At 41.0% G+C, this 113946-nt stretch overlaps 1 protein-coding gene across 4 annotated transcripts; it reads left to right on the top strand.

The window, feature by feature from the left end:
• The first annotated feature begins 13587 nt into the window (after positions 1–13587).
• On the top strand, positions 13588–110783 carry ARNT2 (aryl hydrocarbon receptor nuclear translocator 2). 4 transcript variants are annotated; one of them, XM_053954798.1, is made up of 20 exons: positions 13588–13702; positions 38061–38172; positions 43835–43882; positions 46883–46927; positions 49443–49656; positions 51553–51766; positions 68828–68930; positions 70905–70970; positions 71398–71483; positions 78505–78581; positions 80526–80660; positions 81444–81518; positions 85599–85750; positions 91512–91584; positions 91742–91865; positions 95833–95932; positions 98483–98621; positions 101073–101238; positions 103736–103872; positions 106228–110783. In XM_053954798.1, exons 1-20 carry the CDS (start codon positions 13672–13674, stop codon positions 106324–106326), a joined length of 2196 nt encoding a protein of 731 aa, XP_053810773.1. In that variant the 5' UTR covers positions 13588–13671; the 3' UTR covers positions 106327–110783. The 4 variants fall into 4 exon arrangements, with proteins under 4 accessions (XP_053810773.1, XP_053810776.1, XP_053810774.1 ...); XM_053954799.1 differs by lacking the exon at positions 13588–13702 and adding an exon at positions 32058–32078; XM_053954800.1 differs by lacking the exon at positions 13588–13702 and adding an exon at positions 34446–34516.
• Positions 110784–113946: the final 3163 nt, after the last annotated feature.

Raw genomic sequence — 113946 nt, 5'->3', positions numbered from 1 at the left:
TGATTTTCAGGATTTCTGCTGCAGTTTTGCTTTGGTTCCAGCTCTTGACCCTTTCCCATGAGTTCTCTTGCTTTTTTCCTACTCTTGTTCTGCATAAGAGGACCAAGCATTGTGTTTCATTTTCAAATGCAATGAAGTGTTCAAACTCACCACCTTCTTCCTTGGGGAAAAAAGGAATTACAAATAAATAATGAAATGTTCTTAATCATCAAAAAATGCTCAGTATCTCTGACTGATGTCATTAGGAATTTTCCCATTGACACTGGTATAATTTATTTATTTATTTATTTATTTATCACTGGAAATTATGCATTATGGTTAAATATACATTTTTTAAAAATCTGTGCTTTGTTGAAAAGTGACATAGAATGTGGGACACAGAGATAAAGGTTAAATAATTATCTAAATAGATAAAATAATGGTAATATGCTTAAATAGGTAGGATGAGTTATCAGGAACTTCAAATCAGCTTGCTGATGATATTTAAGACTCTCAATCTACTCAAAAATTAATTTTAGATTTTGGCAAGAAGAATAATATATTGTGCAGGAGATAGCACATGATCAGGACAGTCTACTTTTGGTTTTTTTTTCCTCACTAAACATAGTACTTTGATATGTATGAAACAAAATTTCTTCATTTTGATCTCTAATTTTACTGCAGGATGGAGGGAAGCCTGTCCTATGGAAGGCTGCTCCTATGAAATTATGAAACATCTTTTCACACAGTTATCTAATAATACACACAGTCCCTGAATATCAAGGTAAAATTGTATTTGCTCTGTCTCCTGACAATCATTCTCAAAGAAGGTACTCACAGAAAGCAATTCCTTTCATCCACTTACACTATTTTGACAATCTGGCTCCCTGTTTTATCCCCAAATTGTTCTAACATGATCCACAGGATAGAAACATGGTGTCTCTGTCCCTGACTTTTCTTCTCCCAGCACATATTTCACTAATCTTGTGTGATAAGTAAATAAATCCAAAAATGTATATTATTACTTCTTGCTGTTCTGTGTCTGCTAGCCAACATTACTTCATAACCCACTGAGTTTGTTAGGGGATTTTTAGAAGGCATTTCTGGAAATGCTGGTCAGATGTAATTCCACTGGACTTAAAAAAATATTTTTTGTCTTTGTGCAGTTGTGTATTAAAGCCAAATTCACATCTGGGTAGACATTACTTGTTTCTTGTTCCAAATAAGACAGTGATAAAACAATACCACTGTCTGTGCATTCCTCATATTCAGGGATCACTGGTTCAGCAAGCTCTTACTAACAGGCTGATATTTGTCTCCAAGAAGCGTATGAAAGGTGACATAACCAATGCCAGAATTTACTTTTGTGGATCCAAAACTCTTGGTCATTACAAATATGAATTAGTGATCAGTGACAAATCTTAGCACTGGGACTCTATTTACCTTTGCATCTTAGTTCTTCTATTTGCCTTGTATCCATCCTTTGTACCAAGGGTACAAAAATTGATGTAATATTATCTTTGGGTAATTTGGTTTTTTTTCAGAACTCCTGGAGGTCCAAAGGAACTGATCCTGCAGGCTTCCCTGTTCACACCACTGAGGGCCTTGGAGTCTGTCCAGTGCTTCCATGAACTCCAGTTCCATCCTGCTGCTGCCCACAATTGAGTGTGAACTTTGGGAGAGCCACACCCCAGCCTGTCATGGTCCAGTTTGGCATTTCATCCTTACATTTTATTTTTAATGAAAGCATTTCATGGCATGGGATCCTGCGAGCACTCACGCTAACCTGCTTTAAAACTGATCTATGAAGTCTTCTTAGTTAGCCCTTTAAAATGACAAACCTACAAAATTTTCTGGGACCTGATTCTTCTACTTAAGCATTTACACCTTGTGTTCAGAGTAATGCCTCCATTCCAGTGCTCATGGACTAACAAACAGTCTAACCTGCACAATGAAAGCAGTATCTGGGCATTCATTTACCTCTGTATGGCACTTGTATAATTTAAATAACCTCCCATGACCCTTGTGTGAATGCTAGAGTTCATGTAATTACCAACAAAAATTATCTTGCCCATAAACCGAGTGAACTGTGTATAAATCCTTGATGTCAGGGATAGGATTCTGAAATGTAAGTTATATATAAAAGGAATATAACATGCAGAAGAAATTACTCTTGCCAGAAAAAAGATTGATTCACTGAGTTCTATTTCGCTTTTAATTTATAACAAACTAGACTAATCTCAGTTTCTTTAGCTTCTGTAAAAATATTAAATAACATTATTATATCAAATACATCCCCTGTGACATTAAAGGAAATGGAAAGCTTAGGCACACATTAATTGCATTCCAAAATGTGGCATAAACCTTAATAAACCTAATTTAAAGAACCTGAGAACAATGACATTTATGCTTTAATTAGAGCAAAGGAAAGCTGTGCTGCACACTTTTACATAAACAATTTTTCTTGTGGGACTCGGCCTTTCTGGCAAGGTGCACATTTCCCTGCAGTGTGCCACAGGTCAGACTTCTTCCAGAGGCAAAATTTGCTTCCTGGAGATGGACTCTGCCACACCAAAACACAGCAAGAACAAGCACTGTGAGAACCAAGCTGGCAGTATAGGCAACCTTGAAGCAAGGCTTTCTCAAAACCAGACTGGACTATCCCAGGAAAACAAAGTTATTTCCTTTTAGGGAGAACACATTAAAATGGCCAGATAGGCACCAAACCCAACACTAACAGTTTAAGATGATAAATGTTTTTTTAATGATCCCTATCACTCTGGTATTCTAATCGCAGCACATACGTTTAAAATGGAAAACATCCAAGTCTGCAAAAAAACATTTGACATGAGATTAAAAAGGCATCCAAAATCAGATAGATTAATAGATCTAATTTACTTTAGAGGTATTCAAAAACTGTTACAAAAACCAGATTGGTCATACGACTCTAAGTTGTTACCATATGCATCTCACAGGTTCTGTGTTATGTTCCTTATGCTGGCAAACTGACTAATGAGTTCAAGACTGTTCCCCAGACAAGAATATGACAATTTGTGTGCTGTGCATTACAGCACTTTGTGCTCTGCAGCAGAATGAAACATAAATTTTGTGGAAGAATTTAGATGTTCTTTCACAATCTGCTCTGGTAAAAAGGAAATTTTGCAGTAGCTTAATATATATTTAAAAGTGAGAATCTCACTGAATGCAGATGAATGATGTAATACATATACTGCACTTGTATTTACTTCCATTTTATTTTTTTAATCTTTTACTGCTATTGCCACAATCTCAGCGTCTCGTTATTGTTCAGGTCTTCATATTGTTAATTTCTGTAGACCCTTTGTTTTCTCAGGAATGTCTGCTGTTTCTCTGCAATTACACAGAGTTTGGAGGCACTTGGGACCACTGGACAAGCAGAGCAACCAGGTAAACCTGTTGAAAATAACAGCAATTTAATTGTTTACTCTGAAACTTAATGGCACTAATTAAAAATGTCAATACTGTCAACAATTCAATAGCACTATCAATTCCAAATACAGGCGTTTTGAAAGATAGCCAAAATATTATTTTCAAAAAGTTGATCATAAAATAAAATTGCAGTTCCTTAGGGCATTGTAGCCTCTCCTGGACTTTCCTTGGTATCAGTTTAAAACCCTTTTATGTGAGAGGCTGGTGTGGCAACAATGCATTCAAGTCCAGAAAGCTGTAATGACTTGCTTCAATTAACAGGACATAAGTATTTGATGCTGACTTTTGAAATTAATGATTTTGATAGGACTGAAATAAAATTTTGAGTAAAAATGCTTCCACATTTTTGCAAAAACCGTTTTTTAGGAGAAAAAAAAAAAAAAAAAAAAAAAAAAAAAAGTAGCGTGTTCCAAAGGAATACTTTGATGAAACTGCAGATTCTGGAAAAGGCTGCTGCATTGAAGAAATGTCATCAACCTCTATCTTGGGGCTCATTCAGGCAATTTAATGAACACAAAAGCTAACACTTGTAATCAAGAAGGACTAGTGATACATTTTTTTAAAGGGAAATTAATTTTGGAAAACACTAGAACTCTAACACTGTAGGACGTCTGTGGCATCACGCCAAGTACTTGATAGTAGCAGTTAATTGGCACTCAAATTCTCATTCTTTATGTGGGCATGTATGCCTGAAAAGTGATGAACCCAGGGCAGCTCTATGCAGGACTGGATGCTAAAGGAGTCCCTTAAAACCATTCCTATAAATGGTCACACCTTGCTAGCAAGAGGCACACGTCTAACATCCAAATCCTGGTAGAACAGAAGCTCAGAGTTCATTAATCCTAGACTGTACCAGCCCCAAGCTTTAGCAGAAAGCCCAGGTGGATAGGGAACATGTTCCTGTGCTCCTTGGGATGAAAATGATGATGCTGATGAGCTATGCAATGGATGTCAGGTGATTTGGGAGCAAAGCTCCAACCCATGTGATCCTGTGGTGAGGGAAAGACAGGAATTTTCTGAGTATTATTGCTGCTGCCTGGCAGAGAAAACAGGAATAAATGAGCAGTTACTAATGAGTTCTCCTCTATTTAAATTCTGTGACATGACCCACAGCATCACACTTAAGAATTTAAAAATACTGAATCATGCCTTTGAATTGTGGCTACCTAAAATTTAATTTGACTGTGGCAAAGGTTTTTTTTCTGAAGATACAATACAGAAGATTAGAAAATGCAAAGTTAATCTGTAGATAAAAATGTGGGTTGCATACAGTGTGAGTGCCAGAAAAATCATTGGTATTTTAAGAAATTCTTTTTCTTCCCTGTTACCTCCATGGTGTTGTAGCACAATTCAGCAGAGCTGGCTTTGCATGTGCAACAAGCGATGCTTAGATGATTAGTAACATAACTTGACCTTCAATTCCATCACCCACAGACTGGCTTATTTCTATTTTGCTATTGCTTTGGGCAGGAGAAAATAGAAGGATTTGCCTTCTTTGTGAATACCTTAACAGCAGGACTAATCTGATTCCATATGGTAGTAATAGAAGTTCTTTTTTTTTTTTTTAATAAATGAAAAATGTCTGAGAACAGAACTTGATATTAGTCATGGTAGTATGAAAACATTGTGTCAATATTTTTTTCCATGGGAAATACTGCAAGAAAAGATGCATTTTGCAGATTCTGGTCTTCAGGACACATTCCTACAATTCAGTCACCTGTGCTCAGGGGTAAGGCAGTGAGAGGTACAACAAATATCTCAAACACATACTGAAGGATGTGTTCATTGGGAATGAGACACAGAGTATTCATTCCTATTTTTAATGGCTGTCTTTCATCTCAGAAGGAGATTCTCAAAGACCTGATTTGCTCAGGCCTTTTGAAGATCATAAATTCAGTAAGGTGTCTGAGGATCAATGTGGGGCAGAACTTACCCAGTCCACATTTTGGCCTTGGAAAATGTCTAAACCAACTTTTTCATTCCCAGACCTTGAGCATTCCAGAGGTGACTCTAGCCAAGTGCTTCTGTAACATTCAGCAGCTTTGGGGCAGTCAGGTAACGACTGGGAAGTCTCACTGTTCTCCCTGGAAAAAATCTGTTTCAGGTAACAGGAGCAGAGAAGGAAACATTAGACTGATGCTGAGCATGATTAAAGGCAAATTTAGACCAGGACCAACACCATTCCAGCTGGAAGCACTGGGGAAGTATGTTCCTGTGATCCCATATTATTGCTTATGCCCTGACTAACCACATTTCACAGCTCCCCCTGCACCTGCTCAGTGCTCTGCTCTGTCTCCATCGTGCACAGTCACTGCCATGGACTCTGCCCATGTAATTGGAACAAGGGGGAAAACCTGTGGCAGACAGACAGAGCTGCAGAGCCTTAGCATCCTCCCTCCTGGGGGCTGGGAATTAGCATAATCTCTGTGCTCCTCTGTAGCTCCAATGCACCAAGGGCATTTCTGGAAAATCCTGTTCTCTGATTTTGCCTCCCACCACCGTTCAATACTCTAATTGATAGATGGGAACTTTGAGGTGGAGCACAACGTGCTTGGAATGGGAAATCCCTGACAAAACCTGTAAACGTCACACTACAAAAGGGTAGCTCAGGCTCTGAGGAATCAGGCCCCAGCCCAGCATTCTTCTGATCTTTTTGGCTTTGTCTTTCTGCCTCACACCAATGGGCAGAAAAAAATGCACCATGAAAGAGGCAGTATGAAAAAAGTGTCCTGCTTACCCCTTACCAACAAAGCTTTAAAGCTATGTCCTTTCCAACTTAGCTGTGAACATGCAGCCCTGCAGTGAAATCCATGTGCACTCAGGGAAAAATGTTGCTCTGGAGTGGCAGTAAGTGGCTCTTCTAGAAGTGTGAATTGTCCCACGAGCCAGACAGGAGAAGCCCAACATAATATCCCAGCCTCATCACATTCCATTTTGAAATATGGAGACAATTGTGAAACAGCTTACTACTTTTTATTCTTGTTTTCTTAGACCAGGATGAGTAGGAAAAGAAGATGCTGATTTTCCAGCTTCCAGACACCCAAAATTCATTTGACTAATATTGTCTGGGAGCCTTATCCTCAAAATAAGGCTTATGACATTGTGGCTGTGAACACTGACATTGTGAATTCAGATGAGATGAACACAGTAGATATCCTGAATAGCCAGGATATTTAGTGACAAATTTTTTTCACTATTTTGTACACTTCAAAGCACACACCTCAGGCATTATTATTCCACAGTCTTTTCTTTATAAGCATTCATCTCAGTTGCCTTGCAGTGTACTATTACTTCCTACCCCAAAAGATGCAGCTGCCAAACAGGAATCTGTGTGCCAACTCTATCACTCCACTGTTTAAAATCCTGACACTCAGCCTCCTGTTTGAGGGGAATCAATACATGATCCGGCCTGGGTGGATAGAAATTAATTGATGTGACATTTCACAATAAATACAGAGCACTGGGCTAATGCTCAGAGTAGATTTATTTTGCAAATGAAACCCTCTACTGCATGAATTCTTGTAGTTGCAGTTTGCTGGAAGCTGCAAGAGTACAGCAGAGGGAAGTATAGCTCAGTATTTGCCTCGTCTCTGCCTTCTTTCCTCAATTGTTGCAGAGTTAATGGACATTTTCAGACACAAAATGCTCAGCCAGCTGCATCTTTGGTCTGATTAGTTTTTGTATGTTGGCAACTGTTTTTAATGTAAGTATATGCTGACACAGTCTTATTTATATAAATTAGCAGATATGGTAGAAGAATTTTAGTATATTCATGGTGATCTGAAGAATAGATAGGAAAGAAAAATCATCTATGGCTATATATCCAGCTATTCAAGATAGGTGTTCCTTCTTGTTAATGCAACTGCAAGAACCATAAAGCATATGGTAAGGGATGCTCCATCACTTTTAAAGAACAGCTAATGCAGAAATTAATTATGCTGCATTCCATAATTCAGGGATTTGATTTTTGAACATAATTAAGCATGTACTGCCTGGTCTTTGAGACACAGGTACATGTGTTCAGTTTGTGTGTTTCAGAAATAAAATCAATAGCGAGCCGCCAAAAATATTTTGTGCAAGCTCTTTAAATAAAAGGGTCTGCTGAAAATTTGCATAATATCTTACTTGTGAAATGTAAAAACTGTCATAAATCGTAATTCAATTTGTAAGACAATTAAATGCATGTGTTTCTGTTCTCTTTTATGGTTCTTGGAAATCATTATCTTGTGTAGCTGGAGAAAAGGGGGCTAAAGAAAGCAGAGAATAATTAAAATAGAATTAGCATTAGAACAGAGGGAAAATATCAGACAGTCACTTCCTTCACATATTTGTTTTTTCTAGCTGTCCTGAGCTCAACTGAAATAGCACAGCATGCTCCACATTCCTCAGAATTTCTTATTTTCCTTAGGACAGAGGTTGCTTTCTACGTCTCATGGGACTCAGATGGTTTTGCTGCAATTAACTGTGAGAGATTTTCTGCCATTGTAGTCTCTTTGCAGCTTATGATACTCATTAAATCTCTCTGATGACATAAAGAAAACCCTGTAAAGATGATAGAATGTTGTTTATAAAACTTACTGAAACACTCTTCATAAATTCTCATTTCAAACAAGGCAAAGGTGTCCCATAAGTTAGCAGCAGTATTTTTCTAATGTACCATGTTCTTAAAGTATGTTTTTTCAAACAGCCTTGCCATAAATGTAAACGTGTCCTGGTCCTACCAGTGGTTTTATTGTATGTCAGAACATATCCATCTTTTGTTGGTTACAAATAGGTCAAGTCTAGAAATATTAAAAAACGAGAAATCACAAACCAAGAAATGAAAAAATGTGAAAACTTTCTCAAGACATGTAGTGTGGATGTTGCATTACTTGAACCTTTAGACTTTACTACATTTGCAGACTTTGCAATAGAGCAGATGGGGCAGCAGGAATCTGGGAAAATGGCAGTTTGGTCCCACACTGAGCAGTGAGAGAAAAAGGCCCTTTTCCCTGCAAAAGCCCACCTCTGGTTTTATTGCTCATTTGTACTAAACTGACTGATCTTTTACTCCAGCTGGTATTATAGCACTAGTGAGTAGGGTGATGTCACACAAAATTGTTGAAGAAAAGTCTTCACCTTATTGGAACTGCTACTGATGTGCATATTTTTGTTTCTGCAGAATTTTGTTTCTTATTTCTGAAGGTCAAAAGAGATAAAGATGTTCAAGACTCTCTACTGATGTGGAATTCCATTTTTGTGTCTCCAGTCCAACACGTCTCTTGAAATCATTATATCCTGATTAAAATGTACCAGCAACACATCCCTTCAGAAGAAAAAGCTTTTAGTTCAACATGATGGTATTTGGGGAAAAAAGGCTTCACTTGCATAGGTCTGATCTCAGTTGCTGTTCCTGGGATCTATATTTTTGCTCGTGTCTTGGGCTTATGTAAGTAGACCAGTACTCTCTACACCATTTGTTTTTTTTTGCCCATTTGCTTTACAGAATGGTTTCGGGGCTATAATTAGGAAAGCAGTGTGAAGAGTGTTATTCCCAAAAGCCTTGTGGTCAGTCCTGCCTGAGGTAACCACCAACAGCCTGTCTCAGCTTAATGATGTCTACTGGCAGTGTTTCTGCCAGAGAGTGAGGTTAATGTCGGGAAATGAAATAAAATAAAATCTGCTTAGTAAACACTGCAAAGAAAAAAGGTTATGTGTTAATGTGCTTGCACCAGCTATTCCTCTCTGAGGCTTTATTTTCAAGTTTCGTTGTTTAAATTTTGGTTGGTCATACATGGTTAAATTTCTACAAACTTTGAAGAAGCTCAAAATGATAGAGATGAAATTAAGAGATAAAAGATGTCTGTCAGGTGTTTGGCTCCTAGTCCATACTTCCACTAGCATGGGAACACTTGTCTGATCTCAGTTGAATTTCTTAGGTAAGAGACATCTGCCACACACATTTCACTTTTAGAAGAGTTTCTCTAATACTCAATGTCATTTTCCCTAAAGGAAAACCACTGCAGAATTTAACAGCAATAGCTGTAGAGAACATCATAGAAATTACATTTCTATACCTGCAGGACTGAATAGAGATTAATATAACTTACACATTCCTACATTCCTATCGAGGTGTTTTATTGCATTTTATAGGAAGAATACAATTTTCTCTTAAATTATATGGGATAGTTTAAAGAACAAGGTTGTAATTTCCTTAACAAATGCTTTTAAGACCTTCCTATGATAGTTCATGTTTTAAATTTCATCATTGTCTCTATAGCTTATTTAGGCAAGTGTGGCCACCCAAACGTGACAAAACAAATTAAAAAGGGCACATAATGTTCCAGTTTCAAGTACTTGGGTGGATGGGGTTGCTTTAATATACATATATCATATTCTTCCAAGCTATCAAAGACCTTTGGATGAATTGGGTGCAATATATTAACTCAATTACAATGGAAACACAGATCAAAGAATGTAGCTGGGAGGTCTTATTAAAGAATGAGACTTCATTAAAATGTCACTGGTTTTGATTATACTGGATTAAAGTGTCTGAAATTTCACTTAACTTCTTCATGTCCCCAGAAAAGAAAATTCTGCTGTGTAACTGTAAGTTCACAGTTTCAGAACTTGTTTTGCAGTGCTGTTATTAAAGTGGACTTTTCATAAATTGGTAAAAAACACCAAAGATCTTTTTTGTTCATTTCTGACACTGAATATATAATGTCATTTGCTTCAATTTGTTTCCTTTTCCATTTGTGATTTTTATTTCTGACTTTTACTCATTCAAATCCATCTTGGAAAGACTTCAGTTTTTCTAAGGAAATAATAATAAAACCCCCTACTTTTCCTCTACTTAAAAGAAATAAAATCATTTAGAAATTACTAATTACGTCACGGGATGAACACATAGAAAGGTACAAAGTCCGTTTTTTTTCCAACTGGCAGAGCAGTGCTGAGCTTTCCAAGGAAAGGCGTTAATGGGGAGCAGTTTCTGCGTGCTGCAGTGCTCAGCTGATCTATTTCCGCCTCTCCAGCCAAGAAACAGAATACACATGTATGCTGAGCACTGCTCTCAGTGGTAATAGCCCTTTAAATTGGAAACAATCATTGTAAAAGACACCTAACAGACATTCTCTGGTACGTAATAACAAGATTGAGACAAAAATCACTTTTCTTAATTTGTTTATTTTCCTGTTGCTACACATGATGTCAACACTTGTTTGTAATTTTATTAAAATGGTGACGCACCCCCTGTTGTGACGCAGGAGCAGCAAAAAGTTTGCATATTGCTATCTTGCATATCCATAATATTTTGTGCTTGATATTGATACAGCTCTGCTTAATCTCTCTGCAAGTGCCAGGGTAGAGTCCAGCCCTGTCCCTGCTTTTGTTGTGAGGAGCCCCATTCCACGGGATTTAGGCTTTCAAGGTACATAGCTCAGCATGAACTTAACAAAACATGAATTCATTCTGTAACTAAATTGATTTCCTGCTTTGCTGTGTATGTGTTCCTTAAATTACAGTGCAAGTAAAATACAGAGTGTGCATTTCCACCATAACCAGAACACAATTTTACGAGCAGCTGTTGCCAGTGTTATGGATCTCCCCACAGATCTGGAAAGGCTCAGGATGAGACAAGCAAGGAAGTAGTGTATTACAGATAGACAGAGAATAATTCCATTCATTTATGGATTGTTTCAGGGATTCTGAAGGACTCTACTAATACTGGCTATTAAGATAGAGAAGATGGGGAGAAGAAAAAATCAATTCATTTCTCAATCTATTTAAGTGAACAAAGAATTTGCGTGTGAAACTGAACAGAGCGTGTCAACAAAGCTCACACCAAACAAAAAAAGAAAAGCAGCTTTATTTTGCATAATTATGTCTGAATCACAGAAGATTTGACAGAACCTGTTCCATTCTAAGCCCCAAAGTCTTATTTAGGCAAAGCACAATATCAAATACCCTGTAATGTGTTTTTTCTGGGCTAATCTAACATTTCACAGGATATCATGCAAAGGGACAGCACAGGCAGTTGAGTGGTTTCCTTGGTTTATATTCAGTCTTTGCAGGACTTATTCCATCTGTCTGTTGAAAGCTATGACTGTGCACTGTCAGATCTCTCCAGTTTTTTTAGGGTGGCTTCCTTATCTCCGAAATAGGAAATATTAGTGCGTTTCTGGTAAGAGAGAGAGATAAGGTTTAACCTTTGAACACTTGTAAAGGTCTTCAGAGGTGCCTAATGCTATAAATTCTGGCTTTATAAGGTCTTTTGCTATCATTAGAGTATTAGGAACTTGACCTTTTAACCTTTATACACATATGTTACCTGACATAATGGAGGCTGGTGGAAAAGCTTTCATGACCAGCATTGCCTGTGCAATCTGAACACCAGACTTTGCAGAAATCTGAAGGAATTGAGCTATGACTCTGCAGCAGGGTAAGTCACTCCAAATTTTGCCTTCCTCATAAAAGGTGTCTAGAAAAACTATAACCAAGATTTCATCAAATCACAATGTTTGATCTGAACAGAAATAAGCTGCATTTACAAAATTGCTGATATTAACAGTCTAGTATTAGCAGGGAAAATGCCTTGAGATAAGAATTAAGATTGCCTGCTGAGCATCCAAAACTCTACAGCATCAGCAGGCACTAAAGCAGTGAGATGCTTGGAAAAACAGCTCCACATCTGATAGGGAAAAGCACAATAAATCAAAGATAAAGTAAACTTTCTAGATAACCAGGAGCATTTTGTGCTGTTCTGATTAAACTCCTCTACAGGAAATGAGTCAACACAGCCTCCATGCTTTCCCTGCCTTTCTGCCAATTTACATCTTAATGGATAAACTGGTTTAGGTTACTCATTTGGCAAAGCAAGGGATTGATTTGCAACTTTTCATTTTGACTGCTCCCATCAACTTCTGCAGGGCTGTTCAGGGCAACTGAGCACAGCCATGGGCAGGCATTTAAAGATTAACAGGCTTTTGCAGCATTCCATGGGGATGACAAAGCCATCAAAATTCATTATTTTTTTCCCAGTATTTCACACACATTACACATGACTGCTGCAGTTATTATACCAGTGGCTTTTCAGAAATCTTACCGTTTAATTCTGGAATACTGGGGGTTTTTCCCCTTGAAGACCCGAGTTATGAGATTATGAGAAGAATCTCCAATTTCATTGAAAGTGTATTTTTGTCCTTGTGTTTGCAATGCAAAGCCTTGAGATGTGAACTGAGTTACAAAGGATCGGTTGTTCAGTTGCACTACTTAGCATGAAAGCGAGTGCAGTGTGAGCCAAAGCAAGGTTTTTAGAGGGATATGGGACCATTCATACACTCCACCTGGAGGGGCACAGAATGTCTGAATTCCTGGACACTTTTGTACACTTGATGAGCGTGAACTCAAGGGGCTCTGTCCCCCTTCCACCTTCTAGAGAACCTCATCACCTCAGGGGGAAAGGGATGTCATTATCTGGGGACATCATGGATGGTGGTAACATCGTTCTACAGCACCTCTTCGGCATCCGCTCAACTTTGGGGGGTGCTGACCTGCACCTCGATCTTCCCCTTAAGTTCAGGAGGGCATGGACAGCACTCCAACCTCCCCCTGCAATTTAAGGGTGACACAGGGCAGCCCAACCTCCTCCATCAATTTAAGGGTGACGCAGAGCACCCCAACCTTCCCGCTCAGTGCCGGAGGTCAGCACCCCAACCTCCTCCATCAATTTAAGGGTGACGCAGAGCACCCCAGTCAGCGCCCCATTCCCCGCTGGTTTTGGGGGCCTTGGGCCGCACCCACGCACGGCCCCGCGCCCCTCCCGCCCGCGGGCTGCGCTGCCTGCCCCCGGCTCAGGGAAGTTCGCGCCCCGGGGCCGCGGGTTCGAGCCCCGAGGGGGGCGGCCGGTCCGGGGCCGCGTCGGGGGCGGCTCCCGCCGGTTCTTGCGGGGGGTCCCGGCCGGGCAGCGGCGACCGCGGGCCCAGCGCACATGTGCGGCCGCCCGGCACATGCTCACTGAGCGCGGCGCATGAGCAGAGGCGGCGCGGGGCCATCGGACATCTTGGGCCGCCCCGCACGGAGCGGGCAGCGCCGCCGGTCCCGGGGCGGGAGCAGCCGCCGCCCCCGCGCCGCCCGGCCCGCCCGCCCTGGCGCCGGCTGCCCGCCCCTCCCGCGCTTCCCCCGGGCTGCTCTGAGCATCCCTCCGCCCCTCTTGCATTTGTCTTAATTCTTCTCAGAGACAAGATGGCAACGCCGGCGGCGGTAAACCCTCCCGGTGAGTAGCTGCCGTCTCGCCCCAAGTGGCCCCGCCGCACAACACGCCCCCGCCGCCCCTCCCCGCGCCCGGCCCGGCGCGGTCCCCGCAGCCCCGCGGCGGTCCCGCCGCTCCTCCCGCCGCCCCCGCGGGGCCCCGGGCCGGGCAGAGCCGGGAGCCCGTGGGGGTTCCTCGGGACACGCCGCCCCTCTGGCCCCGGCTGCCGGCGCTCGGCGCAGCCCTGCAGAAATGAACAGTTGTGCATAAGCATCCGCGGGCATAGGGCAGCGGGGCGGGCAGTGCGGAGCCGTGCCTGCCCTGGGGATGAGTAGGAACATTGGCTTTCCCTGCCTCTACCTTTGTCAGCTTTATTGTCGGCTTTATTGTGAAGCCAAAACGGTGTTGAAACTGACCAAGGGCACCTCGGCATGTGCCTTGTGTTTGTTTTCTTTCCAAAGGATGTAGTAAATATTTGCTGTTACTACTAGAGTTATTGACAAAAGAAACTTACAAGCATTTTCCCATCTAATTTTTTTTCGTGAGGGAAGGCATTCCCCGACGGTGTCTGTGAGATGTAACATCTATTTTATTCAGTGTGTGATGCAATAAAGTGAAAGGCCAGAGCAGTATTTTGGAGATGTACTTGGGTCAACTTGGTGTGGATCAACAAGTATCTGACACTAAAAAATAAGTGGGATGACGGATCTTACACTGGGCCCAGTACTAAGGAAGAATATTGCTATTAGAGGTCAATTTCAGTTTTACTTGTTTTAATATGTGCTTGCATTGTGTCATTCTTTGTAGAGTCAGGTTGAGTTTTGACAATTAAAGGCTTGCTTGAATAAATGCCAACTAATGTTTAAAGCTTGTTCATTAGATTAAATCCTGCTGTAGTTGGTATAGTTGTCATGCTGAAAGTAAATATTATGATATAAACAATTAATTTGGTTCAGTAAGCGCCAATACAGTAAGCAGAAACTGATATTTGTCAGTCAGCGTAGGTTTTAATATCAGAATTCTACATATTAAATGAAAATTAATATTTAAGGGAAGATTATGAAATTAATACCGTTTAGCTTCCAGGGTACCGTGTTGTGCATCATAACAGAGAGTTTCACTGAGTGCAATCAGTTTTGCAGACAGAGGAGGATACAAACAGCACTTTTTGACTTGGGTTTGGTTTGCTGTTCTGCTGTCTGCTCTCCAAGCTGCACAGTGCAGGAACAGCCCTGTCCGCTTAGAGGTCAGTGCTGAAACTGCCGAGTTACAGCAGAGCCGGTGCCCCTTTTCCACTTTCTGTACCCACCTGCCTGTGGCTGAGCCTACAGAGAGATGTGGTTGCAGGAAGTACGGCACGCGTGGACTGCTCCAAACTCCGTGTAGGGCTTCACCATTGTTCTCCTGTGACTGCTTTGTGAATTGAGGGATTGTAATGGGATTATTGAGGAAACGTAAAAAAAAGAGGAAAGAAGGGCCAGGTGTGTTGCCTGTGTGCATCTCTGTGCACGTGACACGGTGAAAGTTGACTTGCAGTGTGGTCCTCAAACTCTCTGAAGCACAGATTGCCGGTTCATGGGAAGGATAAGGAAAGGTGTTGGCTTGCTGAAGTGAACCAAGATCCCTTCTACAAGGCTGAGGTTACAGAGCATCATTCTGCTCCTGCCTGGGCAGCTGGAGTGGATCTGAGCTGAAAGACAAATTCGCTGCCTGGTAATGATCCTCCCACGTTTTCTGTGCGAGAAGTGTTGTTGTCAGACACCGGGGCGAAGTCGAAGTGGGGAGCTGTGAGGAAAGGAGACCCTTGATCTGTAGCATAGTGCTGCCTTTGCTCTACCATGGACAGCAGAAGATAAAACTGTGTGAAATATCTGGACTTGTATTGTGGCTTGTTAAAATCATAATTTGTCACTGTTCTTTTTTTTTAATAAGTAACTGCAGGCAATGCAGAGAAACAGTCAAAATCTGTAGTGAAATGATTTTAATCCTGTTGTTTTCTCCTGGGGACAGATCCTCAGCTGGAGTAAGATGAGAGTAGCCCTATTAGTATTGGTGAAGCCGTGCCACCTTGTGCCAGTTGACTTTCTGATCTGCAATGTTAGGGGAGCACAATAGAGGATTAACTTGTTAAGCATCTTTAATGATGATTAGAAATTACAATATGATTAAATTTTTATTAAGCAATTGTCTGGGGTTCTAATAACAGTTGGTAATTTAGGCAGGACATTAACTTGCAGCTACCACAATACCAATACATGTGGTTTTAGTCATATTCTAGATAGTGGAATGGGGATTAGCAGAGAGAGAAAAGCCGGGTGTTCTCTAAGCAAGTGAAAGTCTTTCAGTTTGGGATCTCCTGCTGCAGACCTATGCAGTGCTCTGTGGCAGCATCTTCTCTCTTGTGTTAGATGCAGATTTATCCTTTTTCCCACTGATCTTTTTTTAATGGAGAGTTTCAGTTAGGGAAGTTCATAGACATGGGAGCAGTTTGCATCATTTCCCACCTGAGGCTCACGGGAACTGCAGTGTCAGGGATCAAATGTGTGGTGGCAGTAAGGCTGCCTCTGTGGGCTTCCTGGGCTGTGTCAGATGTACACTGATGGTTCTTTTTGGTGAAGGTGCATAGCTGGGCATCACCCTGACACAGCTGAGGGGCTCTGTGGGGTAAGCTGCTTCCTCTTGCTGCACGCTCAGCCTGGGAACGGGTCTGGCTGGGAGTGCTGGGTTGGTTTCTCGTACTCGGGGTGACAAACTGAAGTGCGAAACAATACAGGTGTGTGGGAAGCTCATCTGCATTGGCACAAAGCATCACAGTTAATTTATTTCCTCCTGAAATAAGATTGGCATATTAAATGGAATTTAAGAACAAAAAAACTGTGGAGGTGTTACAAGCATTTTGTATATTACTGCTTGCAGCAAAGTAACTTAGTGCCGTGTCTGTTTTAAAGGTGTTATTTTTGGAATGCAAACTTTGTCCGTAACTATTGCTTCTTTGGGTTCAGATTTTACTTAACTTGAGTGTGATACATGAAGTGGTGATTCTTGTATTAGCCAGGGTGGGATGAAAACATAAAATTCTTCATGAGTTTAGGAGTTTTTTTTCCTGAGACATCAGCTGGTTTTGGGTGATGAGTTGCAGTCTGGCTCACTCTGATGGGTGAGCAGCAACTTTCTGCTGTGGTCAGGTGATGAGAAATGAACTGAAAGTCATCCTTTCAGTTCTTCCACTGAGGTACCCCTGAATGGAAGGTAGTACACACGGATGTATTGCTAGAATGCCACGAACTCAAAAGTCAAGTCAAGAGAAATCATGAGATTTTGCAGTTTATCTAGAGTTACTTTAGAGGGAAGATCCCACAGGATGCATTTTTGGCGATGTTTTATGATTTTATAAATCCCTAGGGTTGTATTTTTATATTTAATTGGGAAAAAAAAAAAGTAACTGAGTTGTTCATGTAATCCCTAAAGCTCCTTTTAGTGATTTCTTTTTAAGCAGAGAGCCCCAAATACAAAGGTATGGAGAACATGTCCTCCAAAGGGCATCTACTACCTCATGAGGGGTACTTTCAGCCCCTGGCTAATCCAAAATATAAAAAATTGGCATTTTAACTTAAAGAAATATTACTAAATAAGCTCTCTTTACTTTCACTTTGTAATGAGTTAACAGCAAATTTTCTGTCATATTCATGAAGACTTGTAAGCCCTGCATTTAAGCTCTTTGTTTAGGTAAGTGCATTGGGTTCTGGGAGGTGGTTTTGGGTTTTATGTGTTTGTTTGACTTGGGAGTTAAGTGGAGAGAAATCACTCTTCTATTTGAACTAGATATTCTGACAACCAAATAATTTGTTACCCAGTCCTACATTTGGGCTGAAGTTACTAAGTGCTGTGGAAGAATTTTTTTTATGCTGCTCAGTTCATATTCCCAAAAGGAACTGGCTTTCTGACAATCTTTTCCTTAGATTTCAAACAGCTTTGAAATTGATGATTAAAAAAAGAATCTACTTCACTGCTTTAGATTTCAAAATCATTCAACTCAAAGCCCAAAAGTTGTGTTTTATTGCTGCCACTCTGCCCTTCATTACAACACAGACTATCCAGTAAACAAAAAAATCAATTTAACAGCATCCTGGGGAGTAAATGGAGTGTTGTAGTGATGGAGGTTATAATGAGCTCTGATGTTTCTGGTATGCAAAAAAGTAGTCATCATTCTAGGATAAAGTTAAAAAAAAAGGCTTTCAAAATTAGAATACTCATTAGCTAATGGGAGGTTTACATTGCAGATCTTTTTCTTCTTGGGTTTTCATAGCTCTTGTACTGCAGAATTGGTCCTTAATTCAGTCAAACTGTGGTATGAGATGCTAATGCCTCTTGAATTGTTCTGAGATAATGTTTTGTCCTTCAGGACTGTGTACTGAACAGTAACTGGCATTGAACTGCCATTATTTTTATATTTCTATTATATAGGTATAGGGCATACAAAAGATTTCATCTCTTCTATCACAAAATAGTTACTTAAAATTTGCATATGTAGGTTGTGGTTAGTTCCAATTTTTTTTTTTCAATAGAATAATGTTTCCCCATTCTTCTAATAAAAATGCAAAACAAAAGAGATATTGCTGATTTCTGTAATACCATATGGTGTTGCTGATATTTCTTAGCAGTAAGGAAAATTGCAATAGAGATTAGGTAGAAAAGAAAAAAAATAGCCTTTTCAAAATAGTCAAGGCAAAATAACCCTGTTGATGTAGTGATTATTGTTATTAAGAGGACAGAAATGGGGCTGTCATTATGAAGATGTATTCAGAGATTATGCTTAAATGGTTGTGAAGATCAGATATGTGTGTCGCTCAGAGTAATTTTGGGGGGCTTACTGCTTCATAACTGACAAGCAAGAATAGAAAATGTGTTAATTCAGTGCTACCTGCAGAAATTACAGTGTTATTAAAATTTGCAGTAGGAAAGAGAAAGAGGGGTCTTGAGTTTAAGAGATGGGAATTTAGATCGCGGCTCTTGGTGTAGATCTCTGGCAGATTTTCCCGTCTATCAATAGCAAAGTGTCTTTGGCTGGCCAGCAGGGTTTAGAGATGGATGAATCAGCTCAGGATGAGCTGTTCTGTCTGGCCAGCTCTGGGGAGAGCAGGGATATGTGAAGATACCAACCCCAGCTGCCTCTCTGGCTGTAGGGCTCTGCTCAGTAAAGGTTATGTGGGAAAGAAATCAGCAATGTCAGAGGTGCTCCTTCACCATTCTGCAACATATTTCTTGCAAAACATTACATTTGCTGGACGACACAGGCAAAAATGTGACATTCCAGAGATTGTGGGTGGGTGCTTGCTCTAGAAACCATTGGTACAGTTTACTTCTTGCTAACAGTGTTTTCTTTGTTCAGCTCTAAAGCATTTCCTGTCACCCCATCTGTATCAATCATTCTGTCAAGGAGGAAAAGAAAAATTTTATGAGGCTGCATTTGTACATTTTATTTGCCTTTTGACTGTAACCCAAGTAAGATAGATGGAAAGAAAAAACTTCAGAAAAATAATCCTTCATCATCTTCCATTGTTTCAAATAAAAATCCACATGAAAATTAATAGATGGGATAAACCCCCATGGACTGTGCACTTTCTGTCTGTTCTGGGAAAGCTACTTTGTCACAAAATGTTACAGGATTTTGGCATGATCTGGCTTTTAACGTGCAGAAATTACATGGTTTGAAAATTTAGGATGAAATGGAGAATGTCAATTTTTTAGCAAGAGCTGATTCAGAGTTTATTTTGGATAGTCAAAATTTCAAATGGATCTCAGTTTTGTTGTTGGCATGGATTAGTGGCCGTAGTCATGCGATGCGTGTGAATTAGAAGCTGGTTTCAAGATAGATCTATTTCCTTTTTTTTGTACCCAAAGCACGCTGGTCTTCCTTGAGCGAAGCCATCTGCACAGGGAGAAAGAGAAATCCTTTCTTTTGGATATCCAACATATTGATAAATGTTCCTAAACTTTCTGCTTCCACTCTCCTTTTTGTGAATGTTTGTTTCCATTTTGCTTATCTTTGGTATTTCTGTCCTGTGGTTTCAGTCCTGCTTTTCACACTTAGGTGTCTCTACCTTTCTCACAACTGCTGTAACTACTGTATTTTCTCTGTGCTGAGCTTTGTATTGACTTCTCGGTCTTGTTGAAATGTAAATGAATCCTGGCGTTGTGCTGGTGCTACTCCCAAGTCTTTCAACAGCTTATGAATTCAGATTTGTTCTGTGGGGAGCATCTGAAGTCCCCCTTAGAGAAAAGTGGTACTTTTTCTGTGCTGCCTCCCTGCAGCCCAGCAGGTACTGGGAGGTGTAATCAGTTGTGTCAAATTAGGAGCCTCTATTAGCTTACATCTGCCCTGGATGGGTGTTGTTGTTTTGTTCAAGGACAGCTCATAGTATTAATTTCAAATGCTTAGATCTGGGCTGCCGCAGGTTTTTCTCATCTAAATGTCAACTGCATATGACAAGTAGAATAATATAAAATAATTGTGATTTTTTCTCTAATCAAGCAAAAGGGGTGTTGAATTGTTTAATTACTGGCTTTGCCAGCATGCAGATGGAAAGGCTTTTCAGGTAAGTTGCTCATACAAAATGCCTAAAATGGATAGTAATTAACAACTGGCTCTTCATTGGTATGTTAATTATGCTGCCATTTGTCCTGGTGCCTGTCGTTCTTTAAATGTTCAGTTACACTGAAGTGAAGCGTTCACTTCCTGGCAAACACAGAATGTATCAGAACAGTTTGACTCTCAGATATATGCAAATATTTTATGGGAAGAGGCATGCCAGTAAATCACTGAGCTGCAAAGAACAAAAACACTGCATATTTGTATTCCTCAGAGGTAAAAGCAAAGGAACCTGTGTGTCTGAAGAACCTGCAGGCCTGATTTTGAAAAATGATCTCTAATACTTTCCCAGTACTAAACCAGAACACAGTTCCATGCAAGTAGATAGTTTTAGGAACTTGTTACTGCTGGCTGTTTCTATTAGTGAAACTAGGTGGGCATCTGGGTGCTGTTAAATGCCCTTGAAATGCATATATTTTAAAACTCTATTGCTTGTAATACCTGGATGGAAAATTCTAACTGAACTGGAAATGCTTTTAGAAATTGGGATAGAACTAATTATTTTGAATGCAAGAAGAGTTAAAATAACTTGTGTAGTGGTCTCAGATTTTATTCAATTTTCTGTTAAATCCTTTTGAGAACAGAGGTTGTCTCCTGTTTTCTGGACTGTGCTTTGCAGAGTGCATCCCCAATCTCCACATACTATTGCAATAAGTAAAAGCAGGCTGTGTCTGGTATGTCTGCAAGTCATCCAGTAGTGTCCTGAAGAGGGCCAGGCTGCTGAAGTTATGTGGCAAGTTAACTTGCCTATGAGTATGAGGCTGGTATTTTAAATTGCTGAGCTTCTGCCACGTGTAAAGTGGTTAATCAGCCCAGCACACAGTGACCCTCACACATGGCAGCAGTCAGCCTCTGAAATGAGGTGCTGATTGTAACAGTAGCTGAGGGAAGTGGATTATAGCTATAAAATTAGCTATTAAAAGGCACTAGCTACTGTCTGTCACTGCCCTCTGCATCATGTTTCATCCTTTCATGGACAAAAAATTGTATTGCTGTTAGTAAGGCCAGGCCGTGGCTGAGCTGGATTTCCATTGTGTTGTGTCCACTGAAATTGCTAGCAAAGTTCCTAGCTCAGTTTTGAGCCCAGCTTTAAACACTTAAAGTAGTGATAGCTAGAAAAGCTTAGTTTGAAATGGTAAATTCTTGTGTTCCCAGTCACTGAGAGGTGGCTCATTCAGCATCAGTCCATGGAGGCTGCCCTGTGGTCGGTCTGTTGGCTACTCCTGTGAGTCATATTAACGTCACAGTATATGGGACACCAGTGTTTTCCTTGGATTTAATTTTTTTTAAGCATCTTTAGAGATACTCCGGCCCTCTGCATATAGATGTCTCACCCTGAAAATGTTTTGCACTTTCTTTACTAAGTAGTGGTTTGACCAGTAGAAATCAAGGCTGTGTAATTAAAACTTTCTTTTAATGTAATGAGATTTTCAGTGTAGGAATATAATGGCAAATTATTGGAGCTATGTCAGGATTTCAGTGTTTTAGAGATAGGAGTTCCTCTGCTAAGTTTTTAATGTTTTCATCTAAAAATATTTCTGGTTTAAGGGAGAAAAGATAAAGTAAATTTATTTGGTATGCAATAAGGCTTGTGGGAACAGCAATTGCAGTATATTTCTGCTTACTAGTGAAGGTTTGAAATATGCATTTTTGTTGTTGAAATTGAAGTAAATGAACGATCTCTATGAAAAACATAGGAGCATTTTCAAGCTCTCTTATGAGGACTGGAAAACTGTGCTCATCTTCTAGCTGCATCTCCAGCAAAGGGGACAGTGCATTGCTGGAATTAAGAATGTCTTAAGTGAACATAACAATCTTCCCCAAATGCCAGTGTTGAGTTCTACAGGATCCAAATTTCCCAGTTTGCAGAAACAAGTTCTTAAAAATGTGTAATGTCTCTGTGGATTCTCTGCCATCTGTGAGTTAGGGTTGGTCCAAATGAAACTATTTCTCTGGAGCTGGATTCTCACTAACAACAAAACATTCTAGATCGGACTATACATGGAACCCCTACCAAAAATAGCCCATTAGAGATACTTTAAAATTAAGTATTAAATTTCCATTATGGATACTTACAGAATAAGACAGCAATAGGGAATTTTCATCCTTTTTTGTTGTTGATGATCACTATGAAGTTCTTGGGTGTCTATGAGTCTTTGGGCTCCTTGTTGTTTATTCATACTTGAGACTTTGTTCTTGAATGATCACAGATGTTGGGTTGTTTTTCTTCTAAGTAAAACCCAAGTGTTCCTGGACTTTCTGTACTCTCTGATCTGTTTCTGGTACAAAAATGAACATGTGCTTTTTTGAGATGTATTAGTCTTTTGCTTAAATATATCTTGATACGCTTTCACTTTTCAGACAAGCTAACATTATACATTTCCTAACTGTTTCCTGACTCAAGACTTAATTATATTTTGTTTTAGTGGTGTTCTCCTCCTGCTTCAGAATGCTTTGGTTCTGAACTGTAAATGGGACTGAGACTTATAATGATCTTTAATGGTTTAGGGGAAGCTGCCAGTCTCAATATCTTTGCTCTCCAAAGCGTTCCCTTTTGTCACCTGTGTTTCTTCTCCAGGTTCCATGCATGTTTTTAAAAAAGGAGGCACGTAAATATGTAAATAATGTTCGAGGTTAGGCAGCTGTAGCTGTGGAATGAAATCTTAGTGCTGGAGTACAGTAGCTGAATTAAAAGGTGTGTGGTTTTACTTGTTGGCATTTTGGTTGAGTACTATCAGCTGGAGATGTGTGAGTGGGTGGAAAGAACAGTAACGTGGAGTTCATGCTGAATTATGTTTTGCTGGAGGAAAGCTATTCATTAGTCTCATAGCTGGCACATGCCTCTTTATTCCTTCTCTAAAGTAGTATCTGACGACTTTGATGAAAAGGTTGATATGACATTAAGGAATTGGTTCTGCCTCATCTACTGATGTGCAAAAGCCTTTCTGCCCTTGGCAGAGCTGAGTGAGACACAGGCAGCATGCCAATCCTCACTTTGCTCTAGGAAGGGCACGCATGTGGTAAATGGTTCAGGGTTTGAGGAGCCTTGGCTCCGTCTCCGAGTGTTACAGTGGAGGTTAATGACGGTGTATCCAAGCTCAGCTCCGCCGTTCATCGTGTCTCCACCTACGCCCCTCCCTGGGTTTTTCAGGACTGTCCTAAGGACAAATACTCTTTCGTCATTGCTAAATTTAAAATAAATGTGGTGATTAGGAATAAGACTTTCAGAGACCAGTAAATTGTCGCTGTGCAGGAAAATTCCTGACTGCTGCACATTTCTCATGTGTCACTGGCTGGCTGCCTCGTGTCTGAGAATCTACCAGGGCAAGAAGGCAGGCTCGTGGTACAGGCCCTGGACAGGGTTCAAGCTCACTACAGGCTTTCTTCTGAATCACGGACAAATAACATTCACATGCCACAATTCAGTCATCTGACTTTTGTTTTCATTTATCTTACCACTGGTTTGCAAGTCCTGTTTGTAAGACTATTTAATTTGAGATGCTTTTGTCGTATGTATCAGTGGTAAAAATGACATATTTGTAAGATGCTTGTGCTGGGACAAGCAGAGAATGTGTTTCATTGTGATGTGCTAATTGATAATGTTTTATTAATAGACTTTTATTTCAACCACTTTTATGTTGGATTAGTGAAAAATTTTCCTCCCTTTGGGAAGAGAGAGAAAAGGAAAATATACAGCTCCTTTCTATCTGGAAACAGCAGTTATTATTTATTCCAGGCACATGAATAACCATTAATTTGTATTTTCTTACAGAGTAGGTAGGATATTTGGATAATGTGCTTTTTAAGTGTCTTGGCAGAATATACACATGATAGATAGTTATTTCAGTGCTGAACTAGCAACAATCCAGCTGGCTTTAAAGTATTAATATAGGTTTTACAGCTTATATCGTGTTGTCTTATGGTTGCTTTTGACACTTAAATTTGCCTTTGAAAATGCATTAGTTTATTCTTATCCAGTTACAGTTTGTATTAAGATTGAGAACAAAATACGCATTACTTCATACACCAAAGAGATGATCAAACTATATGAAAAATACAGTTGCACTGAGTGAAAATTATGAGATTGTTTTCAAGTGTTTGTTGTGCATTTGCAAGTTAAATTTTAAAAGTAGGAAAATGTATTATATGGGGGTATTTGGTTAGTGGGTTAACTGAAACTGCTCTTTAAATCAAATCAATGAACTGTCCCTGGAAGTAAATACATTTTCAAAAATGAAATGATTCTTTCTAATGTTCAAACGTAAGGATAAAGTATTTGTAGTGATTTCTTGGTAAATGCTTGTGGCTGCCACTGGTTGTTTGCTTTGTTGGATAGAGTCCCTGTAGTAGCTGGAACCTGATTGCCAGGTTTGGAATTCAGACTAATCTTGTGTGTCCTGTGTATTTGCCTGTGCTGCTCTTCAGTCAGCAAATAGCAAAGCTAAAACCTTACTTTGGTCAATATTTACAGACAAACAATCAGCTTGTTTTTTGACAAACATCCAGTTTGTTTACAATGAGGGTTTTTTCAGTATCATTCTTCACTTCTGCATTTGATATATGCACAGAACTGTCTGTATGCTTTTGGGAACAGTGGCTTGTAATGGATGTCAAATCATGTTTAATGTGAATATGGGGACAGAAAAACAGTGCTTTGTTGTTACATGTTGTTTTTGTTGTTGTTTAGTGGTTCACTGGTAGAACATCCAGCAAATCTTGAAAAAGCAAGTAACAGCATGGCTATTACTGCTGATCACTTCAGAATGTCTAGCACAGCCCATCTGGAAACAGCATTTTCTCTTATGTTAAACTATTAATTTTACAAAGAAAGCATGAGATTCAGTTTTATGAAATATGTTCAGGACGTAGCTCTGGGAAGATGTTAAGCAGAAAAAAGTGATCCAAAATTCATGACAAATTCTTGGGAGTGCAGGAAACTTAAAGTAACATTAAGGAATATTCTGCAGCAGAGCTTTGTAGTATTTTGTATTTTCTACGTGCCTGTGAAGGTTTCCCTTATGCCATAACACTGAGTTGTGCCATTTGAAATATTTGTAGGAATGAAAAATTCTAGAATGTAACAGCAACAGCAGTAAATCCAATTTTGAGAACCCAAAATCTTATGAACTTCTATTGCTTTTTTTTCTATTTGCAGACATGAAAGATACAATATGTGAAATTACCTAAAAGGAAGAATGTTCTAAAAAATACTCAGTGAAGGGGCAGTGAAAAGTAGAAAAATCATTAAAACCTTTATTTGAAATGTAGGTTTTTTGCTTGCAGAAAAATTCAGGGTTTGGGAGACTCATCTGCAAAGAGGAGGGTAACTGCTAATGTGGGTTGGTGTATCAGATTAGTTAAGACATCAGAAGATGTTCTGAAGGCTGTCCTTGTTGGGAGATTAAACTGAACACATCCAGGTTGGTGACAGGTGCCAGATGAGTATTGTGGGAACACTGGTGCACTCTTTTCAGGTGGCTTTTTGAGATTCAGTTCACTTCGAATCTGGAATTTTCTTATCCATAGCCCTCTTCCATGGTCTGAAGGCTGGACTACAGTATTTTGTAAACTGAGCAAGGAGTTTGAGAAATAATGGCTGTTCACATGTACACCCCGTCTGAGTCATATTTTTTGATCCTTCTTGCTGCTGTGGGAAAGTGAAGTTGGCTGTTTTCTTGTCTCTAGAGAAAAAAAAAAAGAAAAGAAATTTTAATCAGAAAATCTCCTTTGACTTAAAGGGATTTCAGACAGGCATAAAATGAACTGGGTATTTACAATGCTCAGGCTAGGTTTTTGAAAGGAGTTAAATGTGGGGTTTTTCTTCTGCAATTTTTAGGCAGAGAACATTGTATTAGAAATCGTGAGAAAAGAAGTAAGTACTGAACCACACCCTATTTTTAGAATGTGTTTTTGACGAATACTGATATTCTTTTTAAGGTGTTTCACATAAAAATTCTTACTCTTAGTAATGAATTGGGGTGTGAAAGCACCTGAAAAGGCTAATTAATTATCATAACATCAAATAAGCATCATTTGCTTGTTGATCAGGCAGAACTGAAGTCATTAATGCTATCAATAGAATGCTGTTTAATGAAAACAATAGCATTCTGATTACCCAACAGTGCCCAAGGACACTGTAAATTTACTGATAATTAAGTATTTGGTAACGCTAGTTGCTGTTCTGAATGAAATTTAAAATTAACAGGCCCTTCTGAGGCACACTTATAAATCTTTGTAAGAAAACATAAAGGCATTTGAAGGACACGAGTCAGTAATTTTCAGTGAATCATTTGAATGGGAGTGGGGCACATTTTACACCTTTGCCGCTGGGCTGTGTTGCTCCCAAGCTTTCTGGGGAGTGAATGTCTTGGTCTGGTGTGCTGGGAGCACCACAAAGACCTCAGTCTGTGACCACAGTGTGGCTTGCAGGACAGCTCTTGGGCCAGCAGCAGAGCAGTGGTGCTGGGTTTGCTGGGATGGAGTTTGACAGTCGCCACTTCCTCAGAAAGAGGATGTACAAAGCCTTCCTCAGTGACTGTAGAGATTCCTCCTGTGATTGCCCCCTGCTCTGTTGTAGCCACGTCAGGGGCAGGATAACACTTCTGCTTTGGTCTGGCTCCATGCATTTTCAAATTTCTACATCTAGGGTAAATTATATAACCACTTGCACCTGTGAACTTAGAACAGTGCTCAGTGAAAATGAGTTAAAAGATTATGAAACAATTGTAAGAGGAGAGCAAGAATTTATTAATTCACTTGAATGTTTCTGCTCATTATTTAAGAAATATGTTGTCAAATTTCTTTGAACATGAACCAAAAGTTATAGTCATAAATACAGCCTCTCATGGTCATGAAATCTGATAGCTGATTTCTTCTGTAATTAACAGAAAATATGGACAAGTGATGTTGGCAATGACTTTCATGTGAATTCTGTGCATTTCTGGTTAGAGGAAAAAATGAAATAGTTGAGAGAAGACATTGGATTTCTGGGAAAGCTAGGCTGCCCCTGATCTGCATTTAGTTAAAATCCATTTTGGTGAATGTTCTGAACAGATTTATTACCAATTAGCTTTATTTCTTTGCATTTATACAGCTATTGACTATGTTTTATGTACTTGATAGGAGTTTAGAGTGCTGTCATCCTGTTATGATGTAAACTCTGGAGAGCCACGGTATTGATCTGTTTTCTTCTTATGTATACCATTGCAAGTATTTTAATAGAAGCTTCAAAATAATTTCCACAAATTGGCAGTTGAACTTGTACATTAAAAAATAGATTTGTGATCAAGCACTGAAAATTCTTGAAATCTAAGCCGGCTTCTATTGCTGGAAAATAATTGCTAGATAGATAGTAATAAGCCAGACTACTTGATAGAAGATTGTGGAAATATTATTTTAAAATAAATAGTTTGAAGATGAATGAACAAAAATGAAGCCTCAAATGATGACATAGTTCAGATAAACTATTGAGCAATTACTACTGTTATTATTTCTTTATCATAAAACGGTTACATAGGAATTTATAAAAGGAAATTTGCTTGCAAATATTTTTTGATGATTATAGAACAGGGAAAAGAAACAAAATGAGTTTAGGAAAGAAAATTAGCAGTGATGGTATAAAATTAATAATCAGTGATCCAGAGCAAGGGCATACAATGAAAAATGCTTGATTTTATTGTTAATGAAATAAATTAATAGCAGTAATTGGCTAATTTCCTATCTTTCTTCTTTGTAGAAGAAACACACTTAAGAAATGCTACTTCTGCTGCTCCTGATGTAAAAATATGCTGTCTTGTCCTGAAAGTAAAATTTTTCATATCTTTCCTAGCACTGACAAAAGCAGGTGTTTGAAGGAGTACAAAATCAGATTAAGCTTGTGTGGTGCTTCCCCTGGCTACCGTCCCACCCTCCAGCCAGCCAGTGATGTTTGATTCATAGAGCTCAGTGAATTTCTTTTCCACAGTTTTGGATAGGCTCTATATAAATCCTATGTCGTTTTTTGGCATCCGCAGATGCCCATTGTAGGGAGTTTGGGGCATCCAGAGATAGTTGTGATTGCTCAGGAAAGCTTGGCAAAAATGCTAAGGGTAAGGGAAGGTAAGAAAGATGAGAAGGGGGAAGTTGTGGGATAGTGTGACAGTGGCTGAAACACTTTGACATTGCCTTTGAGGAGTGCACTGGCTTGGGGTGACACCCAAGAGGGGAGAAGCAATGCAGTGGGAGAAGGAATCCAGGCTTAACTCTTCTGGTCTTTATATATATATTTATATTTATATATGTGTGTGTATACAAAAATACGTATATATGTGTGTACATACACCTATATCTATATCTATATCTATAGATATGTATGTATGTATACAGAGTCATGAAAATGGCCAGCAAAAATGGGAAGCTGTGCAAGGCAGGAGATGAGGAGTGGTTGGATGAGAGGGCTTTTCTTTCTGTGTAGACAGAAGTCCAAGCTCAATAAATCTCACAGATATAGAGGCAGATATGACAAAACACATCCATAACTGAAGTTACAGTAGAGCTGAGAGCATGGCTGTGTGGGTTATTTTTTTTTTTTTTAACTTGCACTTGCCAGCTGAGTAACTCTCAATTTATTCTCTTTGATTATTTACTAAGCAACAGATTTTACTAGGCCCTTTTAACAATTAGTGATAATCCTGTAGACAGGGCTGTATGGAGATGTTTTGCCTAATTCAGGATTATTGTGCCTGGCTTTAGTGTAGCTTTAGCTGGTCTTGCAGCTTCCACTTGCCCTCCTGATGTTTTACTGCATGAAATACAGCAACTGTTCTGTTTTAAAAAGGGAAAAAAAAAATTGTCCTGTACATGACTTTCTAATTGAGTGCCAACCAAAACAAGATAAATGAAGCAGACTTGTTAAATGAAGAATTAATGGATGGAGCATGATCTGTCTCTGAGAAATTTGAAAGAAAGTCCTTAGAGTTTGTTATTTTTTCCTCATGTTTGTTTGCCCAGGCTGGGTGTGTGCTTGCACGGTTTTTGTGAGTTCATTAATGGGTCAGCTGTGGGCAGTTGTACATAACAGAACAGCCATATATGCCATTTGCTAATCTGATGCTCAGTAAAAAGTATGGAAAATAACATTGAATGTTACCTTCTGTTTCTTGCACATAACTTATAATTATGCAGTTACTTTTGGCAAATACAAAATGTCAGAGAAGGAGGAAGAATCACCATTCATTTCAAATGGAAATGATGCATAGTTTGGGGAGCCTTGGTTTTTGGTGATTTGCTTGGCACTTTTGCTACAAGTCAGTAATGTCAGCCAAAATAACGTCAATAAAACCAGGGCATGTTAATGCAGAGGTGATTAAGTGTGGAATTATGTTGTATGATTGCATTATCACGTCTGTAGTTGCTGAAAACCAGGTAGGGTCACATTCAAACACCTTAAATGGTCCTGCTGCTGTTGTCTGCTGTTTTACTGTGACCCTTCATGTAAGCTAAGCACCTGCCTCTCTTCTTTTAATGATGTTTACATCAATCCTGGAGCAGCCTTTCCAAGTCAGATTTTCATCCTCCCTGTAAACTGGTCTCTTACAGTAGCTGCCCTACTTCCCTGCCTGATTTGCATGTGCACTTTCCCACTTGTACCTATTTATATCTGAGACGTTTGCCAAGTGTTGGAGGCTCAGGTTGTGTTATCAATGTGAGTCTACCCCAGGTCCTTGGATTTGCTTCTGGCTCACTCCTTCATGCACTTCCAGACTTTGGAAGTGTAAGAAGTACTTTTCTTCTAATGTGTCAGTCCATGATAATCATGGTGGAGACCTGGGTGCTCTTCTGCTTGAGTTAAAGCCCCCACTTCTGCAAGGGGAAGGATTATCAAATTTTAGAGGCAGGCCAGGTGCTTGGGTTCAGGTCAGTTTTCACATTCATTCTGCAGTGCAGACACAAGCCTTGTTTTAATTCTGAGAGGGTTTATTGTTTTTCCAAGACTAGAGACATGCTTTCAGAACAGGAGCTTCTTTTTTAACCTTTGCTCCCTGTTCTGAATTTCAGCAACATCTTTTGAGGGAAATGGCTGTAGGTTGGCAAGACTTGTCAGCAGTTGGATGCACTTATTAAAGAGAGTACAAGAAATAGTTCACCTCAGTCAGAGGCTGAATAGGTCAAGAGATAACATGGAATTATGAATAAGAAGTGGAAAAATAGCCAGGGAAAAATACAGGGGCATAAGGTGCAATGTCATTTGTCAGGAAGATAGGAGGAATGAAGAAGCCTTTTCCCTTCTTCCCAGGCTAACTTCAAGTAGCCAAGTGCATCTTCTGTCTGTTGCTTCAAGTTCAATTTTTAGTCTATAACATTCTCTGCAGTGGGTGCAGAGGTGTGACTTCTGTCGTCTTCTGGATTGTGCTAATTGATTCTGAGTTTATTCAATTATATGGGTCGTGTTGGTCATTTAGGCAGTGAATATGAATGTGGTCCACATCCTTTCCTTACTTCATCTTATCTCTGGAAATTTTTGTGCCTTGACCACAAGGTAGGTATGGATGAATGGAATTACCAACATGACTGGAATGAATAAGGTGATTAACATGAAAATTGGAAATTAAAATAAGAATTGCTGTCAAAATAACATTCAAAATCAGCTAGTAATGTATGAAATAATGTTTTGGTTTTACAGATCATAAGATCGATGTTTCCACAGGTTTTTGGGTACTGTGGTTTCTGCATGGCATATCTAATTTTGGATGCTTCAGAGGATCCTGGTTTTGAGTGTTGGCTGCTCATCCTGCAGTGATTGGTCTCACATTGTCCATCAAGCTGCACGAATTCCCATAAAGTAGACCAAAAGTCTCTTTTATCACAGTTTACTTCCAATTCTTTGTCTGCATCCCACCTTCTTTTGTACATCCAGGTGGTGTTGTTGAGCTGTGGGGCACACAAAAGGGCGTGGATTGCAGTGAGATCCCAGGACATCCCACATGGATGACTTGTGTGAACACAGCAGTCCAGTGTGGAGGTACCATAGAGGGTTTCACCTCTTTGACTTCAAAACTTGCTCTTCCAGTCTATTGGTGGGGCATATGGCAGATACCTCCTAAGTGTGTCACTGAGCCTGCATCTCCTGCAGAGTCACAGCAGAGAAGGCAGGGAGCGAGGTAACTGGATTTGGCCTCTGGAGCACCAGTTAGGCCACTCTCCTAAATGCTGGGTCCCAGTCTCTGCTGAACAGACAGTGCCCCTTCACCTGAGCAGCTCAATCTCATCATCTCCCCCCCGCATTGAGTATGCTTAACATTCACCTGGGATGCAGGCAGAGGATAAAGCTCTGATCTTCGTTTTGAAAAAGAGAACGTTTCTCTAGTAACTGCTCACCATATGCCCTAATTTATCTTCAAGATTAGGGGTGGGCCCCCCTCACACCCCAAAGCACAGGGCATTGTGGTGGAGGGGAAAGTTTTTAATTAATTAGGATTTTTATATTATTCCTGTCTTAGTTGCTCTTTCCAGAACCTAAATGGTTAAAGTAGAAAATGTTAGTAATTTTGCTGCAAATAAATTGATCAGTATGCAAGACGGTTGTCACCGGCTGAATCATGGTCCACAGTTAAGGTAAACAGATCTGTGATGACATTTTCTGAGCAGAATACCAATGCTGCTACATTTCTTCCCAGAGGTTTCTGACTCTTCTTATATGCGGATAAAATTTCTCTCCAAGAAGGTTTTGTTCACAGGAAGGAAATAGCATCTTTGTAAGAGTCTTCCTTAAAGGTGGGATTTCTTATATTTTGTGATTTATTTGTAATCGTAATTCTGTCGAGAGCATGGCAAGGAATGTTTTTGCTTTTCTGCATATCCTCTCTGTACAGTAGATGTTTTTGATGTGCAGTCTATTTAAAGTGTCTGGCAATGGAATGCAAGTAAAACAGTACTAACAGAGTTATCAGGAACAATGAAAACGAGGGGGATTTTTTATATTCTTTGAGAGTGAGCTCTGTTTTATAATCTCTGTAGTTAATATGTAAAAGCAATGACTAAATATACAGCTAGATTTTTAGCATTAGTGTTTCTGTGAAGTATTTTTGACTACATGATGGCTTCATGTTTTTGTTGGCATATTCTAAAGTAAGAGCTATGATATAGTTTATTCTTAAATGTCTCTGTGCTAGGCAGAAAATCCCCCTTGCAATTGACTGCAATCAAAACCATTTAGCTGAGATGCATCTAACTCCCGTATGACTTCAGGGTAATGAAAAATACAGTTTCTAAAGAAGTTTTTAAAATCTGCTTTCTTAGAATATTTAAAAGAACATTTTGAAATCACTGTGTACGATGCTGTTGATGGGATTGGCCGCGTTCGTAATTCTGTGTTTAGCCTTAGATCCACATTTACTGGGAGTGATTGACATCTCAGCCATTCTGTGGATTAGTGGCTGGAAATCTGTCACATTTGTATTGATAAAAGTAGAATTTCCTCTCGTTTAGTCAGGTGTTGGTATCTGACTTTAGCCGTGTTTATTACAGTAGACACTGAAGGATAAAGGATCCCTGTGGAGAGCATGCTCAGTGGTACCTGGCACGGAATAGCAAACCTGGAACTGGTCCTCACAGCTCTTGTCAGGGATTCAAAGTCTCTGGGAGTCAGAAAAAACATTTCTCCAGTAGACTTTGGGTTTAAACCTGGCCCTGTCCACGTCTGCTGTATTTAGGCAAGGGGAGTATAGCTCGAGTGGCTGAAAATAGTGTAATTAACAGGACCTTTTGTAAGACAGACTTAGAAAGTCTTGTCATGAACAGCATTTTAAAGCTCAGCAGGATGCATGGCTGAGAGGAGATGCAGAGGGGGGCAGAGCAGAGGCCACCATCCCTGGAGCTGTGTGATGCTCCCTGTGAGGACACCTGGCCAAAGAGCTGCCCTTCTCTGGGGGATACCTCAGCGAGTCACAAATCTGTGTCAGAGAAAAGACAGAGCTGCATTTCAGGCACTGGATCTGGGGTGGGGCTCAAGATTTAAAGTTTTGGCTTGAGAGCTGTGGTTTAATAATTCCCTAGCAAAAAAGAGAAGTCCAGGTTCATCCTGGCATGCTGCACTTTTCAGTAATTCTTGCTCTGATTGGGGTTCTCGTGCACTTTCATGGTATCCTTGTGCAGCATTTAGCTTGCTCTTTGTGCTTTGCTTTTTGAAGTGCACAGCAGCTATTTCTTTTGCAGATCTATGTAACAGCTTGAGATGAACGTCGGTTTTGGGGAATAAATAAATCCCTGTATTTTATCCCAGTATTTTAATGTGTGTTTGCAGATTATCTTTTATTTCAGAAACATCCATGAATATTTTGGGGTCAACCTAAATATGACACTGAAGTAAAGTGTGTAATATCCAAACTTTGAATGTTCAGCAGTGAAATTAAGTCTGGACAGAAATGGAGGGACTAATTCTGCTTTTACATTGTTTCTGAATTAATGTGGCTCCTCAGGGATCCCCAAGATGAACATAAATATTAGTGGCAGGATCTGGCCTGCTCCCAGACATGACAGTGATAAGACAAGAGCTGTTAAGTGTTGTCCAGCTGGAGGAATGTTCACTAAAGATTGCGAGCGTTGTGCTGGGTTTTGTTCTAATAACATTTCTGTGTTCTTTGGCAGATCTCTAGGAACTCTCTAACCTCCAAATGAAATACCGCACGCATTTGTTCAGCAAAAAAATTATTTCTATTTGACACTAAGAAACAATAACACTTTTAAAGATCATAAAGAAATTTTTCAGAACTCCGCCTTGATGGTTACAGATGATTTTCAAGAATGTTCAGCTTGACCTTGCTTCACTTCCTGAGAATTGTCCCCTTACATTTGTGCTTTATTTTTGGGTAGAGTAAGCAATGCTTGTTTATTTCCATTGGCAGAAGGAAGTCCATTCTTTGAACATTCAATCTCAGAAAGAGCACCATGTTTCCCAACACTTATTGCTGATGAAACACTTCTGTGAGCATCCGTGATAATGTGTATCTGGACATGGGTTTAGATAAGCCTGAAAACATGATCTTTATGATTGTTGACTCAGCATGTCTTTTTTGTTGTTGTTTTTGTTTGTTTGTTTCTTAAATATATCTGCAACCAACTTGATGCTGCAGGTCTGGGCTTCCATACTAATTTATGCTCCAACAGAGTGGCTGGGACTGCCCTAAATTTATGTAACTCTTCAGAATTGTGAGGTACTCTTAAGACTTCCTTATGTTACTTTATTCTTTTGGTCTGTGTCTGATGCATTCTCTGGGGTTTTTTTGTTTTGTTTATGCTAATAGGCTCCTTGGGATGCTTCTCTACCACAGTATTTCTATCTGAGACTCCAGTTTATGAATGCCATTTTTTTCTTCTCTCTCTTGTTTTCTTTCCAGAGCATACATAGGCAGATATCTTCACATGTTTAGTCAGAGAAGCACCCGATTGTTCCATCAGATTTTGCTTTTGGCTCTGCCTTCCCAGGTTGGCCCTTGTTTTTGAGATAACATGTCAATGTTTTTACTTTCTTCAGCAGGCATAATTTATAAACATAAAAATATCATCAAGATCTGCTTCTTTTTTTATATTCTTATGAATGAGTAGAGATGAAAGTAATTTGGGAAGCAGTTCATATCCATTCCTTCTTCTATCCAGATGTTCTTGTGGCCTTCAGCTCTTCTGAGTTAAGTTCTTACAGCCACGATCTATTGTTTACATTTCTGTATAGCCGTCCAACTGGGATAGAGCTCCTGACACCCAGCTGGCTGCAGCTGAGCACTGAGATCCTTTTGTCATCTCTGTCCCTGGAGTCCCCCTGCAGTGCTCCGGTGTCACCGTTGGAACACCAGGGTAGTGTGTGAGGAGCTCCACTGCTGCCCTGCCTGGGTCAGGTTCAGGGTGTTCCATGCTCCATGGTGCTGTTCCCTCAGAGTTGCTTTCTTTGCTGTGTGGCTTGAAAGAGACCAAAGCCTCTTGGTTTCTCCATCAGCAGAACTTTTAATTCTGTTGTTTCAGGGGAGAGAGCCTGGAAGGCTGACTGCTTTTCTCAGCAGTGTACCTCGAGCAGCTCACGAGAGCTGCAATAGCTCACACTGTGGGTGATGTCTCTGACATGGGAAGCTCTGAAATGGAAAGGTAAATTGGGTGTCTTACACACTGATAGGTGTGCAGATCTGTCACAACTGCACCACACTGCTGCAGAATGGAAAGTCTTGTGATTTGAAGGCCTGAGCCTTTCCTCCCTCTTAGCTGAGCTTTCATGTGGATGAGTGTCAGTGCGTCCCCTGATTTTTTTTTCTTCTTGTGCTCTTATCTTGGAAGTGGAAGTTTTTGAAGACCTCCTTCTAGAGCAGTAAGTACAATGAACTTGGTTTCATTCTCCCAAGACTGTGAAGACTTATCTGAAGGCTGATTTGTCTAAGAAATTAAGTTATTGCACTGTCTTTGATGTGCAATTCTGTAACATCAAGATATCTACACGGTAATTCTTTAGCTTATACCGTGATAGACACATGATCTGTTTGTAGTAAAATATATTCTTTCATGTGTTTTTGGACACTGACATAACTGAACCTCTGCTTTGGCCATTCCTTTTAATTTTTTTTCCCTCTTTATAAAAAATACACAGTTCTGTTTGTCCTTCCTACTTGAATCTTGATAGCTGCCCTTGCCTCTTACATTTTCATATGTGTAAGGCTGAAAATACGTGCAGAAAAACAACTCATTCTGCCTATCCACAACCACCTAAACTGGACAACGATCAAAACTATGTCTAGATCTTCCTGACTTGTCAGGAGTGAGAGCAAGGGCTCTACAGAAAGGTTTGCTCATCCTGTTTTGGATGCACCTCTAAGCATGGAATGCATAAAGGAGAGAAAGGGGGCTTTGTTTCATTGTTTGGGGAAGCTGTAAAGTTACCTGAAACAATTAGTTTTGGCTTTTGGATGCAACCCTTGGTGTGTTTTTTCATCATCTTTGGTTTAGATTGAGGAAAATGAGGTTACAAGAGTTTCTCAACACAGTATAGTATTGTTTTACTCTTAAAATATTGCTCAGAGATGATCTGAAATTGTCTTAGTATCTCCTTGATGATCTGTATGAAAATGTGTTTCTGAGTGACGGGGACACTTTGCAGGTAGATTTATTATGGTTTTTACCATCTGCTTTAATAAATGAGTGAGCAGAGCATTTCAGAATGACCTTCGGTTCTATCCATGAGAGACGAGTTTGAATGTTCTGAGTGAATTATGTGCATTAGACAGCTAAGGGTACTTATTCTGGAAGTAGTGATTTGCCAGTTGTTTGCATGCTGATGCTTTTATTTGTCTGGAGATATGCTAATGTGCTTTAATGTTGTATTTCCACATAGCTGCAGCTTTAGCCACTTTCTGTGGTGTGGGGGCATAGGCAGTAGTCTCATTGTTTGGCCTTGCAGACTTTGTTAAAAAATATTGGATTGCTCTGTTGCTTTTTAGTTGGAAAGGAGTTAATAAAACTAAATGTACTAGAAGAAATCCATGAAATCAGTGAACAGATAAAATGTTATTATTTGAAATGCATAATGTTGCATAATGGATGTGTATAAAGTGTGGCAGAGATGGAAGTGCTCTCCAGACATAATGAAAGAACATGGATTCCTGTTTCCATAATTGAAGTTATTTCATACTTATCTGTTGGGGAAAAAATAGCAGGATTTTTTAAACAGATTTACTTTCCATTAGTAATTATATTTAGCTGTAGCTCCAGATACCTTGCCAAGTCTTTTTTTTTTAAAGTTGGAAGGAAGATGCATTTTCTTTCAAGATAATTAAATGTTTTGACTGTAGATTTTTCCTCCAGAGTGAATAAAGTATATGTGCATTAGAGAAAAGTTTTAATTGCTCATATAGTTTATAAGAGTTATATGGAGGAAAAACATTCTTAATCCCATGCTTAATAATGGGATTGAAGAAAAGGGTATAAATATGTTATATTCCACTTTTCTTTTTTGAATTATAATGGACTGTTATTAATAGACTTCAGAAGTACTTGCCATTAGTGGTCTGAAAGCCATTGCATAAGGTGAGCTTTTGCAGTTTCTCACATCAGAGTTTTGAGGTTTGATTAAACCTGTGGCTATACCTCGAGCCCTGGCAGAGGGATAAATATCAGCCTGGATTTTGGGCGCAGTTCTGCTCTGCAAGACACCAGACAGAAATGCAGGAAGCCTTTGAGCTCTTCCAAGTTCACTCTGGGCCTCGGAATGCCTCCAGAATATAAATAATAAAAACCAGTATCACCTGATAATTCATCTCTGCTCTCAACTCTTGGCCTCTCTGCCAAACTGAGTTTTTGAACTTTTATTTTCCTTGGTACCCTGGTACCATGATCCACAGCTTCATTTGCCTTGGTGATTCAGCTCTGCATTTCTGTACAAGCACTTTAACTGTTGTAGAAGGTTGTTGGCCTTGATCTGACAGCTTCTTTGAGACTTAAAATGAGACCCATTAGGTCAGTGGAATTACAGAGATATCTGCCTGCAATTCTCTCTGTCTCCCAGGCACACTATAATGTCTGTTGATCTAGCTGGGCTTTTTCTAAAGGATCTGTGAAACTGCTGGGTTTTAGTGGGAGAGCTTTACTTTTCCTCAGAAATAAAAAGGAAAGATTTCTCTGTTTTGGGAAGGGCCTGTCTCTAATGTTATCAGCAGAAGTTTCTCCTTGAAGGTAATGGATTAAGGGATTTCCCCCACCTCTTCCCCTACCTCTGCCTTACAGAAATGGCATCAGACATTCCTGGCTCGGTGGCCTTGCCAGTGGCTCCGATGGCGAGTGGACAAGTGAGGATGGCAGGATCCATGCCTTCCAGAGGAGGAAAGCGTCGCTCTGGGTAAGCCATCTCCTTTTTTTTTCAGGTCTGAAGCTGGAAATTACTTGCCTTGGAAAAGTCAAAATGCACCTGTATATATGTGTGTGTTTATTATGTAATGTTGTATTTATGTAAACTGCATTATGACATTAGTCACTGATGTTTTGTTTTTCTCTTCAATGCATCTGTTCTTCCTGCGAGATCAAACTTGCTGATAAGCATATGGCTTGTTGTTTTGCTTGTTTCAAAAGATTTCCAGGTTTGGCAAAGCATCCAGAAAGGAGTTTGCATCCTGTGGCTGTTGTAGATATAGTGAATGGGTATTGCCTATATCTATTTAATCTCACAGAGATTTATCAAGTGAAAAAAGGTAGCAAGATTGCAAATGCAGACTTACGCAATTTCATCTGAAGGTTACACTTGGAATCTCTTAAAGAGAGGCCTATTAAAGATGTTTTCTTTATAGTTCCAGGTACAGAAATACCATGAGAGCTCACTCTTCAGAGATTGTGGATCATGATATTCTAGGTCTCACTGGAAGCAGCACAGTCTTCTGGGAGGAGGGCCTGAATCAAATTCAGCCCTTACACAAGCTTGAGGGCTCTGCTAAAGAAGAAAATTTGTTTTGTGTAGTGTCAGAGGCTGATGTGGTGTCGGGGTAGTTGCCCACATCAGATTGCTCTGTGGCAACTCATAGTAAGTCTCTGTATTAGAAGAAAAGTGTAGCGAGAGCTTGGGAAGAGCAGAAAACTACTCTCTAGTGTTACCAACTCCCTCTTGTTTTTATCAAAGGTTGATCACAAATAGTAATGGTCTTCGGATGATGTTTTCTCAGAGGTAACTGATCTGAGAGTCTCTTGAAAAGAGATTAATTGGTCTTATATTTAGTCCTAAATCAGAAAGTGGTGGGGCTTAACAGGATCGACAGTGAGTGAAATCTTCACTGGCGAACACCTAAGGAGGACATTATTCCTGGCAAGAGCTGCTCTAGGGATTGTTCACCAAGGTATGTTGCCAGCTTTGTGTGTCTGCTCCAGTAACAGTGCTGGAGTCTCAGTCTTGGAGTGAATTAACAAGGGGAAAGGTTGAGCTTGCCTCGAATGCGGAGCGAGGTTGGTGTGCTGTGAACACTCTGGATGGTTGTTCTGAGGGGTGTTCCTTTGGACAGAACAGTTTGAATATCTTCCCCCACTGAGTGCCCTTCTTATGCTCAGCTAACTGTATGAAATTGGTTTGAGAAACTCCTAAAATCTGTCTTTGACAGGCGTCACATATTATTTTCAAGCTGCTCAATGAGAAAACCTTTTTAAACTTGCACTCAAAAGAAAAGACAAAGCATTAACATCTTTTCATTGCTATCTAACATAGATAAGGTTTTGTACTTGAGTTGCAGGATATTTGATCTCTTTTTTGATCATAAACCATGTCAGCTCTGAATATCAGTTTGCAATTCCCTGTTGCCAAGGTTTGATGCTGCTGACTGTGAAATATTGTGATATTAAATACGGACTTGATATTAATTGAAATGCTTTAACTGTTGCATTTCAAGTATTGTCATTTATTTGTAAGAAGGTGAAGTGAGGGGAGGGTGGGAGGAACATTAAATCAAATTATTTTAAATGTCTATAATGTGTTAATTCAGTGAGTAAATTAGTATAGATTCACTTTTATACCTGGATCGTGGTATTTCATCTGTGCACTATAGCTTTGAACTAATTGCCTTTCTCCAAGCCTGAGCTGAGACTGCTTTTTTTTATTATTTTTATAATTTTTTTTTAATGTTCGCTCTGTGTATTCAGACCTTGAGGGAAAGAATGCCTGCTGTGTCTAATTCCTCTGAGCTTCTCTTTGAACAAAGTTGCGACTAACACTTGGTCCTTTCACTGCTGTTCTGGTGATACATCTTTGTACACCTCCATCCTTGGGCATTTTAGGAGTGTTCTGTGTCAAACATAAAGGAGTGGAGCTAGCACACACAGCCAGCTTTCCCAGTTTTGGTTATCTCTGAAAATTGTTTCTTTTTTCATAATTGCTGAGGCAAGCTGGCAGAATAATTGCTGTGTGGACTTGAATATAGATCAGTTTAAACTCACTGGCTGTCCAGAAGGTGTTTCTGCCGTGTCGGCATTTGGCTTCATTGACAGCTTGGAAAAATATTTTTCCTTTCTATAAATTATACCCACTACTTCATAGAAAAAAGTGACAGCATAATGCACTGCAGTGGTCAATGACTGCCTTGGATTAATGCACCCTCAGTTCTTTATTTAATGTGGTTTTAATGCAGGCTTTGCTGTATTAGAGGATAAGGGGCTTTTTTCACCTTCCTGGGCTGTCTGTACTTGGGCAGGGAGGGTTGGTTTTTTTTGGATGAGCTGTTTTCAGTTGCATTGGTTTTGTTTTGGTTCACAGTGTCTTGCCTTTTCTCTGAACCAGAACTACCAAAATCTGGGGAAAAGAGACCTCACTCCACCATTCTACCCCTCAAAATTGTGCTCAATAAAAGGCTGTAATACAGATCCCCATCTGCTTCTCAGCTGCATTTGCTCCTGACCATTCCTGCCTGCCCTCCTCCTGCACTGTGTAATCATGGCAAGCATCTTTTGACATTTCTTGGGAATTTTACATAATAATTTTGTTGCAGTGTTGAAATCCTCTCACATGTCAATGTTTTAATATGTGCAGGTCCACCTTGTTGGAGGCATTTTGGTTTCTTGGTTTTTTTATGAAAATATTTCTAATTAAGAATAATTAATTTTTAAAAGTATTTTTATTACTGTATTTATGGTAGCCACACATCTTCTAAGGAAAATACATTTTAATAAGTACCTTATGCATCAGGCCTTTTCACGATTGATGTGAACAGTATGAAAGAGGAAAACAAGATTTATGCTGTCTCTTCAAAACAAAAGAGCATAGTGCAGCTCTTTTTTAAAGCCTTTTTTAAATGGGAATTTTAAATGAAGATAAAAGATAGTCTTTCTGAATCTTCCGAAATGATGTCATTTGTCTTCTGGGAGGCTGCTTCTACTGTTTTGCTAATGTGCAGTATATTCTATCTAAACAGAAGATCTTATCTGTCAGGGTATGAGGAGGTTGATGGAATATTATTTTTACGTGTTCTGCTGTGTTCTACTAAAGGTTACAACTGATTCACTGCCTTTCCTTCTGCCTTGCTGTAAAGCAGACACAATGGATCAGGCAGGACAGTGGAATCAATGACTTTATATCTGGGGGAGTTTCTTTTTAATGTTTCAAAGGGTTTTTCATTTTGCACAGTGAAATTAGGAAATGTGTTATTAACAAAGATGGAACAGTGATACATTTGCTCTTGCATTTTTTTAAAGTATTGCTATTTTAAATTAAATTTATGTTCAATTTCTGTATGAAATAAAGGAGTTTGGGTAGTTTAACAAAGCAAAGGCATTATTTAAAGACTTAGTCTGGTGCAGACTGATGTTATACCCTATGCATTCAGATTCTGCTGTGATGAGCCCACTGTAAATGTGGGAGGTGTTACCTGAGGATATTAACCCATCAAGAATCTCCTTAAGGAAGAAGCTAATATCCAACCATCGAAATAAATAGGTGTGTTAGTCACCCTCACTCCCTCAGAGGTGGTGATACAGTGCAGGCAGCAGGATCAAGCCTTAAACTGTTATCATCATCAATTCATTGTATTCCAGTAATAATAAACCAGATTAAATGCAGTACAGCTAATATTTGATTTTGGGGAAAGCCCATTCCTTAGCACTCAGCTGGAGTATTTGGCTGGAAGCTAAATAAATCATAGAATCATATCCACAAGGTATGTGATCTCAGTGTACTGGAGAGGAAGGAAAAGAGTAACAAAATTAATCTGTCCCAGATTAAACCAGTGTCTCATAAAGTCCCTGAAGAAAAGGCTTTCCCCCACAGGTGTATAACTTTTTCTGCAGCCCTTTCCACCCAGTTTGAAACTGTTTCTCTCGGGTGTGTTTCAGCTGCCAGTGAAACCAAGTGAGGGCGTGCCTGATGTGATGCTTTTGTGAGTAGCTTCAGGTGGAGCCATCCCAGTGCTGCCCTCCACTTGCAAACAAACAGCTCTCCTTAACATTGACTTCTGCATTTTCAGTGCAGGTAGAAACATTCCAGTTCATATAAATGGGAAGATTTTTCTGGAATGTCACATTATTGCATGTGGGGAGGAAGCAGGTAGGTGAGAGGAGACCCTGGGCTGTACCACATGTGTAAATGTTGAATTTCTGGGAGTGCTGCAAGTGAATCAAGGGGGATTCAGGCTGCTGGTGGCAGCCCTGAGGGCCACATCTGAGGTGGCAGCAGCAGCTGGGTCCTGCCTTAGCTGCAGCCCTGGCAGAGGTGAGGCCAGTGGCCACTGGGGGTCGGTGGTGTTCTGCACGAGGCAGCTGAGGGACCGCGGACCTTGGAACCGGATTTGGTGGTAATTGGGTGAGCAAAGATGTAATTTATAGTGAAAGCGACCATTGCATCAAAGCTGAGCAAGTTAAATACGCAGCTTTTCTTAAAGCTCTTTGGGGAAAATGGTTTTCTCTTTGCTTCCTCCAGAAATGAATAATCACTGTTACCATCTGGAAAATATTATTGTAACTTTTCTAGAGCCATGTCCAATTCCTGTGCTGACTTGCTGCCCTCATTCCAATTGTATGGAGGTTGCTGTGACTCAGACACATCTTTTATGGGCCAGGCTGTCTTGGTTCAGAATTCAAGAAGGAAGAATTCAGAAGAATTTAGGAAGGCAGTGCCTGACTGGCACTTCTACTTCTCTATGCTGATGTAGTTTTAGAGACTGGTTTTGCATCTTTGTTCTCACACTCTGGACATACAAATCACAATTTGTCATTGGTAGGAATGACAAATTAATACTGAAATAAATATCATTGTCACTTTGAAGGGTTTTTTCCCTTAATAGGACTTATACCCCTTAATGTGTACAGTGTTAGAGACATGGAATGTGTAGTTGTATGAAGTTTTACTGCACTGAAAGGTTGGAAAGTTTAGAGTGTTGAAGAAATCTGAGAAAATGTTTGCAAAACAGAACTATAATTTCCTATCTACACAAATTAAAAGTGATTGATCAAGGTCTGTATATCATACTAATGTATTTTTTATTAAAATAAATACACTAATACAATAATTGTATATGATAGTTTTATATCAGCTTGACTTTTCACTTTAATGGCAGAGTTACAGCCTTATATTTGGGGATATAAATATTTATCCACCTCTTTTTAGAGGTATAAAATGTCTAAAATGCTTTGTAAATTACACTGTTGTATAACTTTGTAGTGATAACGTCTATGATACAATCACACTGCCTAATCAGAATCTAATTTAGATGTCTAAATAAGGAAGATAATCTTCCTAGTCTGTCTGTGTAAGAAGTGAAGAAAGAGGTTCCTGCTGTTTGTGGCTCCCTGGAGGAGCCAAACTGGCGGGCTGGGATTTGGCCCAAAGAAGAACTCAGCTCTTCCACAGCCTTGAGAAGGTCTGGGACATAAATCAGCTGATGAGCTGCTCCTAGGTCTGGAGGGGATGAGCAAGACTGGAATCCTCAGTCGTTAACACCTCTAGGCAAAATCTAACAACACTGAGAGCAGCTGGCTTGAATGTTCATGCCACCCTTGCCAATGCCTTCATTGCTGATTTGGAAATCTTGCTTTTACAGAATGGACTTTGATGATGAAGATGGGGAGGGGCCCAGCAAATTTTCAAGGTGAGCATTTACAGGAGTTGGCCAAATCACTGACTTCTTTCAGTGGGGAAAGATGGCTGTCTCATTACTGATGTTTGAAAATCAATATAAATACAGGTGAAGAACTTGACAACAACTAAGTCCAAATATCAGTTACTCTTTTTATCAGCTCCCTCTGAAAATTAGGCATTCTGGCAGAAACCTGCCTAATGTAGTTATTGGCTTATAAAGCTGACAGTGTGCGTGTGTCACAATTTCACTCTGCAGCTATATCAAATGAGAAAACTTGTGATTTTCAGCTTAGTATTTCAACTGCTGTAGATGGACCTAAGTTATTTGACATTGCTGAAGTTGTCTTTCAGCCACTGAAAATGAAATTTCATTTCTAATTTATTTCAGATGTTAATTGCTTGTTAAGCCAATTTGGCAGATCCTAGAGGTGGATTGTTTTTTTAAAGTTAATGAGCTTTACATTATGTACCATTAGGTGTAACTGAATAGTAAAAATTGACAAAAAAATGTTAATTAACATGGAATATTCAAAGTTAGAAATAAACAGTAAAGCCTCATTGCCATTTTTTCTTTTTCCCTTTATTTTTCCTGGTCACAGTTTGCATTTTTTCATTAGAAACCAAGCAGCTGCACTGAGGGGTGTCGATACTTTGAGGGCTCTGGGTAACTGCTGATTATCCACATTGTAATTGCAGCTCTGTAGCAGCAGCAGTGTTGAAGCACAGCTGTCACTGTAGGGTTTAACAGAGTTTTTCCAGTCAGAAAGAGAAGTGTGCTGAACATACACTGTGGCACCATATCATAATTTACTGGACAAGACCAGCAGCACTCCTGTTTGGTTGATTTCATCTACAGAACCAGGCCCTGGTGTTAAAACTGGTGATTTGAGGGCTTAGTCCTAATATTAGCTAGAAGACACATGTTAAGGGAACAAGATTTGTGAGGAATGGGAGCTGATTTGTGCCTGCACAAGCATCAGGGTTTCTGGGCACGCTGATACATATGTGTTGGTCCTTCCCCATTCTGGTTTTGGCCTTTCAAAATTTGAGTTGAGCCAATAATTCCATCGCTCTTAATGGAGAGGTGTGCTGTGATTAGATTCAGTTGATTTTAGGTGTCAGATCAAAATCTGATATTTAAGTCTTATTTGTATAGACCCCAGATTGTTCTGTTTTTAGAGAGTACAGAAAAAACATGCAGACACCCAGGGCTACGTTCAGACATCCTCTTCTAGTTGTTCCCTTCTCCAGATTGCTCACATGACTTATTCCTAGATTGTTTCGATCAAAATTATTTAGTTATCAAAGAGCTGCTGTTTAAATGTTGAAGCTAACCCAGCTGGCTTTGACCAGTGCCTGAAGGAGCCTGTGTGCAGAGGTCAGCTGGGAGACTGGAAGGGAAAAGCCAGTAGTTGGAGGCAATAACATCCTCAGCCCTGTCAAGCAGAGAAGGATGAGTAGCCAAGCCCCAGGCTGGTGGGAGCACAGGAGTAGTGGTGCTAGCACAGTGCTCCATGGCAGGTGACACACTCTGGTCCTCAGGGCTTCCAGCTCAGCTCAGGTATCCCTGCATGACCCCTCATCTCACACAGAGCCTGTGCATGTGCTTCCCCTGTAACATGCCCACTCCTCCTGAATTGGTCTTTTTGCTGAAAATTACTTGGGTCTCAGTCTGTTCTCCGGGCAGAGTCAAGGGGAATAAAGTGGCATTGTCACTTGAATGTTCTGAGGGTGCTGGTGTTGAACACAACATAAAGAAGTACAGCTCAAGGCTTGCTTAAGCTTTGTCTTCACTGTTTGAATGAGGAATTTGCATAGGTGAATTCCTTAAAAATTGTTTTAATTCATTTCAGATAGAAAAAAAGAAAAAGTTCATTATTGATTTGTTAGAAGAGGAAAAACATGCTTATTTAGGCTGTATTACGTTTTTAGCTAATACATGGGACCTTCATAGACTGTCTGTTGTATATAAATTACATCATTCTAGAAAGGTGTAATTTTAGTAGAAAATCTCATTTAACTGTTCTTGAGCAGTTGCAGTCTTCACTTCTAGAAAAGCTATTACCTTATTTTTGTGTTTTCCAAAACATACATTTTGTGTTTTGGAACTAGCAGTTTCATTTCACACAAATGAGTCTTTCCATAACTATGCTAGCAAAATCGAATTTAAATGATTCGTGAGTTTTTTAGGAAAGAGAAGGAGAAGCAGCATGTCATTTTTTACTGAAATGTCACGTTGCTGCCTGTCTTTGGGACAATGCTTCAGAAACAGTGAAGCTTTAGTCCCACAGGATGAAAGTCCCATTGGTCTGGATTTCCTCCACAGAGATGTTGCTCAAACACCACACATCCCTGGCTGGGCATCCAGCTTCTGTTGATTTGAGTAGGAATGAGGTACCTGTTTACTTCTAGGGAATTGAGCCAGTTTAAATTTCACTTCTGTTTACAGAGCAGTTTCACCTGCCTGCCTGCCTTTTGCCAGCCTCCACGACAGTCAGTGCAGTGTCTGTACCTACAGAGCTTTTTCCTGAAGGCTCCCTTCCATAAGGCATCGCCCTTCAGCCGTGTCTCTGCCCTCCCGTGTTATCTGTAGACCATCAGTGCCCTCTGCTGAATGGAGGGAGCTGTGGTTGCAAGCTGGAACAGATACACCCATTCACTTCCAGCACAGCAATGAATATTTCATGCTCTGCTGTGGATAAAAGCTCACTGGTGTTTTCTGTACTGGTGCTGCTTGTAAAGTTTCCCAAGAAATCAGTGTATGTCAAAGTGTTTGCTTAAATCCACTGAAATGTGTCTTCTCTTTTTGTAAATATACAAATGAAGTTTCTGGATTGGCATGGCTTGGATCAGGCTCTGTGTTTTCTTTGCTGTATCATTCTCATTCCCTTGTTTTTCTTGCTGTTATTTGTAATGGTTTGCAGTTGTGAATTTTTTTGCTTTCTGCTGTGTGTTGGCTATCATGCAATGCATAACCCTTGTTGATTGATGTACTATCTTTTGTTTCTAGGTATGATGGTGATCAAATCACTGGTGATAAGGAAAAGTTTGCAAGGTAGGCGTGTCCTGTAGAGCTCTTCTGCTGAGAGAAAAGAGGGGGATGTTCGTGTCCAAAAAATCTCAGTACGTGTGCCTTAGTTTAGAGAGATGGTTATTTTGTTTTAGGTGGGATGATGATTAAAGTACTGCTGACATAGAAGGGAAAGGCAGGAAAAAGGGAAGTCAAATATGGTTTGCCCCCATTTTTCTTTAATATAATGCTGTTCATATTGATTTTTTGGCTGTTCCAAAACTACTTGAATTCAGAAATACAAAACCTTAATGGTTTTGGATCAGCTCCCCTGTATCCCAAAATTTAATGTCCCTTTGTAATTTCCATATAAAAACAAAGTTAAAAATGACAGAATTAGGACATCATTCTGTACAAGTTTGTGAATGCCAGGGTTCCTAGGACACATACTTTGAAAGAGGAACACAGCCCCTCTTTTTCTTTTAAGGATTTAAATTTGAGCTAGTTTCGGGAAACTTTTGGGATGTTGTCTGCTTGAACATTTCCAGTAGATTGACATGCTATTACTTTCGAGCTTTTAAGATCATAAATGAAATGGACTATTCGGATACCCCTTTTCTCTCAGGAAGTTTTACAGTCTCTTTGTTACTATAAGGGTTGTTTTCAATGTCCAGAAGTACTAAAATACTTGAGTGGTAGACAATGTATTATGTACTTATAAGTGTGAAATGTATGTTGAATCTGTCTGTTCTTTGTCTCTCTCTCTTTTTTTCTTAACCACTGCTTCTGTGAAAATGCTGAACTTAGAGCAAGCTTTCATCATGTAAAAATGCTTTTATCTTCCCTGTGTCCATATTTATCTGCATGTCCCAGCTGGCATGTACACATGTGTGCTCTGTGTACATGTGCACTGTCACACCAGCCGTGTGTATGATCCAACTCCCCCTGTTCCCTCCTACATCTGTGCAGGCCCACACGAGGGCTGTTCCTCAGCCAGGTGAAACGAAAGGTTCACTATTACAGTGTCCTGGACAGTGACCTCAGGCAAGGCTTGGCTGTAATTCACTGAGCAGCCATGGGCTGTCACAGCTGGATTTTCTGCATATCACCCAGTAAGCACAGGAATAATAACTCTGCATGTAGCCCTAACAAGTGTTTCTGCAGACTGTGCCTCGTGCATGTAACACCTGTATGTGCAGGGGCAGGATACCCAAAGCAGGGCAAGCCCTTGCATTCCTCTATTTCAGGAAGCAGTGTACAATTATTTCCTGCATTTTAAGAAAAGGCTTAATTCCTAAAAGTGTCCAAAAAGTGTGCCAAGCCTAGCTTCTGCTTTCATGGTTGGTCTTCATAGCAGTCAGCTCCAAAGAATGTTGCAGTTTCTTTTAATGTTGTGTTATCACATCAGTCAATGCTGGTGGACTCTCCAAGTGATCACCTCTCACATCTTGTTGGATCAGCCAGCGATCCCACAAGACAATGCCATGCACAGCTCATTGAAATCAGTGGAAGATGCTGCTTTGACAACTGAAGCATCATCTACCTGTCGTGTACTTGTATTTAGCTGCCACCTGACAGGTACAGTATGAGAAGAATAAGTGCTGGGCACTGAAGCATTCTAGGTCCATTTGGACCATTTCAGATGTATATATTGATGTGATTCCTTAATGCTGATCAAGCAATGGTGATTTCCAGAATGGGAAAACTGAACTCTGAGATGTTTATTTCTGAAAGATTCTGGTGGGTGTCCATTTTGGGATTTCTCAAATTTGACTCACCACTTCAGCCATATGATTCCTCTAAAGGATGAGAACATTGCAGCCTAGCCCAACTTGGGGCAGCATCAAGTACTGTCATTGTTATTTCCCTGCTGTGCTAAATTGTCCCTGAACATAAATTCCAGTCTGTGTCTGACAAGCTGGATGTTTACTTGCTGTCTTTCATATTTATTTATTTATTGGGATTTTCTTTTTGGTATGTACTGTTATCCCATATATGATCCCAGTGCTGCAGTCTGATCCTGCAGGCATGTAGTGACTCCCTCCAGCAATGTGGGGTGTTCCAAACAGCATTGTTTGGGATCTGTGTTGTCACTGAGTGGTTTTTTTTCATAAGTCAGTGCTGATGTTTCCTGCTGATCCAGTTGTTAGTGAGAGGTTTCCTCTAAAGGACACCTTTTATGAGAAGCTGAGAGATGAATCACAGCAAATCTGGGAGTTTGACTGGAGATGGCAGATGTTAGCGCCTCACATATTTCTGCTTCATTTTGGTCCTTAAACCAAAGGAGATTAAACTGGTTAAGAGATTAAGGCCACAAGCCAATAAATAGAAATACAAGTTCTTTTCACAGCTATGGGTGAATTATATTTATCTGTCTGTGGCCTGGATTTTCTGTCTGTAAAAGGAGGGATAACAGTGGTTGGCTTTGTAAAGCACTTTGCTCTCCTGGGGTGCAAACAGCAAAACAAGTGTGAAGCATTATGATTCATTACCTCCAGTTCAGATTCTTACCCCGCTCACGTCTCTTTCCTGTTGCTTTGGTGTTTCTTTAAATGCTCAGGGAGAATCACAGTGAGATCGAGAGGCGCAGGAGAAATAAGATGACCCAGTACATCACCGAGCTGTCGGACATGGTGCCCACGTGCAGCGCCCTGGCTCGCAAGCCCGACAAGCTGACCATTCTTCGCATGGCTGTTTCCCACATGAAATCCATGAGGGGCACTGGAAACAAATCTACTGATGGAGCTTACAAGCCTTCCTTTCTTACAGAACAGGTAGAATTTACAAAAATGTTGGTTATCCCTGGGTTTTTGGACTTAAAAGGTGTGAAAAAATGCTGAGAAGAGTAGAGCCTCAGCTTGATCCTTCACTGTAGTGTAGCAGCTGGTGCCAGTTACATATCCAAGGTGTGAATACAGGCAGTTTTTTGTGACTGTTTGGATGTGATCTTAACACTGTGACAGATATTTCTTCTTGGAGAAGCAAATTGGCATTCTTACCATTGAGATCTGTCCATCTGAAAAACAAGTCACTCACTGCCTCAAAGAAAGGAATTTTCACCTCCAGATCTGGGTTCTTCCCATCCTAGCAGAGATTCTCTAAAATAAGTAAAAATGAGTCTGGAAAGACCTGCCTCTCTCTCTGGGGATTAGAGAAAGGTTAAAAACATCATTTAGTCTTAATGCTGGAGTTCCCAGCAGCTGAACTGGGCAGAGATGAATCCCATCTGTACTGGCTGAGGTACTTCTTGGTTACATTTTTGATGGAAGAAGGAAGATGCACCCAGTGCTTGAAGGAAAACTCTATTTACTGAGCACATTGAAAATTCCTACCACCTGCATTGTTTTTGAAGTCCTATGGGTGTAGTGTTCATTTTTGTGGTCTGAAGTGATTTAAGCACTTACACATGGAAGTTATGGCTGGAGGCAATAGTTCTTTCTCTTAGATAAACAGCAGCTGCTGCTGACCCCTCAGTGCTCACGACTGCTTATTCCAGCTCTCCTGGAGTGTGTTTCTGGAGGGACTGTGCCATTCTGCTGGTGGCACACCCTAGTCACTTCTCATTGCAATTTTTTCTTTTTTTAAACCTTGCAGAATTACAGAGTTTGCTTTCATCTTTTTTAATAATGTGCAAAACTGATTATACTATCTTCAGTATCGTGTGACCAGCTGTGCTATGAGGTTTTTTGTTTAGTCAGTAGTTCAGGATCAGTGTGCTTTCTCTAAAACAAAGCAGCAGAAGTAGACAGTCTGTTGAGTTTCTTGAGATGAGTTATCCATTGCTTAGTAGTTCACCAGATTTTTATCCTCACCTTATCAGCTAGTATCTACCACTCAGACACTAACCCTGCTGAGCTGTCCCACCTGGAATGGGACTCAGCTTGTCCAGAGCTCTGTGTTTGAGTTCCAGGTGCAGTAACTTATCAAGCTCTGGTGGTCACTGGAGCCACCAAAGGCTGTTCAAGCTTCTTTGCCAGGAATTGGAGTGGTGGTTGTCATCCTTTGCCATGAGAGGTTTTCAAGCTCTGTTAAGGAAAGGGAGTATTTCTGGGTGATGCTGAGGCTTCATACTCACAGGCTGGAAAAAGAAGTCAAAAAGCAATAGAACCTTCTTGTGTAGTGGCTTAGGGCCCCTAATGGAAGAAGAGGCTGGGGATTCTTCCCTCATTCCCATTACACTATTGCCTTTTGTCCACTGACTGTTTAATTTACAAACAGAGCTCATCCTGAGCAGGGCCGGGGAGAACCAAACAAGAAAGTCTTATTGCTTTCTTTCCAATTAAATTATTCAGAGCTTTTAATTATGGGATGAGTTTGCCATGAGTTAGAGCTGTTCATTTCTTCTGTTTGTACTCTGAAATATCTTTTTATTTTTTAATGTTAGATGCCTAGCACAGATTATACAGTGAGTATTAGTTGTTTATTTTCCTTAAGTGCATGGAGATCACCAGATGAAAGGCAATAACAGAAAATGAAACATTGTTTGCTATTGAGATGGGCAATTTATGCTTTGCTGCAAGTTTGGTTGTATTGTTACATCAATGAAAATTTCTGTCTCAGTTTTGATCAGCTACTAAGATCACAAGAAAACAATATTCTCTGACAGTGACAGATGTTATATTTAATTGCCTTTGCTCACTGGCATTCTAATCAAATCCTTTCTTTGGAAGGAACTGAAACACCTTATCCTGGAGGCTGCAGATGGGTTCCTGTTTGTAGTTGCAGCTGAGACGGGCAGAGTGATCTACGTGTCAGACTCTGTGACTCCTGTGCTGAACCAGCCTCAGTCGGAATGGTTTGGCAGCACTTTGTACGAGCAGGTTCATCCAGACGATGTGGAAAAGCTGCGAGAGCAACTGTGCACATCTGAAAACTCCATGACAGGTCAGATATGGCTGATGTATGCTTCTGTGTGTTCAGGATCCCTGGAGAGCTTTTCCTGACATTCAGAGTGCCAGGTGTAAAAATGTGGTTAAAGTGAAACTTGGCTAGATTAAACCGTGTTTTCTTGCAGGCAGTACAGTAATATAAATCTTCTTTTGAGTGACTGCATTTTGCTTCCTATTCACTGACTTCAGTCAAACCACTTTCTTGTAGCTCTGCATTTAAACTCTGGTTTGGAATCTGGATTGTTCTCAGGCTTGGTCTGGAATCTAGATTGTTTTCATTTCATCCTCAGTGAACTTGTGACTTCTTTACAAGTATGTGTTTCTTTAGGGCAGCGTTTAATTTGAAGTCAAAAATCATACTTTAGACTTTTCTGTTTTCATACAAGTTCCTTGTGGTTTGCTAATTGGAATCTTGAGGGGAAAAATTCCAGTGTTTGGCAACTGAAAATATACTGGATTTTAATCATGAAGCTCCTGTGCAGTAGTGTAAGTTACCTGCAAGTTGATTACCTATCATATTGCACATAAAACTAAACCATATTCATATCTACAACTCTGACTTTTAGTTATTCGTGCTCAAAGCTGCCAATAGGAAACTTTAATAGGATAATGTCTTTAATAGGATATGTATATGTTAGAGCTGTGAGAATTAGTTAAATCCTGTTGTAACTCAAACTTGGAAAGGAGGAAACTTTTTATTCTTCACATATTATGTTTCTAGCTGAATGTAGGGGATAATATTAAAAAATCCCCTGATCCTAGCAGAAGTCACATTATTTCTCTTTGCTTTAGTAGTTAAGATTTCTGACCTGGTTTGCTGGAAGTTTTGTTGTGTTTCATAACTCAAAGGACAGCGATCCAGTTTTGAGTGAACCTGCACACTGTTTACAGCTTCCATGTCAAAACAGTGCCAAATTCATGATTTCCTGTGGTTTGAATGTGATGTGGTTTTGGCAGAGCTTTCATGTATTCAAATGGGAAACTCAAAGCAAAATTCTGTGGTGAAACTCCAGATGGATAGAAACCAAGTGAACAGTTAGGGGAACCTGTACAGGGCAAAACCAGCTGAGTTTCATACCACGAGACTTGCAAAAGAGCACAAAGTCTGTTTTTATTATGCAGCCTCTAATACATTTTAACATACACACCATCTTGTCCAAGAAGCAGTTACTCCAGAGCCTTAGTGAACAGTCATGTTTTGACTTCCAAAAGTGCTCAGTTATGGGACTTAACCTGCTCAAACTAGAGCTGGACTAGACATATGCAGAGCACTTCTGAAAACCCAACTCTATATTTTTTCCAGCCTTAGCTATGGGCTTTTCTTCTTCACTGAATTGATCTGTAGCCAGTGGAAAGAGAAGTTCAATAGTATTTATAGAGATAAATCCTTTCCCTGCCTGAGTCTTTTGGAGTTGTCAGATTGACACAGAAAGCCTGTAAATCTGGTGTACATGGACAGCTGAACATTTTCCCAGCATGAGGAAAGCAGAGTCACCTGCTCAGCTTTTTGAGTACTTTTGTTTTAAAGGTGTGGTTGGTAAAGTACAGTAATTTTGTATACAAGTAGTTCTTCAGGTTTTGGAGCATACAGATAACCAGAAAGTTTTAGATTTATTATTTTAAAGTTGTATTTCCTCCACTCCACAAGGTATTGTTAAATAAGAGAAGTAGTCTTCTATAAGGACTGTCAGTCCAGCCTCAATTTGTTTATAAGCAGCAGGCAGCAGGACTTTAGCACCTCACTCTTGCTCCTTTGAGATACCTTTCTAGGAGAAAGGTGATTCTAGAGTCCATTCAGCAGTTGCACTTCCCTTGCTGTAACACGGGCCATATTGAGAGCAGCAGCTTTGTAACAATTAGTGAAAGAAATCTTGCAGTGACCTGAAATAATGTGTCTTAGTGACATTTTAAAAGATGCCAAGGAAGCAAATGCATTTCCTCTAATTTGGTGTTTATTAAACCAAGTTTTCCTTGGCTTTCCAAAGGCATGTTTCATGCAGAACAAAAGGCAGTGTAGAGCTTGAAAGTGATGGGAACCACAAGCCAGTCAGCTGCATCTGGAATGTTTTTTTGCTCAGAGTTTGCTCAAGTTTGCTTCAGGCAGTAGGAACATCCTCATCTTGTAATGACGTCTGGCTGTTGAGCACAGGATCTGCTTAGGGAAAAGATTTTCAAGTGAAATTGTCTGTTATGATTTTTAATTTTGCTCTCTTCCTCATTTTCTCAGGATCCATTTTCTCAGTGCTTATAACCTCTCCCTTCAGCCCTTGAGCTGGGAAAGCAGTAACAGCATTTTGACTGAGGGCTTTGACTGAGGACTGACTTCACTTGCCCTGCAGCAGATCCAATCGGTGTCCTTTGGTTGTAATTGTCTTGTTACAAGTGCTGATCATTAGTGTGGTATTTCTGGGATTTTCCCAGCACCTCTTAGCAGTCCTGCTAACTCAGAGATGTTGCTGCAGACCCTGAGAACTTGGGAGGCTGCCACTGCCAATGGGGAGGGACAGAGAACAAGCCAGTGGAGGAAGCAGGCTCCCACTCACATTTCTGCCCCCAGGAATAAGTCTGGGACTGGGGCTGTGCTCACATGAGCATTTCTTTGGCAGTCACACAGCTTATGCAATCCTCACCTCATTTCACCCTCTCCTCCTTTGGCATTTCTGTGGTACTTACATATGAGTCACAGCAAGGGGTTGACCTGCTGAAAACTAAACTAAGCTAAAACCACTTGGTTTTGGTAGAGACAACTCTTTGGCCCACCTGATGATGGGGTTTCTCAAACTCTTCTGAGTACTAACACCAAAGAGAAGCAGGAAGTGAGTAGTTAGGAGGAGACTGGACTTCAGGAGCTGTAAAATGTATGTCATATTGAAGTGTCTGTTAACCATGGCCTCAACCACGTGATGTGTTTGGGGAGTTAGTTGCTTGCTCTTCCTTGAAATCTTAGGATATGTGGATGGATGGATAGTTTATATTTAATTTTGTGTCCTTGGAGATTTTATTCCCTGGAAATGGAACAATTGTCTACTTGTTTATTGTGCATTAATTGCTAACACATTGTAGCAACATGAAAGCTGAACTGTGAAGTGTATGAATGGTTAGAAATGATCTAGAAAAGAGCAGCTGAGCTGTGATGATGGCAAAAAACTGAGCTCCCAAGAAGTCCTTATGTGCGTCATGTGCATGAATAATCAGAATGGGGCAGATATTCAGAGTGATAATTCATTTTCCCTCTTTGTTCTTGAGAATCTGCAGATGTCAAAATAAATCACTTCAAATATGGATGAAGATCAGATCCCACAGGAGGATCCATTAGCAAAGACCTCTTTGAGCTCAGGGTGCACTGGTGGAACTTGGAGGATGTTTGGTTCAGGTGCAGGCTCAGCCCCAGTGCAAGTGAGAGCCTCTCAGTTGCAGACAACATATTTCTAATGGTACAGGGAACAGACAGAACTTAGATTTAAGCATAGAGAAAATCCACTTTTGAAGAATTCCTCTGCTACATTAGCTTTCAAAAAAAAAAAAAAGGCTGAGTAAGTATTGTAGTAGACTGTCCTTCTGTTAAAATGCAGTGTTCCAGAGCACTTCGCAGGACTCATTTCTACAAATCTAATTCTCCATAAGTAGTTCATGAAATAACAGTGATCAATACAGACACCTCTGTGTGGTTGCCTGGAAATATTCCCAGTGATTCCATGATGTGTCTGAGATGTGCTTGTCAGGGCTGTAAGATCCCTGTTCCTGCTCCAGTATCTGCAGTGGTGCAAATGGAAACACCCAGGTTTGTTACCTTCATGCAGGCAGCACGGCACATAGAAATCAGCTATAACATCTCCCTTCAGCCTCAGCCTCTGGAACCTGAAATATGCCATGGAGCAGCATGTGCCATCCCACCCATGACACAAAGGCTCCTCAGGACAGTCAGGTTTCTCGGGAGTCCTTGCAAACTGTTCCAGCTGAGCAGTTTAGGGATGCTGAAAGTGCAGAGCAGTGACTGCAAGAAAATGATGAGAACCAGAACCTCTACAGCTTTCATTTTCAAGTGATTTAAAAATGACTAAGTCACTTCACTTGCTAGCTGACAAAGATTAGTTGAGGTTACTTCTGGACAGAACTTGTATGCCAAGTTTAGTCTTGGCAAGATCTTTTATTGCCATATTTTTTAAGTGCGACAGAGTAGAACTTTATGATGGAAATTATGACTGACCACAGCAAAAGTTGAGCTGATAGGCATCTCTTGAGAAGAAAAAAGCATTGTGTGGCAATTTTCTGTGGTTCATGTATATTATGGAAGTATCACTCCATGCTATACAAGCATAGATTTGGATTGGGAACCTGTCTCACAGAACCTTCTAATAAGATGTTGTCTTGCAGTGATGATTTCAGCTTAGGCAGTTTTCTGTCCAGCTGCAAACCCATTACCAAGTAGTTTGTAGACACAGCCACAAAATCCAGATGCTGTAGATAGAGTCAAATTGCAAAAACGAGAAAACTAGTGTTCAGCTTGAAAGAGGGAAGTGCCAGAGACCAGGGGCTCGCCAGTGGAGAAGCAGAGTAAGGCATTCCACAGCACTGAACAGATGATAAATAACCATGTGAAAGAGAAAATTAGGGATAACTTTTCTCCTCAACACATAATCTTCCTGAAAATCAGCACAGGATTTTTTTGTGCTGTGAGCTGCCTTATACTGCCATGTCTGTTTTCCAGCTCTGATTTCTGCATGATCTTTCCTAGAAGGAAGAGGATGGTTCTCATATTGACAGTCAGCCAAGTGAATGCAAATGTGTTTTGAACTCTGACTTTCCATGAATTATTTAGAACTCCAGCTGATACAGAGAAGAGCTAGATGAGACTCCTCTTTGGCTTCACATATAAAATTCTCCAAAGAAATTCAAAGACTGAGTTGAGCTATGACAAGAAACACAGTCCTGGCAAATACAATCCTGTTCTGCTTTAAACGTCATCATCAGTAATAGTAAAACTCATGTTTAATGGAAAAGTAATATATTATCAAAACAATGTATGGGTTGAGTTCTGCACTCTATTGGCAAACTGCTGTATGAGTTTCTCCACATCCACTTTAAAATTGGATCAGCCTATTTATTAAAAAAAGGGGGTAAAAATGTCTATTGCAGGTATTTGTGCCAAAAGTTCTATACTAAAAATATATTGTCAAAAGGTCTGTCTTTTTTCTGTCTTTTGTAGACATTCAGATACTTGTCAAAGATTGATACTTTTCTACTCAGAGCTCTTAACACTCCCTGGGAAAAAGAAATAAAAAAAAAAAAAAAATCCCTTTTTTCAGGGCAGCGTATTTTTGCTGAGACAGTTGGACTAAACAAGAAGCTGTCGTAGAGCTCCTTTGGGACTTTGTTCTGTAGCCTTTGGTTCTGAAGAGCACATTTTGTCAGAGGTTTATGCATCAGAAAGGTACTCTGCATGTGAAGGGCTGTTTCAACTGACAGCACTTGATTTCTTTATTTTTTATTTTCTTTACTTCTGTCTGTGAGCTCTTTTAAGTACATGAACCCTAAAGAACCATCTGTCTCTGAAACGTGCCCAGCCCAGCAGATTAGGAAGTCAGAGAACAGAGAATTAAAACCAGATCCCAGCATTTTTGATTTTAACATCTTAGTACAGGGTGACTGACCTAGTAAGACAGTTGCCTCTGGGCAGGTGGGGAATGAATTGTATAATATTTTGTTTATAGAGAGTTAATAGCTACTTGTGCTTTTTATCCCAGGATAGAACAGAACTTTTCACTGAATGTCCATGAAGAATCACAACCTGTAGAGTGAAGACAAGCAGGCACCCAGTAAACAGCACACAGCAAAGCTGGTGGGATGGGGAGGAGAGAAAGTTTCCATAGACATGATATGTCCTGAATTCTTTTATGTCTCTGCAGAACTGTCCAAGACTTGACTCAGTTTTTTATGGGATTTTCCACCCACCCACACATACCCACACAGCCCCCACTTTATTCCTTGGAGGGTTGGAGGCTGGAGACAGCTGTGTCAGGATTATGGTACCTGCAGTGGAAGGTAACAGAGATTTCTGAAAATAGATACTTCAACACTGTGGTTGCTCTGAAAAAGAAGGAGCAATTCTTGAAATATACTGCTATGTATAGAATGTATATGAGTGACTGATGTGAACAGCATATTTCAGGTTCCAGTCTGTTTTTGCTGTAGAAAAAGCCCATTTTGGCAAGGCATCTTTTTGTCTTTTAAGTGTGAAATCTGGAAAGAGATTTGCCTTGTTGTTGACAACTACCAAATCATCATGTGATACCTGTTTTTCAGTAGAGTTATGTGGTCCCACTGGCATTGCTGAGAGTGAGGAGGATGTTTCGGATGTGAGACTTTCCATCCACACCAGCCCATTGCTGTGCTGTTGTTCCAGAGAAAAAGACCTGCTCATATTTTTTGTGGACTGCTTGTTCTCATAGCAGGAAGGTCACGGTGCCAGCCAGAGATGGCCTTAGAACTTGGGCAGTGCCAAGCATAGGAATTTGTGGATTTTCAGCTTTAGTCTGTTCAGCCCGCAGGATTTTTACATGCAGGATGGAGGAAATGAATGTCCTGCTTCTTCCATCCCCATTCTGCTTGCAAATAAATGAATTAGTGCAGGAAACAAGGAACCTGTGACTGTAGGGCATCCTAGAGTGCCATTCCTGCCCTTTGACACACTAGACAGTAACACAGAAATAAGAAAAAACAATTTGCTCCCAAGAAATTGGTACTTTCAAATGATCCTGTTTTAAATGTATGGTACATTTAATCTCTCAAACATTCCAAGAGAATTTTGTTTTCCTTTGGTCTCTAGGACTGTTTCTGGGGGGGGGGGGGGTGGGAAATCCCAAAAATCCCAAATATTGGGAGAAGCCAACTATGTATAAAGCAGTTCAAAAGCAACTCTTACAAAAACACAGTGACCCAGTGGTCTCTCCACTGCTGACACATTCCATTTGGGTGGATAGTACTGGAAGAAAAACCAGTGATAACAAATTGCATTTTTTAAAAATTACTTTGGTAATTATAATGGTGATTTAAAGAGGTCAGTACATGCTTTTACCAAGACAAGGAAACAACTTTAGCCTAGTACTCCTGAGACAAACTCACTACACCTGATTAACATTAGGGAATGCTTTTAGGGTGAATTTTCAGGTGTTTGGACATGCACATGCAAGTGGATTTTGTGGTTGCTGTTTCTATTCAGTCTTCACCTTGAATTTCCCACTTGGAAACTGCTGCATTCTTGGGTCTGTTATCACAGATGTTGGACTGGATCACTTTCACTTGCTGGGTTTCAAGAGTGGTGGGTACTTCTTTCATGTTCAATATTTGTTCAGCCTCCTCTGTTTTGTTAAACACGATGGGCTGTATGGAGTTAGTGGGTTTTTCCCCCCTTTCAAAAATACTGGAGTTTTACAAATACCTGAACAACTTCCTTGGTTAACACATTGGCAATAAAACAGTCCAAGTGTGCCTGGAGGGTTTTGGCACTGGCAAACTTGCAACCCTCTCAGGTTCTTCAGTGCTTTGATGGCAGCAGATGCTGGGAGAATGCAGCTTTAACATCTGCCTTGTGGAGCAGGAGCTTTGACTGTTGTGTTGTCTCAGTGAAGTCAATACAAGGCACTGAAATATTTTATTATTGGTGATGAGCTGTAGCAGCAGCCTAGGGAGGCGTGGTGAGGAGGGGTGCCTCGTGTGTAGGAATATTCACCCATAATTGGTTTATCCTGTGCTGCTGTCACCTCTCCATCCTTAGCTGAGGCTCAGCTCTGTGGCAGCAAAGACAGCACTTCTGGGTCTTTGGTCCTTCCCTGGCCTCCCACCAGCTTATTGAGGCCACAGCTCCCACTGGCTCCTCTCTGATGCCCTGCACAGAGCTGCTGGAGGGAAAAGCCTCCCGTGGGGCAGCTCACAACCAGAGTGGGAGCATGGCCCACAGGCAGTGTTCTTTGGTTTTGGTCTTTTATTGCAGTCCCTGGCATGTGAGCTTATGTCTTCAAACAGTCTTCTTTCTGTTTTTGTAGTGTGGAGACTTTTGCATGTGATTTTTTAAGTGTCTGGAGTCTTCAAAAAGAGAATTAAAACTTATAATGGATGTTTTGCCCCACACACCTTATTTAAATTGAACTAAAGAAGTAACCTGTAAAAACAACCAGACAGCATCCTTGAGCCTTTTTCTTCTCCCTCTCTTTCCCTTCTCATGTGTTTAAATTTAATTCTGTCCACAGCAATGTATCTTACAAGGTCATCTTGTGGTCGTTATTTCCTCTAATGAACTATTCCATGGTGTGTCACCACAGCCAGATTTCAGAACCAGACAATACTAGTATTTACTAACAAAGCATAAATCCCAGTTACTTGAGTTTGATAATGAAGTTCAAATAATATAGAATGCCAGGAGGTGAAGCTTTTTTGGCAGAAGGGCTTTTCAGTAAAGCTTTTTGTTGAGCATCCAAGTGAAGCAAGTAGGTTAGTTTAGAAGCTACTTACAGCGTTTGTGTATTGATTTATTATGCAGCTGTGGATGGTAAAAGAATAAATTACGTATTCCAGTGTTATTTTGGATAGCTGTTCTGTCCTGGGAGTATCTGCTGATGGTGCTTTGGAGTTTCTGGGGTTTCCATGCCTTTTTCTAGAAAGTCCAACTGTCTTTTGAGGAGCTGTTTGTACAGGTGTTACTGTGATAGTTTTCTCCAGCTCAGACTTTCCTTCAGGTACACCTGATATTTGTGACAGAAGGGCTACCCCAACTGCCCAAATCATGGAACCATTAACCTTGTCATGAGTACTTGTTTTGGGAATGAAAACACCTGCAGAGATCACAGATAGATCTACAGATCTGTATGGGCTTTAATAAGCTATTTTACTTAATATTCTGAACGTGCCCCATACTTTCAGTAACCATTCTTGAGAGTTCAAAATATATTTGGTTAAAGTGTTTTATGGGTTGGTTTTTTGAAGGTTTTTTTTGTGTTATGATTTAACTTTCAACATATGCTTTGAATTATTTGCTCCAGTTTCAAGTCCAGTTTTTCCAGGTCCATCAGCAAAGAGACTTGCATGTGATCGGTAACACTATCCCTTCAGATAGTCCCTGAAAATTAACTGAATAGCAAGGCCCAAAAGCCCACATAGTTTCCTTTTTAATTTAATTAAAATGATGCATATTTGCCCAACACTGTGGAGAATGACATGATGCAGACTGGTTAGTCAAACATGAAGGCAGGCACAGCAGGGACCTTTCGGCCTCCTGAGCTTTTGTAATAACAAGTTGTATTAAGCAAACAACTGTGTAACATGAGGGGTTTCTTATTGAAAAACAAGAAGGGGTGAGAAAACTTTTCAATTTCCCCCTTGTGGGTCAGTGTCTCCAGTTGGTAAGTAGGGAACAGACAGATATTTAAAAATAGGTGCATTTCAATTGCATTACTTATTTTTTATTTTTTTAACTTTGCTGTTGATTGGATCAACTCTTCATTCTATTGTAGGAATGTCATAACTTGACTCTAATGCTTATACAACGCCTTTTGCAATTAGATGATGTAAACCTTAACATATTTAGAGAGGTTCAAGTAATCCCCCTGAGAAGCTAGGCCAGTGAGGAGAGTGAGCTTTGATGGTTTATATTTATAATCATGGAATAGTTTTGCTTGGAAAGGACCTTAAAGATCATCTTGTTCCCCACTCCCCCCCTGCCGTGGGCAGGGACACCTTCCACTAGACCAAGTTTCTCAGAGCTCCATCCAACACTTCCACAGAAGGGGCATCCACAGCTTCTCTGGGCAACCTGTGCCAGGGCCTTGCCACCCTCTGAGTGAAGAATTTCTTCCTCATGTCTAATCTAAACCTGCCCTTCTTCAGCTTAAGGCCATTTGTCATTGTCCTTTCACTCCATACCCTTGTAAAAAATCTCTCTCCATCTCTCTTGGAGGCTCCCTTTAGGTACTGGAAGGGGCTCTAAAATTACCCCAGAGCCTTCTCTTCTGCAGGCTTAACAATCCAACTCTCCCAGCCTCCCCTTATAGCAAAGGTTCTCCTGCCATCTGAGCATCTTTGTGGCCTCTGGGCTAATTTGTTTCAGGTTTTATACTGATATATCCAGAGGCTACCACTGCATATAAATAGGACACTCAGCCTGTAAGCATAAATTTAAGCTGACTGTGCCCTGTTAAGAATATAGGTGTCATGAGATTTATATGGACTTACTGAGAATCACTGTGCATTATATTATTGAGTATTTTTATCTGCAGCTACAACATTTTGAGAATCTTGTCAGTCATGTGAGTTTGGACCCTGTTCCTAGCTGCACCTCTGCTGCTGACTGACTGCAAGCAGAAGAAATCATTCCTTTGGGTTCAGTGTCCTCACCTTTAAAATAATAGTAAAGATGTAGAAGTCTTCTGGAAGTTGCTGTGTTGTCTGCTAACAGCAAATTTGTGCTCCAAGCCAGTTATTTGTTTTGTATGTGAATACATTTATTTATCAGTGTATTGCAAGGTAGTGGTGTGTGCAGTGGGGTAGGGCTATGGGGCTGCTTCCTGCTGCAGGATAAAGCAAACACATGAGGCCAAGGAAGCCCCAGCCTGGGAGATCTAAAGCAGTCTCATAACATTGGGGTGGAAGGCAGTGCCAGCTTTGGAGCAAGAGCCAAAGAGCAAGAGCAACTGCATTTTATCCCTGCCATCCCACAAGTTTCTTGGCTGGTATGTGTGCAGTATGATCACAGCTGGGAAGTCCTGTGTGGTCCCTGATGTAGTTCCAGGCTGTGTGAGCTGGCTGATTTTACAGTTCTACTGTATTCTCAAGGGATGTTTGCATAGCAATGTCCCCTCGGCTTCGTTCTTGTGGAGAATTTAGCAAGCACAAAATCCTGTATGGCAGAGGAGAGGCACGAGTGTTGTGCTGCTGTACAGCAGGCTGGTAGGGTGCAATCCCATGTGGGCAGGTCCCATCCTCTGTAGAGCCAGGCCAGCTGGGAAGCAAGAGTGGGAAGTATATGTGGAGAGACCTTATTTCCACCTGCAGTGCTTCTTGGTCCTTGAAACTTCTGAAAGGATCATAATTTTAATATCATGGAAGATTACATCAGCCATCTCCACATGACAGGAACGTGTCCATTTTTGTCATTGTCCCCCCCCACCTCACCCCTGCCATGTCCTCACTTTCCTGTAAGCCAGGGATGGGGTGGTGATTCTGGTCCATAAAGGCTGTGGTACCAGCAGGGGATGACCTGTGCTACCCAACACCTTCCAGGCAGAACCAGGGGCTCCTGCACCACGGGGGAGAACAGAGCACTCGCTCTCTGACTGATGTGAAGCAGGAATGTTACAGTAAACAGCAGCTTAGTGGGTATTGCCTTGAGAGCTGCACTGTGTCCCTGATGTGAGCGAGATGTGAGGCTGTAAAATCAGCACTGGTTCTGGGTGCACTGGGTAGCTGATGCCAGTCTGGTGCTTCTGCCCTTAGTTTGTAATTTTAAGGGGATGGTCTTAATTTCACCTGTGTTTTGAGTGTTTGCTTTCCTCTTGATGAGGGGGCAGAGGGATGCACTTTTTGTCAGTACAGTTTTATTAAAATTGTATTGTTTGGTGTGTACTCTGATATGGGTATGTGCGTGGTAGGTAAGTCTTTGCTTTTATAAGCCTTGCCTTTATGTAAATAATAAACCCCAGAATGCTAAAAAAAGGCTGTTCATGTTTTGGGGTTTATTTAATTTGTTCTATTTATAAATTGCAAACTTCTTCTGGTTTATGTAAATATAAGTTCCTGGAAGGAGAGTCTTCAAATGCTGTGTTTGCAAGGCAGTTGTGATTCTTAATGTGTTCTGTAATTTTTTTAATATTGGAATCCACAGGGTGGATGTATATTTATTACACTTAATAGAGCTTAAAGCACTTGCTGAGCTGCAGTAAACACTAGATAAAATTGTATCCCTTACAGTTGTGGGGCATACATTGTAAAGTTTTTTTTATTTTGTTTTAATTGTTGAATTAATGCAGAATAATTGCTCTGGAGTAAGCATATCAAGAGTAATTTAATATAAATTGATCAAATTTAGGCTGTTTATTCTTATTGGAGACATTTTGTTTATGCATTTGTAATGCATCTGTTTTGAAGAAGAGCTCTGTCAGTTGTGTAAAGCTGAATGCTCAGCTGTAGTCATTGCATGTGTGTAAACCGATAAATGGCAGTTTCAAGAAGAGTTTCACCTTGTCTTCTTGAACTTGACTGTTTATCTCAAACAGTCACCTGAGTCTTGATTCTCTACAAAGTGGAGAGCAGTCAGAGATTTTTAAGCTGATCTTTTCTGTTAATTTCTAAGGACTTAATGTACTAATACAGAACATCACCACGAAAATCCTTTGTTCTCTGACCCTTCAGTTTGAGGGTGAGCCTACATTTGGAGCTGTGTTCAGCAGCAACAGTACCTTGACCATCACTTTGTTTTTATTTTTAATTATTTCCTCTTGTTTTCCTCCATCCTGGTCTTGCTTTTTCCGGTTTTATAGTAAGACAAAGATGGTTTTAGTTTTTATAAGGATTTTTGAGTTCAGTATTCCTGTGTTCTGTTTGTCTTCCTTGAGCAGCCTGTGGAGTATTTTTGATGAACACAAAGTCATCTTTTGTTATCTTGTCCAAACCAAACTTTATCCTTTATTTTATTTTGCCTGGAAAGAAATGTGTGGACAGTCAGTGGCTGAGAATAATTATGAAATATCAAACTTCTTCTTTGTAAGACAAGACATTATCATCTAAAAGGTGAAACTTGCTGTGTTGCTGAAGGTATTGAGGTCAAGGTGAGATCTATTAGTTCAGACTGTTTCCCTATCAGGTCCATGATTCTGTGCAAGACAGGAGTCCATCTACTGCTGAATTAGATGGAAATGGAAAATTGTATCATGTGCTTTGCCAGCAGTATTTCTGTGCACGTGAGGCCAAACCAAATTTCTCCTGAGATTTTTGAGCTGGGTTTTTCCATGCTGCAGACTGGATGTGGGCACTGTATGGTTGTTTTAGACCAAATCATTTCAACTTGCACTAAAATCTTTGCAGAAGAATGTGCTCATGTAACAACCTTTCTTTCTAGTTACAGGCTGCAGCATTCTTAGGAACTGGGGATCCAGCAGAGAAAAAAGCATTTGTGGTGGAATTAGGTGTTGAAGTTTATGGAGTTTTGAATTAAAAAAAAAAAAATAAAACAGAAAAACCCCACTAAACCTGAAAAAAGTAAAAAGAACAGACTGTGTTTGATTACCAGGCTATAAACCTTAGCATGCAGTGCATAAACATGGAGGAAAAATTTCTGACAGGCTGGTGCTATTGTGTGAAAGTGGATTTGAGCCAAATTCCCAGATTTGAAACCCCATGAACTTCAGTAGGCCCGGGCCAATCCTTGGCTTAGGTTCATCTCAAAACATTGCAAGCGCAGAACACAAGTTTGAACGTTCTCAGTAGGAACTGGAGATCCAAAAGGGGAAGGTTTGTGCATAATCCAGTCACTGTTTGCACACACAAGGGACACATCAGTGCCAACGTGAACATTTGCCCCCTTGATCATCATGAGAATGTTTTTAGAGCATCTTTGAAAACATCCTGCAGGAAATGTTTCTGGCATGTGTCCTCAGTACTTCAGTCTGTTATCTCTTTACTGGTGAGAGCTCTATGTGGCTTCTCTAATTCTACCCAAATAATGAAGTTGCCTGTTGTCCTCACCTCCGTGTGCCTGTGTGCCAGCCCTTTCCTGTCACAGCAGCTGACATCAGGTTTCTGGATCACACTGTGGTTTCCTGCTTGGAGAACAACTGGTTTATTACAAGTTGAAGCAATACTGCCTTCTGGATGGGGACTGTAGTGGGGAGATCCAACAAATTATCAACTATACCCAGACCAGCCAGAGAGATTTATGTGCCCATTTTAATCAGCATTGTGCTCATTTGTTTGCTTTCTCCTTCTCAGCAGAGCAAACTCTGGTTTCCTCTGAGTTGTGCAGCTGCTGTAAAGGGCAATAAGACAGCAGTGTCAGTCACAGCAGTGCTCCTGCACTTGCTGCATCCCAGGGTTGTGTCTGGAGCTGGAGAGGGGAGAAGTTTAACACAGAAATGAGCTGCATGCAATTAACAGTTTATGGGGAAGCTCGTAAAGGATCCAGCTGGTGGTGGCACTGGGCTGTTAAATGGCTTTTCTGAAGAAACTAGAATGAAAAATTTAAAAAAATACACACATGCACTGTTCAGTTAACAGAAGTTGTCAGAGCATCCTGGAATATTTCTTATTAATAAGAGTATAATTTCCAAGTTCAACATCAGATGTGCTTTGTGTTTGTCCCATGGAGAAACCTAAATGAGCTTTTATCACCGAGGATGCTGGAACAAACAGAGATGGGAATACTTTATGATTCTGTGACAGAGCTATCATCATGACATGCCAGCTGAGCTGCCAGTGTGACTAAGGTGCAGTTTGTGTCAGTTTGCTTGATTTAGTCTATTAATTATAATTCTATATATTGATATTTAGCTATGATTAATCTATAATCCTTCCACTTTTTAATATAATTTGATCATAAGATTCTAATAACAGATGAGACACAAACTGCTTGTTCTATTTCAGAATCTGTAGTATATTGTTAGAGTTCTACAAGGTTGACATGTGCATGCTGGACTATTGAAACAAGCTGCTGAGAGAGCTTTGTCATAGTATCAGTACAGCAAACATTTCTCTGACTCACATACCTCCTGCAGTGATTTTGTAAATCAGGAGAAAATTTAGAACTCTATTTGTTATCTGGGACATATTTCAAAGACATTGCCAAACAAAAAGCTAAATTTAAAAACTCTGGCTTTTGTTGTTGGGGGTTCCAGACATGCCAAAGGAACACGTGTCAGCAATTTTAGACTTAGTGGCCACGTAATTGTGAAATAGCCTTTTTCTTTTTTGTTATAGATGCTCTTAGATGACAAAACCAGAGAAATTTCTATTAGCTGTTTGAGTTACATTCACTGTCAGTCCTTTTTGTTTAATATTGGTGTCTGTTCAAGAATTTGTATTGGAATGAAAAAAGAAAGTGCACAGAAAAAAAAACTTTTCTTTTGTTTGTGTGTATGTTATTTTGCCCTAAGAGAATATTGCTTTTAGTGGTTTGATTCAACTGGCCTGTTGACATGGACAGCCATTGGATCCTGCACATATATCTTGTCTTTCTGTGCTTTATTGTATAATGCCTTCATTTCTGAATGAGTTTGCCTCCTGCCTGATGGTATTCTATTTCTCTAAATTGTCTGATTAGTTGGGGGGATGGGGAGACAGACTGTGACTTTGGCTATAGAAAATGTGACAGAGTGTCCAGTGCAGGGGAGAGAAGTGTGTTAGAATTTCAGATCCATCCTGCATCGTGGGGTCAGCACAGCTGAGCTGGAAAATGTGGTATGATTTCTTCCCAGCTCACACCTGAATCATAGACCAGGATTAATATATAGCCCAGTGCTTTAAATTGAAGAACCTTTAGGAGTTGTTCCCCAGGCTTGCTGACTTCTCAACCATCTGAGCTATACCTTGGAGATAACACCAAGTGAGGTCTGACCTTCTGTTGTCAGGGGCGGCTTTCCTCCAGAAGGAGTTATCTGGAGTATAGCTTAAAAATAAAATACTGCTGCCTAGCTCCTTATCTGAAAACTATTGCATAATGATTTCATTCCCATTCATGGATGGAAGTCAACATTTAGAGGTAGAGTAATACTGAACTTAGTGTTTGGTAGTAAGTTTATTTCAGAACTTCATTTTTGGATAGACATTTTTAGGTCAGTCTGGTGAGGGAGACTTTGAATGTATTCTGCATGTTTTCTTCAGTTCAGTACAGACAGAATAGGTGCCTTATATTGGGTAAACCTGGCTACTTACACCACAGTGAAGACTTAGGCTGGTATAGTTTCAGCTACTGAAAGATACCCACCTAAAACATGTGGGTTTGTTCGTGGCCATGTGTTGTCAGCGCTGGTGGCTGTCATCTAATTGCCTGGCAGCTGTTCCACTGCATTGCTCTGGTCCACTGTCACTTTTGTGGCTGCATCCAGCCCTTGAGCATTGTGGATCTGGTCCAGTGATTCATTTCTTGTCTGTGATGCATTTTGTAGTCTTCTCTTTGCACTTGAGCTCTAGACGTGAAAATTCATTCTGTTGGTGATAAGCAGAAGGATTCTGTGTGATACTCAAATCCCTGATCTGAACCTGTAGTAGTAATCAATCTTCTGTTTTAAATGAAAAAATTAATCTGTTACCCCTTCACACCTTTGCATGCATTCCCTCCCTCCTGTCCTCTCTTGAGCTGACTTGGTGATTGTCATCCCTTTGCCAAGCTGTGCCTGTGGTGTGTGATTCTGAGGGTTGGAGGGAGCAGGGTCCGGCCCTGGACCTTGAACAAGGTTGTGTTGCTTTGTAGTGAATCAGATCATCTCACTGATCGGTCTGAAAATGAACTTTAGCATTTAGAAATGCTCTTGACATGTGAGTTTTTTAGCAACTTTAAAAGGGCCCCAGCACAAGGGCTGCTGTGACACAACCTGTATCTCATCATCAAGGAGAAAAATGTGGTCTTTTGTGCATCTCACCATCCTGACAGCTCTTACTGAGGTGGTGCTGTGGTGAGAGTGTTCTGGATGGGCACAAGCACAGGGAAAGATGAGCAGCTGTCAGGAGACTGATAAATGTTGCTTTATCCACAGTTCTGGTAAAGAGAGAGGAGCAAGCAGATAAGTCAAAAGCTGGTCTTGCTGTCATTGCCTTGTTTGCCTCCAGGCATTTGACTCTGCCCTGGAAGTTGGTCTTGGGACAGCTGAGAAAAGAGCCGTCAGTCCTGTGGCTCAGAGTCAGCTTTGCTGAAATCTTTAGTGAAACCAGCACATAACTGGTCCTCCCCTGTGGGACCAGGATCAAGATTTTTTTGTTGGTATTTTTTTCAGCTCATTAATTTCTTGTTATCTTAGTTTCTAGTCAATGGAATTAAATTTATGTACTGAACACCAGTTGCTCTCCCTGGCTTTTCTAGGACGAATCCTGGATTTGAAGACAGGGACAGTAAAGAAGGAAGGTCAGCAGTCCTCCATGAGAATGTGCATGGGATCCAGGCGCTCCTTCATTTGCAGGATGAGGTATGCATTTACCCTGGGCTCCCATCGTGGTTCCAGTCCTGTCTCAGCTTAGACTTCAGACATTTTGTTGCACTAATTTGGCCTTGATTACAAACTAAAGCTGTAATGACACACTGCCATGAAATATTTCTAGAATACTTGCTTTAGGAACTGGAGTGAAACTGAAACTAGTCTTCCTTAACAGTTAAAACAGCACCTCATTTCTGTTGTAGTTATTCTTATGAGTGTGGGGTGTAGGTTCCTTTTTCCAGAGAACTTCATGACAGCTTCACCCCTGGAATTTTAGCCATTGTCTTTTCTAGTAAAGTTACTCTAATTGATACTTTGGGAACAAAGCTTTCGCAAGTGTTATGAGCACCCAGCTCTGTGTATTTTTTCAGCAAACCAAGGATATTAAAAGCATCTTAAAGATAAACAAGAATTCAGCTGCAAAGCTGCCAGCTATGTAGGAATTAGCCAAGCCTGGTATGAATTAACCAGATGTCAGCTGGCCGATGTTAGATAAATGAGTAATTGTTAGAGGGTTTTTGATTTGCAATTTTCCAACTTCTGGATTGTTTCAGCTTCTTTAAAGAAATTTGTCTGCCCAGTGTTTTTTTGGAGGGGCTTGTGAGCACTTCTCTTGTTTTAGTGCTAACAGGCTAAAATGCCTGTTGCTATTGCAATAAATTTTTGTCTGTGGTTAGGAGGGGAAAGGACATCATTGTATCTGTAGGCTATGTCCAGTATAAATGCTGATAACAGCACTGCAAAATTCATCACAGAATGAAGCACACAAAGCACAGTATTTGACACATTAAAATACAGATACCTGTACTTTGGTAATGTGGTGGATTTCTTCCAGTCCTGTGAGGGTGTTGAATGTGTGGATTTTGGGTGCCTTTGTAAGGTGTTTATAGAATTTATACCTGCAAGATCAGACTTCAGAGCTATAGAACCTTTTTCCTCCTTAACTGGGAGGGAAGAAATACAGCCTAGAAGAGCAGCACTGAGAACACTGCTTTTTTCTTCCTCCCAAGATGCACATCATGTTTTCTGTGTTTGTTCATAGAAAAGCAGGCCTAGTGTCCTGTTTGCAGTTGTTCCCCAGCTTTCAAAACAGTTCAGATTGCAGTCATTTCCTAGCACCCTGATTCTGTAAATTCCAATGCATGAGTGTGATTCTACACATGCCCATAACCCTACTGTTTTTGTATTTCTAAATCTTATTTTAGTTGTTCACTTCTTCTCTTTGGCAGTGACTGATAAGAAAAAAAAATTAAAGGAATAAAAGAAAATTCTTCTGAGAAGAATGGGCCTCAGATAATTTGAACTTTCCTTGTGGTTTCTTCTTTCATTGTTGTTATTATTTTTCCATTAAAAATGAACTGCTTTTACCCTTCAAACTATTTACTCAGCTTCAGATGGATTGTTGAGATTTTATAGTTAGGCATACTTATAAATATCACAAAATACACATGAGCAAGTGTTAAACAAAGTTACTTGACAGTGTAAATAGTTTGATCTTGCAAACATTATCTTAATGTCTACAGACATTGTAGCTGGTGTATGGCAGTGGAATTTTTCTGTCCAGGGAAGCTACAGGAACACTGAGATTGGTTTATGTGGACGTCTGGGGGCCTGACATATTTTTCTCTAGTTTTCACCCCTGTTTTATGGTATTTTGAAGTGTGTCTATTCTTTAGCCACCCTTGGGATATCAATTTCAAATAGTCTTTATACTGGGGGAATGTGGAAGGGAATCTTTTTCTAGTCTCTTTCATTTTTCTAAAATAAAGAAGATTTTTATAGCACATCTAAAAAGCTCAGCCTGTGGAAGCAGCATGTTCTATGTAAACACGAATATGCAACCTTTTGCCAGGAATAAGTATCTATTATTGTCTTCTTATACAAGTAGTAAGGATCTCAAAATGCCTTTTTATCATGTGTATTTACATTCATTTTTGAGCCTTTAAAATACTAATTTACTTTTAGGTGTGGAAATGCTCCTCTGGATCATTTACCTCTGAACAGAATAACCACCATGAGAAAAAGATACAGGTACTATTACTTAATTCACCACAAAGCAGCTGTAGTTGCCCTAAGCCCTCTCATTTGCCACTGGGCTAATGCCCACTCCAGGAGTGTTACCTGCTCCTGCACACACTGGATCCTTTTGCAAACCTAATCTCTTGCACTAATTGTTGCACCTAATCTCTTGCACTAAATGTGTCGCTCAGATTCTTTGTCTTACACCAGCTCCAGCTCTGAATCAATCTTAGATATCTTTCTCAGAGAAATATTACAGAAAACAGGTACAGCTTGACTAGCAGCATAACAGAGCTGGCAGTGTACAGAACCCTAGGCGGATTCTCGGGTGTTTCCAGCATAACTTACAAATACTGGTAAATCATTAGTAGCCATAGTTTGAAGGTATGAAGCTATTCTGCATGTCAGTGTGATGTTTTTGTGTTTCTTGTTCATTCAGGAATGGCCTGGGCCCGGTGAAAGAAGGAGAAGCACAATATGCTGTTGTCCACTGCACTGGCTATATCAAGGCTTGGCCACCAGCAGGTTTGTATCCCTTATGGAAGACTGCTTGCACCAAACTGTCCTGAGGACAGCTGAAAACCTGGCTCAGGTTGCCTTGCTGCTAGAAAAACAGGGAGAGTTTTAGTGGGGTAGCTGATTAAAGCTCACCTTGAGAAGCTCTTGATAAGAAGAAATCAGCTGTTGTACTCACTCAGGGCATCCCTGTTTTCCGTGTGACACCCTTCTCCATTTCATTGCCACAGAGGACCTGTAGGAATTGCCAGTAATGCAGGATTCCACAAACTGGGGCCAAAAGTTTTCAACTTATGTTGGTAAACCAATATAAAAATGGCCTCATTTTGAGAAAGTGGATGCAAAGGTTTGTGTACCTCTTAATGCTTTTATACTTAAGTACTGAATTGCAAGCACTTATGTATGAAAATGTGTAATTTCACTTTAGACACATGGAAGTTCTCAGTAATGGTGTTACTTGAGAATGTTCAGTATTTGTGATAAATTCTGTTTTGAGGCTGTTTTTCTGGGAATCAAGTCTTGGCATACTGCTTTGATCTACGGAGAAAAACATTTACCTGCTGGAACTCAGTGTTACCTATGGGAATATTTACCTTTGAAGAATTCCAAGAGGAGACAGTGGAGCTCATCCAGACCTCATTATGAGCGGGGTTACTTGACCTTGGCGTTAGCAGGAGTTGAAGAGGTTGTTTGCAATGCGACAGCGCCTGCTGGCATGAATCAAACCAGGAGCTGTCCTGCCCTTTTGTGGTTGTACACCATGGCCATAAATCACATTGATCCAGGGATTGTGAGTTCTAAGAGGTGGTTTGTACCAAATGTGTGCAGGGGTGTGCAGACAGCAGCGTGCAGATGTGAACTTCTTACCATTTTTTTTTTGCTGAAATGTGGTTTTGGAAGGTGAGGAAAACTGCCCCTCTTGTTGCTAATAGGATTTAATAGGAGTCAAGATGTTGCAATTTTGCTTCTTTCTCAAAAGTGTGAGAGCACAGTGTCTGTAAAGTGCTCTGGAAATGGATGTTTTTTTCTGTTTTGTGTTCTTCTACAAAAAGATGTACTTTTCTGTTGGTAATTCTATATGTAATTGAATTCGACCTTGATATACAGCATGTCTCCTCAAGAAGGTGTAGGTCAATTAAGATTTTGTTTAGCTTGAATGAGAATCTTTCCAGACATTATGGGACGTTTACAGAGATCTGACTCTTCAGGGGTGTATGTTGTTGATACAGAGCTACAGGTGCACGAACTCATGTCAGCACTAGGTCCTGATGTTGGCAGTGTGTGCTCTTCAGCCCCCAGTTCTGCAGGACAGCAGCTTGGGATTAAAATGATCTTCTGGCTCTTTGAGTGCCCAGTGGCCAGGTACCAAATCCCATTTGGCATTAGTGAAGTCTTTTCCCCATCCCAACTCTTCCAAAACCTTGCTGCTTATTACTTTATGGGAAGTTTTTATTTCACTGAAGGTCTAATGGGAGTTTTCCTGCCTAGTGCCTCTGTGTCTCTCCAGTGTTCTGGTGTGTTTCCAGAAAGAGGTTATAACCTGTCAGCCTGGACTTTGCAAAGACAATCCAGGCCATTTCTCAGGATGCATTCTCTTTACCTTTGTGGCTTTTCTCTGCAATTGTTTGTGTTTTCACTTCACTTCTCAAAATGGAGGTCACTGGCACTACACATTCTTATTTCAGATGAGATTGTAGTGATGGATAACACAAACAATAGTTCCTGTCTTGCCTGGCAGTGTAGCATCCTTCTCTTTAGTGTGGTGCATCCTGCAGCCATCCTAAGACATCTGATATAAATGTATATGTCTTCTAGGTTGCCTTTTTCACACTTGTCAACTGCAAATCTTGCTTTGAATTCTGTGATGTTTCAATTAGTAATATCAAGTTCCATCCTATTTCTGTTGCTTTAGCTTATGACTGTTACTGTTCCCCAAGTGCATGCTTATGCCTTTAGTAATGTTGGATTTCATCCCATTTCTATTACTCCACTCCTCAAAATCACATGGTGCTCCTTATGATATCCCATTGCTCCTCCACAGTGTTAATGCCTCCAAACTAATCCTAAGGGATGTTTTTGATTTTGACAGCCTTATGTGGAATTTCATTGGTCTTTTATGTTACCATCCAAATTGTTACTTCTATTAGTCACGTCTGGGTGTCTTTTTCAGGGCACACAGAATTGAATCAGGGCCTTTTCCATGAGGGTTTATTTGCCTTCCCAGTCTTCCCCACTTTGTGTTGGTGATTGTCACGTATCCATTGGCTTTCAAAGTTGAATGGGAATATCTATAGGCTGAATTGTTCCCCTATATGTTTGAGTAAATAAGTGACAACATCACTGGATTTGTTGTCTTTTCCAGTGGTAATCCAACTATAATCTGCAAAGCAAATGAGATAACTACAGCAGTAATGGAATTTGCCAAGGTTTCTCTACCCTGTAATAAAATTACTTTGTTCAAATCAGCAAGCCCTGCATGGTCTCGGGATTCTTGGGGATAAATGGGCTTGTGCTAAATCACAGCTATTTAAAAATTCAGTGATCAAAAAGATAATTTTCATTTATTTTTCAGTTGCCAAGTGGACACCAGTATAAACTCCAGATCCTTTTCTTTCAAAGCATGCAGTGTGGCATGTGCATTACATAGCTAATATACAATATGAAGTGTACTTTCACAAGCAAAAGAACCATTATTATCAAATGTCTTTAATCTGTACTTAGTCTCATTTGTTTAGCACTTGGTATTTTCTCTTTCTGGGTTGAATTGCATTGTTTGTAGCCAGTGTTCAGATTTTTAGTCCAACGCTGAATAAATCAGTGTTGATACAGAAGCAAGAAGAGAATTGCTTTGTGATCATTATTGGTGTGATAGACAATTTGGCAGTGCTGCTGCAGGGATGAGTCTGTGCAAATCTGAAGTCATCTGAGTACTTCAAGCAGGTGAAAATGAATGAGCTGCAGACAGCTGGTGGCATATTTTAAGGACTGGATTTGTGTTATGGCTCAGGTCTGTGTTCAGCATGAAAACACTGGCACATCCAGCCTGCCTTTGTGGCTTTTCTCACTTGTGTAGAGCAGCAAGGCTCATGTACTGGCAACCTGTCTTCAGCCCCTTCTTCACTGAGAAAGGGGAGAGAAAACAGAGGAAGCATCCTGCCTCACCCTCTGTTCAGGCTGTGTGTTGTTGGTCTGTTAATTTTTCTCCATTGTGCCTAAAAAGACAGGTAAAATTAAGATCAAGTGCAAAAGCAGGCATGCAATGCCTACACACTTCTGTCCCCACAGGTTATATGCTGGCCTCAAGTAATCAGGTGTAAACTTGGTGTGGAAGTCAAAGGAAAAAGGAGTCAGATATTTCAGATGGATGCTCCAGCCAGTCATGTTGTATGTTTGGTTAAATAATGAGAGTGTGGTGTTGGGTTATTTTGAATGAGGTAAAAGGACCCCTTGTTTGAAGCTGGCTGAGCAGCAATCCCACCCTTTGTCCCTCTGTTCCCAGCAAAGCAGCACAGATGGAGCTTGTGATCCTCAGCCTGGACAGTGCTCCAAGTTCATAGCCAGTCATAAAACTGAGAAGTGCTGACCTTCTCCTGGGGTTTTTTTTCCTGTTTTCAACTTAAGCAAGATTTGATTTTCTTCCATTTTTTTCCCCTCTGAATACCTTATTCCTGGAAGGAAATGAGTCTTCTGTGGTCCATATGATATTTTCCTAATAGGTTTGTTTTGCTTTCTTTTTGTGGCATAAGATTTGGTGGAGAGAGAAGATAAAGTCTGTCAGGATGTTGGTAGTTTTCTGTAAATCAAAGCCAGGATCTGCACAAAAGCACATAGTGAAGCAAAAAGATAGATACATGTTTTGAAACTTCAAATAGAGTCACAGAATAATGTTAAATTCAGATAATGTTGAAATCTTTTTTTTCTCTTTAGTTAAAAAAGAAACATTTTAGTCTTCCAAGTCAGACTTACGGTAACATCTTAACCACAGCATGCCAAAGCTGTTAGGTTATTTTAAAGTTTTGGCCAGAATCTGGACATTTGTGCAAAGTACTCCCTCTTCCAATACAAAACAAAATAGTTGCTGGATATTCCTTGCACTGCTGTAATTTTTAAGGCTTTATTTATTTTTTAAAGAATGGTTAATTTAGTTTTTATTGGGATTTTTCATGAGATTTTTATCCTTAGTCTGCTATCCACAGCCTTTTTTGTGAAAGCCTATTTCCATTGTTTTGTATGAGAGATAAAGTCACACAGTGTAGTTCCTTCCCTGGCAAGTAACTATCAGAAGTGCATCTAATGAAGACAGGCATTATCAGGGAGTTGCTAGTGACCACTTAAATTGCATCTTTTTAAAGAATTATAAATAATTTCTTTTTTAGTGTAGTGAAATAAAACCATAAATCCATCAGTGCTGTTCTGTGTCTTGCAGAAGATGTGGGGCAGAAGGGAAAGAAAGCAGAAAATGAAGCTTTTCTGTTGTTAGAGCCAACTGGAAGCTCATTGGGAAAACTAAAAAGTCCTTATATCCACACCAACACATGCTGTTGCCCTGTGGGAAACTGTTTGCTGGTATAGAGGACACTTGGAAATTAAATATAACCTCTGATGGCACAGCATTCTATTTGTGATGCTCAGTTGCAGCTTAGCTGTGCCAGTTGTTGATGTGAACTCAGGCAAGCACAGCACTGTATTTATTATTCAAGAGGGCTGTATATTTGGTGTTGAGAAATAAACCCTCTCCCAGGGTTACACATAAAGAATGTGAATAACTGAAGTATGTTTATTTTGTTGATGCCCCTTAAAGGTCAGTTTGGTGGCTGCTTTCCTCCAAGCTCTTACAACTTTTTTTAGAGGTAATGATGGGACTTGGTGGTGTTAAGGAGCAATATTGCATTTTGTTAAGAGCTGGACAAACTGGTAGAAAGTGCAGTGCACATCTTTATTTACCTGTCCATACTGGAGTGTGTTCAATAGGAAGTGTGCTAAAGCAAAAGTAAATCTCATCTACAAATGGCACCGTCTCATATAAAGACACCCAGAGTGGAATCCTTGGAAATATCAGCTGAAGAATAAAGAAAATAATTTCTCTCTGTGGAATGCTGCCAATAATAGCACCTACATTGCAGAGAAGCAGAAAATATTCTTGTCATATTATTTTTCTCTAGGCACTTTGGGAAGGGGTTAACAATCCACTGGGTGATGTATTGATTAATTCCAGGCAGATTGGTTTTTACTCATAGAGTGTCTTGTGGCATAACCCAACTAAGGCATTTTCCAGTTTGCTATACAGACCAAATGTAATCCATCTTGGGAAAAAAAGGAAAAAAAAAAAGATGAAAATTAGAACAACAGCCTCCCTTTGTCAACAGAGTGACATCAGAAATAATGTTTCTTAGCTGGGTTTAATTTTGGAGGTTGTTTATGTTACTTTGATTCTATTTGAGCAGTAGCAAGCATGGACCAGGTTCCTAAAAAGGAAATCACTGTTAAAAGCTACAGAGGAAAAAAGATCATGCAAAGTGGAAGCTGTCCAGCTGTATCTTTGCTGTCCTTTGCAATACTCTGTGCCACTAAGGAAATGATTGGAAAAAAGCTTTTGAGGCCAAGGGAATGTGCTTTAAATGTGTCCTTCTCAAATGCAAAACTCGATTTGAAAGGGATCTTTTGGTTAAGATTATCCAGCTAGAATGCTTCAAGTTATGTCCTTAAAACAGCACTTGTTAGATGAGATAATAATGCTCCTCCTTTGTAAAGCTCTTGAGACCCCTTGATAAAATTCTAGTTATCAGTAGGGGGCTGCAAATAATGTTGTGTACCCCAAATTGTGAAGTTATTGCAAAGCAAGTTTCAATATATTACACAAAAACATGGGGTGGTTTCTCATACTTAGTGTACTTTATTTTATTGTATAGTTCAGTGAGGACCAAAAAATACCTGTAAAATGCTGCTTGGAAGCTGATTGTCAGATAAGATTCAACTGTTTTGATACAAAATGACATTCTTAGAGATTACTCCATTCAGCAGCATTTTTAGTGGTTTTTCAGAGGTGTCATTTATGAAAGTGGTGTGCTGTCATCCTCTGGACTGTCCAAAGATTGGCTTACACTGGGGATTATAAATTTAAAAAATAAAGTGGCTGTTGTTTCATAAAAGGTAGCTGCTTTGCAATTAATTTCGTTAATGCTGTGACGTGCCTCTTAAATGATTCACTGCCTGTTGTGACTGAATTCCTTGAAAATCCTTGTGAAAGAGTTTACAGATCACTTAAAATAGGTCAGTGGTGTCACTTCTGGAAGATGTTTTTTCAAGTGTTTTATACGAATTTGGTATCTCAGTACTGGAGCTGGGAAATAGCCTTAGCTCAAGGCTTAGCCAACAAGCAAGTAAACAGTGCTAATCTGAGTGTTCCTAATTGTGAAATGCTGAGATGGAAGATAGTACACATGTATGTTTTGAAACTGTTCCTGTGTTTATAGTAGTTACTCCTGTTACACAGCTGGAACGAGCAGTGTTAGCAAAGCATACGCATTTTTTTCACTCTTTCAACATAACAACACAGGTTTAGTCCATTATAGAAAAAAGTAAAACCAGCTGTTCAATATGAGCACGGATTTAGTGATTAATTTAGGCTGTGCCTTGTTTTTAAGGCTTATTATAAAATATTATTCACAAAGAAAACTGAACATAGTGTGCATTCACTGACCATAGTTAGTGACCCCATTGTTCCATAAGGTGCTGGTGGAGCAGCACTCATGGAAATGTTACTGTCCATCTTGGTGTATAATGGAATTTTAGTATCTGCTTTTGTCTTCAGCAGCCAAACTTGCTGCTATGGGTACTGTGTATTCATGTGAGGTATACAGGATTGATACATCATCGGATCTGAACCCAGAAATAATGACTGAATCTTAGAGAAGAAAATGAGGTTATTTTTAAGACTTAAAGCATCTAGAAAAGCACAGAGCCAGGACAGCAGCATCTCTGTTTATCCCAATTTCCTAATTATAACAGTATTTGTTATTGTTTACTCCAGGAATGACTATACCAGAAGAAGATGCTGATGTGGGACAAGGTAGTAAATACTGCCTCGTGGCAATAGGAAGGCTTCAGGTAATGCCAGTCTTTCCATATACAAACTATTTCTGAAAGCATGGTCATTGTTCTGGTGTGTTTATAAAAGATTTGCACACTGTTTTGCTACTAGCCTGTAACTTTTAACATGCCTCCAGTTTATGAAGTGCCTTGATGTCTGTGCAGTCAGTGACTTGTCTAGAACTTGTCAGCAGAGCAAAATGAAACTGATTTTGATGCTGTATGTGTGTACTTAAATCCAGTAACAACAGCAGGGAAGCTCCTGATGAGTGTGCACAGACCTGCCATTCTTCAGCGTGTGTAGTGCTGGGGTGTTGGAGGTAGTGAGAAATGTGGCAGTACAGGTGCTGCAGGTGGTGGGTTGAAGTGACCCCCAAAGCCAGTGATATGCTCCCTGGCATTTTTCCAGTCATTCACTCTCTGACTAATCAACTACTTGGAAAAATATGACTGCAGGAGTTACTCTCAAAATGGTAAAGATAAAGCAGTCAAGAGGCACTTCAGAAATCATAGCTTTATTCTCAGCGTGTATTGTGTTACACATTCAGATGAGATGTGAGCTGAAGGAACTGGGAGAATAAAATTTTCCTTCCTTTTTGTGCAGGGGGTTGCAATTGTTGTAGTGCATTTCCTCCTTTGTGCATTGCTAAGCAAAGTTCAGAGCTCTGAGCTAAAGCAGTCATGGTGAATCTCCTTCACCACAGCAGGGAGGACAGTTTTTATCTTCCTGGTCTGGGAATTCTGCCATGGGTGAACATGTTTGAGCCTCTTGCATGATCCCCTGGACTCGCTGCCATCTGCTAGGAGGGGATCACTCTTCCTGACAAGGTGGAAAGATCCTTTCACAGGGGCCAAACCCATCTTACCCGAGGTGAGCAGCCTGCAGGTGTTAGCACATCTGCAGAGTGGCTCTCCATGGCCGTGGCAGAGCTACACAAGTGCTGCAGGATGGGTTTCAGGTTAATCACGCTTTCATAATCAAGAGAAATATATTCCACAAATGGAAAGAAGGAAGTTATGGGGTTTATGTGTTACAGCTTCCAAAGAAAGATGATTTCCAAGTAATGTCAAAACGTCTGTTACGTTAGAGGAGCCATTGTGGTATGTGAGGACGGGCAGGAGGGAGCTGTGTGGTGGGTTAAATCAGAAAGGAGTCAGGGTGCACAAATTAAAAACTCATGTTCTCTAACAGCAAGTTGAAATCTTGCATATGGTTAATTGGCTAATCAGTTCTGAGTTAGCAAAAAAATGTGATTTTGCTCATTTTACATTGTTAGCAGAGATAGCTCTGGAACTTGTAAAAAAATCAGTGGTCTCCTTTGTACCTCCAGTGGGAAAGAATAGATAAGAAGTGACCTGATAGCACAGATTTCAGCCAGAGAGAAAACACACAGTTCTTTCTGGTGAGATTTGAGAAATATTTAGAAAACTGTGTTTTTCATTATGAGCAGCCACTTGCTGGTCTATTATCCCCTACCTCAGCCTCTGGAGGACTTGGTTCAGGTGTTTCAGGTGAGGTTCATGTCACCTGAAACAGGAGTGATTAGTCTGAACAGTGCTGTTGGTTAGGTCTACAGATAATGGGTTGGTTTCCTATCCTAAAATGCGTGTACTGCATTGTCCTCTGCAAGTCATTCATTCTTGGTTGAGAGAGATAGGAACCACGATGCCTGATGTGCTGCAAAGTGAGATGAGTCCAGCTGGACTTATATTCTCAGTATATCCCTCCTTCCTGGGAACCTCTGGTGTGTTTGTTTCTCTGCTGTGCTGTTAATCCTCCATAGATGCCATGGGGTGAGATATTTGCCCTGCAAACTGGACTAAAGGCTGTTCTGTCATTTATCTGTGCTGTTGTTTTATTTTACTTCCTTCAGCTGCTAGCAGTCTGCCAGCAGATTCTGTCCTTTAGCTGTGGGCTCAGATGTGCCTTTGGGTGACTGGTGTGGACTCTCTTGGCCCTAGGTGACCAGCTCTCCCGTGTGCATGGACATGAACGGCATGTCGGTCCCCACGGAGTTCCTGTCCAGGCACAACTCTGATGGAGTCATCACCTTTGTGGACCCAAGGTGCATCAGCGTCATTGGCTACCAGCCCCAGGTCTGTGGCCACTGGGAATGTGGAGAATGGGTGGAGCTAATGCAGAAAATCCCAGTTGCAAGCATGAAGTATTTGTAGCTGATAATTCATACATCAGGCACTGAATGCTGTTCGTTTTTCTTTGCTGTCCACGCCTCTGTGTGGGGTATCTGTTTATACCTTTAGATCTGATTAAAATTCCAACAGCAGAATGCTCTGAGTCTTGCACTGCTTTCCAGTGAAGACATTTCTGTGATAGAAAGTTAACAGTGCTTGGAAAGAGTTTTAGTCCTGTAGACCTTTGATTCTGCCAATCTCTTGAACAGTAAGCAAACATAATTTACAGCATCTATTTTCCTTTAGGCTTACATCTGCTCCTCTGAACAGGAGGCTAGTACAGAACTGAGTAGAATAGTAAATGAACCACAGTTCTTCCTCAGATAACTCCCAGCAGTTGCAATTTAGAGGCAAAAGTAGTTCCTTGTTCATTTGCTTATTAATTTTTTTTTTAATTTTAAATTGCTTTATTATAAGTGCTTTTACAAAAAATAGTGCCATTAAGTGAGCTGTAGTAGCAGATGTCAGTCAAGACACCATTTCACAGGTATTAGAAAATAACTTAAACTTTTTTGTAAAAACATGGGGCATGATGCCTACAAACCTTGTTTGTATGGTTCATCCCTGATTAACTGAGTAGTCTCATTAAATGTGATAGATCTTGTGTTTGCAAAAATGACTTGTAGGTCTACATGTGGATTTGTGTTGTAGATTGGGTTTTTCACATAATTTTATGTTTTATTCTAGGATCTTCTGGGGAAAGATATTTTAGAATTCTGCCATCCTGAAGACCAAAGCCATTTGCGAGAGAGTTTCCAGCAGGTACTGTGTCCTGCTCCTTTTGTTCCACACTTTCTTATTTTGTTATTATTTTGTCCACAGAAGTAGTTTTTATTTTATTTTTATGCAGGAGAAGAAGTGGCAAGATACAAAACAATCTGTTGGTCAGTTATCAGTTGGTTAAGCTGCATAATAAATGGTAGCTTAAACTGCAGCATGGGTTGACAATATTTTCAGAAATAAATCTTCTAGTTATATATTTGGGTTTTTGCTGCACAGAGTGAACTGTTTTGGAGTTGCCTGTGTTGATCCCCCTATTTTAAGTGGTAATCAAAATTATTTACCTTCCAAGATGGGCTGTTGACTTGGAAGTAGTTACATCCCTCTGTGACACTGGATTGTTTGTAACTGAGTTCTCTGCTAGCACAGATTATTTGCTTTTTCATGTACTTTAATGAAGTTGCACCACTTTACATCTACATGTAATTTGGCCCTTTTTCTCTGTTAGAAATTGAAATGTACAAGGAAGTAACAAAAGAAATACAACATACAGGAAGAGTTACTGGTTTGGATTAATTTTTACCACAGGCCGCATTTACATCAGCTGAATCAGTGACATTTATTCCATTGCAGAGCTTGCTGTTTCAGCTTGGTCTGGGACATGCATTAGCAGGGCTTTCCCTGAGCTGCCTCCTTATTGCTGGGCTTTTCCTTTCAGTGCCTTTCCTGCTGCACCAGAACACCCAGCACAGGATGTTTAACCTGGTGCTGAGGCTCAGTTGATCTAATCAGTTGATCTAAGTGGTTCCAGATCAGTTGATCTAAGTGGTTCCAGATTTTCTAACAGCCAACAGCTCAACCAAGTTGTGTTGATCCATCTTGTGCTGGATGCTGAGATGTATTTTCAGCTGTGAAATGTGGATATGAAGTGACTTCTGAGTAATTTGTACAGCCAACCGTTTGTTCAGGCATGGCATGCACAGACAGAGCCTCTGGGGGAAAAACAACTAAGTACTGTGTCCCTAGAACAGATTGTGAAACTGAGGTTTTGGTCTCTGCAGAAGTGTTGGAGATGGTGTAAGATATTCATCCTTCTGAGCTGTTTCTCACCATCCCCCCTGCAACAGGGACTACCAGCCCCATGGTCAAGTGTGCCTCCAGTTCCCATGCACAGACTGACTGTAAACAGCAGCTTTTTTAAATTCAAGATGTTGATTCAGAGGCTGTGAGAATTCAATGCTTTAAACAGGTCACCATACCCAGAATATCATCTCTGCCTCACCTCGGCTGGGGATGTGATGCTGCAGCTGAATCCTTCTGATCTGTCACCAGGAGTCAGCTCCTGCTTCCCCTCTTCTCTCCTGCCTGCCCTCCTCCCCACCTTCCTGCTGCCTTGGTGCTGGCCTGGGTGGACTTGCTGGGAGGGCTGAGGCCCTAATTCCATTTGCATGGAACTTCCAGCCTTGGGCTGGTTCAGCTCCCTGAACTGGTGCCTGATGGCATCAGCGGCGCAGCAGCGGTGAGAACACATATGCTGTTTTTCAGTTGTGCCCAATTGATTGATTCCACTCATCTGTCCAAGGGACAGTGACAGAGAGCTGCTGGATAATGGCCTGTCAAACATCCTCTGCAGGGAATCCATCCAGTGATTGCCTGGGTCTCAGCAGGGCTGACTAATGAACATTGCAGTTAATGACTTGGTCCTCCCTGTGTTCACAGGGAGGGACATCAGGCTGTGGCAGGCTGCCAGTGTGTCCTAAACCCGCTGGGGACTCCACTGTCACCACTCACTGCTAGGCATGTGCATAAGTGATTTGCTGCATCAGGGACCTGCATGATTTGCTTAAGGTCATGCAGAAAGACAGCAGGAAAAAATGCAATTAGAAGTGAAAGTTCCTGTTCACTCAATCTATGTCCAATCTATGAAAATACTGTGTTGTTTCCTTAGCAGGCAATGCCTTCTTGGGTGTATTTTTGTTCAGTACAGTAGCAGATTGGAGCTGTTATTCCCATCATGCAATAAAAGACTGAAGTAAACAGTTAAGCTTTGCACCAGGTGGTTTTTATTTCTGAAGAATGTAAGAAAGTAAAGTTTAATCATTGGCTTTGAAATTTTTTTCTGCTAGTTTGTTTGTGTGCTCTGTCTTAAGACAGTTCAGGATTTTCCCACCAGCAATCTCTCTGCTTTATATATTATTACAGAATTACTGTTTGCTTAATCAGGGTTTCAGGGTAATAGATCACTGCCATTTGTTTTATTATTATTAGTTTGGACTTAGAAATATCTTAATTAAAAAGGTAACTGTGATTTCAACTCTTTTTCCTTTTTTCCTAAAACCTGAAAACTTGACACTTCTGATTTGCTGACAGAACCAGGCTGGTGCATGACAGAGGAGGGAGGGAGGGAGGGAGGGAGGGAGGGAGGGAGGGAGGGAGGGTGAGTTTTGCAATTTTTGGTCAATTGCCAGTATCTATCTCAGAGCTTTGTTTCCTTGGGAAGATAAATTCATTCATCAGGGTGGGAAAAATCAGGCCAGAATAAGATAGTCTCAAGGCTAAGACAAACAAATACAGGTTAATATCAAAGGGTCCAGTATACAGTTGGATACCCAGTAGAATAGTATTCAGATTGCACACTATACACCAGCTCTGTGGTTTCTGCCCTGGGTGTGGTAGTAGAAAATTGCTGATAAAAGAATGTTGCTCAGTGAGCTCAGAAAAACCCTGTAAAAGCATTAAAAAGGCCCCAAGAAAACCAACCAAAAGTCATTTACTTCAATATGATTTTGAACTTCCCTGGGCTTTGCTAAAGCTTGTTGTGTCTTCTGTTTGCATTGTCTTCTATTTACATTCTTCCATTTAGTCCCATATCCAGTTGATTAATTTGAAGTGCAAATCTCTGAAAAAAGCAGCATTGGAACATTTTTCTTAATCTAATTGCTTGTCAGTGAAGACAGAGGGTAAATAGTGGGACTTCTACTTTTAGAGAATCCAGGCTGCAGATAGCCAATAAAAAGTAAATTCCAGATGTTAATGATTAAGAATCCACAAGATGTGGCATTTATTTGCAGTAGACCTTCCCTTTCCTTCCTTGAGGCAACCCTGGGATAGCCTGGTAGAAAAGCTGTAAAATATAAACAGAGATAGGCCAGGTAAGTGCCAGCTGAATGACTTAAAACCATGAAAGTTTTCTTCTGGCTTAACCCCAGATTGCTGGATAACATGTGAAATGCAGTTGCAGGGCCAGTGTGAGAAGATTGCTTTGAATGTACTTCAGTACTACAGTACTGCTTCTTAATCCTCACTTGGTGCCCAACTTCAGCTACCAAACCCAGACATCTGAAGTCTTAGTTACAAACAAATGGCCTGTGCAAGCAAGGAATTTCTACTATTAAAATGGACAGTGGCTTATTAGTGTTCTCTCCATTCAAACACTGTCTCACTCTTTTTTCTGCTGAAAGACAAAAGCAAGTGTTTCTTGCTAGCAATTTGCCATCCTAGAGAGTCTTTTAATGTGTTTGGGGTTGGGGGAACCAACACCTGATGCTTTCTAAAAAAACCAAAAAGTAAACACCACTGTGTTTAAGCATCATCCTAAACTTTGATGCTGATTTATCACATATATTAATTGTATATTAATTGTATCTACTTGGGTATCCAAGCAGAAAAGCAGTCAACCTCAAAATGGCTTTTCTTTTAGGCTTTTGTTTACCTGTAGTGATTGGTTTATCATTTACAGATAAACATTTAAAAGATCCTCAGTTTGGTTTCTGTCAATCTCTTGATAAGTGTTTCACATTAAAACATTCTTAAAGTTTCTGTGTTGGGATTACAGCACAACCTGATGATTGTCCTGTGTCTGTATTCTTTTTATAAGCAGGCATTTTGTACGACAAATGGAAATTGGCATTTTGTACGACAAAGCATGAGAATTTCAATCTGAAGGAGATAGCTGTAAACATGGATACAATTTTGCATATTCTCTCCAAATTAAAAATTCCTCTGCTGTCCCCGTAGCTTTCTGGATTTCAAGTTTAAAATGCACCAGTTGCTGCTGTTGACTATTCATTTGCACAGCAGATAGCAATCTCCTGTTATTAACCTTTCCAAATGGCTTTGCAGGTGGTGAAACTGAAAGGTCAAGTCCTGTCTGTGATGTATCGTTTTCGCACCAAAAACCGGGAGTGGATGCTGATCAGAACCAGCAGCTTCACATTTCAGAATCCTTACTCTGATGAGATTGAATACATCATCTGCACCAACACTAACGTCAAGTATGTGCCTTTCTGGGTGCTCCCCTCCGTGGTTTTGAAGGGACTGTAACCATTCTTTTTCGCTGTAAAATACATCCCAATTTTTTAAGCAGATGCTTTTTGTTTCTCTCTAGCAGTGCAGGCTGTAACAGGGTTTTGCTGCATCAGGAGATCTCCCAGTGTAGCTGTTTCCCTGTGTCATTATCCTGTGATGCTTCCAGGGCCTGGCTGCACTGGGGGGAAACGTCACTTATCTGTTATGTCATTAGACAAGGCCATTGATCTCAGTCCAGGCTGCCTTGAACTAATGCAGAGCTTCCAGCAGCACAGCAGCTGCCCTGATACTGGAGGAAGGTTAGCCTGACTCCTGAGCCAAAAGAAAATTCCGTGTCCATGTTCATTGTGCTCATACCATTCTGTAGTTCTGGGCTCTTCTGCTTCAGCTGTGTCTATTTTACGACCTAATGAAGCTAGCAGAATTATTTCCTAGTAGGTTTGATTGGGAAGGGTTCCTAATAGTTCAGATTTGATAGAATATCCCTAAGTGTGAGGATGATCCAACTCCTAATCTTAAGAGGAAAATGAAATCATCTGTCTTGGAATTAATATTTTCAAAAATCTTTCATTTGGCCTCTTAGGAGGAGGTCACACTCAGAGTATGGTGGAGGTTGATCTCTGTGGACTGAGCAGAGATGCTTTTGGAGCCTGCTGAGTTCTCAACCAGTAACTGCAGAACCTAATCTGGCCTTTATTGCTTTATATTGTGAGGTTTTTTAATAAATGTTTCTTCTTTCCAGTATAAATTTAATCTACTCTTAAAACTAAATCTGCTTCTGGTCTGACCAGAGATTTTTTTGCCAAGTCTTTAGCTGGGAGGAAATTACTGGGTTTGAGATCTCAGCCTGTTAGACCATATATCGGAAATGCTGAATGAGCAGTCTGCTGCTGGAGGTGCCTGCTGAGAGCTCCACTGCAAAACCAAACCCCTGGGGCTTTGGCACTGGAGTTTGGAAGTGCCTCTGGCCATTCCTTGGCTTGCTTCTTTGGCACATACCTGGACTGGAAGGGCTGTGCATTCACTTACATGAAACCCAGCATCACAATTGTTTTCCTCTTTTTGTTTTTCTCCATACCCAAAAAGTTGGGCTAAAACTGAATAGTTAAGCTCATTGAAAACAGGCAAATGTGTCTTGAAATCAGACAGCTTGTCTGCACTGTGCATCAAAATAGCTATTTTCACATTTCTGCTGTGCCATAATACTTTTTCAAATAATTTGTATATGCGAAAACAGGCCTGCAAAGTAAAAAACATCTTCTGAGGTTTGTCCCAGGCTGGCTTAATTGTGCTTTGTTCCCAAGAGGCCACGGATGAAAAAGTGGGGCTGGAGGCTTATGTTGTGTTGACTCTGGGAATGCTTTTTTCTGAGCCTGCACTGTACAGTTCAGCTTGGCACCACAGCACTCCCTGTGATGAATAGGACTGTGCCAGCTCCTGGCTCTGCTTCCATCTCTCTTGCTAGGTTTGAATAACAACCCAGAAATGCTGACCTAATATGGAAGTTGCCTGCTGCTACTTTGACAGAGGATGTTCCCTCTTTCCTGTCATGTTGAAAATGTTCTGAAATGGGCAAGATACAGCCCATTATACTCCTGCTTTTGAATAGTAGAAAGAATGCATTATTCAAACTGGTTTTGGTTTTCCCCTTATTCTCTCCCAGTTCTCAGATTTCCAAAGAGGACTTACTGTAAAGTACTGCAGTTCCTGCCTGTTTCTGGCTTTTTTTTTTTTTTTTTCCACATTTGGGGTCATGTTTTGACTTTGGATTTCCTAGCTGCCCTGAAGAGTTGTACGTCATGGTGTAGCTGGTGATTGCCAACTTCTCATTAAGCTGCTGCTGGGACTGGTGGTTTGGCACCAGCCCTGGTGTGTGTGGCCATCCTTCCATGGTCCTGGAAGGTGCTCTGGGTCCAGCAAGGTGCTTCCCATGGAGACCAGGCAGGGATGCCTTGCTCTGCCCAGCTGAAGGCACAGAGACAGATTTGATATGCCTATCACTGTGGTAACCTAGGCAGCCTCATAAAAACCAGGCTTGAAGTAGTTAAAAATGCAGCATGAAATCGTAAAGACAATGTAGCCAAAAAAAAGTGGATTTAAATCAGTTTTTAACTGAGGATTGCTTAAAGCCACAGTACTTACATCTGTGTGCATCTGTTAATGGAATAGCTCAAGTTGGTCAGTGAACAGCATTTTCCCAAAAGACTGTAGAGGGCAGTGATGATTCCGGTTCTTCAGGGATTCATTGATTTTTACTGTTATTTTTTGGCTTGGTTTGGTTGTTCTGTTTCCTTTTTTTTTTTTTTTTTTTGCTTTTTTTAAATAAAGATACTCTTTGGAGCTTCACACAGTGAAATGTCCAAACTTGCTTTTGGTACAGAAGGATAAGGAAATATTAGGTTCAAATGTTCACTTAGTTCTTTGCAAAAAAAAAAAAAAAAAGAAAAGCAAATAAAACTTCTCTTGGTTTCACTTGGGTGTAGTCATCCAAGAGAAACTTCCTGGAGAAATGAAGCATTTAACATTTCACATTTGTGCTGTGTTGGGCTGAAGAGTCCCCTGTTTGACCACGTCTTCCTGTGTAGTTGAGACTGTTTGATTTCCAAAGAGAAAAAATAATTGTTATCAGTGTTTATTTATTATACAGATAGAGCAGTGTTTGAATAAAATAATGTTGTGGTGGCAGGTTATATAAAGGTCTTATATGTACATACATTGATATGTATATACATCAAAATAAAGAAGAGATGTATTTTTCTGGCCTGTGTGGAATATCTGATGTTTCATTTTTGGAAGCTGCAAGTCCTGGGCTGCACTGTGTGAATTTATGAGTCCTGTGGTTGTCCTGAGACTCGAGATTCGTTGTGTTGCAGTGAGCTGGCCCAGGTCGCTGCTGGAAGCAGCCTGCTGGATGAATCAGCCTGTGGGAGAGATGCTTTCTGCTCTGGGTTCTCCTGGGCCAAAATCCTAAAGTGATCAGCTCTGCTGATAGAATTGCAGTTGGTGGTAGTGGTGGTAATGACTTTCTCGTGCTCTCATGTCATCTGTGGTCTGTCTGATTCTGATGTTAGACAGACCCTTTCACAGGGGTGAGTTGAAGCTCTAGGCTAAAAGAGGGAGATACTGAGAATTTCTGAAAGAGGATTTTACAACCACAACCCCAAGGCTTTTACTACTTTGCTTTTGTCCAAACCAGACACAGGAAACATGTGTGCCTGTATTACATAAAAATAGCTTGGTAGGGATGCAGGATTGTTGCTTCTCTCCCACCAAAGAGCTTGTTAATTTTGAAGTTCAAATCACTTTTGTTTACTCTGATGCCTGGAAAGGGAACCAGTGACTTCAGTTTTCATAGACAGAGCTTAACATCCTCTCAAATGTCAGAAGAACTTCCACACTATCATCCTTTTTCCTCTATGTGTATTTACTAAAATAAATTTGAAGTAACGGTCAAAGCCTTCAGATTTGCTGAACCATTCTTGTCCAAGCCAAGGGCTTTCCTAGTTTCATACTGAACCTGTGGGTCAGTACTGTTGACCCAGACAATGCCTCGCTTGCTGTGTTGGGTAAACTGTAGAGCCAAGAAGTTGTTCATTTATGCTTGAACCCCTGAAACTGAAAGTGAAACCAAGGACAATTTTTGGGTTCAAAGTTAGAGGGCAACTTCGAGTTTTGCCCCAAACTGATGGTAATCCCTTGTTCTGTTTCATTTTTACTGTCCAGCAGTTGGGTGACTGTTGGCTGTCAGAAGGGCTGGTGAGATGGCAGGGTCTGAAGCAGCCACAGCAGCAGCACTGAGCTCTCCCTGGTCGGCTGCTCCATGAATTGCTGCACATTTTCTTTCAGGTTTCAAGCATCATTTAAACTATTTATGCAGTAGCAGCCAACAACAACAGAAGATGCTACCCTGGCTTTGCATTTCAATCTTAATTAAGTGCAGCATAGCTTGCACAGGGTTCAGGAAAGATACACACAACTATTTGGTTTTTATAGGAAATGGATTTTGGGAGGTTGTTCCCAAAGTTCAGTGCTGTTAGCACAATGTGGTGTTTATATTGTAGTGCAGCTTAATGAGTATTAGAGATGAAAGATAGAGAGGGGCAAAGGAGCACTAAGTTAGAGAAGTGCCTACAAAACAAATAACGAGTGAGTGTGCTGTTTGGTTTGGCTCATTTGTATGCATATGGCTGAATCAAGAAAACATTCTTTATAAGGAACAGAGGAGAACCTAATGTGCTGTTTATTGACACACGCACCGAGTCGGTGGTAATAAAAACAAATGAAACAGTGTAATTAGCTTTTACATTAACAACAGGATTTAATGGGTGTTTGTTGTCCACAGGGTGGTATTTAGAAACTTCCCCATAGATTCCCCACCATTAAATTGCCTCCCATAGTTCTGTTGGAAAAGTTTACATTTTATGCTTGTGAACAAGGAATGTCTTTTCATTCCAGAGGTAATTTTTAGGAATTTTCTGTTTGCTAAAATAATAGGGAAAATCCGTGGCTCTCTAATGGCTTGGAGGACTGCCTTTTTTTGCATGTTACTGCTAGGACAAAAGTTATTCCCTGTATTATGTGTTCTCACACTGTAAGGCTTGCAGAAGGCTTTTGGCCAGTTACTCTGACCTGCTGTTTGTTGCAGGATGCAGATTTTTGCTATGGAGCATAAAAACTGACCAAAGTGTCTCCTGGAACAGCTTCAAGGAATAGCAAAATGTGTTACTTACTTCAGTAGCTTGCTTGAGTGATTCCTCACGTTTCCACCAGTTTGTGTCTAATTTGTTATTTGACTTTGTCTGTAAGTTTGTCTCTCAGTCCCTTGGCATTTGAATCTATTTGAAAGGAGATTTGAAAATCTAAAATGAAAATCTGAAATTTAAGCCTGTGGCTAAAAATACATTCTGATTTTCCAGAATTTCAAATCCATGATCTTGCTGTTTTGCAAAATCTCATCTATTCCTGTTGTGTCCAAGTATCATCTCTCTGGGGAAAGACACGCATGGTGCGTAATTCCCGGTTTTTGGGTGATTTTTCCTTCAGAAAGAAGCCAGAAACATACACAAACTGTGAGCACTGTCAAGGATCATTTACAAATACTGAATCCAAGTATTTTGTCAGTTTAAGTCCAATCCTATCCTAATCTCTGAGATCGAGTATAATTGTGGGGGGTTCACATCTTCTTTGCTAACTGAGCCAAGAGCCTCACAAAGATGAATGTTCTACCTGCGCATCTCCAGGCCAGAAGTTTTTTTGCTTGTTGTGACCAAACAGCAGAAAGCGACTGTTAATCAGAGGTGCAAAACATCTGGATAACTTCCCAGCTGCTGAGGTGTTCTGTCACTGGGCATCTTCCTGGAGAGCAAGCTTATGGTTTCCTTCAGCAGAATCAGAGAGGGGGTCTGGTGTGTTCATCATTAACATGAGGAAGACAATGAATTAAGAATAGTGAATTTTTAAATCCTTTAGAAGGAGATTGTGTTCCATACTCTATTATCCATCTACATTTCAGTGCTATCACAGCAAAATTCTTCCTGTGCGCTGTTGCATTCCTGTGGTGCAGGTTTTCTCAATGAGAAAGCTGTAAAAACAGATGGATCTCACAGGAAAGGATTTAGTAAATCATCTGAGACACGTTTCACTGGGAGTGTAAAATAAGAGACCATGACTATTCCTTTTTGTATCTTAATTGGTTTTTGTAAGAAAGTCATTTTGTCTCCCTTGCAGACAACTTCAGCAACAGCAAGCAGAACTCGAAGTACATCAAAGAGATGGGCTGTCATCCTATGACTTATCTCAGGTGAAATTTCTCAGATTTTTCTTTTTGTGTTTCTGATCATTTAATATGTAAAACAACAGCAGATTTCAGGAAAACTAAAAATACATTGTGACTATCCTTGAATTCCTTTTTGTCAAATACAGTAGAGGGAATTACCTTCCTCTCTGTATCTCAACAGGTGCCTGTTCCAAGTATACCAGCTAATGTTCATGAGGGTGGAAAGTCTGTGGAAAAGCCTGATGCTATCTTCTCCCAAGAGAGAGATCCTAGATTTGCTGAGATGTTCGCTGGAATAACTGCTTGTAAGTGAATGTCCCTGATGTTTAATTTATAATACTGTGTCGAGCTTGGTTACATGATGTAGAGCACAGCTTCAAGAGAATGAAGAGAAACTGCTGCGTGGCAGAGAATTTTCTAAGCAGCATCAGTCTTTGGGACATTTCCTAGCATTTGTCATTAGTTGGTGTTTTCCCTAAAGATGACTGAGTAAATTCAAAGAGGGAAGGATGGCTTTTGTGTCACCAGAGCTGCCTGGTTTTGATTCTCTTTTCAGTTCACAGGGACACCTTAGGCAGTGCACCTAGATATTAAATATACTGAGCAGAACATTCCATTTCTAAGTGTATATTTTATTTCCTAAACAATATAGGTAAATTCATTTCTCTAAGTAGGGACATATTTCTTTAAAAAGAGACAAGAAAGTTACCATATTGTCTTAAGATAGGCTGCAGTTTTTTTATTAAATATCCAGTTTCTGTATCAATGTTTTCAGAGTCATATGCTGCCAGCAATATACTTGTTCTCTGGTCAGTTGAGGCATCTCCAGTCATGTTACCTGGTTGTGAGAAGTCCTGACTCTTCTTCCCACAACTTTTAAAATTTTTAGCAAATTCTTCTAAGATTGATAGGAGTCTCAGAAACAATATGTTGTTCTGTATTCCTTGAAAATTACTGTGAGGACAGAGTCTTTGGTGCCCTCAGCACCAAAATCAAAGGATTTCCCAGCCCTGTTGTAAGAGGTAAGAGCCAGTTAACTTGTCAGTCAGACAGATGGAGCTGTCTCAAAGTAGCCCCAGCCTGTGCTGCCTGTTGCTCTAACAGAAACCACTAAGACTGGCAGCTGAAGGAATCATCTGAAATATATCTATAGGAAACCAGCCAATGCCATGGCTTGGGGAAGAGCTCATTGATTGTTTATTGTTCTTAACTATCCTCGCTGAAAAAGAGGAATTTTTACATTTGTTTTAAATAAATCAATGTACAAGTGTCATGCAGTGCAGGGAGGAAACTACCCACAGGGTTGGACTCCAGGGGTGTTGGAAGGTGACCTCGCTGTTGGTTTCTTATGTCTGGATTGGCTTTTTCAATTGGAGAAGACATTGTAACTGCAATATATACTTGATACTCTGTCCTCCTGTTGCTAGGACTTCTCTGCTATTCCTGTTCATCCTTCTCTGTTTACTCAAACAGTGGAGTCAACAGCTGAGGCCATAAAAGGGGTCCATTAGAAGGTAGCAAAGCTCCAACCCTAAACACCAGAATATGTTTTTCCAAGCAAGAACATCTTGCTTTTTGGCTGCCTTACTGGCTCTTTTTCAGGCAGCTCTCAGCTGTTTGTGGGGAAGGGTTAGGGTTAAGGGTGTTACAAGCTGTGAGGTAGCTGGGAGGTTATGTTCTTGGAAATGCCATTTCTCTTTTCATTCTTATCAATTTACAGGCTGTGCATTTTTTGGGACATTCTCTCTCTCTCTGAATTTCTCATGGGAGCTGTGATCAAGGTCTCCTCTGAATGATAAAGGATGGTTCCCAGTTAGGGATGAGGTACCCTGTCCAAAACCAATATTGACAAGCCTGCGTGCTGCCTGCCAGACATTGGCCTTATGCTGATACCCGATCTTGTTCCATAAGAACATGGGCTGACACAGGGAGAGTGCTGCTATAATTGCATGTAGTGACCGTGCTTCATTAAAACCCCAAAAGCTGGGAGAGGAAGCCTGACTTCATCAGTTCATGCAAGTGATTTGAAGCATGGGATGATGCAATTCTTAGAGATTCAGTTAAGAGTCAGAAGCATTGGTGATACTGGTCCTGCTGGGGGAAGGGCCATCATTGACCAGTGGAGTTTAGAGAGAAACAGGTAAAATTCACCAAAATAAACCCAAACAAAAAACCAAACAATCAGTGCTGTACCAAAGGTGAGAGCAGAGAATTGTTTGAAAAATCCTGGGTAGGAATACAGCTGGGAGAGATGTGGGCCAGATTCAGAGGCTAAAGAGCATTCAGGGTAACTCAGGAAGGAGAATTAGCTGCTTGCTATTAGTTTAGCTGTTCCCTTTGTCTTGTGGCACAGACCCTGGTAGCACAGACCCTGGTAGCTGCCATGGCAACTCTGCTCCACTTGAGGAATTCCAGTTCATTTGGGGCACTCTCAGTTTTTCTGGTGAGTTGTTCTCAAATATCTAAAGCACCCGCAGGATTTTGGCTCAGTCTCTTCCAACCCTGAGAGTTTGATTTCCCTGCAAAGGGTAGCCTTAGAAAATGGGACATCTCATGCAAGAATGACATTACTGTAGAAAAAGACAAATTCATCTGTCCTTCTCAGATATGCCCACTCATTCTCAATTCTTCCTGTTGTATGCACCTTGTCCCCATTTCTCCCTGTTGTATTTTTTAAAATATGAGAGCTTAGCTTTGCAGCCCAGCCTTGGTTTCTGTGCTGGGCAGTAGGTAGTCAGGGAAGAATTTCTACAGATTTCTGTATTACAAAGACAAGCAATGCCAGCTTCCATCAGTGGCTTCCACGCTCTGAGGCTCCTGGGAGGGAATTTGAGGTGACATTTTTCTTATGAGAGGCAAGCTTAGATTCTTGTTAGGAACATAATGTAAGAACAATTTAGGTAACAGATAAGAGCTGGTGTGTGTTGGAGGCCTTTGGTGAGTCACACTCAGGAGGTCTCTAAAAGCTAGGGAAAGCTAAAAAAAAATTTAAACACCTAAAAAATACTTCTGTTACTTGTGAGTTGAGTGGGCCTTTTGTCCGAGAGAGCATCTTGTGAAATGAGTGGGAATCTGAAAAGAGCAAGGGGGAAAGTGAGGGGGCAGACTTGATTCCTAGGCCTGTCAAGTACATGGCAACATATGGGTGCAGAACCATCAGTTGTATCAGGGTGTGTTGCACTTGGAGGGGAGATGGAGAAGGTGAATAAAGGGTGGTGCAGCAGCCCTGTGAATTATTTTAAGAGAAGTAGTAGTGGGATTTCCCTGAGCTTTGGAATAATCCAGTACCAGAAAATTAAATTAAGGGACCAAAGGGTGCTGTTCACCCAATCTTGTTCCATTCAATTAGAGATTGATCTCCAGTTGCCACATTAAGTGTAAACTATAAAAGTTAATGGCATCTCTTGTGCAATTTATTCACAACACTCATTTGTCTTCTACCCCACTTCCATCCTCTTTCATGGCTCCCCATCCTATTTCATGGCTCCCCCCAGGCCACATGAGGACAGCAAATTCCACAACAGACCTGTGTTTTGCCTTGCCACAGCTCAGGTGTGCAGGTCTGGTGACACTCAGAAGCAGAGTGCCTCCAGCCACCTGGGATGCAGTTGGGGCTGCAGGCTGTCACCCTGACATGAGCGGGCAGTGCCACCAGGCTGTCAGGGAGGTGGCTGCTCCTTGGGCTGTCCCGGGAAGCAGATTGTCAGCTGGCTAGGAGAGATCTCTTGGACACCCTTCCTTGGGTTCTGTAACCCAGCAGGGTGGGGGCTCTCAGCTGCCACCTCAGTGTAGTCTGTGGTAACAGCAGTGGGCTGGAGGACTTTTCCTGGTGGCAGAAATGTGCCCTCACCTGAGCACCTGAGGTGCTCGTGCATCACACCCTCTTCAGACCGGGCTGGTTTCCTGTTCCATGCCTCCATCCCCCTGGGCAGCCCCTCACACCTTCCTTCCAGAACAGCTTTGTTCCCCTCTCCAGCCTGTGCCTGGGGCACCCCTCACTCCCCACCTGGGCCAGGGCTGTGCTCTCTGCAGTCAGGAGCAGCTCCCAGGCACAGCCTGTGAGGAGAGCGTAGAGGTGACACAAACCAACTGTGCCTCTGTTTTCACACTAAATTGTCAGTTTGTGTCGTTCCTAATGTGTTCCACAGGGCTTCTTCATGAAGCCTGAAGAAGGGAAGAAAACATACATTGCAATTGTCTTTAAATATTTTTTCCTTCATTCTCTCACCCCCTAAATTAACTCTTTTTCTGTGTTTTGTTTTTCTCTTGTAGCAGATAAAAAAATGATGGCCTCTGCATCCACAGCAGGGAACCAGCAGCTTTACTCACAGGGAAGCCCATTTCAGCCAGGACACTCGGGAAAGACTTTCAGGTATTTGGTGCAGATCCTGAATGTGTCAGTTCCTGTCTGAGAGGGGAAAACTGTCCCCCTGCAGTACTGTGGAAACAAAACCAACCCAAGGTGCAAGAGCTTTCTTTACATGAATGAATTTCACTTTGTCCGCACTTCACTGCTGGTGATGTTTCAGCACTTAGGCTGGGTTTACAAGCTGAGATGATTTGGGTATCTCTCTTAAAAATATTGGCTGGTAAGTAGGTACTTTTTGCTGTGATATTGTAATTGGAAAAAAGCTAAGGAGCAGCAACAGATTCTGAAGGGAAATAACTCTGAGATCAGAGGTCAGAGATCTGAGGAAAATTCAACCAAGCTCGGAGGGTGCAAAGATTTGTTTTGCACTTAGAGCTGTCGCTGCTCCTGCTGAAGGGCTGCCTTGAAGGGCATTGATGTGGGTATCAAAGGGAACAGAGGGATGCTGCATCCACAGCCCCAGGTGAGGACTGGGACAGGGGCATGAATACTCTTCTAAGGCAGCTTCTAAATACATGTAAGGTGGTGGTCTGGCATGTTCCAAGGCATTTTTGAGTTCTTCGAAGTGTGTGTCATTGTCTACCAGCTGGCATACAGGTTCCAGTTGCTTTTGGAGAGTGCGATAACAGCAATCGTGTTGACCTTAGTGCCTTGTGATATCACCACAAGATATCAGGAGATTCATTCTCCTGTTCAGACCAGCCAAGGCTGTGAAAGTGAAGGAACAGCCATTCAGAACCTGCCAGTTCCTTGAACTGGAAAACATTGGCAAACACTGATTTTATTTAAACCAATGTGCTCTTAAAATCATAATTGCTAATAATCTCAGTGAAGAGAAATAAGATCCATGTGAGTGTGTTTTGTCAAATTAAAACCAAGTATAACTTGGGGAGATATGAGAGTAAACGTCTTTTAATTGGATATTGTGTATTACTGGGTGACTGACTTGCCATCTGGGGGTTTGGCTTGTGTTCTGTTCATTTCCTTTGCTAATTCCTGATGTTTAACTGTAGCTTTTTTCCTACTGCTATTCTGTTACATCAAATAATGGCTTGCATTTCTGCCAGCATTTCCACCCTCAGTGCACTGTCCTCTGTATAATCTCCAGCCTGGCCCATTCAGTCACTGAGCCTGGGCAGCCTCTAGGCACTGTTCTGCAGAAATCTGCTTTCAAAGTACAGTTCCAGATACAGCCCAAGCTCCTTAGGTGATGGAACTTGCCAGTCCAGCTGAGAAGGTGTTGGCAGTAGGGCCAGCCCTCCCCATCAGCTGCTGTGTGCTCCAGCCAGATTTAGATGGACTTTCTGGTTTACATTTCCCTCTTTGGAGACTCTGTGATAGTATAAAATAAAAACAAAACAGATTTTTTTTTAAAATTAGAAAACTCTGCAAAGAATTTCTAAACATCCACTTTGCTTTTAGGCAGTAGGAAATCCAGAATAAGAACTCACATATTCAAATGCCTGCCACGTTTTGCTTACACTCTGGGAGGGATTCTGTCAGCCTTTTCCAAGGATTCAGATTCCTGCTTTTCTCTCTGCTCAGCCTTGTTTACTTCTTTTCCCAATCTGCGTTCTTCTCTCTCTGTAAGATTGTGAAAATAAACAATAGGGATGGGATTGGAGAAAGGAACAGGCTGTTTCAGTGGATCCACAAAAGTGGCTTTGGGTGCTGTCTTCATTTCTATTCATTTATATGTGACATGTAAAAAAATATGGTTTTATATATACAAGTACAGTCATAATGTGTAGTTGTCTAGATTCCACTGCTCAGGACTTCCATGAGAATAAAATGGTGAAGTGGAGCGGTTCCTTCATAAAATTTTTCTTATAATTAGGGATTTCTGGGTATTTCTCTGTAGTGAAATTCAGTAAGTAGGAAACAGCTAACATATAAAAAGGTTCCTTAAAAATATTATTTTATTATTATTATTAGTGTTCCAAAGTTACTGCATGAGTTTAACTTCCTGTCTTGATTATTCTTTTGCCTGGGTATACAACTGCCTGTTCTTCTTTAGCATCAGTTGGTGAAAAAAGGAATTAAAAGCCCTTATTTTTAATATGTAGCACATAATTCTTCATTTCCCAGGCAGGAAACAAATAAGGAAGTGTTTATAAGTATCGTCTTTTGTGCCCATCTTCATTTAGAATGGCATTTAAGCAAATGCTTAAATGTTGTTGACTTTAAGCACAAATTTGTGATGAAGTACCTGCAGTACTCTCTGCAAGCTGGATTTTTTTTTCATTAAATGTTAAATGGTGTGGGGCTAAGTGTGTATGCACCATGTGTGGGACTGTATTTATTCTTAGAAGCCCTTTCCAAGAGATTACTGAAGTCTAATTCAAAATCATTTTGCCTGCTGTGTCTATTAGGACTGACATTTAGAATGCCAGTATGTTCCGTAGTTTTGTGATGGTTTTAGTCATCTTTCTTATCAAGACAGATTGAATAATTAGCTTTAATGTATTGTCAGTATTTCTTTATCTAGGATACAATTTCTTCATTGAGAATAGGCCCTACAAATGAGGCTCTGTGTCTGTTCTGAACCCTTAGTTCATCTGTGGTGCATGTGCCTGGTGTCAACGACATCCAGTCTTCCTCCTCAACGGGCCAGAACCTGACACAGATATCCCGGCAGCTCAACCAGAGCCAGGTGGCCTGGACAGGAAATCGCCCACCATTTCCAGGACAGGTATTGATTACAAGTGCTTTATTTTCGTGGGCATTAAAGATTTTCACTCTCTGTGCTTTTTACAGAGGTGTTAGTAAACCCATTTATGACTTCAGGGTAGTTAATTTGTGGTTGGGGTGGAGGTGTGGCAGAGTGAGCAGCTGCTCCATGTGTAACTGCTCTTAGTTTGGGATGGTGGTCATTGAGGTGGCAGTGGCTGCACTGACCCAAACCCCACTGGAAGGTCTTGTCCTGAGTCTGTTTCATGTGTGCACTGGATGAAGGAAGAAGGACAGATCTTCTGCTTTAGTATTAATCCTGTGAATTAAATCTCTCTTGGGCCAGGACCTTGCACCCAGCAGTGTTACCCACTGTTATCAGGGTGGGCAGAAGGGGCATGTGCAAATCTGTGCATGGATTGAGAGCAGAGGCTGCTCAGCCTGGTGCCCCTCCATTAGCACTGCCCAGTGTGGCTCACACTGCTGTGTGCTGGAGGAAACAGCACATACCCCCATCAGATGCACTGTGCTTGTCAGTGTTAGCCCAGAAATCACCTCTTATTCTGTGTAACAGTTAAAAAATTGTTCAAAACTCTATTAAAAGACAAATAATATGAAATAAATTTGATCTTAATAATGCTGCTCTTAATCCCTCCTGAGTTCTCATTGTTTGGCGGGCTGGAATGATATGTTGGGGTGGTCACTAAATAAATTTCCAATACGTGAATTGTTTCCACATTAATCAGTGATTATTCCCAGCCCTCAGAATGTCATGGTTCTCTGTCACACCTGGTTAATGAAATCCAGTCACAACATTAACTCATTTCTTCAAGTCATATGGAAGGTGCTGAAAATGACTAAAACAAATTACTCATTCCTCTTTACTGCACAAATTCTATCCAAGTCAACCAAGTTTGGATGTGAGTGTAAGGAAATTGGAATTAATTCTTCCATCTCAAACAAAGTAAAATGGAGCTAAGCCTTGCAAAAGTGACATGTGGAGCTCCCACTGCCATTGTGGAAACCTTCAGAACCATACAATTTCTTAGCTTGGAACTGAACTGAAGACTTAATAGCATCTTCCGTATGTTGTATGCCTGTTGGGATTTGTTTTCCTCCCGCAGCTCCCCTGCATTTGCCCAGAAATTATAGAATCATTAAGTTTAGAAAAGACCTTTATGGTCATTAAGTCCAACATTAACCCACTGCTTCCAATTTCACCACTAACCCACATCCTCAGGTGCCACATCTACACATCTTTTAAACACCTCCAGGGATGGTGACTCAATCTCTTCCTTGGGCAGCCTCTTCCTGTTCTTGACATCCCTTTTGGTGAAGGAATTTTTCCTGCTGAGAAGTGGTGGGAAGTGGTTCAGTGAACACTTCTGCAGCTACCTCAGTGCCCTTGCGTGGATCCTGCCCAGCCCATGGACTTCTGTGTGTCTGAGTGGTGTAGCAGGTCACTAACCTTTTCCTCTTGGATTGTGGGGGCTTCATTCTGCTCCCTGTCCCTCTTCCAGGGAAGAACAGCTTCCTTTGCATGCATTGATTACCAGTGCACATCATTACAGGTATCCAGAGGTGTAATCACCTTCAATTTCTCTTTGTGGGGTTGGTTAGGCAGTGACTTTTTCTTAGGACTGCTGGACTTACTCATAATGTGGGAAATGGTTTATAATCAGATCCTGTCTGTGCACCATATATTAGCACATGGCTTTGGATGGAACACTTCACTCCCTTTAGTCTCACTGTACCAGTTGTTCATGTCTCAAAGCAGCCTCTGCAGTGTTTAACCATTTGTGTAACATTCTGGGAGATCCTGTGACAGAGCCATTTTATAGGTGAAATGACAGTAAGCTGGATTTTAGTACTTTTGAATTAACTCAGTTGCCCAGTTAAAGCAATGATAGGCTGTTTCTTCCTTTCTGCCAGGACTTGGTGATTCACCTTCCAAGACCTTTACAAGGCAAAGTAACTGCTGCCTGTATTTCATAGGCAGGGAGAGAAAGCAGCTCATTAGCTTTGAAACTTCTTTGGCCATTTAGCCCCGAGCACTGGAGACTCTGGTCATCTGAGACCTGCATGTGTCCTGCAAGACATCCAGATAACTGATTTCACTGTGGCACTGCAAAATCAATACACCTGGAAAATAAAGATAAATTCTTCATACCTGTTGAGTTTGAGATTAATCCTCATGAGAGTGGTAAAAGAAATCCTTGTTTTCCAAATAGCTCTGATACAGAGTACCTGTGAGCTAATCAGCGGAGAGCTGTAGGTGTTGGTTTATAGACTGTTGTACTCCTTCTGCAGCAGTAAGCTGGCTTGGACAGAAATGAAATACAGCTGAGACACGAGAAATGTGCCTGTTGGCATCCACAGAGTTTATTTAGTCTTTGCTTTATGTAAAAAGTAATTCTGCTATGCTGTTCCCCAACAATAAAACATTTTCCTTCTTTAACGCTTTATTCCTCAGCAAATTCCATCCCAGTCTGGCAAGGCTCAGTCGTCTCCCTTTGGCATTGGAACAAGTCACACCTACCCAGCTGACCCATCATCTTACAGCCCCCTGTCCAGCCCAGCCACCTCTTCTCCCAGTGGGAATGCCTACTCCAGCTTAGCAAACCGAAGTGCTGGCTTTGGTGAGTTGTAAATGGTGTAACACAGAAATCCACGTAGAAATTAAACTCTTCAGCATTGACTTCATTAAAAATCTTTCAAAATTTATTCAGTAAAAATTGTTTTTTATTGTTCTTTTGGTGGATCAGTTGGGAAGCCCAGGTGGTGAAAGGGTTTTGCTTTCTGCTACTGAGTAGAGAGGACAGAACTGACCTGTTCTCTCCATGCTCCATCTCCTCCACATCCAGCACACTTTGGAATATTGTCATTTTTTGATATGAGGGAGCTTTTTTATTTTTTCCCAGTAAATGGTGTCCTGAAAAATTCAAAATTTGCTTATGGGACTGGTAATCATCCTCCCAAATTGTGGTCGACTGGTTCCATTTGCCTTTTTTTTTTTTTCATTTTTTATCTTCTTCATGGTGGTATCCTCTTGCACGGAGATTGCACATTGAAGTTTGGCTGAAAACAGGATTTATTTTGTACCCCCAGTGCTACCAACCTAATCAGAGTAGGTACCATGTTTTGAAGTGGTTTTCTTTTCCTATTGCATGCTAATTTGGTGGCTTTCAGATTGTGATCCAGTAGGTAACCCCTTGGTAAGTTTTTTGCACGCCACCAGAAGAATAATATTCAAGAGTAAAATATATAATGGATTCCATGAAGAATGTCACTGAGTGATAATAATGTGCAATCCCAAAAGGCACAGGTAGCAGTGTACTGATGTGTGTTGTTTGCTCCTGTCCCTGGGGAACAGACCTGGCACAGACCTGAGCCTAGAGAAAGGGCACTGAGATGGAGCTCTTCCCACACAGCTTATTTCTCCCTCCATTTCCATTTCCACCAGGCATTGTACATTTGTTTATGAGACAGCTTTGTATTTCAGGCTTAAGCTACTTGGCAAGAACCCTTTCCCTTAATGAGAAACATCTCCTGACCTACATCAGTTTGGGTGCTATTAATAACCCAGCCTTCACGGAGACGAGCGGCTTCGACCGCCGGCTGCCAGGAGCTGTTCTGCTGAAAAGCAGCATCATTTGCTTCACTCAGTTAATTTCAATATGTTGTTCTGAGGGGAAATAAAACAAAACAAACTTGCAGCTTCCTTTTAAAGGGTAGCTTAGATGAATTTTATTTTGGCCCTTAAAATGTCTGCAGGGTTTTTGAGTCAGCTGAATTACTGGTTGTGGTAATGTCAGTGAGGGAAGAACTGTAATCATCTGCTTTGGATGTGATAGAAATGCATCACTACAGCCTGTTTACTTTCCTGTAAAACCTTCCCTTTATCTGTTTTGCATGGCTTAGCTGCTGCCCAAAGGGATTGGGTTAAATACGTGTGTCTGTATTTTCTGAAGTCATGACTGTGAGTAGTGGCTGATTTGACGTGATGGAGCCTGGCTGTCAAAGACTTGGCATAGCACAGGTGTGGAAGTTTGGCACAGGAAATTTGGCACCCTTGGCAGAGGATGCTGGTGATCAGGAAGAACCAGACATGCACAGCTTGATCCTTTGCTGTGAGAGGGAAACAGGCAAAAATAGCTGGAGCAGTTATAGAGAAAAACATTAACAAGAAAAAAGAGGAAGAAATGTTTGGAGGAAAAGCATAAGCCTGGTAGCAAGCTTTCTAAAATGCTAGTTCTTAGAAGGAGATTCTGTAATTAATGAATGGGAAATTATCCAAAAATATTATAATTCAGTGGCAGTCTGTAGAAATGCAGGGTAAAATGAGTCCAGCTTAAGTGTTATCAATTGCTGTACTCATGAAAAATGTATGTAATGTGTAATAGGTAACCAAATTAATGTGTGGCAACATGCTTTTTTTTCTGGTAGACCATTTAGAAGAAATTAATCCCCTTGAAATCATCGTTTGAAGTGTATTTACAATAAAGCCTTGCTATTCGTGTTACTCTGTCAAATGTAAATGGCCTGAGACTTTTAGGAAAGTATCACCATATTGACAGGATAATAATTTGCTGTGAACTACATATTAAATAAATCACTTTGCAGATGTATCACTGGAGGACAGGACAGTCCAGCAATACCTGTATTTAATCACCAAGGCTTTTGTCTGTTGATCATACTGTTTCTACATCTGCTTAAAAAATCCTGGATCTGCTTACATGCTACTTAGATAAGTACCAAACTGCACCCACTGCTCCATAAGAATTCAGTGTTTTGAAGAGAAACAGCATTCAGATGGTGAAGTTTGGTTTTTAAGTGAAATGAAAAATAGTCCTTATTATGATTAAAAAAATGATGGGGGGCACGCTTGACAATTTTTTCCAGTGCCTGGCTCACTGTGCATTTTGCTCTGGGCAGTTCATGGCTGTGCAACCATGGCCCTCAGCTTTGCTCTGGGGCTGAAACTTCCCCCAGCTTCCTCCTCCCAGGGCTGGTGTCACCCAGGGCCTTTCTCCAAGGCTCCTTTGCAAATCCAGGCACTGCTGGATGCCACCCCAAAGCAGGCAGATGTTTTGGAGGAGCTGCTCTCTGACTTCTGCCTTTTCTTCCCCCCTGCAGCTGAAGGTGGCCAGAGCAGCGGGCAGTTCCAGGGCAGGCCGTCCGAAGTGTGGTCGCAGTGGCAGAGCCAGCACCACAACCAGCAGAGCGGCGACCAGCACTCGCACCCGCAGCCCAACCAGAGCGAGGTGTTCCAGGTGAGCAGTGAGCCCAGAGCCCCTCTCTGGTCACCTCTCAGCTCTCACTTAGAGCCGTGGCCCCTGAGGATCAGGTGCAGCAGGGCCTGCAGCCCTTCCCTGCTGCCGCCGTGCTGCCACAGGCCTGCACTGCTCTTAGCTGCCCTCAGCTACTGAGGTGCTTTGGGTTTCTGCCACACAGCAGCATCTTTGCTGACACAGAACGCTGTTTTCCCTTCTCTTTGCACCCTGTACTTAGGGCTTTCATCTTCTACAGAGAACCTGTGAAGTATTCCCAGGTGGAGTGTCTTCCTTATCCTGGTGCTGGCCTCTGACATCTCAAGTTCAATTAGATATCAATGTCATTCTCTTTGACAGCTCAAGCAGGAAAGGAGTCTGATACTGCACAGAAGATAGTGGACAATAATTTTTTAAGGTTAAACCCAGTCAGATATTAGATAGGTGGTAAACAATCATCTTCAACTACCTAATTAATTACATTTCTGAGTCTTGACTACAGATAGCAAAATCCTACTATAGAGTAGGACTTCATAAGTTGACTAATAACATATCTGTCCTTGTATAACTGGTTTTTAAATTAGATGAAGAAGACAGTTTACAAGAAAACAATGCAGATAAATGCAAGAAAGACAGTTCAGGCCCCAAGCAAGGTTTAGAAGTGGGGTGCCTCCTTGTCTTTTGGAAAGTAAATTCACCTGCAAGACTGGGCTCGTGTGCAAGAACGCTGCAGAAGAGCTGTGAGCATGGGAATATTCCAGTGTGGATGAACCATTGCTTTCACACAAGATCAAACAACAGCACTTCATCTGGAATAACTGCCTGTCTGCATGCTCTTAGCCCACGGCCCAGGCAAGATTGGTCTGTTGCATCTCTTTGTGTTGGCAAAGGTTAATGGCTGTCCAAGAGGATATTCAGGGTAATTCCAGTGGAGCTGCTGACAGCATGGTTGATGGCCAGTAGAGACGTGGGGCTCCAAGCAGTGTCTTGCTTGTTTCTTAACAAACTTCTCACGAAGTTAGTGGAAAGGAAGACCATGGGATAAAAGGAGAGCTGGGCTCATCTGCAGAGCTCTTGGAGGTGAGCGTGCATTTGGAGGGAATTAGGATAATAGCTGGATGGGATAAGAAACTTGGATTAGTTTAAAGACCTCCAAGAAGTTGCTTGGATTGTGCCCAAAGTCAGCCCTGGGTTAGCTGGGCTTAAGAAGAGAGGCAGACTCAAGAGGAGACCTTGCTGGATCTGTGCCTGAGGAGACTTTGCCACAGAGGCCCCAGCAGCAGAAATGGAGATGGAAATGTAGACAGGAGGGGGCAGCTACAGATTCCCTTTGGCTGGAAGAGAGTGTGGGAAAATATCAAAAAAGTCCAAGTTTTGGTCAGAAAATGAAGGCTGACCCTGGCAGCTCAGACACTGCCAGTTGTGTTCACAGTCTCTCTCACCACATTGACAAGGATGCTGTGAAGATTTTGGATGGATTTTAATCAGTATTTATTTTGGAGAAACTTCCCAGTGCGCAACAGCTCTCAGTTCTTTCACAGAGCAGATCCCCTGAGCTTTCTTACTTGTTTTTTGGTTTTGTTTTATTGTGAGGATAGTGAGCCATCCCTGGCAAGACTTGGCTTTGTGGTAAGAGCTTGTTATTGTAAGGACTGACAGGAAAAGCGAGCGTAAACTCTGGTTTTCCCAGCAAGGGATATCTTCTCCCTGTGGCTTCAGCCTCTGGCTGAGAGGAAAGGTTGAGTGTTCTTTGGAGCCTCCTGCAGAGACCTCACTTGGCTCAAGACACGTGAGAGCAATTAGCAGGAAATCCCATTTCTCCTGAGAAATTCCTGCTATTTCCTCTGCCCCTGTACATCCATGAAGGTGCTTGGGTGCCTTGTTAGCTGGGGTGATGTCCAGTCTTGAGTGTTCACCTAGAGAGTGCGGGTGAGGAAGTGAGACCTTGCCCAAACCCATCCTGACTCAGCTGGATCTCCAGTGTGTGAAATGTTGTACACTCCCCATGCACTCCCCATGCAGAAACCAGAGAGTTTGCTTCTCTCCATATGTAGCTCCCATTCCAAGGGAAGCTGTTTCAGTCTGGGAGGAGTAGGAGGCATCTCAGATGTGTTTTATTTCAGAGGAGCAATCCAAAACTGCCCTACTTAAATCCTGTTTCTTGCTCAGAAACACTCCAGCAAAACATAAGTAGCATGTAAACCTTAGGCCAACCCTCTGCACAGGTCTGGTTTTCACCTTATTTATCTAAACTTGACCTTTTCTGGTTTTACACTGAAAAGATGAACAGGAAACAGTTTGTGTCTGGATAATGTGTTGGCAAATGAGACTTCACTTTGGTTTTTCCTTACTGTGCAGGACATGCTGCCGATGCCTGGGGATCCAACACAGGGTACTGGCAATTACAACATTGAAGATTTTGCTGACCTGGGCATGTTTCCACCATTTTCCGAGTAGCTTGCGAAGCAGAAATGGAAGTTCTTCTTCTCCAAGGCCATTTCAGTGTAATTTTGGCGCTGCTTTTTCTGTGTTGCATTTCTGTAGAAGCTACTAAACCAGAAGACACATTTCTCACGTTTCAGATAGTGGTGTAGGGCTTGCTCTCTCCTCCTTGGGGTGCGTCAGTGCCAACAGAGGAGCTCCAGCACTTATTAGTGTTCATTGACAGCTCCATTTTTTTTTATTATTTTATTGTTATCTACCTCAGAGATAAAAATTTTGCTTGTTTTAAAAAAAAAAAATCTCTGAGTCTCAAATATTTGAATGTGAATGATGCATAATATTTCCTTTGAATGGTAATTTTTCAGTAGATAACAAAGTAACAAAGACTAACAGAAAAAAGGTAAGGTCATGTCTCGTTACAGTGCCTACCGCTCCATTTCGATGCCTTGCTTTAAGCTTAAGTTTCTGAAAGCAGACACAACATTCTGTTTTCTTTGATTCTTGTAGGTTTTAGGTCACTTTAAATGTTGAGATTAAGCAACATAATGTAGGCCTCTCTCACCAGAAGATTCATCTCTGCCTTTTCTAACTTAAACTTGAATGTGTGTACATTTTGGTACTTTATGTATATCTTGTGCTGTATGAAGTGATTTCCTGTACTGGTTTCTTTTGCCTTTAAAAAGGGTCCATTCTGGAGTTTACTGAAAAGGTTGATGATGTATATGAAGGATTTGAATATCGTGGGAGTCTTCATCACTTCACATAGGTGTTCTTACTTTTAATTCAGGTGGTTCTCTATTCAGAACAAACATTTACTTACATAAGCTATTAGTCTGGTTTTGCACTGAATTGAGGCCTATAACCTTGTACATTTCTCACTGGCTGCTTTAATTATTATTGTTCTTGCTTTCCCAAAAATATTGCCTCTTAAAAATGACTGTAAACACATCGAGATTGCATTTTCTATATTAGCTGCATTTCCTTTCTGTGAAGTACTTTTTTATACTGTGAAACCTCACATTTTAACAGTGGAAGGTGGTGGCCTGTTACTAGGAAATCATTCAAGCTCATTTGCTGCAAGCAGTGAGATGGTTTTGTAGTGTATAATTTTTTTAGGGTGAGTTGGTAATAGATATTGATTGGACTATTGCCCACTGCATACACAGTGATAACTTGAATTTTTGCTTGGATTCCCAAGCAAATGCTTCTGTTAAACCCTGTTAACCCTGTTCTGTTAAATATGGGATTTTCAGCATACCAGGTTTGTTGAGGACTCTTGACTGCTCTGAATGCTGTATGCTTTTTTCCACAGAGGTAAGTTAATCATCTTCCTCTTGGGTGAGTCACCTGCCATATGTCTTCATGAGAGATGTGGTAGGAATCTTTTTATTCAGTATTTCATATGCATGATGAGTTACAGAGGTTGGATTGTAAGGATTTTATCCTGATCATTTCTTCTGGGATGGGAGGAGAAAGAATCACTCACAAAGCCCCAAGTTCCTGCATGCAGGTTGTTCATAACCTTTGAGGCTGGGTGTTGCAGCCTCTGCAGAGGAGGAGGAGGAGGAGGAGGAGGCAGCTTCCCTCAGCTTTTGGACATCCAGGGGCTGTCATGGGCCTGGGAAGAGCAGCCCCAGGGCATAGCCCCTACCCAGAAGATCTCAGTGTGTGCAGCAATTCTTAGACTTCACAGGATTAAGCTCTGCCTTCTCATAGCCACTCTCGAATTCTGGGGTGTGTCTGAGTGGGGACAGGGTGCACATCACCGCAGTCCATATGTTTGGGATAAGATCCTGGGGAGCAGGCAGGCCCTGCCCCACAGCCTGCTCTGGCCACACAGGCTTCAGGTGAGCGTGGCCCAGGGACAGAGCTGGCACAGATGGGGCTGTGCCCATCTGACTCTGCTGTCCCAGCCTTCTCCCAGATCAGCATGTCGTGTTCAGTAGCCAGGAAGAGTCCTCCGTACTGTTTCTCTCACTAAATCTGGGACCAATCTCTTACCCTATGTGCAAGTGGGGCTAGGGAGTCTTTTTTTTAGGACAGTTTTGTATATCTCTAGATGAGGTACTGGAGAGGCCTCAGATCTCCTGGTCTGCACTTGCCTCACCAAATCACACTGAGAACAAACAAAAAATCTTCCTATCTCTTCTCCCCCAGAGATCAGGAAAATACCATCTTAGGTGACCAAGCCATGTGCTTATGCACTTTGCTTTTAAATACGTGGATGTTTATTCTCTTGGAGCCATCTCCCTTTCCCCTCATGCTGCTCAAATAAATGACTGCTCATTGAATTGGAGAGGCAAAGACAGTTCTGCTGCCTCAGAGTAAAGTTCAGTGGTGTCTCTAAGAGGTGCCTGGATGCTGCACCAGTGAGTGAGGTGCTCAGTGTCTCTGCAGGGTTTTGAAAGGGGCTGCTTATGAGGGAGGGAGCAGTAGGTGAGCAGTTTGTGTCTCTCCACAGAGGATGCTTGACATGATAAATGTCAGTTCTTCTGAAATTTTTATAAATTTTTCTGTAAAGTGAATCATGAATTCAGCTAAAAAGTGCTGTTCCTGTGTTTTGTTTTACTCAACAAACTGCTCTGAGTATATTTATAGTTTATTTTACTTCCTGAATTCAATTTAAATATAAGGTTTTTAAAGTAATTTTCTTTCTCCTGACATCAGCAATGATAACTTCCTCAGTGTGTTGTGGGTTTTTTACTACTGGAGAAGGCTTCCCGTGTACAGATTTTGGTTGTGCAGTTCAAAGTGCACTGTTAGAAGAAATTTAAGCACATCTCTCTTCTTCTTGTTTTTTTGAAGTCAGTACGCCTGAGGGATCAGAGCATGGACTGCTTCTCACCTTGTGGGCTCCTCCTGCCTTCCTGGCTGGGGAAGGTGATGGCTGCTCTGTGAAGGGCAGTGTGGATAGTGCCAGGTTTGGCTTTTCCCTGTCTCTTGTGCCATCCTGAGCCAGCGCTTTATTCTTGGCATTTCCACCCTTGCCCTGCTCCTCTGCCATTCCTGGCCGCCCCATCTCCCCAGCCCGGGTGGGAGGCACTGGGGCTGCCATTCCCAGCCAGTGAGGAGGGAGCAATTAACGAGTTTGGCAATTTTGTGCTTCTGAGGCAGCGGCTGCTGCAGGTGAGGCTTTGCTCGTGCTGCAGGGCTCTGCCCTGGCCCTGCCGTGTCCGTGCCTGCTGCTCCCAAACAGCCACCCCAGGTCCTGTGGCTGACAGAGCTGTGTAGCCTTGGCTGTGCTGTGTCTTGTGTTTCGTTACTACAGCAACTTAACTTATCCTATAGCTGCAGTTACAAGGTGCATTGGGAATGCTGATGTTTTTATTACGTGCTGTCGGTGTAGCTTTGTTGACACTTTGGCTTCCAGTTTCCAGAATTTTGTAGGTGGTGGATTTCTCAATTTCTTTTGTGGATTTTTTTTTTTCTAAGCTGGAAATAAAGCTGTGATTTCTGATTGAACTGTTGCAAACACAGTGTTTCTTGAAACTGAATCTTTTGGGTTTTAAACTCATGGAGCAGGAAACTGCAAATAGTGATGGTGAGTTATTTCAAGGAGCAGACATGTAGACTGAGACAGTTTTAGATACTAAAATATTTGTATTCATTTATTCAGACAAACAGTCCAAGACTCCATCACATTACTTGTACAAGTGCTACTGGCAGTACCTACAGTGATGCTTTAACCAGATAGTTCCATTTGTAGCGTTGTTGCCTTTTCTTTTCTTTTGAAGTACAGTATGAAACTGTAAATACTTCTTGCAGAACTGCCTTTTTAACTCTTAATTACTTTTGGCACAGTGTTAAATAGTGTTGGATTTACCCAATTGCTATGACATATATTTTTATACATAGGTGTACTCTTTTTTCAAGAATAATACAGCCATTTTGTCATTAATGCCTTATCGGTGTCATACTGCTGTTGCTCTTTGTTTGCAAGGTATCAAGTGGACTAATTTCTAGTTCAGATATTTTCACTTTTCTTGGCAGTGCTCAAGTTTGGCTTCAGGTGATTTTTGCCAGAGCCCCATTTTTCACAGTTGTTAACTGTGAGAAGAAGAGAATGTGGGCTTGGACTTGTTGCTGTTAATGGAGCAAAGAAAAGGTGATGGCATCTAATTGTCTTTAAAAGGTCAGACTTCTCCTACTCTAAACCAGAGTGCATTTCATGAAACTGATTACTGTGGGCACTGATTACTTTGTGTAGATTAATGGTCTTTAAAAAAGAAAGGGAAAGGGAAAAAAAAGGAAACAACTCCGAAAATGGGCTTCTGTCATTGTTAGGCACTTGGTTACGTATCTGTTTAAACTCTTCATATTGATGTGAAGTTGTGCTGTGGATAAAGTGTATTTTGTACTTCTGAATGTTCTATATTTATGACTAACAAGTACAGAATCAGTTGTGTGTATGTATAACTAATAACTGCCTTTTTAAATTTCATTAAAATAAAAATGTCATGAGCTGTTGTTAATTCCTGTCTTTCTGTAAATAACTAAAATGTGATGTTGGGAATTCTCAAGTAGGAAATAACCCTGAATTATAAGATCCATGCCAAAAATCAGAAGATGAGGCATTGATCTTTGTCTTTGAAATCTCTTCCAGTGCTGTGTAGTTGGGGACAGGATGTTCCCCTTTCATCTGTCTTGTAAAGGCTGTCCAGAGGGAGCAGGAGAGGAATGATAGTTCGAGAGCTCAACTTACAAAAGTGTTCCAGAAATACATTAATTAACAGCCTGTTCTACTGATGATGCTGAGGTGTGTGAATTGGTGGCTGTATTGTAGAGGGTTTCATTAGAACACAATTGGTTTAGAGCTAATTCATGGTCTGGGGCAGTATTTATTCACTCCCTGGGATGGTATCACAGTGGTTTCCTTGTCTACCTTTTGGTCTCGTTGTTCAAAGTTAAAAAATACTTGTATCCTTGCCACAAACATTCTGGTGACCTTTTCAGATTGCCTATGTAAGGCACATTTGCCTTTCACTGTGGGTCTTCATTGCATTTCTATTGTTATTTCTTTGTCTACTTGATACTTTGCGAGCAGGACTTACCTTGCTCATAAATCCAAAAAGCTGGTGACTGTGCCATGGCAGGAGCTGAGGACACTGTGCTCCAGGGCCTGCATTCTTGGCAGGGGGTAGGTGGTGTTTCCACAGCTCATATTCCATTTTTAGGGCTCTGCCTGTGGAGAACAGGCGTGGGCTCTGCTGGGATCTGCCAGGGAACTGGGGCACTGGGATGGGATTAATGAGATATAGCTGCCAGCCCGCCTGCTCTGCTGGGTTCTGCTCACTGTGCTCATCCCAGAGACACAGGCTGGTCAGTGAAAATGGGCCATTTGTGCTGTTTTGCTGTGAAAATTGGGTTTTCAATGAAGTGATGTTCTTCTGCATTTGCTCAGGTGCTGGTGAGCATCTCTGATGAACAGGCATGTGCCAGACCTTGAGCCCCATTTGGAAGTACAGCCACTTTCATCCTGGCAGCTCTTTGCTGCTTCTCCAGTGCAGTTTAAAAGGCTTGTAGTTGCTTTTGAAGAACATTATCCAAACAGAAAGGCACACACAGAATGGGTGTTGCACCCATGCCAAGCAGAGTACAGTGTGGTTGGGCTGTTCTAAGATCCCTCCTAGCACTCCTTTCATGTGGGTCATCATTAGCTGTGCTCTCACGTGCTAAATCAAGTGTACTTCTGGGCACTGTGGTGACAGCTGGGTGTGGGAGTGCTGGAAGGTACTGATTTTGGTGTGGAATCTGGATTTGGTGATGCTGGATGTGGAATGGAGCCACGTGTTTGGTGACTGATGGTTACTGATGGTCTCAGCAGGACACTGTGGTAGAAATCCATCCAGGCTGGCACGCAGGAATGCAGCTAAGGCTCACTGTGTTGGTACACTCACCATCTTTGCCTCTATCAGCTGGCACTAATGAATCATAACAACAGGTTGAGTCTTCATTATGGTGATAGAAATACATCTTTCTTTATTTTTCCATTAGAGCTATTTCTTAGCCTTATTTCTATCAAAATACCATCATGGTTCCCAGTTTCTCTCCAAGTTGTATATAACAGGGACAGATACAGGATGAATACTTCTATCATTTTTTATCAAGTTTCAGCATATTCCTGGTTGAAAATACTTGGCAGCATCTTTTTCAAACTTTGTGGTCTGTCCCACATAAAATGAAATGGAATCGCTTGAGCTGTATTAATGGATTTGGGATCATATCCAGGGGTTGTTAGGGCATCTTTTCATTAGCTCTGGAAAAAATTATCTTCTAATTATAGACTGGCACTAAATACTGATATACAAAATGTGCCATTTGGGACCCAGCTGAAAAAAAAGTCACTGCTAGGCTCACCCTGGACAATGCAGAAGTGCATTGCCATGGCTTTTGCAGACAAAAGTGTAAGGGCTGTACACACACCACTGCAATGACAACTGTGCAGTCAGAGCCTGGGGACAGAGGACAGCCCCACTGCAGCTTTGGAGCTTTCCCCAGTACACACGCCCCTTGTTAGAGATCCCCCATCACTTTGGTGTCCTGCTGCCTGTTAGAAATAGCAAGCACCTCTTTTCAGTTAGGAAGGTGAAATTTTAAATACTTGGAACGTTTTTGAAAACAAGAAGCAGAACAAGGTTGAACTTCTTGGTGCACTCTGTCATCCCAAACATGTTTTGGGTGGCTCTCAGAGGCTCCCCCAGTTGCTGCCCATCCCTGGCTGTGCTGTGGCTAATGACCCTTCCCTTGGAGCTCAGTGCAGTTCTGTGTGTGGCCCTGATGGGAAGTGGCTTCAGTCTACAAAATAAAATCACAGGATAGTTATTTTCCATTGAGCACTGGAATTACTAGCCTGATAGACCCATTGACACTGAGGAGCAAGGATTTTGAAGACCTGAGTTGCTGTTTGCTTTGTTGTCTGAGGCCTCCAATTTACTAAATGAACACACTGCCCTGGCACCTGTAAACAAAACCCAGTGCCTTCACTGCAGTGCACGTAGCAGGGGGCAAAGGCTGGGTAATAATACTTCCCACTCAGTGGAGGAGTTTGTCCAGTGGAATTGTCTCAGAAGCAGCCTCTCTCTTCAACACCTCCTGCATGTGACAGACCAGGGATACCAAAGCCTGACTCACAGAGGGATTGCAAATGCTGTGGGATTCCTTCCTTCATGTAAATCACACTCCAACAAATGTTACATTGTTTCTGGTTCACATAATTCAGAGCAAAAGTCATCAGGAGGCAACACTCTACAGGGCTGCTGCTGATTTAAATATATTTCATTTTAAAATGGGACTGTTAATGGATGTGTCCCATCCTTCTTCTGTAACCTGATGGTGCCTTCTCCAGCCATCAAGAGAGTGCAGACTACTCTGAAAATTTAGAGCTGGTTGAGGTAATTCAGGCTGGTCCTTGGATGTGAGGGACAGATGGAGTCAGCTTGCTCCAGCATGCTCTGCTCTGGGAAGTGGGAGTGACGTGGAGCTCACCTGCATAAGAGGTACCTGGAAACACCAGTTGTCACCTCCCCACAGTGTCCCCTTGGCACAGCTTGCAGAGGTGGGATTGCATTCTTGGACCTCCTCCTCAGCCCACCAGAGCTCCTGCTCAGCTTCTGTTCCAAAATGGAAAAAATTATG

The sequence above is a fragment of the Vidua chalybeata genome, chromosome 13 (genome assembly GCF_026979565.1).
Source record: "Vidua chalybeata isolate OUT-0048 chromosome 13, bVidCha1 merged haplotype, whole genome shotgun sequence".
In the NCBI taxonomy this organism is placed as follows: Eukaryota; Metazoa; Chordata; class Aves; order Passeriformes; family Viduidae; genus Vidua; species Vidua chalybeata.
Note: the sequence above shows the minus strand (reverse complement) of the source record. Positions and strands in the feature narration are given on the sequence as shown.

Coding starts and splice junctions, on each gene's coding strand:
- ARNT2 (XM_053954798.1), top strand. CDS start 13,672: ATGGCAACGCCGGCGGCGGTAAACCCTCCCG. Junction 85,751..91,511: donor TGCACCAACACTAACGTCAA/GTATGTGCCTTT, acceptor TCTCCCTTGCAG/ACAACTTCAGCAACAGCAAG. Junction 98,622..101,072: donor GCCCACCATTTCCAGGACAG/GTATTGATTACA, acceptor TTTATTCCTCAG/CAAATTCCATCCCAGTCTGG.